The sequence below is a fragment of the Centroberyx gerrardi genome, chromosome 10 (genome assembly GCF_048128805.1).
Source record: "Centroberyx gerrardi isolate f3 chromosome 10, fCenGer3.hap1.cur.20231027, whole genome shotgun sequence".
Classification (NCBI taxonomy): domain Eukaryota; kingdom Metazoa; phylum Chordata; class Actinopteri; order Beryciformes; family Berycidae; genus Centroberyx; species Centroberyx gerrardi.
Genome location: NC_136006.1, coordinates 2,578,569 through 2,722,747, shown reverse-complemented (window position 1 = coordinate 2,722,747; position 144,179 = coordinate 2,578,569). Strand labels below are relative to the sequence as shown.

At 41.4% G+C, this 144,179-nt stretch overlaps 16 protein-coding genes and 1 pseudogene across 16 annotated transcripts; 13 read left to right on the top strand and 4 right to left on the bottom strand.

The window, feature by feature from the left end:
• The first annotated feature begins 519 nt into the window (after positions 1 to 519).
• LOC139908455 (olfactory receptor 6N1-like) lies at positions 520 to 1,467 on the top strand. The gene has a single exon (XM_071895154.2). The coding sequence runs from the start codon at positions 520 to 522 to the stop codon at positions 1,465 to 1,467; it is 948 nt and encodes a 315-aa protein (XP_071751255.1).
• A 10,864-nt stretch (positions 1,468 to 12,331) lies between these two features.
• Positions 12,332 to 13,267, top strand: LOC139912116 (olfactory receptor 10A7-like). Its single transcript, XM_071899818.2, has one exon. The coding sequence runs from the start codon at positions 12,332 to 12,334 to the stop codon at positions 13,265 to 13,267; it is 936 nt and encodes a 311-aa protein (XP_071755919.2).
• A 4,656-nt stretch (positions 13,268 to 17,923) lies between these two features.
• Positions 17,924 to 18,859, top strand: LOC139912115 (olfactory receptor 4B13-like). The gene has a single exon (XM_071899817.2). The coding sequence runs from the start codon at positions 17,924 to 17,926 to the stop codon at positions 18,857 to 18,859; it is 936 nt and encodes a 311-aa protein (XP_071755918.2).
• Positions 18,860 to 23,015: 4,156 nt separating this feature from the next.
• Positions 23,016 to 23,933, top strand: LOC139912114 (olfactory receptor 6E1-like). The gene has a single exon (XM_071899816.2). It carries the CDS (start codon positions 23,016 to 23,018, stop codon positions 23,931 to 23,933), a length of 918 nt encoding a protein of 305 aa, XP_071755917.2.
• A 3,827-nt stretch (positions 23,934 to 27,760) lies between these two features.
• On the top strand, positions 27,761 to 28,543 carry LOC144539891 (olfactory receptor 52J3-like; annotated as a pseudogene).
• A 17,035-nt stretch (positions 28,544 to 45,578) lies between these two features.
• Positions 45,579 to 46,514, top strand: LOC139921143 (olfactory receptor 10A6-like). Its single transcript, XM_071911307.2, has one exon. It carries the CDS (start codon positions 45,579 to 45,581, stop codon positions 46,512 to 46,514), a length of 936 nt encoding a protein of 311 aa, XP_071767408.2.
• Positions 46,515 to 65,070: 18,556 nt separating this feature from the next.
• Positions 65,071 to 66,006, top strand: LOC139931955 (olfactory receptor 5V1-like). The gene has a single exon (XM_071925602.2). The coding sequence runs from the start codon at positions 65,071 to 65,073 to the stop codon at positions 66,004 to 66,006; it is 936 nt and encodes a 311-aa protein (XP_071781703.2).
• Positions 66,007 to 72,682: 6,676 nt separating this feature from the next.
• On the bottom strand, positions 72,683 to 73,618 carry LOC144539889 (olfactory receptor 10A6-like). Its single transcript, XM_078286169.1, has one exon. The coding sequence runs from the start codon at positions 73,616 to 73,618 to the stop codon at positions 72,683 to 72,685; it is 936 nt and encodes a 311-aa protein (XP_078142295.1).
• Positions 73,619 to 83,516: 9,898 nt separating this feature from the next.
• Positions 83,517 to 84,452, top strand: LOC139913150 (olfactory receptor 5V1-like). Its single transcript, XM_078286168.1, has one exon. The coding sequence runs from the start codon at positions 83,517 to 83,519 to the stop codon at positions 84,450 to 84,452; it is 936 nt and encodes a 311-aa protein (XP_078142294.1).
• Positions 84,453 to 91,131: 6,679 nt separating this feature from the next.
• Positions 91,132 to 92,067, bottom strand: LOC144539888 (olfactory receptor 10A6-like). The gene has a single exon (XM_078286167.1). The coding sequence runs from the start codon at positions 92,065 to 92,067 to the stop codon at positions 91,132 to 91,134; it is 936 nt and encodes a 311-aa protein (XP_078142293.1).
• An 11,279-nt stretch (positions 92,068 to 103,346) lies between these two features.
• On the top strand, positions 103,347 to 106,364 carry LOC139931956 (olfactory receptor 1496-like). The gene is made up of 2 exons (XM_071925603.2): positions 103,347 to 104,260; positions 106,358 to 106,364. Exons 1-2 carry the CDS (start codon positions 103,347 to 103,349, stop codon positions 106,362 to 106,364), a joined length of 921 nt encoding a protein of 306 aa, XP_071781704.2.
• A 1,141-nt stretch (positions 106,365 to 107,505) lies between these two features.
• LOC139931967 (olfactory receptor 6B1-like) lies at positions 107,506 to 108,420 on the top strand. Its single transcript, XM_071925614.2, has one exon. It carries the CDS (start codon positions 107,506 to 107,508, stop codon positions 108,418 to 108,420), a length of 915 nt encoding a protein of 304 aa, XP_071781715.2.
• A 3,904-nt stretch (positions 108,421 to 112,324) lies between these two features.
• LOC139931957 (olfactory receptor 8U3-like) lies at positions 112,325 to 113,260 on the top strand. Its single transcript, XM_071925604.2, has one exon. It carries the CDS (start codon positions 112,325 to 112,327, stop codon positions 113,258 to 113,260), a length of 936 nt encoding a protein of 311 aa, XP_071781705.1.
• Positions 113,261 to 119,585: 6,325 nt separating this feature from the next.
• LOC139931970 (olfactory receptor 11A1-like) lies at positions 119,586 to 120,512 on the bottom strand. Its single transcript, XM_071925618.2, has one exon. The coding sequence runs from the start codon at positions 120,510 to 120,512 to the stop codon at positions 119,586 to 119,588; it is 927 nt and encodes a 308-aa protein (XP_071781719.1).
• A 1,864-nt stretch (positions 120,513 to 122,376) lies between these two features.
• LOC139931969 (olfactory receptor 11A1-like) lies at positions 122,377 to 124,809 on the bottom strand. The gene is made up of 3 exons (XM_078286166.1): positions 123,883 to 124,809; positions 122,684 to 122,718; positions 122,377 to 122,506 (listed from the first exon to the last, which is right to left on the bottom strand). The coding sequence occupies exons 1-3, from the start codon at positions 124,807 to 124,809 to the stop codon at positions 122,377 to 122,379; spliced, it is 1,092 nt and encodes a 363-aa protein (XP_078142292.1).
• Positions 124,810 to 136,408: 11,599 nt separating this feature from the next.
• On the top strand, positions 136,409 to 137,335 carry LOC139931958 (olfactory receptor 13C8-like). The gene has a single exon (XM_071925606.2). It carries the CDS (start codon positions 136,409 to 136,411, stop codon positions 137,333 to 137,335), a length of 927 nt encoding a protein of 308 aa, XP_071781707.2.
• Positions 137,336 to 141,127: 3,792 nt separating this feature from the next.
• Positions 141,128 to 142,054, top strand: LOC139931959 (olfactory receptor 6B1-like). The gene has a single exon (XM_071925607.2). The coding sequence runs from the start codon at positions 141,128 to 141,130 to the stop codon at positions 142,052 to 142,054; it is 927 nt and encodes a 308-aa protein (XP_071781708.2).
• The last annotated feature ends 2,125 nt before the right edge of the window (positions 142,055 to 144,179 follow it).

Genomic DNA, 144,179 nt, shown 5'->3' with positions numbered 1-144,179 from the left:
GGCTCCACACACACTTCCCCTGGCTTCCAACCTGTCATCAGTCAACTGCCTTTCCTCTAAAATCCAGACTAGGTTTCTGCATAGGTGCCCATCCAAAAGCAGCACTAAGGATGGTTACATCAGATCCTGTGTATTGATAAAAACACGTTGTGTCATAGAAAGTACAATGGCTGGAGCAAGTCAACATCAGCCTTAGTTGCTCTGAGGAATAACCTTTCGTCAAACCAATGCTTGCAGTAGAACTCTAGAGATCTAGTGAAATCTCATCATTGATTGGACATAAATTCCCAACTCAGTTTTGTACAACGCTAACGAGAGAATAAAGAGTTGGGCATATTCCTGGCCAACAATGAACTTTTTTTTGTTGTGTTGTTAGCATTACTGTCCTGTCTTCTAAATACTGTGTATCCTGTTTATACCGCTAATACATAGACGATTTAATAAAAAGGAAAAGAAAATGTGATCAACAACTTTACAGGTACACTTTTGACAATTTTGTTTTAGAGGGTTGGATGTACAATGAGTAATACATCCAAGATCGTTCTATTTTCTCTGTCTGGGCTCAGTGAGACAATGAACTACAGAGCCACTCTCTTCTCTCTCACTTTACTATGCTACTGTGTAATTTTGGTGGTAAATGTTTCTCTCGTTTTAACCATAATCTTGGATGAAAACCTCCATGAACCCATGTACATTTTTTTGTGTGGTCTGTGCATCAATGGACTTTATGGGACCGCAGGCTTCTATCCCAAATTCCTTTTTGATCTGCTGTCTCACGTTCATGTCATATCTTATGCTGGATGCCTTATGCAAGTCTTTGTTATATACTCCTCTGCCACAATGGACTTCTCTATTCTAGTTCTGATGTCCTACGACAGATATGTGGCTATATGCCGACCATTGGAGTATCACTCTGTTATGACTAAACAGAGGATTGCTATGTTAATTTGTTTGTCCTGGCTTATACCTCTGGGCTGTGAGGTTATGGTGATAGGTTTGACGTCCACGCTGGAATTATGTGGCTCCCACATAGAGAAACTCTACTGTGAGAACTGGTCAGTTGTTAAACTTGCCTGCAGTACAACAAGAGCAAACGATATTGTTGGATTGATTATTATTTGTTTCTTTTTGGGGCATGATATCTTTATTGTGTGTACATATGTGCAGCTGGTAAAATCATCTTTAAAATCTATAGAGGTCAGGAGGAAGTTTATGCAAACTTGTGTGCCACATTTACTGTGTTTGCTTAATGTCACAGCTGCTTTGCTTTTTGATGTTATGTATGTTAGGTATGGATCAAAATCTGTATCTCAGAGTCTAAAGAACTTCATGTCCATACAATTTCTCCTGATACCGCCTATTCTTAATCCTATTATTTATGGGCTTAAACTGAGTAAAATTCGCAACAGAATAAAAAATGTGTGTATGATGACAGGTCAAAGGTTTAAGTTGAGACTGAAGGCTTGAGTTTTCAGATCACCTTACTATCCATTATAAAACAGCAGAATGTAGAATTTAAATGCATGAAGCAAACAATATGTGACCACATTATTTAAGTGGCATGCCAGTCCCAAATCTGAAATGTTAGGGATGGAAGTTTTTCTCACTTTATTTCCATAAACTCTCCACTCTGTCTAAGATAAGCTCTCCAGGAGATTTAAAATGAATTACAAGTATATTGGGTCTTAACTCTACTCTACTAAAAAAAAAGCATTACCAAAGTACATTTTCAACTTCCCTCAAGGACCACCAGCATAACAAACGATTGCAGATTTATTCAGGAATGTTGTGAGGCCGAATTAGGCTGCACATAGGGCTCAACAACTATTATCATACCTTTATACATTCTTTATTTTCTATTGCCAACAGAGACTGTTTCTCATCCGCAGACTCTGATCTCTCAATGTCCAACCGCATCTCCCCCCTGCTACTATATCACAGCATCATTGAACCCATCCTGCTATACGGACTCATATGTTTCTTTTTCACTGGTCACCTCCGCCAGTAAAAACCTACTCCTCCAAAAAACCCATACAGTCACAAAAATAATAGACTCCAAACATACAAGACCTCCATAAAACTGCAGTCAAAAAAGGTCACCATCATCTTTTCTGACCCAAATTCTCTTTAACGTTTTAAAATTGCTGCCATCTGGTCACAGGTGCCGTGTCCCACTATGTAAACATACCAAGTGCAAAGAAAGTTTTGTCCTGTATGCCATCAACACCCTCAATAGCACCCTGGACTGATAACCCACTGGACTGTTTCTTCTTTTACAGTTTTGTGAAATGTCTTTTTATTATGTCTGCGTTCCCTCTGTCATGATGTGTTGGTCTGTGTCAAGTCATGTGTCTGAGTGATCATGGTCTTGTATGGTTGTATCTGTGTCTGATAGACTGTGTAAATGAATTTCCTCCTTGAAGACAAATAAATCTCTAATTTATAGTGGGGATGATATTTTACTTTTGTTCATACATACATGATATTTCACAATGTTTGAAAGCCAGACAACACAGATACCTGGTTTATTTGCATGTGTTTGAGACTTCCTGTCTTTGCACAATGCACCAGGTGCTTTGAGTATTATTACTATTATACTTCTTATTACCTCAGTCCATAAACTGCTCGTGCTTGATGTCGACTGAATCATCGTGCTGGGGAGTTCCCTGTAATGTTTACATATCAACTTGATTTAGTAAATAAGATATAGAAAAGCATTACAAACCTTACATAAAGTGTTTATTTATTTAATGAATACTGCAGAAATCTCTTGAAAATCCACTGCTTGCTAGATGTGTCATAGTTTAGATATGTGGAAATGAGGATATATGGAAAAAATTACATTAATTTACTTTAGTTTTACATTTTTAATGTTGGCAACATTCCAGCTGAACTCTGTCATACTAATTCATGAGATAATTGAAGTTAATTAATGAGATAATTGAGGTCAGAATGAGAGATGAGCATAACATTGAATTTTCCTAGAAAAAGATCCATCACACACAACACCTTTCTTAGCCAATATGCAAGTGGCAAAACTTAAAAAAAACAACAACAACAACAACAACCTCAATCCATATCTGTGAAAATGGCCCATTATGGTTGTGAAAACATATCTGGAATTTGCAGTACACTAGCAATAACTAGCCAGTCGTCTTGAGAATAAAAATGAAACACAACAGCTGAAGTACATTGGCTACAGGTGTTAACGACCTTCCACCCCCCAAGCTCCCATTTGTTTGGCTTGAAAGAGTAAATTATGGGCAGGAAGTAACAGCCTTTTTTTAAATTATTATTTTTTATTGTTATTATTGAGAAAAAATGTTCTTACAGTCATTAGAGTGGCCTTTTACTGTGACCAGCCCAAGGCACACCTGTGCAATAATCATGCTGTTTAATCAGCATCTTGATATGCCACACCTGTCAGGTGGATGGATTATCTTGGCAAAGGAGAAGTGCTCACTAACTAACTAATTAAAATTTGAGAGAAATAAGCCTTTTGTGTGCATAGAAAAAGTCTTAGATCTTTTATTTCAACTCATGAAAAATGGGAGCAAAAACAAAAGTGTTGCGTTTATATTTTTGTTCAGTATATTTGGTAATTAGACCGAGATGGACACTTACAATAAAACAACTTCTTATTCTTCACTCAATCTTTTTGTCATGTTCAGTTTAAAAAAGAGTAAAATTGGTGCATTTTGCAGTAACTAGCAATAACTAGCCAGTCATATTGAGAATAAAAATGAAACACCTTTATTAAATGTTTTTTAATGAGTGAAGAGAGACAGGAAGGGTCGGGAGAGAGAGGCAGTCCCGATTTTACTAAACAATATTAAATATGAAAATGTACAGTTCATTTGGTTTAAGTGTTGGTGTGGTTCCCTTTTTGGCAGTAAACAGAACATGGAAGATGTTCAAATAATGTCAAAAAGGCCAACATCACAAATCCACAATGCAAGTGTGTGGGGTCACATGGGAAGGTAAATGGGCCTTTCCAAAATGGCTTAGTGAACCTGTTGTTTTGTTTCTTTTACATCAAGTTAGTCAAAAGTTGATTATTCTCCTGGCAAGAGGCATCTTTGTTTTGGTTGGTGCCCAGGCTGCCCCTCCACAGTGGGGTAGTTTGTTTAATTGCTCTCTAGGGACGATGGAGATAATGACCTGTTGACCATGTATACCAATATCACTGCACATTCATGTAACCTCTTGAAAAATAATAGCTGGAGTTCCCCTCTGGGGTATTCATTACACAGGCATCACATCGAGAGGTGAAGCTTGTTGACAACTTTTGATGTCAGCAATCAGAGTAGTCATTATCAAACCAATCACAAGAACAAGATTGTTAGACTGTTTCTAATGATACCACATTTGGAATAGTTTAGCTTCTTCTATTTCTAATTTATTTTAAAGAGGTAGAAGGTAGATGTTTGGCAAAACTTCCCATGAGGCCACGGTACAGTGACCATTGGGTCATAATTAGCTGCACCAAGTCTGTAGCCAACCCTTCTTCCCTGAGGCCTGTGGTTCACTGCACACCAGGGAGGGAGGGAGGTCACATCAGGGACAGCCGGGGACTAATGACACTCATTAAATTAATCTTACATCACTTGTGGGCTTCTGTGTATGGCCTGTTGCTATTACAGTTGTTTAAATTAGTCTGAAGATAGGTAATTACATCACTTGTATTTCATACTTAGCGACTCTAAAGTCACTTAGTATGAAAGTGCCTTTCCATTTATCCCTCTGAGAGACACACACACTCACACACACACACACACACACACACACACAAACAAATCAAAACAATACCTTACATCACTTTTATGCACTGGGCCCTACTGTTAGCTGTGTTGCCGTAGTATTGCATAATGACCTCCTCTAAACCAGTGATTCTCAACCTTTTTTATATCAAGGACCCTAATTTAGTCCACATTAGAGCCACAGACCCCCATTTGATGAGATTCTGTCTCTTGAACCCAAATTTGAGAATATTTTTATTGTTAGATATGATTTTGTCCAGAACTCCATGACTCTCTGTATTGTAGGTAGAGAGATAACAGAGAAACTATGATCAAAATAATCATTCTTCTACATTCTCTCACTGTGTTAACTTCTTGTAAATAAATTAATACTGAAGTTTAACAATTCATCAATTTGCTGGGGACCCCCTGGAATCCCCTCAAGGACCCCTGGTGGTCCCCGGACCCCACATTGAGAACCACTACTCTAAACTTCCAGAGTTCACAAAATAAAGTTCAAATTCAAATAATTTATTTATCCCCTGGGGGGGCAATTTGAAGCAGAACAACAAAACACCACACATTCATCATATACTTTCAAAATAGAAATTAGATAAATGAGTGAAATTAATAAATACATAAAAAAAAGAAAAAAAAAAGACAGAATCTAATACTTCTTAAAACCAAGTTAATAAGTTGGAGGTAGAATCAGTTATTAAGCACAGGTGCATGTCTGTTGCATAAACAGGTCTAAGTACAGACTCAGGTGAGCAGCTCTTTAACATCAGGGAGCTGAATGAGGGAACCATTCCTTTTACATTTATTGTTTACCAGTCTAATTGCTTCAGGGATAAAACCTAATTTTCTCCTATTTGTCAATACTGAAGGCATCAATACAAACGATTTGTGTAAGACATGTAATGGATCATTAATAATAGCATATGCTTTCTTGAGGGTCTGTTTAGAGTTCAACTGTGCAAGGCTTCTCTATGTTTCACCAATCATTTTTGAGCTAATATTGACGACTTGTTGCAGTTGGTTCCTGTCTTTCTGACTGAGGGATGCAAACCAACAAATAGAAGAAAATGTTAAAATACTTTCAATAAATGATTTATAGTATGTTTTCAGTATTGTCCTATCAACTCCAAAAGAGTTAAGTTTGCGTAGACCATACAAACGTTGCTGGGCTTTTTTTATAATAACTTCTGTATTCTCATTAAATCTCAATCTATTATCAAACACAGTTCCCAAATATTTATAACTCTGGACAATTTCAGCATTTCCTCCATGAATAATTGTTGGTGAACTATTATTACTTTTTGGAGAAATGATAATTTCCTTTGTCTTTGACACGTTCAAAACCAGCAACGACTTATCACACCAATCTACAAGACAAGTCAAGACTGTCTTTGGGTTAAAGTCTCTGCTGACATGAGTTGCTAATACTAACAGATCTTATATCATTTCTATTTCACACATAGTAACATATTTTTCTTTCCACCTATCCTTCTGCAACCAAAGCCAAACATTAAAAGAAGACAAAGCAATGCCATTACGTACTAAGAAATAAAAGTATTTTATTGACACAATATTGATTTGAGGAGCTTAATGCAAAGTATGCACAGTGTAAAAAATACAAAGAAAGAAGCAAACAGTCTTTGTGTGCCCTCATTTAAAACTTCTGTATGAACCTTTTGATTAAAGTCTGTCTCAGCGTATCGTCGCCATCAAGTGGTTGGATTACAGCTATGACTAACACTGGATTGGCTACAGGCGTTAACAACCTTCAACCCCCCAAGCTCCTATTTGTTTGGCTTGAAAGAGTCAATTATGAGCAGGAAGTAACAGCCTTTTTTAAAATTTTTATTATTATTGAGAAAATGTATTCTTATAGTCCATTAACAATTCAAATCCAGACCTTTTTCATTCCAACAGTACAAGCAGTATACTGATGTACTATGGTAAGAACATTTTTATAACAGAAATATAGACAAACAACAAAGAAAGAAAAAAAGGGGACATTTACATGAATTTTAAAAGCTTTAAGATTCTAATAGATTTCACTACCAGTTCATTGATGTTAACTGTGATAAGGTTTCTAAAGACATTCTACGGTCTGTTTTACAGAACAATATACTGTATAAAGAGGCTTTTTTGGTCAATCTTCATTTTTTTAATGTACAGAATGTACATACAGAATACATTTTTTGAATATAGTATCTATCACTCTTACAGGGCTTCCACACCAGAAACGACAATGTGCGTGGTTTGGTAGAGCAGAAGCTAAAGCGCGTTACGTCACGAAGAAGCAAGTTGACCGAAAAAAGCAGGAAGTTTTCATTCATTCCTCTCCAAATTGTATTTGAGTAGAAAAAAGCCCTTGCCATTGTCCTGATTATTCAGCATATATATTATTATTAGGCTTGTTTTGAATCAGAATGTGGAATAAACAACACAATACAAATTTTCTAACCTGGTATCCCCATCCTTTCGGATATTTTCACATATTTTCTGCCATGCCTGTGACTTTTTCACTAAGTTCTGGTATGACTTTAATGTGGAGTTATATAAGTCCAGGTTCTCTGACACAGAATTATCTCCTCCATTCTTCTTTGTAGTCCAATGTGGCGCCTACAAAACTTCAGCCTCCTGTAAATGCCAGAATGCCATTGGACGCTCCTCGTAGAGGTCAGCGTATTTGGAGGTCAAAGTTCAATGAAGTTGAATAACAAGGTGGTTTGCGTTGCTTTTATTCGCACAGCTGTTTAGGAGAGCACAGCCGCGTCGCCCGGTCAGATGTAATTCTTCACCACATCTTTTTGTCATGTCCAGTTTAAAATCCAGCCAGAAGGAGGCAGTGTAAGGACAAGAGGAAAATCGGTGCTCCATGTCTTCTGGTGCTGAGTTACAGAATATGTATTTGTTACAAACATTTTGTATGTATTTACTAATATCAGAGTTTACAGGGTAAAATGTAAAATGTGAATACAATTAAAAATAAACTTTAACTTTGTTCAATATAATGTATTTGTAAGGTAATGTCATTTTTTTTTTTCCATTTTAAATTGTATGGCTTAATCCATTCAATTTTACATGAGGGAGTAGTTCCAACATTGAGGATGTCTCATATAAATCTACTGTTGAATCGTTTATCAATCGTTTATCGAGAGACTGTTCACCGAGAGCTCAGAGACATGATGAGAAATGTGATCTGAGTTGACAGTTGAAGCTCTAAGATCCCATTAAGGATTGCTCTGGTTACCTTCTTAAATTCCTTCTCATGTTAAAAGATATGAAAAAAGACATAAAGATATTACCCGTATATGTACATATGTGTATGGGTAAACTTGTATGCATGCATACATAAAAATAAAAAAAAAGTCAAATTCAAAGTCAAATTTACTTCATATCTCATTCTCGTGGTTTTGGATGTTATGCATTTACAGGGACAGTGGAAAAGACAGCCAACTTATAAGGTTTCGAATGGAAAATGACAGCCTGTTGACTAAAAAATAGAAATGCTGCCAAACAAGTATTTCCCCTAAAATGTTTTTGAAAATATAAACAAGTTTATTGTTGGGCCATGGTATCCCAGGCTCACTTAAAAGGGCTAGATACTTACACCAAAGACTAAAAAAGAAATATAGGGTGAATTATTTTGTCTCCTCGGTTGAAGATTAGTGTTATTGCTGCTGAGAGCTAACATACATCATTATCCACACTACGAACTGAGAAAGCCTCTTACGGGTTCAGGAACAGACCAGGGAGAAGAGACCCCCGGCACCTGGCCCTGCTAAGTCCCCCACCATTCTCCCTCCTTTAACCCCAGATAGTAACAGTCCTGCACCCTCATGCTCCACTGGTGCATTTGTTATTTATTCAAAGATCCAAATAACTTTATTTTTCCTTAAATGGGAACCTCTTGTGGAATTGAACAATGTCAAAACATAATACAAAACATTATTGCATTAGTAAGGTAGTTGATTAAACTGTTTACAGCTAGTCATGCTCCTGCGGCTGGTGCAGACAGAAAAGAAGCCATCCTGTCTCGGATGTGATTTCCAGGAGTTTCCTGTCCGCCTGGTGCATCATGGTGAGGAACCTGGAGATCTCCATCAGGGTTGATGTTGTCATCTAGCTCCATGACATCATTGTTCTTGAGGCACAAATTGTGTAAGAAGGCACAACAAGAAATGACATCTGGGGCAAAGGCTGGACTGACCTCCAGTCCCTTGAAGAGTGTGGCCCTCCATTGTGTTTTCATCATCCCAAAAGCATGTTCTACCACTGAACGAGCCCTTGAATGATGCCGATTGTAACTCTCCTGGACCTGTCCTCGTAGAGGGACCTTGTAGGGTGTGATCATGGTGATGGGTTTTTTCAGGCACGGATATCCACCATCTGCCAGAAGGAAAAAGCTGGATGGAGATACAGTGCCTGGCTGAAGATGGGGCTATTCCTCAAGACCATAGCGCCGTGTACAGACCCTGGATATCCCACAAACATGTCAAGGAATCTGTTTGCTGCATCAGATGGCTTGCATTTTAATGAAGGAAACAACTTGTCATTGTAGTTGGCATAATGCAGATTCCCTTGTGGTTTGATGCGAATGTGACATCCATCAAGTGCACCAGCTGCATTGCTGAAGGCTGGACTTTGTGCAAACTGGCAGAATCCTTGACTGATTTGTGCCAGTTCTTCCTGAGTTGGCAGTGAAATCATAGTGTTCAGCAGATCTCACCAGCTGCTCTGTGGATCACAGGGGGCACAGTGGACCTAGGAACCCACCACTGAGAGGCAAAGCCCATGTTCTAAGCTATAAAGAAAAATTAGGACTTCCAACTCCTGGCCCCGTCCATGGTCCCGGATTGTGAATCAGTCTCAGCAAAAGTGCCACAGACTGCCGGGTGAGACAAAAATATCTCCTCAAGCCTCTGTGTTATTGTAACACTGCTGGGTTCAACTGCATGTAGAGCATTCCACCTCCCTGGAAAAACACAGGAATTTCTATTTATTTATTACATTTCTATATATATATTTTCATAAGTATTGTGCTTGCTGTATTGATAATGTACATCATAGATGTGAATACAAATTATTGGGTAATGTGGAACAATGGCACTGTCAACAATGCCCACATAGTTATTACTGATCTGTCATTACTTCAATAATTTCAAGTAGCCTCATAGCAAAAACTTTGGATGATACCAGAAGTATGGAAATTCACATCTGTTGTGGTTATAGGGAGTGACATTAATTACCCTACGGCGGGTTGGGAGAGATTTGTCGAATGGTAACGATGCATGCTTATTATGGTTCGTGTGTAACTGACAGGACACAGCTGTCTTGTCACTGCTATCACATTTAACCTTATCTAACTGGCTGGCTATCCAACAATGATTGCAGTAGAGTAGTTACCTCTTGCTGATGCAGCAACACTGCGATACTTTGTAGATGCTTTCATCTTCTGCAAGCTGTTATCCTTGCCACTCGTAAAATTTGAACCATCAGAACAGCACACATTGGTTGCCATGGTGACAGCTGCTTCCTTCTTCCGTTAGAGTGGCAAGGTCATCCCACAGTTTGTCAATTTATTTATACACTCTCCCTTCATTGGATGTGCCTTCCACAGCTGCAAGTGTAACTTGATTTGGAGTAACACTTGGTGGTGAAGTGGTCGTGGATAGGGAGTGGTTTGGGAAAGGGCCTTAAGGCCAAACTTGGTGTTGTGGTCAGAGTCACAGCGGATTGTGTATTTTGTGGAGCTCATAGTATAGCGCCGTGGGAAGATGCAATAGATGAAGCTTATGAGAGAAAATGCCCAAGTATTCTGTTTTAGCTGCTGAGGTGGAGCAGTGAGGCCGGAAGGTGAGACTGTGCCCTTTGGAAGTAGGTTGCAGAGGATTTGTAGGCCGATCAACGTTAGCACTCCTTGGTGAATTAGGCACCCGTGGACAGAGCTTAAAGCAGGCAGTGAAGACTGTTAGAGGCGACCATGGGAGCTAGTGAGTGGTTGTAGACAGTAATGTGATTACTTTTTTCAGTAACGAGTAGTGTAAGGGATTACAATTTCAAATTCAGTAATTGCATTCCAGTTACTAACCCCAGTAATGCTCCGTTACTGCGTTACTTAAACCTGAACCCCCTTCAACCTTTTCTTTTCTCTCCTTTGACATTTTTTTTTTTTTACAAATCCCTGTTTGTTTTTTTCCTCATATGTATCTTAAGGACATGCGTGAGCCGGTTTACGTCGGCTACTAGCTAAAAAAGCGAAACAAAAGATGATAGGTGAGGGTGAGATGCAGACTTTCAGCAGCTGGAAGTTTTCCCATTACTTTGAATTTATCTCAGTTAAGGATGCAAAGAACATTATCGTCCTTTGTAAACTTTGTGTGGCAGCAAAATGCTTTCCACAGCGAAAAACACAACATCCAATTTATCAAAGCATCTGATACGCAACACAGCGAGGAGAAACTCGGGGAAAAACAACCCAACAAGGAGGTTCCACTGCCAACGACAAACACACTCCGACTAAACAACAGAAGCTGGATTTCAGAGCAGGAGGCTGGTGGACAAACAGCTACTCAGCAGAAAAAGAAGTGATGGATTATTTGAGGTCAGGAGGATCTGGGATTGAGACCCTCAACCAGTTCTCAAACATCAAAAACATTTACATGAAGTACAATACCCCGACCCCATCTAGCGCCTGTGGAGCGGCTGTTCAGTTTATATTATGTACATTACCTTTATCTTATTTTAGTGACTATTTATTCTATTACCTTGCTGTAGTCTACTTGAATCATATCATACTTGACATTTCCTTGACATTGTCCGCCAACTGCTGCTGTGGCACCTGAATTTCTCCAATCAATGCCCAATCTTAATTGGGGATTAATTCAATAAAGTGCTATTTTATCTCATCTTTATCTTCACCACATACACACAGTGGTCTGCAGCATGAATATCCCAGGTTGGAAATGAGTCCCACTCCCGCCGTGACCCTCAGACACCGTGGGAGCATAAAAGGCACAACCACTTTTGCGTGATGATACCTGTTTTGCATAAAAAAAAGTCAATTTAGTATTTCATATTTATGGATAGGGAATGAAATTGATCGTATATATTGTTATACATTATTAATAGCAAAACTAATCCTTGACCAGAAATCTTTACATACACTGTGGGAAAGAATTCTCCAGAGTGTAAATACTGTGGTGACATCTACAGGGTAAGACGAGGTAAAAGACTTTCAGGTCCTCAAATTAACCCACAGTTGTAGTCTGCCTGTCTATAGATCTTACCAACAGCATAATATAGATCTTCTCTGAGACGATTACTGACCTCCAGGTTGGTCAATATAATAGAACTAAATGGGACTAAGGCTAGAGAGATACCCTCACTTTTTCATATTTTCATGCTCAAAAATATCTTCAATTGCTTAACATTTTATCATTCAACTGCTTCAATTCTCCTTTACACAGTTATACAGTTGATTTCTCTAAACAAGGACAAAAGGTTGCATAACAGAAAGGATATAAATATTGAATTCTATATTTTTTTCCAAAGAATCTTGGATTTAATCTGTGGGTTGAATGGAAAACAGTACTCTTCCCTTTTACTTCAACCTCACCATTTTTGTGAACATAGAATACTACCGTTATCCAGCCTTTGTCTTTTGCCTCCTGTTGTATGGTATTATTGTCTCTGCTAATCTCATGAGTATACTGGTAATATCACAAGAGAGAACGCTACATGAGCCAATGTATATCTTCATTGCATGTTTGTCTGTCAACTCTCTGTATGGTTCTGCTGGCTTCTTCCCCAGATTCCTGATGGACCTTCTATCTGATACTCATTTGATCTCACGTCCAGCTTGTTTCACTCAGATCTATGTTATTTATACCTATGCATCCTATGAACTCACCATTCTGAGCATTATGGCATATGATAGATATATTGCTGTATGTCAGCCTTTACACTATCACAGCAAAATGAATTCTAAAACAGTCTCGAAGTTGGCAGCCTTTGCATGGATCTGTCCGGCCTTTTCTCTTGCAACATGCATTTATTTGTCCGTCAGACTTCCTTTATGTGGTAACAAGATACCAAAAGCGTTCTGTGCCAACTGGAATGTTGTAAAATTGTCATGTGTCACCACTGTTGTGAACAATATTGTTGGTATGTTAGTGACCATAACTACAGTTTTTCTGCCCTTTTGTTTTGTCTTGTACACTTATCTGAAAATTCTGCTTGTTTGTAGGAAAAGCTCATCTGAATTCAAGGGAAAAGTATTACAAAGCTGTCTACCACACATTGTTACATTTGTGATTTATTCCATTACAGCATTTTGCGATATTGCCCTTAGCCGTTATAACCTTGAAGAGCTAAATCCATTTGCTGCTGTAATTTTATCTCTGGAATTTGTAGTGATTCCTCCAGTTCTGAACCCTCTTGTGTATGGTCTGAAATTACCAGAAATTAGAAGACATATTTTCAGGATGTTATCATGGTCAAAAACAATCACTTAGAACATTACCACAGCCTACACTGATTTCATGACTATGCTTTAATGTGGACAAACAAACTATGGTCCACATAGCCCATCAATAATGTCTTAGTAAGGACAAGTATGTGGCATCTTACTCAACTTTCTCACAGTAGGAATAAAGGTGAACAGAGGTCAGATCTTGGCTGAAAAAATGATTATGATGTATGTGACAAATTCCCCGGCTGCACAAATAGTAAAACTGGAATGTTATGGCCATAGACTTACTGGCACAGTCTGTGTACCAACATTGCTTTTTTATGTTCAGAAATTTAGGAAACAATTATATGCATTGATCAATATATTATGCATTCAGTGTTTTCAATTAATGTTGTATTTGAATGGTCATTTTAATGTTATATGACATGTACTTGAATCAAATTTTTCAGTTTTCATAATTTTGTTTTCAAATATACAGTACTACGGCTCAGGATTAAAATAATGTTTTTCATGATGTTTTGCAAATAAATGTAATTTAGTTAAAAGGGTATTTAATTATCTAATCTAATCTAATTCAAATGAGGTAAATCTGCTGAGTGGAGGCTTTCCAGTTCAAATGTTACAGCAATTAGTCTAAAAGAGCCTTAAAAACTGACAATGCATCAAAGGGGTCCTATTTTTAGGAATTAAAGATTTCCTCTATTTATATACATACAAGAATATGTTTAAAGAGCAAATCAACACTAAATCACATAAGTCAGAAACCTGTTGTTGCACTGCTCTCTGGGTTGAACCTTTCAAGCGTGTTGCACATTTGTTAAAGATGCACTAAGCGATTTTCCGGTATTCTTATACTTCCAGCTGCTTGCAGCAAGCCCACACAGTTTCTCCAGGAACTGTTTTTCTAGTTTTAAATCTGAGATTTATAACACTGCTCAACACATGAGTGCAGTGCAAACCTTGTCATGTAAACCTTCTGTTTTAAGATACTTCATCCATTCAATCTCTTGTTTATTCAGGTTGAGGATAGACCCAGTGCAGCATCAGAGGAGGACAGGGTCAGGGAGAGCCAGGAGGATTCCAGCTAAACCTTGCATTACTTTAATCGCCCCAAGTCAGACAGTTTCAGCATTCAACACTTTATTTCTTACCACCCCCAGCATAAGTCCAAAAATCTGAGCTGCAGGGAGGCACAAATAGGAAATGACTGACATACTATGAAGAGAATCATTCATTGTATTGTTCAGTTTGTCTAGCATTTGCCAAGCCAACTGAAAGCAATTAATTAATAAATGGAATGCAGATTTGAAAGCATGTCCACCAAAGAGTAGAGGAGCATGAAAGCAGCAGCATGCATAGGAGCTGTGCTGAAGCATACTTTTTAAGGACATCTGAAGCAGATATAACCAGCTTGCTGCATGGTCCCTAGATTTTGGCCCACAGAGATCAAGTGTAAAAGAGACAGCAGGTGTTGGAACGTGTTGTTGATATACTGAAGGTGAATTTTGAAGCCAATAAGGGAGTGGCGGCAAGCAGCAATTCCGCTAACGTCTGCTAGATGCCATGCAAGTCAATGAGACCACAACCCAACTTCTCACTCAAAATATAAAGTCAATACATTTTTTCGACAAGAGGTTATGGTCTCAGTAGCTAATTTCACTTCTAATGTATCCATAAGGTGATTTTCAAAATAATTGTGTCAATAACGGGATGTAATGGTTATAAAACAGGGTTGTTTTCCTGGTGATTGACAGGTTGGCTGTCCAGTGATCGACAGGTTCGGCAATAGTAGGCGGTGCTGTGGCTCTGTGGACAACCCTCGGCTCCAAAAAATGTCAACATGGCGGCGATAGTAAACCCAATCTTTTGGCTTCAAAACGGCCCTTCAGAAACCTGTGGGTGACATCACACTCACTGCATCCATCTTTTTTTACAGTCTATGAGTGAAGGTCATGGCAAGAGAGGACTCAGCTACAGGGGGATGCGGTCAGAGGCAGCGCACACTTTGGAGAACAACATCATTGATTATGGCAACTTTTTAGAACTCATTATTCTTCGTGGGAAATATGTGTCTCTTAAGGAACATCTCACAGAGTACATAGAAAAAAGTAAGAAAATACACCGGTCACAGGCAGGGGCAGGGGCTCTCTTGTAACATTTTTATCCAACACAACCGTGAACACTGTTATTACTACAGTGCATCGGCTGATTCAGGAGACCATTGCAAAAGAAGTTGTGAAGTTGGGATGTTTTCTATTCAAATTGATACAACCCAGGACAGTACTTCCCAAGACCAGTGCCCTGCAATACTGAGATTTGTTACAGATACCATTCAGGGTTAGGGTTAGGGTTAGCATTCATGCTTATGGCCCCAGCATTATGTTGGGTAGCTGTCGCAGACCATCACTGAGTATTATAGTTTAACTCTATACCTACAGCTCCCATACACTCTAATATTGTTCTATCATTACTCACACAATGCGTTGTCTCTTTCAGGCTCCTGTAATCTCCTCTTCACCAAGCAAGACCTCTGTGATGTGTGCTGCATCTCTCAGGGAGTATTCTAGTTTTACTGTATAACTAGAGCTCCTACTCTAATATTGTCCTAGCCGGAACCCAAGCCAACCTAAGCCAGTAAGATGAAACTGAAACATGCAAATAATGTGGTTTAATGCATTACTTAGTATCAGGCAAATTCATTAAAGATCACATGCTTTTACTCAACATTGTATTGTTATGATTTCATATAACAAAATTGTATTTGCACTGGGTAGCTTTTTAGATTTTCCGCGACAGTGTGGTGGGTCAGTATGGCCAGGCCAGTTTTTAATCCCAGTTCGTCCCTGCATTGTTCCTCTTTAATTCTCTTGAATCTGAGGCTTGCTTATTAAATGGAGTCTCCTTACCAGGGCCTTGGCATGGGCTTTCCAAGGGAGGTTGAGCAGTGTGATTCCACGATAGTTGTAACACTCCCTCCGGTCCCCTTTTTTAAAGACCCCTGTTTCCCAATCCAAAGGCACTGTTTGCAAAATTCATGCGATATTTATTTATTTTATTTATTTAACCTTTATTTAACCAGGTAATATCTCATTGAGATTAAAAGGAAATCTCTTTTACAAGAGCGACCTGGCCAAGAGGGCAGCATTGAACAAAGTTACATAAAAGGATAGCAGTATAACAAGAACAACAGTTAACACTCACATACATATTCATTAAAACAGGTCAGGTACCCTACCTGACCTGGCAAAGACATTGGCCGATTGAGTTTTCCTCCAAGTCTTTTAAAATCAATTTGACTTAAGTTAATCTGACAGGCATTCCAAGAGAAGGGTGCAGAATATTTAAAAGCTTCTTTTCCCAACTCTGTTCAAACTCGGGGTACAGATATGTGCAGAAGATCATGTGAGTGTAGGTCATGAACACATCCGTTTCTAGATAAATATGTACATAAGTAGGAAGGGAGCAACCCAAGGAGTGATTTGTAAATAAAAGTCAACCAGTGGGTCTGCCTACGTACGTACAAAGAAGGCCATCCTGCTCTGGCATACAAAGTGCAATGGTGCGTAAGGAAATTGCAGCTATTGATGAATCTCAAGGCACTATGATAGACGGTGTCAAGCATCCTTAGACATTGTGCAGAAGCATTCATATAAAGTACATCACCATAATCTAGCATTGAAGAGACATGTCAACCCTGACACCCCAACAATATCCAGAGCCTTAAGCATTTCAGGACGGATCTCAGCACTGGTGCCATGTCACTGTAGAGATTTCTAAATACTTCACTGACCTCTGCCAATGAGTTTGGCTCAAAATGGACACTGTTCAAAACCTCTGCCATGGAAGTGGCTGCTAGGAGTTGTGGGAAAAGGAAGTTGATGCAACCCAAGAATCTACTGATAGACACCGGTGATAGGAGGGCTGTCAGGCATGGTTGGCACAGAGCAGAGAACTCCTGATTCAGCAGAGAGGTATCGGTAGGCCAAAAGGTCTGCAGCGAATGTTATTTCACAAGTGAAAGGGGGTATGACAGCTGGATGGAGAACGACTTTGAGCAGGGCTGCATCATTTATTAGGATGACATGTTGCCTTGTTGTAATGGCACAAACCATGTTCTGTGAAGGCTTCTGTGATTGCGAAATCCTGTGATTTGATATTTAGTAGTTCAGATTCATGGATAGGGAATCACAATGGTCCAACCTGTTAAATATTATTCATGGCAAAGCTAATCCTATATCAAAAATCATAAAATGCGTTGTGGGAAAAACTTTAAATTCTCCAGAGTGTGATGACTGTCATCACATCAAACAAGGTCAAACAAGATAAAAGTTGTTCAACTCCTCCCATGAACTCACAACTGTGCTCTGTCTGGCAAGCGATGTCTCGAAAACAGCAAAATGTAGACCTTCTCTGAGGCACCAGGTTAGTAAACTAAATCGGCCAAAGACTACAGATAATAGGCCCTCATATATTCATGCTCAAAAATATATTGCGTACATATTTCTACATTATTTCTAATTATTTTGGTTAAAAATTAATCAATTGTCTGCTTCAATTTTCCTCTATACAGCAATCACAACCACAGTCAAATCAGACCAGTGATTTCTCTAAACAATGACGAAAGGTTGCATCACAAGAAGGATATAAATATTGATTATTCTCTTTTCTCAAAGAATCTGTAGTTCAATCTTTGGGTTAAATGGAAAACGGTACTCTTCCCTTTTACTTCAACCTCACCATGCATGTGAATATAGGCTACTACCGCTACCCAGCCTTTGTGTTGTGCATCCTACTGTTTGCCATTATTGTCTCTGCTAATCTCATGATTATACTGGTAATATCACAAGAGAGAACGCTACATGAGCCAATGTATATCTTCATTGCATGTCTGTCTGTCAACTCTCTGTATGGTTCTGCTGGCTTCTTCCCCAGATTCCTGATGGACCTTCTATCTGATACTCATTTGATCTCACGTCCAGCTTGTTTCACTCAGATCTATGTTATTTATACCTATGCATCCTATGAAGTCACCATTCTGAGCATTATGGCATATGATAGATATGTTGCTGTATGTCAGCCTTTACACTATCACAGCAAGATGACCTCCAAAACAGTCTTGAAGTTGGCAGCCTTTGCATGGATCTGTCCGGCCTTTTCTATTGCAGTATGTCTTTATTTGACCATCAGGCTTCCCTTGTGTGGTAATAAGATTGTAAAAGTATACTGTGCCATCTGGAATATTGCAAAACTGTCATGCGTTAGCACTGCCATCAACAACATTGTTGGCTTGTTAGTAACCACAATCACAGCCTTTCTGCCCCTGGCTTATGTCTTGTATACTTACTTGCGAATTCTGCTTGTTTGTAGGAAAAGCTCATCAGAATTCAAGGCCAAAGTGTTCCAAACCTGTTTACCACACACTATTTCATTTGTTATTTATTCCATTACAGCATTTTGTGATATTGCCCTCAGTCGATTGAATGTTGAAAAGCTAAATCCATTTGCTGCTGTAATTGTATCACTGGAATTTGTAGTGATTCCTCCAATTCTGAACCCTCTTGTGTATGGCCTGAAGTTACCAGAAATTAGAAGACATATTTTCAGGATGTTATCATGGTCAAAAACAAAAACTTAGATTGATACCTCAGAAAATTACAAAAACCTGTACTAATCTCATAAATGTCATGATTTATGTGGAAAACAAATTACTGGACACAACTGGTCTACAGAACATCCATTCTGCTATGAGAATACAATTAAATATCTGGGCATCTTAATCAAATTTCTTAAAATAGTAGGAAAGTCTGATTGAGGCTCACTGAGGACGATCTTTGACTGGAAGTCTAAAACTCAAAATAGATCAGCACTTCACAAATTCCCATACACTTGGTGGTACTGTCTTTGCACTGAAGGTGGCAAAACTACTAACTCTGCTGAAGTAATTTAAGAAATGATTCATATCATACACAGTTTATCAGGTATTCAGTGTGATACACTCTATTTAAATGATCATTTTAATGTTGCATGACATTTACCTAGTGACTACAACTGTTCACTAATCTTGAAATAACAGAAAAATTAATGAAATTTTGAAGGCTGATACACTGATTTTAGATTAGAAGATGAAGAAGAAGAACATTTTATGACAATAGAATTTCTCCCCATTCCTCCAATTATGAACCTGGGGTAGCTAGACAACGCTCATTAACAGGACTGAGAGGAGAGCTCAAACTCTTATTTTTCTTTTTGTCTTTGTAATATATGTAATCACATCTTAATTCATATTGTTTTTATAAATATGTACAAGCCACATCACATGGATACAATCAATAATTAACATAATGCATTTGGTTAAAAGCCTCGCAGCTGCATTTTGTACCAACTGGAGTTGGGAGATGGCTTTCTTACTTAGCCCCGAGTAGAGAGAATTGCAGTAGTCTAACCATGGGGAAATAAAAATATGAATCACCTTTTCAAAGTCTTTAAAGGATAAAAAGGACCTGATTTTAACAATGTTCCTCAGCTGAAGAAAACATGTTTGGACGACCTTAGTTATTTGGCCATCAAAAGAGAGGTCAGAGTCAAACAATACTCCCAGATTACGGGCAGCAGGTTTAACATTGGAGGATAAGGTGCCAAGAGTGGACTGGAAAAAGGTGACCATGTTTGGGGGGCCAAATAAAAGGATCTCAGATTTTGATTCATTTAGCTGGAGAAAGTTCTGTGACATCCAGCACATAATGTCAGCAAGACAAGACATAACATGGGCCATGTTGCCTCCCTTGCCAGGTCTGAGTGGGACATATAGCTGAGTATAGTCAGCATAACAATGAAAGTCGATACCATGTTTACAAATAATGTACCCCAGGGGAAGCATGTACATAGAGAATAGTAAAGAACCCAAGATTGACCCCTGGGGAACACCGCAGAAAAGGGGGCCAATAGAGGAGGCTCCTCCAGTTCTGACCGAGAGACTTCTGTCACTGCGGTACGAGCGAAACCAATCAAGAGCTGAGCCCCTGATGCCAACCCATTTCTCTAAGCGTTTGATTAAAATACCGTGGTCAACCGTGTCAAAAGCAGCACTCAGATCAAGGAGGATTAAAATGGAACAACCACCAGAGTTAGAAGCCAGACGTTGATCATTTAAAACTTTGATAAGTGCTGTTTCGGTGCTGTGGTGTGCACAAAAGCCTGATTGGAATTTTTCAAAGATATTATTATTATTCAAAAAAGAAATTGTAAGGAAACAGTGTTTTCTAAAATTTTGGATAAAAACTGTATTTTAGAAATTGGTCTAAAATTGTTTAAAACAAGAGGATCTAGAGTGGGCTTTTTCAGGAGAGGTTGAACTAACACATGTTTGAGGGAGGGAGGAAACACGGCAGTAATTATAGAGCAGTTAACAATAGCTAAAATGCTTGGGCCAACTGTCTGGAACACCTTTTCAAGAATCTGGTAGGAATTATATCGAGGGGACAGGACCCAATCAAAGCTCTGAATAAAATCCCCCAAGTGTGCCAAATGTTACTCAAGTAAAAAAATGACTTGACCATGGTATGTTAGTGTTCAAATGTTTTTTATGCCTTAAGACAGTTTGTTACAGTTTGACAGTTTGTTGTCTTACATATAATGGAAAATGTTTCCGTTACTCTTTCAGGGTTAAATCACACAGTGGAACACAGAGTCACTCTCTTCTCTCTCACTTTACTGTGTTATTTAATAATTTGGATAGTAAATAATATTCTCATTCTAACCATCATTGTGGACCAAAGCCTTCATGAACCCATGTATATCTTCTTGTGCAATCTGTGTATCAATGGACTTTATGGGACAGCGGAAGAAAGGAAGAAAATAAAAACAGTTTGTGTTACTATTAATAATATACCATTTAAAACAATTTCTTTGGAATGAAAGAGAAACAGTCCATACAAAATAATTAGAATCATAAATAAAAAAGTCAATAAATAGAAGATTAGAGATAATTATTTAAACATTTAAACTTGACTTTGCCGACTTCACTCGGCCATTAATTTCTTGGGACCGACGCTAGCAGTCATGGTTAAGGAGCTGTCCTGTATCAGCAACAGGCTGACAGTAAAAGGGTGATTGTATATGCTAGCTGGCAGCTGAGAAATGCAGAGAGAAACAATAAGAATTAAGCAGCATGAAGCTTGAACTTCTGGCAGTGCAACACAGCAGCGGATGCATTCTCTAGGCAGCCTTTAGCAGGGGAGCTGGAAGCTGATAGGGAAGATGCAGAGTTTAATGACTGTGTTGCTATTTGTAATGTCATGTGTAAAGGAACAGTCCTTGAGCCTGAATTAGTCACAGCTGGACTCAAATGCTGCAAAGTTAACCATATTCATGCTCTGGAAGCTGGTGTGTGTTAGCACTCAAGGGGCTACTCCTACCTTGCCTGGTTTTTCCAACGATGAGTTGTGTACATTCCAGAGACAAGACCCATTAGTGTGCTATGGCCGTTTTGGGATCACAAGCGAAAGCCAAATAGCCAGGAAAGAAAGAGTCTACCTAGAGCTGTTAAGTCCTTGTTAAAGCAGTGGAACCATGTCAAAGAGAGAGATGGGTTATTGTGTTGGGTGGTTGATGATATACGTCATGGGGGGTGTTTTCAACTGCTCTTACTGACCTGCTTGAAGAATCAGGTTTTGTAGAGTGTGCATGACTCTATGGGACACCAAGGCATAGAGAGCAACTTACACTTACTTGAGGAGTGATGTTTCTGGGTAGGGATGTATGGGAATGCTGAAATGTGGGTCAAAAACTGTCAGCATTGTATCCTTTCTAAAAAGATCCCCCTTCCAGGTGTCCTTGTGGCTCAGTTAGCTAAAGCGCATACCACGCAACCGTGACATTCTGGGTTCGAATCCGGCCTGTGACCTCTGTTGCATGTTATCCTCTCCTCTCTCTCCTAACCTTTCCTGTCTATCTCTACTGTCAACTATCCAAAATGGCCCAAAAAATTATCTGTAAAACAGATTCACCCTCCAATGAGATCCTTTCTTGCATCCACACCTTTAGAGGTTGTAGCCATAGATTTCACTGTGCTTGAGCCTGCCACACATGGCAAGGACAGGTCCTTTTCCCACACGTTATCAGAAGGCCGACACTATTGCCGCCTGAATGCTATTGCCCTTCTTGGGCACTGAAACAAAGCAATGGAAGGTGTTGAGATTCACCTCTTGGCTCACTATGTAGCATGAACCTTTAGACGTTTCTGCTTTAGGGCGTAGAAACTTACAGAAAATACTTTGTTTGTGTAACTGGTAGCTTGTAGAGTTAGGATGGGTGGGTGGTGTTGGTAGACACACCTACACCCACGTGTTGACGCTTACTACAACATATTTCAAAATCAAAGCCATAAGCTTTTTAGATTGTTTATATGAAGTAACCTCCCATACACTGACATAGGGTAAAGTCAACCCAAGGGTTGACGGAAATGACGTCAACTTCAGCTCTCTCTTCAATGAACCAAAAAGCCAAACACTTACTGTCTGCGCTGTGATCTGGACAGGCTTTACTCATATCAGCTCACTGTTTGAATTGTTTGAATTCCCATCTGAACCAACTCATTGGTTGTTGCTGCCGTGAGAGGATATAAACAAATGGTAGAATGAAAACACACCATGAAAGGGATGGAGAGACACAGAACAGGATGTCCACTTCTTCTCCAGCAACTTGGTAGGTTAGGTCAAATGCAATTTTCTATCTATAGATGGTTGTTGTTGTGGAATTAGATTGACGACAAAGCAAACTGTAAAGTTTTCAATATGATGAATAATGTTTCAATTATAACTGTGTTTACTCTGTCAGGGTTAAATGGCACAGCGAACTACAGATTGATCCTCTTCTCTCTCACTTTATTATGTTACTGCGTGATTTGGCTGGTAAATGTGACTCTCATTGTGACTGTCATTGTGGATAAAAGCCTTCATGAGCCCATGTACATCTTCCTGTGTAATCTGTGCATCAATGGACTTTATGGGACTTCAGGATTTTACCCCAAATTCCTCATGGATCTACTGTCTCCTTCTCATGTCATCTCTTATGCTGGATGCCTGCTTCAGGGTTTTGTGATATACTTCTCAGCTTGTGGTGATTTCTCAATTTTAGCTCTGATGGCCTATGACAGATATGTGGCTATATGTCGACCTCTGGTTTACCACTCTGTTATGACTAAACAAAGAGTTGGTCTGTTAGTCTTTTTGACCTGGCTTTTACCCCTTTATTTGATGTTCATGAGCACAATAACAACATCGAGATCAAGGTTATGTGGCTCACACATACCAAAGATCTACTGTGCTAATTGGTTCATTGGTAAACTAGCTTGCTCTGCCTCCACAGCAATCAATATAATTCCATATTTTAGCATTAGTTTTTATTTCATCCATGCTGTTTTCGTTGTTTGGTCTTATGTGTATCTGATCAAAACATGCCAAACATCGAAAGAGAACAGGAGGAAGTTCATGCAAACATGCGTGCCACATTTATTTTCATTATTCAATGTTGTTGTTTCTTTGTTTTTTGATTTAATGTACATGCGATTTGGCACCAAAGAGTTATCACAAAGCGTCCAGAACTTCATGGCAATAGAATTTCTCCTCATTCCTCCAATTGTCGATCCCCTCATATATGGTTTCAAATTGACCAAAATTAGAAACAGAATTCTGGGTTTTCTATATAGTTAAAGTTGGGAAGTATCTAGACAACGCTCATGAGTTGACCTGTGAGGAGAGCTCCAACTCTCATTACGTTTTTAACACAATGAACATACTTTGTTGTTTGTATATGTACTTGATTTGTACATTGGTTGTGTTTATTTCAGCAGTTAGATGACACTCTTACCCAACGCAAACTAACAATACATGTAATCAGCAGAAACAGTTAACATTTTGCACATCACTATCATTACAACTAGTACAGTAAAAATGTTTAAGGAACAAGAGCACTCTGCTAAGAGCAAAGAAAACAATATAGGGGTAATATTTTGCAGCATAGATACAGTAGGCCTACATATTTACCTTGATCTGTCATTAATGTTTCCTCATATTGATGTCCATTTATGCAAGCACATCACATTACATTAGGCATAATTATTATATCCCCGATGTGGATTCACCCCACCCGCTGCCATGTCCGCCGCCGCCGTGTTGAACAGTTTATATAAGAATCTTAAATGAAACGAAATGTAGGAGAGCTGCCGCTGTTGGCGGGCGGACCACGGTTCGGCCACCTTGGCCATGGCGAACGTCAGCGGTTTGTGGTCCACAAAATGTCGAATGGCGAGGAAGAGGCCGAGGAGCTCCCGATCGAAGGTGCTGTACTTCCGTTCACTGGGGCGTAACTTGCGGCTGAAGAAAGCGAGCGGTTGCCAAGCACCGCCCACCCACTGCTCGCGCACCGCGCTGACGGTATAATCCGAAGCGTCCGTGGTGATGGCGATCGGGGCCGTGTGTGACGGGTGCGCCAGCATTGCGGCGTTAGCCAGAGCAGTCTTAGCGTCCGTAAATGCCTTGTCCCTCTCCGCGGACCAGTCCAACGTGTATTTGGGGGCCTTGCCTTTCAGAGCCTCGTACAGGGGTCGCATGAGTCGAGCAGCTTGGGGGATAAAGCGGTGGTAAAAGTTCACCATGCCGAGGAACTCCTGCAGGGACTTGATCGTGAGCGGGCGCGAGAAGTTCGTGATGGTGTCCACCTTCGACGGGAGGGGGACTGCCCCATCTTTGGTGATGCGGTGACCAAGGAAGTCGATGGTGGTCAGCCCGAACTGGCACTTGGCTGGGTTGACGATCAGCCCGTGCTGGCTGAGCTGCTCAAAGAGAGTCCGAAGGTGGGACAGGTGTTCCGCTTTGGAGGTGCTGGCGACGAGGATGTCGTCCAGATAGACGAAAAGGAAAGGCAGGTCCCGTAGCACCGAGTCCATGAGGCGCTGGAAGGTCTGTGCGGCGTTCTTAAGGCCGAACGGCATGCGCTGGAACTCGAACAGTCCAAATTGGGTGATCACCGCCGTTTTGGGGACGTCCAGCGGGTGGACGGGCACGTGGTGGTATCCACGAACGAGGTCCACTTTGGAAAATATGACTTTCCCCACCAGGTGGGCGGAAAAGTCCTCGATGTGCGGAACCGGGTAGCGGTCCGGCGTCGACACGTTGTTGAGACGGCGGTAATCGCCGCACGGGCGCCACCCGCCGTTGGGCTTTGGGGCAATGTGGAGGGGTGAAGCCCACGGGCTTATTTGTATAGCACTTATCTTAACAAAGTTAGTGTCACGGTTGTGACTTTCAGTCCCTGCTTCATTGTCTAGTTTTTGTATTTCTTTGTGTATTGTTTCCTTGTCTAGTTCTTTTAGTTCTACGTGTACCTGTCTGCCCCAGCTGTGTTTGATTTGTAATCACCTCCTCATGTGTATATTAGTCTTGTTCCCCAGTCAGTCTTTGTCGGTTCATTATTTTCTGTTACGTGTCTGTTAAGTGCTCCCGTCTCTGTTTACCTGTTGTTTCCTGCACCCGTTATATTAAACACCCAGTCTTGGGGTTTGATCACTACCTGCCTCGCTGTCCTGCATTTGGGTCCTCACCACACCTCACCGTGACAGTTAGTGCTTCACAAAGTACACACCAAAGGTTAAAACAGTAAAAGTTAAAAGAAAGTAAAACAATTTAAAACAAACAAAATATCATTACACAAGACAACAGCAAAACAACATGCAAAAATAATATAAAAATGTTGCAGGAAGTTACACACAGACCGGATCAAGCGAAAGGTAAAGAAAAACATTTGGCGACTTTTTCCATATTTGTATGGCGACTATTATTGTCTGATCTTATTACTGTGTGGGCTGAAGCGCTGGAGGTTTTGTATGTATTTTGAAAGCTTATCGTTAGCCAAGATAGGAAGGATCTGTGACGCCCTGAATCACCTTAGTACCAAATACCTTGGTACCAAATACCTTGCCATGTATTTGGTACCAAATTAAAGGGAAAGTTGTGTCTTTTTAAATGGAAAGGCTTCAAAGGCCTCCTGTACAAAGGCTGCTGCTGTTGCTGGTGCCGCTCCAGGGGTCAGATCCAGTATTGTGCAATGTCCCTGTTGTTCTGATATTCATTCCTTCAGTCCCTCTTGGAAGAGGGGCTTGCTGAATCAATGTTGATGAGCTATTTGGCTGCCATATCTGACTGTCATTATCACATTGATGGCCTGACAATTGGCTCACACCCTCTTGCCTGCCATTTCCTCAGAGGGGTGAGATGGCTTCGCCTACCACAGACTTGCATGCTCCCCTCTTGGGACTCAGAGCTTGTCCTGAATGCTCTTACTGAGCAACCATTCGAACCCCTGGCCAGTCTGACTCTGAAGCTCCTCACTTAAAAGTGCATTTTTGCTTGCATTCTCTATGCCCATGGAGATTCAGTGTGAGCCCAGGCCTTGTCCAGTGGATGCTCAATGCTATCGCCATAGCCCACAGCATTGCAGGTGTGCCCCCTCCAATCGGTGTGGTGGCTCATTCCACTAGTGGTGTGGCTACCTAATGGGTTTTATTTCTGGGTGCTTCACTGAATGAAATTTGTGCGGCAGCTGGCTGGGCTTCATCTCTGACGTTCACCAGGTTTTATTCTCTGAATGTGGCGACATTGTTGGTGGCCTTCTCTGACCTTAGGGCAGCAGAGTGCTCTTGAAATGTCCCCAGCATCTATGGTTTTGGGGTTCTTTTGCTGTAGGGTGTTATCATTTGGTGGTTGTGTTGTCCATTTTTCCATTAATGTTATGGGGACCATTATTTCTGTTACTCTCCCACATGTTTGCATGTGTTTTTTGTCTTCATATAATTTTGTGAAAATTAAGAGCCTTGTACTCCATTTCCAGAGTGTGGCTAATACAAACTAAAGGCTAATGTGTTTTGAACTGTAGTATGTACCTCATGTCCTTGTTTGCCCCACTACATCCTCCTCCTGACTTAATTTACTATACTACTGAACCATACAGTGGCATGTTCACTGAGATGAAATAGAAGGAATGGTAACCATGGTTCGATGGTCTCTCAGGGAATTCCATGACCTTCAGTCTGCAAAAGAGAATGTGCGCGGGCACGCAGCCATATTTATAGCTGGTGATGACACAAGCCCTTCCAGATTAATAATCAGATAGTTTGAATTCCCAATTGTTGTAGTATACATGTATATTAATAGATGGTGTGGAAGGAGAACACACTCTGTTAGGGATGGAGCTACAGAACAGAGCACAGGATACTCCTCTAACTCTGCAACCAATTATGTTGTGACACTGGGAAGCCTGGATATTTTAAGATTTGGTAACTTTCTAAGGATAAAGGTGAAATTACAGACCAAAGTTGTTTTCTTTCCTCATACGATGGATAATGAATCTATAATAAGAGTTTTTACTCCATCAGGGTTAAATGAGACGATGAATCACAGAATCACTCTCATCTCTCTCACTTTAGTGTGTTATTGTGTGATTTTGTTTGTGAATGTTTCACTCATCATGACCATCATCTTAGATGAAAACCTGCATGAGCCCATGTACATTCTATTGTGCAGTTTGTTGCATCAATGGGCTTTATGGGACGACAGGTTTCTATCCCAAATTCCTCTTGGATCTACTGTCTTCTTCTCATGTCATCTCATATACTGGATGCCTTTTTCAGGCTTTCGTAATGTACTCATTTGCTTGCATTGATCCTTCTATTCTTGCAGTTATGGCCTATGACAGATATCTGGCTATATGTCGACCACTGCAATACCACTCTGTCAGGACTAAAAAGAGGCTCTCTCACTTGATGTGTTTCTCCTGGCTTACACCTTTGTGCATTTTCTCCATCAATGTGCTGCTAACTTCTAGATTGAAGTTATGTAGCTCAAGAATTCAGAGACTCTTTTGTGTAAACTGGATGATTGTTAAACTTGCTTGCTCTGACACTAACACTATTTCAAACAGTGTATTTGCATATTTTACAATTGGCTTTTATGTGTCTCATGGCTTGTTCATAATTTGGTCTTATATGTATCTCATTAAAACGTGTGTATGATCCAAAGAGGACAGGGCGAAGTTTATGCAGACATGTATGCCACATTTAATCTCTTTAGTCACTTTTATTATTGCTATGGTTTTTGATTTGATGTACATGCGATTTGGCTCAAAAGATTTACCTCAAAGCCTTCAAAACTTCATTGCCATAGAATTTCTCCTTGTTCCTCCAGTTATGAATCCTCTAATATATGGATTTAAACTGACCAAAATTCGCAACAGAATTGTGGGTTTAGTCTATGTTAGTAGAAAATGACTTGTTTCATCAGTATGCTTCATCCATAGCACTGAGAACATAGCTTCAGCTCTTTAAAGTGATATGAGGATTTTTGTTCCAAAGTGAGATATCCATGAAATAAAGAAAATCTGCGTGCTCGACTCAAAACTTAAACTTCATCGGGTGCCGACTCAAAAACATAAACTATAGAAAAATGTCCGCATTCAAGTATGTAACGCTGAGGAAGGCCAAGGGCTGAAACAGCTACGTTGCTGTTGCTGCGGTGCAAATTAAAGACTGTCATAAATACATACTACATGAGTGTGGACATTTTTCTATAGTTTATAAAATGGGATCGGCTCTAATATTTATTTTTTTTAGTTTTATATGTGTCACATTACATTATATTTACATGTTCTGCGTTTGGCTGATCCTGTTATCCAGGGCGAGTGGTCATTTTACGAACAGGAAATATTTTAAAATTTATTTTTCATCATAAATGTCATTAGCCTAATAATAGAGACATGCAACACAGTGCTATGAACAAAGAAAAGGATAGAGGGGCAGACTTCTGCTACATGGATACCGTAGGTCTACATATTATTACTTGACTGTGTTTGTAAATTATGTTACTTTAGATTGTTATATTATAATACATTGTCCCTAGTTTTTCCACCCACCTGTCTCACATGTTTGTTGGTCTCACTGGATTTTGCATGTGTTGACACTTAACAACTTTTGTAGAAATTACAGCATCTTGTGACCATGTGAACTGGGCATTTGATAATACAAAAAACCTGAATAAAACAAAAAGAAAGAATACAATGTTATTTATTAAATATATGCCTATTTCTTGGATGAGATTGATGAGGATAGCAAAAGTTTATGCAGACATACAGTATGTGCCGCATTCAGTCTCTAAAGTCACTTCTCTTGTTGCTGTCCTTTTTGATTTATGGCAATAGACTATCTCCCTATTCTACTAAATCTGAAGCCCTTTGTACATGTGTTCAAATTCAAAACAGACTGTTGTTCTTCTTTTGTTCATGAAGAAAAAATGGGAAGTCACTAAGTTTTAACAACAGGTCTGAGGGGAGTAGTGGTGCAGTGTATCCTATGTTGGAAAAGAAATCCTTGTAAATGCTTGTTCAAATCTAAATGAGGGAACTTTAGCTTGTCATACATGTGACAGTACATATTATGTATATATATATATATATATATATATATATATATATATATATATATATATATATATATATATATATGTACAGTTATGACATTTCAGTAGAGCAGTACAGTGGCAAAATTTCTAATTTATATTTAGCCTAAGAATTTCCTACATCTGTGCTTCCCCCCGTGTACATGTGTGCCTGGTAACACTAACATCATTTTTAAGTCTATGTAGGCTTGCTGTAAGTGCGAGCATTTATTGTTCTGCGTTGGTGATTCTGGAACTCACTTTGACCTCATGTAAGTCCCTTGCTGCCTGACATCCCTGCAAGGGAGAAAGCAACCACAGATATCCACCTTAAACCCTTTACAGTCCTACTCTTAGTTAGGGCTGTGCAAAAAAATCCATACAGCTGAGTATTGCAATATTTTTTTCCATGATACTGTATCGATTTTCCGGCCCCTCGTATCGATACATTAAAAAAAATTATTCATGTTTTAAATGGATTTAAAATGTCCTTAAATTTCCCTCAAATCCCTTTGAATTAAATAGTTTTGACTCAATTTGTCCGCTGAGTTATCGATATAATGTGATGTACATATTAGACTACCCAGGTGGTACACAGCAAGTTGTATTTTCAGCTCTATTTTTACTCTATTCTCTAAGCTCTTATTTTTACTCTCTCGACTGACATCCAGCGTCAGTCGAGAGAGTTCATTCATATTTCTACTGTCAATTCCCTTTCATCGGGATGGTCGGCGATCATGCTGGGCTTCAAAAAAAGTCTTCAAACCAACACAGACAGAAAGCCTATGTGGGGAACTCATGGTCTTTGTCGCCATCTGCTGGCTGTATCGAAGTACTGACACCAATGAGTCCTATACTATTCCATTCGACTGACTGAGAGGTGTCACTACCCGATCTGAGACACTACCCGATCCAAGTCGCACATGCGCGCTGTCGCTGCCCGATCTAAGTCAACCGTAGATGTGAGTCGCGCATGCGCGAGCGTAAACGTTTTACGGCACGGACCCCCCTTTAAATTTCAGCCATTCGCTCTGTCACTACCACAGATTAATGTGTATCTTCAATTGGAAAGAGAAATGTAATCGTCTCGCACTTGAATAGCATTAAGGTTGATGCGGACTCACTAGCAAGCTATAGCTTTTATGTCGCCATGGCCATTTTATATTAATCGCTAATGTTACCGAGTTGGCTAGTTAACTGATGTAGCAAACAAACCCATCATGTTTCACATCACATCAGCCAAAGTGGTGATAAATATAATTCCATAAATGGATACTACTTTGTTTCCAATCATATATGTTCACCAAAGCTAGCTAGCTAGCTTACTTACTTACTTATCAAATGTACATCCTGATCTCGTAATTACAAGATATTTTCATTTGACTGAACTATTATTGACTGTCCCAAATGTAAATTTGATGTTTTGCCACGGTGTCAAAACATTATGTATTCGGGTATGAATCTTGAAAGTAAACGAGAAGTCGATCATATTTTGCAAGTCTGCAAAAGTCACTACGGCTGTGGTAAAATGTCGTAAAATGGCGCATGCACGACTCACATCTACGGTTGACTTAGATCGGGCAGCGACAGCACGCATGCGCGACTCAGATCGGGTAGCGACTCAGATCGGGTAGCGACTCAGATCGGGTAGGGACTCAGATCGGGTAGTGACAAGAGGAATCCAGGGATGTGTCACATGACCTGAAGGACCCAGCCATTGTCTATAAATATGGAGGGCACAGGACACACAAACTTGATCAATATTCATTGTGTTTATTACTATTTGCATGATTTTTGGGAGATTTCTGTTACTTGTAACATGGCTATATGGAAAAAATAGGATTTTGAAGTAACATTCCCAGTAAACAGTCAGAAAACACAAAAGGCACAGATGGACACTTTGGATACCCAAATGGCCAAAGCATAGAGACTGTCTGAGTATATCTTTATAAATTGTATCATAAATGTTGTACTTTATTGTATTTTCATCATATTTACAGTTACAGTTGTAGTCAAGGAGTAGGAGAACACATTCAGTTGCATCATTATCCATGGGATCTTGGTTATAATGGTGATATTGCTTTTGAAATTTAGATTATATACTAGGCAAGGATAAAAATCTTATTTTTTCCTTTATTGCATCTCCATTTACTCTGGAATGGTAATAGATATAGGTTTACTTACAATGGATTAGCTTCTTACCTATCAAAGGAGACCAGGACCATGCATCTAGGCCTTATGGTTTAGGAGCTATTCCTGATTAATTTTGGGTATGTCATTTTAGGCGTTTTTTCCAGAATTTTGTTAACATTAATTTTAACAAATGTCCTGTTGTTCCGTGTATGGATGTCAGAGTCGATACTACACTGACAAGGGACTCAAATTCTACAGAATTTCATCTGGATCACGACCTTTCCAGAGCAACCGGAGAAGACTATGGTTGCAAGCCATTAAATGCGCACGCGCACACACACACATACACACACACACACACACACACACACACACACACACACACACACCGAAAGAGAGAGCGAGACAGAGAAACAGACAGAATAAGAAGCAGAAGCAGAACAAACGCAACAAAAACAGCCAGTTCCATGCAGACGTGCACACATAGAAGGTAAGTAGGTGTAAGGTAAATAGGTCCACGTACCATGCCATGCACGTAGAGTTCCTCGGTAGAATGTAGTTATTTTGCTTGTGTATGATCACCCAAGCGTCATACATTGCGGTCTTGTGTCCTTGTCTTTGGCTGGGGAGAATGTATGACTTTGTATGACTCTCACGGTCATGATATTTGATGTTTTACACGACAGACAACATAGTTGTACGCATCTAGCGACTTGTATGCTCGCAACTCGTCTTTGGTGTATGCGCTGGGTGTCAACCAAGTAAGTGTATCTGGCCACTGTACAGGAGGCCATTTTGTCACATCTTCCACCCAGTCTGTTGTAGCGTAGGGATCTTGAAAGTTAAGTTGCCTTGCATAGTCGCTTAGCCTGCAGTCTGCCATTGTTTTGTTGCAAAACTGCGTGTGCAACTTCGCTATGTCATGATTGTATACAAATTTTGAAAGGGTCTATACCACAAAATTTTTTGGAAAAGTTGGTCATGGAGCAAGGAGGAATTGAATAACCTTTCATACTGATTGGCCAAATGGGGGCATAGCAGCGGGTGTCGATTCTCACAAAAAGGCATATAACTTCCAAATGGATTCACATAACACCATCAAACTTTGTGTGCCTATCAGCAGACATAAGAAAAGGCAAACCCTCCATTTTTTGCCCAATCAAACAACATGGGGGTACTAAAGAGCTCATTTGTTGTTTAGACATTACCACTCCGCCAATTTTTCCAAAACTTGGTTCAGTGGTAGGAAGGGTAATGGCCACTTTACAAATATAGTCCTAATTGGCCACATGGTGGTGCGTCAATTGACTAAAATGCTTAGAAGTGGCTAGAATGTCAATAGGGATATGTCATTTCATTTCATTTCATTTATTATACAGGAAAGATTTAAAAGTAACATTACAGGTGTTAAAGACATGTTACAGTTAGATTGGCCTGTAAAAATTGTTTTACAGCAGGTTCCTGTTCTGCAGCACATTCAAGACAAATCACATTACAAAATAAGAATTACATAAAGCACAAAGGGTAGAGACAAGAGTAGACATTAGACATGAGACACAGCGAGGGCATAGGATGGGGCTTAATTATGGGGTATGTATGTAAGTATGTGTGTATGTGTGTAAGTATGTATGTATATATGAATGTATGTGCGCGTGTGAATGTATGTGTGCGTGTATATATATGTATGTATTTAATGTGTATTGCAATGAAGCCAGTGGTTGCAGATCTGTCCTTCTGTCAGATGAAGTTTGTATGCATGTTTAAAATGAGAGATGGAGGTTATTGCTCTGATGTGGTGTAGGATTTCATTCCAGGTCTTAGTGTATGTATGGAAAAATGATCTTTGGCCGTAGCTGTTTTTGTAAGACGGTATAGGATTAAGTGCATGTGAGATTGATCTTGTGATGCGTTCCCGTCTTGTTATGGTGTGTCGTGGAAGTAGGGCAGTAAGTGTTGGAGGGGAGTGATTGTTTTGGATATAAAAATAGGTTTTAATAGCCAGATTGGTTGTGTAGTACTGGAAGGTGAGGGCGTTAGAATGTGAAAGTGCAGTGCAGTGGTGAGTCCAGGGAGGCAGGTTTCCATGTATCTTATAGGCTCTATTGTACAGTCTTGCTATGGGTTGAATGATTTCCTTTGTAGTGAGGAACCAGATTCGGAGACAGTAAGATATTGTTGAGAGAATGATTGCATGTAAGTATGTGTTTGAAACGGTGCGGGTGAGATATGGTCTGATACAGTTTTTGGTTGAGCTTCTTAGATAGGTTTTGAATGTGGACACGTTAAGTGTACGGCGTATAGGATACAGTTTGATTGTTTACACACACTAGGAAGATCATTTATGTATAAGAGAAAAAGTAAGGGACCCAGAATGCTGCCCTGTGGTACCCCCATATTACATGCTGTAGGGGGAGATGTTACTTGACCGACAGGGGAAGGTTATTATATTATATTATATTACAGCCTATTAAATTACATTTACATATTTCAAAAGATGGTGTCATCTTCATTGGTGTAGTTGGCTCGGCGCTCAAGGATTTTAATTTCTAAAGTAAGTTTGTGCTTTTTAAGCTCCACTTCCTCTTTTTCCACCTGCAACTTCTCTGTCTCCATCACCATTCTCAGTGTAACATTTTCCAAATCTCTAAAATGTATGAAAAGCATGAATGCCCAAAAATTACACTTTGTATTTGCACAGTATAAAGTAATTTAACCCCTGGAATGTATGTATTGTTCTTGTTTTTGTTTTTTTTCCCTTTAATTTGCTATTTCTTTTCTCTTTGTTTGGTTTTTGTTTTCTCTATTTCCTTTTGATTATTGTCTTTGACACATATGTACTGTACTCAGCTTAATCTGGTGATATAGAAAGAACTGTCATTGCCAATTTGTTGTATATTTGAAGACTCTAATAAAAAAAAAAAAGGCCTGGGTCTGTGTCACCATCGCTGTTCTTGGTGCTAAAGGTGGTCTAATAGGGAGGTCACCAAAGTCTGTAATGGATTAATGCATTAATTATCCTGACATAATCACATTATGATACATAACCCAGTAGGAAACTGAGTTCCGTAAATACGTTATTATTACTTCATTTTCTTTTACCAAAAGGAAAAGCTATTTATTTTCTTTTGTTAATATTTTATTTTATTAAAAGGTGAAGCAAGTAAACAATCTGCCACTCAGAAATGCCTTTTAAAAGGCATTTCTGAGTGCCAGATTCATTTTAGTCCCTTATTGGTTAGTAAAGGTCAATACTAATCCCTATTGGAGCGGGAACTCTAGATCCCGCCTCCTTCCCACAGGCTACAGGGGAATGCGCGAGAGAGAGCGAGAGAGGAGGATGCGACCGAAAGTAGTTGCGGGATAAAAACAAAGTTTATAAGCAGAATAATTGGATAGAGTGGTGAAACAGAGATTGGATCGAGAAAGACAAAGATAGTGACCAAGAACAGAGCAACCGAAACACTCCAGGGATTTCCTTTTTCTGTATATTTTCTTCAGTCTCGGTGAGTGCAAGTGGGAAGCTAGCCACTACAGTGTGTATTGGATAGCGAACACGTGGTGTAGCAAGGTGGCGCCATATTAGCTCTTTGCAATCCATTAGGCAGATGTTGTTTCCCACCGGTTTAAAGTGAATTATAGAGTACATGAATGTGACTGTTTTATTTGAAGAGAATTATGTGTGTATTGTTAAATTGAATGAAAATGGTAAATGTCATGATTTAAACAGAGTTACAGCTTGTTTTTGAGTTAACAGCATAAAAAATGCACTTTTCCTGATAGAGTAGTATTCACTTCTGTGCATTTAATGCAGTCACTTTATTTTGTAACCATTTAATTTATGCAGACTGTGAATGATGCAACCATGTTTTGGTTGTGCATCATGGTGTAATAGTTTCTGACCATCAAGGGCAGTTTATAGTACAGCGATTTATGATGGTCGCCACCGGCGATGATCATATTCTATCGTTGGTCGCAACGACATATTGTTTATACTTCCAGCGATGGGCGATCTGTCATCGTTGCGATGATCGTTGCGCCTATCGCAGAGACTTAAATTGGATTGAACTTTGACCCCATCGCTGGCTCAGTTGTCATGACAACATAATGCTATCACGTTCTTATCCAGCTATTTTATATAACGTTCTTATCCTAACAGCAATTTAACGGTAATTTCCTGAACTAAATAACAATGGAAGATCATACATTTGTCGAAAATTTTATAAACACAATCACGATGTTCCCGTGCCTTTACGCTACAGAGCGGGCAGATTATAAAGATGGCATTAAAAAGGCACATTCCTGGAAAGCAGTAGCGGAAAGTCTCAACACAGATGGTAAGTAACAGCTATTTAGCCTGGATAATCATAGATAGCTAATGTTAGCTAGCGTTGTTTGCAGACAGATTGAAACAGTTTTATTTGTAATGTTGTAATCAAGCATTACCTTGACTGGCTAGTAATAAGATAAGCTTCTCTGTCCAGTCCATGAGAAAATATCAGAACACATCCCCTCCTCAAATCATGTAAAATTGACAAGTGCAGAAAAAGGCCACTAGATGGCAGTCTGTGCACACAGCTACTCCTGTTCCTGTTTTGTCTCGGTAAAAGCCCAGAGACTAGACTAAAACATACACTGAGTAGACAATATATACTCTTTATCTAGACCTGAATAAAGAAAATACGTTTACTTGATTGAGACTTCTTATTTAAAAAGAAAGAGGGAAAAAGAAAATTGCAACACCTGTTACATTATAGCATGTTATAGTAGGTTATTTTGAAGACTGGTGGAAGTCGTATTTGCAAATTGTATTACTATGTTTCATTTAAGTAAAAACAGTGCAGAGGCGATTCAAGAGCCTTCGTGATGTCGATTCCAAGATCCTGAGGGACTCTATTCCTAAAAGTGGGTCAGCAGCACCACCAGCAAAAGTGAAGTGGCCATATTTTGACATCATGTCATTCCTGGCCCCATACACCAAAATTGGCAAGTGAGTATCTACTCATTTATTCCAGTGTTTCTTTTATTCAAATAAATCAGCATCTTCTTGTCCAAAGCATTTTGGGTATGCTCAGCGGCGTTACTTTTAGTTACTTTTGAAACTAACTATTACTTCGTTACTTGCCCTAAATAGTAACTATACACTGTAAAAAGTGGTTAGTTGTCTCAACTTGAAATAATGAGTGAACTAGTTGCCTGGATTTTTTTGAGTTTTAACCACTCTTTCGGTTTTGTGGTGTCAACATAAAGACAACAGTTGAGTCAACAAAAATAATTTGTCCCACTAACTAACAAGAAGTTTTCTTAACAAATATTTAGTTTTCCTAACAATAATGTCACGTTTTAACAACTAATATTTAGTTTTCTTAACTAATATCAAGTTTTCCTAACAATAATGTCAAGTTTTAACAACTAATATTACTTAGTATCTATGTTATTAGAACTTGAAATTTCAAGTTCTACTAGCTACATTTTATGTCCTCTTAACTACTACTGTCAAGTTATATCAACTAACACTGGTTTTCCCAACTGAATCTGTTAGTCATATCAACTAATAAATGGTAGTTACCTTAACTTAAACCATGGTGTGAATTAGTTGCATTGGCTTTTTTGAGTTACACCAACTTCTTTGTTTATTTTTGTCAAAATACATGTTAAATCATTAAAATTATGGCACAAATTATATTTGTCTTTCATAACACATTAGGCCTTTGTTATATGAAACATCTCTCAAAAACATGAGGCCCCCTAACAAATCAAGAGTTAAGAGAACTAAGCAATAATACAGTCAACTGAGCACAAATAAGTACAAAGGAGACAGTGATGCGTTTCTCAGTGATATACGTTTCTCCAAATCTAGTCTGTCCAACTCCATTGACAGTTAGGCTTATGACTTATTAAACTGAAATAAAGTAAATATGAATGACTGAGAGTGAATCAGAGTCTGTAAATGAGTTGAATATGACCTCAGTGCAGCACTGTAGCGCTCACTACAGCTACACAAAATACAGCGACATGAAGTGTGTTTCCAAAATTATTTAACATTTCAAAATAGGAACAACACTATTTTTCTACTGCAAGAGACTGTTGTGCCTGCTGCTCTCCTATATGTGCTGTCCATGTAGTTACTCGCACACACAAATATATGTGCCCGCACACACACACACAAACACTTGAAGAGTGGCTTACTGGAGCAACTTCTTTTTCAGTCCATGTATTTTGGCACTGCAAGCTTCAGTTCCTATGCCCATTAATACACGTTGAATCGTTTCAAATGTGTATTTCATTGCTTTTGGATAGTCTATGTTGAGCACGTGAAGCAAGGCCATCACTGTTGCAAGACCGTTCAGTATGTCGTGGAGATCCTCCAGAATGACAGCGACGTCCATGACTTCAGGTAAAAAGGCTGCTCCGACCTCTTCGGTGACCACAGCCATTCCAACGGTGACTCCTCTAGTGATGTCGCCCTCAGGACCTGTTGGCTAAGAGATTGAAATAGACTTTAAGCATGCAGTTTTCTGTATATATAACATTAGCCATTTAAAACTAAATATTTCCAACTAATGATCTGTAGTCATGTCAGTAAATGTTCACTACTGGTTGCACTAAAGAGTATATCTATAGTTTTGATGTGGATTTTACAGATAAGACAGTTGCACACGCATATAGACAGACACACGCACATACAGGGGTCGAACAAAATAACAAACAGCTTATGTTTTTTTTACGTTTGTTTTTTTAAGTGTCAAAAATATATAAAAATATGTAAATATGAAGGTCACCTAGCAACACCTGGCAATGCCCTAGCAAAACCCTCATACACCCTAGCAACAGTCTACTAACACCTTAGCAACCATCAAGCAACACCCTAGCAACCACCCCATACACTAGTGATGCACGAGTCAATCCGACAGGTTAAGGGCGACTGAAGAGGGTATTTGGATCGGGTCGGGCAGGTGAGGGTCCAATAGGCTACACACAACAGTGAGAAGGATTGTGTTATTTCAGTGCAGCCAATGGACTTAAGATTTTTTTTAAGTTACAGGCCAATGGTAGAATGGGCCCTAAGCATTAGAGGCTGCAAGGTTTCCATCAATTTCTTTTCCTAAGGAGTCAGTCATAATAAAACTGCTAGACTCAATAGTGATTCAAGTTATGATACAGGCAATTAAGAAAATACAGTAGGCTTATAAAAAGGTATTATTTCAGTCTCTAACAACCTTTTCAGGTTGTTGGTCTAGGAATAAGTTGGTCTTGTATTTTAGGTGAACGTCAATGCTTTGGTGTGCTGGAAATATTGACTTAATTCTAAAAAGGCAACACTGTTTCATACATAATTTTTCATATTTATTTCTGTAGAATTCTAAGAATTTATGCAACAGGACTTCTGGAAATCTTGTTTTGAGAGGTTTGATAAATTAAATAGCCAGTCTTTGGAAAAGTACCCGACTGCCTGGACCTTTTTTTTTTCTCCCCTCAGGTTGACAGATAGGGTACGGGTTGTTTTATGCGCATCAAAATGGGTTGGATGGGTTCGGATAGGATCTGGTGCTGGGTTGGGCGGTCGCAGGTCAGAAAAAAGCTGACGCGCGCATCACTACTGTACACTAAAGCTACGACCTTTACACTTTAATCCTTGGTAGATAAAATATGTATAGTAGTAGCACAATAGCTATCCTAGCTCATGCTTGCAGAAACAGTACCTCAAAGATCTTCCAGAAATCAGATGGGTCTTCTCTTCTTCAAGTAGTATGGTAATCCTTGGAGGGCCACTGCTCTCTTCCACTGGTTGGAGTCCTAATAATGACATTACATTTTTACTTCACATTACTAAAGGCATGATTTTGATACTCATTTCTTTTGTATTTCACTCTACTCTCTAAGTTGGATTTGAATAGTAGCCTATATAAATAGTGTTATTAATTATTAGAAGTATACAACATCAAATTTTGTTTGTTATTGTGGTACATAGATTGCTACATATAAAACAAGAAAAAAAATGCCGCATGAAAGGTTGAAACAGGAGGAAGAAATATAAGAGCTTTTGGAAGTATAAGATAGAATATGAAAAGTGCACCTGCGGCTGACCACAAGTAATCTTTGAAGCTGTGCCTAATATGAGATGCGTCTATACTGTCGGTATTTGAACCCAAGCGCTGGATGTCTTGAAGGCCTTGGCTTATATGTTCTTGTCTCCAACTTCCCTGGATCAAATTGCCCTGCTCATCTTCGTGGTCAATGAGTGTGGCTGGGCAGTATGCTCTCAGGTGGCCTGGGGCAGTGCTCTCTTCCTGCCGCAGGTAGTTGTGGAGGCAGACAGATGCTTTCACAATGTCAGTGGCACGTTCCACCTTGGCATGGATGGGCTTCCTGAAGACATGGAACCGTGTGGTTAAAATGCCAAAAGTGTTTTCAATTACCCGTCTGGCCCTTGACAACCTCATGTTGTAGACCCTCTCTGGCTCTGGTAGGGAGCCTGTGGTGCGCCCCGGGAAAGGCCTCATGAGTGTTGGTCGCAGTGGAAAGGCTTCATCAGCAACAAATACATGGGGTAGACGAGTTCCTGAGTTTGGTAGGTCTGTGAAGCCAGGAAGATTTAGCTGGCCATTCTCAAGTTTCTGGATCAAGGTTCTGAATTGATAAATACACCTCCGTCACTGTGCCTCCCAGGATTGCCAATGTCCACCATTTTGAATCTGTAATTTGCATCACATGCCGCCAAAAGTACAATGCTGTGTGTGCCTTTGTAATTGTAGAATTTCGAGCCAGCATTTCCTGGAGCTTGAATGACGCAGTGTTTTCCATCTATGGCTCCACAACAATTTGGAAACTGCCAAACCTGGTGGAACCCTGAGGCGATTCTTCTTTGTAGCAGCGGAAGGGGCAGTGGTGGTGGAAGTGCTGCTTCCTTGCTCTTGATCAGCAGCGGTGGCAGGTAATTCTCGAGGTGGCAGTGATGTGGTTTCTGCCAGGTTCACTGCTTCCTCTACAATGGACCTGATGGTGTCATCCTTGTTTTGAGAAAAGTTGCCCTTGAAACGGGGATCAATGAAGCAGGCGATGTCAATCACCCTCTTGGCTTTCTCAGAGGAGTAATGGTGTTGCAGCAGATCATCCCTCATTACCTTTTTCATTTGTTTTGTTAGGGCATCATCTTCCTCCTTCTCGTCCAGTAGGTCAGTGATGTGTTCCATAACAGGCTTCAAAGATGACAGCGTGGCCTTTGCTTCAGAACCCAGTAGATCTGTGAATTTTAGAGGCCCCAGAAGTTGGCAGACCATCTCTAAAGTGTGCACGTCACTGTGTTTTGGCATTAGATGCCATGAGCTTCTGTCTGCTGCGAGCACTGCACAACAAGCCTGCTGCTGTTCCAGAAATCTCTCAATCATTTTGAAAGTGGACCCCCACCTCGTCACTACGTCATGAATGAGTGATTTTTCAGGAATGTTCAGGATTCCCTGCTTCTTCAATTATCTCTTTTTTTTCCAGCTGCGAGAGAATCCCTGTACAAGGTGCCTGCATGCTCGTACAGCTGAGTCAACTCTTTGAATTTTGAGCACTTTGGCTATAGCTAGATTAAGGTTGAAGGGTAAGCCTTCAAAGGCTTTTTTTCATGTTGGTTGCATTGTCTGTTGTGATGCTAGACAAACTTTCCTTTTTGATGCTCCACTCCTGGAGCATGTTCTCAACGAATTCTGTGATGTTGTCAGCTGTGTGGTACAGTTTCGAGGCAGAAGGTTTCAGTTCCCAATCTGGAGAGAGGAAATGCACTGTGAAGCTGATGTATGGTTCTCCACTACCACCACTGTTGGTCCACAGATCAGTAGTTAAAGAAAACCACACCCCTTCTGCCACTTGTTTCTGCACATGAGCCCTGGCCTCTGTGTACATCTTCGGGATTGCATTCTTTGAAAAGAATTTTCTTGACGGCACTTTGTAAAGAGGCACTGCCATCCTCATCAGTTTCAGAAACCCAGGTTTCTCTACAGCTTGAAAGGGCATCATGTCTTTGGCAATGAAGTACGCCACAGCATTGTTTAGGTCTTTAGCATGTTTTGATGTGGGTGCATAGGCCATTTGTTTCTCAAACGTTCGCTGAATTGTGGGCTGAGTCGGCTGACCTGCAGGTTTTGAAGTGGATGCCCCTCTGCTGCTAGTGCTACTGCTACCCTAAAAAGAAGAAAAATAAAGACATGTTAATGTAACCTACATCTGTAATGACAGTTAACTGTTGCAAAAATGTGCTTTGGTAATATATAGTACTATTCTTACTGGATTAAACATAAATTTAAACAATTTATTTCATCTAATTAATTTTATGTAAAAACACAATAATAATAATAATAATATAATAATAATAATAATAATAAATAAATGCTTAACTTTTGTAAAATGGGGTGGACACATAATATTGATTGTTTCAATGTTGATGCGCACACATAAACACACACTCGCTCTCTCTCTCTCTCTCTCTCTCTCACTCACACACACACACACACACACTCGCGCTCTCGGCAGGTTCGAGGAGTCTTTCATGGTCATTATGTAGCTACATGTCTTTAGCGCAATACGTTTTGTTAAACGACCTGCTGGCTCTGTGGTAGCCTGGTAAGACCATCCTGATCACGTGACCTCACATTCTGTTTCACTCCACGGATCAGTCTGGACTTCTAGCCGCCCACATCGATTTCCTGAAATTACAATGTAACCGGGCCAATCAGGGACTGCGTCGTGGTTGATGACGTGCAATACAGGCCGCTGCTGGCAAAACAGTAATGGCGTCTCCCGAAGCAACAAGCGGTAACGTTAACGTTAGTAGAGTAAACACAGCCATAAGTGTAGTTATTGCAGAAATAGACTCAATAACAACAATTAAACAAGAACAAGAGTATGCACTAGCGGAGTTTCTCGGCGGAAAATACGTTTTCGCTGTTCTTCGACTGGATTTGAATTTGGATTTGCTGATTGGCTGAAGGAGTTTGTCTGTCAAGGCGAGTACTCCCGCCCACTGAACTCGATGTGGGCGGCTTGAAGTCCAGACTGATCCGTGGAGTGAAACAGAATGTGAGGTCACGTGATCAGGATGGTCTTACCAGGCTAGCTCTGTGGCATTTTGCTTTGAATTAATTCAGACAAAATTCAATGGTTTGCCCTGCGCAAGACGTTCGCTCAGTGAAGTAACATGAGGGGGAAAAAAAACTAGCTGATGTTAGCTAGCTAATTAGCCATGTTATCTGCCTCGATAGCTAGCCTAGAGTATTTATTTCACTAATATCAGCTAGCTAGCTAGGCACGGTAACTCCCTAGTCCCATGACCATGAAATACTCCTCGAACCTGCCGGTGGAAAATGGTTTCTGTCCGATGCGTTACCTTGAATTTGGCAAAGAGCGATGGGTGGTGCTCCCATAGATGTGCAATCATGTTGGATGTATTGCCTCCTCTGGCAGCCACTCTTCGCCAGCATGTTTTGCATGTTGGGTGACCTTCCTCCTCTAAGCCGTGGCCGTCTGTGTTTTTTGATAACCGAAATATTCCCATACAGCCGACTTAGTCTTTTTCGATGGGGGGAAAAGTTCGGGGGGTTCACCTCCTTCGGCCATTATAAGTTACACATGGGTTGTAAACACAGCTGACTGCTGAGTGCTGACTGCTTGGTACGCAACCGAGGGGAGGGGCATGTTCCTCTGCAGTCTGCACGCGACCTGGGGGATTCCCTGCACTTTCTCTCTTTGAGAATAGTCATTTCAACTTGGGGGGAAAAAAACAGCTCATACCGTCGGAACGGTATGACGGGAAATATTAGTGGTTTTGGAACTGTGACTTTTTCAAACCGCGGTATACCTTGAAAACGGAAACCGGTCCATGCCTAATTGTGATGAAGAGTGCAGCCTTAGACTGGAGAAAAAACAGGGGCCTCATTTATAAAACATGGCGTGCGCACAAAAACCAGCTTGAAAAGTGTTTACGGCACTCCACGCAGATTGTAGGATTCATAAAAACAAACTTGTCTTTGGAGACAGTAAAAAATAGCGACCTCGATGGCTTCGTGAAATATGTCAAAAATGCCTTTACACTCCGTTAATTTCTAGTCCTACTAAACATCAAATTAGAAAGCCCTCTAATAATAACGTACTGAGTCATAAAGACATCTGCAACTAAATAGTGTCTTTGTGGCTTTCGTTTGAAAGCCTATCTGGCTGTAGGCTCTTATGGTGTCAGTTAGTCTCAATTAAGTGCATTATAGTCTTTTAACAAAGCCCCAATTTGTCCCACATAATTGTGAAATATATTCAAGGTGTTAAGCAATTGGACTGGATGGCACAAGGTTCCAAAATAACGAGGCGTTATTGTTTCGTAGCGCACAAGGTGGGCGCATTGGAGACGCCGGTGCCGGGCGCACAGCCGTCCTCTTCAGCCTCCTCTTTAGCCTCCTCTTCACCACTGCTCCGGTCGCACCCACTGTCTGATATACTGAGTCAGAAAATAAAGTAAATACTTGGCACATCTGCAGCAGTCTCATCTTCCTCTGTCATGTCGGTGTCACCCTGTTTTTCTAACACAATGCCACTAAGTAGGGTGTCCCCCGTTGTCAAAGTGAGACGTCTGTCAAGAGGAGAGAGCTCTGGTGTCTCCTCGTCCCCGCTGGTGTCTCTGACAGTTTGTTATTTTTAGTTCCGTACATAGACCTAAATCATAAAGTTGCAAGTGCATTATTTTCAATAAAAAATATTTTCAGCAATTCATGTGACTAAATTAGTCACTGGATTAGCCTTATTCAAAACAACAATTTTAGAGAGCTTAGAATTGCAGACAACACTTGAAAAAACATAACACCAAAACCTAGATACCCCCATCACCTGTCTGAATTTAGATTCTGTCCCCTCACTTTAATCTAAAGTTAGGCACCAGTGATCAGGGGGCCCCAGGTTGTTGTTGACAACAGGCCTAATCCTTTAACCTGTTTGCTCTCCATTCACAAACTTCAAATTCTGTTGCAAACTTTAATTTTCTTTCATAGAATGCACATGTAGTCCTTTTTTAAAAATGTTTGACGAATTAGTTTTAGCAGTGTGAGATAGTCTGGCCAAGAATTGTCTGAATAAATTTGTTTTTTTCCTTTGATGACTATAATCCGGTGATAGATGGCGTCATCACCTTCTGCTTGTTGTGTGTGTTTACCTATGGACCACTATAAAAGTTCAGCAGCTGGTTCTGTCTGTCTCAGTACGGGTGGGGGGTGGGGGGGTTACAACAGTCTGGAGGCCTTACTCACTCTGCCATCTCTGAGATCTTTCTCATCACGTTTGGTAATTATCTTAGGAAAAGGGCATAATATGACTGATGTGTGTTAGCGCTGAAGGCTGGCTGTTTATTTTAATGATCTGATAATCTTATGACTGACAAGTACAAGACATCTCCAGCATGACTCTCAGTGATTAGATCCCACACATGGTTTTTATCTCTGTTACTTTCTTTAATTGTTGATGTTTTGTGTGAACTCTTAAGACACTTCCATATAGAATAACCACCATTTAAAAAATCTTGATTGATAGTAAAAGAGCAAAGGAAAGTACCAGTTATATTTCCTGTACAAAATGATCGATGGCAAAATAACCACTATGGTGGTTGATATGAATGAATCCCTCCCATGTTAGATTACATCTATTTTCTTGGTGCATTACTTTTCAAAAGTTGTAGTTGCAGGCTCAGTCTGCCTAAGCCTGTATGTTATTACTGCTGACATGGGAAACTCAACACAGATTGTGTCATTTGTGTTGGCTATGTATGGTAACATAGGAAACTTTAAGTACCTGTTTTTCACCCTGGCAATGCTATTATACACATTAGTAATTTTTGCCAACGTAGTTCTCATTGTCATTATATATGTGGACAGAAATCTGCATGAGCCCATGTATCTATTTCTCTGTAGTTTGTTTGCTAATGAAATACATGGTAGCACAACTTTGTTGCCCTGCTTAATGACACAATTATTGTCAGACACACATGAAATTTCTGTCTTTTTCTGTTTTATACAAATATTTTCTAGTCATGTATACATAGGTGTTGAATATGCAAATTTAACAAGCATGGCATATGACAGATATGTGTGTATCTGTAAGCCTTTACATTATAATGTGATCATAACCAAACGAAGAGTACAACAAACCATTGTAGCTATCTGGATACTTTGTTTTATGGAAGTTGGAGTTTTGTTGGCTTTCACTATTCGTTTAAAGCTTTGTGGAAATATTATCAACAACGTTGCGTGTGGGAACCATCTTGTAGTGAAACTTTCTTGTTCATTAGACACAATAGTGTCAGAGATTCATGATCTGCTTTTTGGTCTTTTTTTTGCTGTTGTTATCCCTACAAGTTTTATTTCATACACATATATAAAGATTCTGGCTGTATGTTTAAAATCTTCCAAAGAGACCAGACGGAAGGCTTTCAGTACCTGCACTCCACATCTTGTTTCTCTCATTAACTTTGCTTTTGGCTGTTTTTATGGGTTAATAACTCAGAGACATGGCACAATGTTTCTTCCATATCCACTGCGTGTTATGTCAACTATGTACCTCTTGATTTGTCAACCTCTTCTAAGTCCAATCATGTATGGTCTTAAACTGTCAAAAATTAGATATGCTTGCAAAAACTTTCTGACATCAAAGATGATGTAATTTTACATTGTGATGCAAATTCTTTGAAATCTTTAATAATCTGTAATAATATCTTGTCTGGACATGAATCTCCAGACAAGTTGTCCCCTAAAGAGACAGAAATAAGTGAAAACAAGTAATAAAACGAGAAATGCAATTACAAAATTAAAAAGAAAATGGAGGTACAAGTATAAGGAGAAATTCCCATAAAAGCCAGTCTTAAAAAGTGTGTTTTAGAAGATGAAACTGGGTTAGCTAGCCTAACTTGCCAGGCAGGACATTCCAACAGAACATCCTTAACAGAAGACGTTCATTCATGAGTGTCTAAATTTTATAATGCAATACTAAGATTGTTTTATAATATGACCCCTCTTCTTTGTGTTTGTGTGTGTGTAATATGACCTCTATTTTGTGTGTGTGTATGTATCTTTATGTGTATCAATGTGTCTGTACGAATGTATGTACTTATGTGTGTGTATATTTGTGTGTATGTATATACATATGTATATATATATATATATATATATTCTAGTATTTTTTTATGTGTATTATTTTTAGCCTGTGTCTCATAACTCTAAATGAGTGGTCCTCAACCTCTTTTTATTTGGGTACTGTGTTTGTTGCTCTGTTTGACCTGTACGTTGAGGAGTGACACATCAATAAAATTCTATCTATCTATTTATCTATCTTTCTTCCAAAGTCTAGGAGCTCTAATAGAGACACAGTCTAGTCTTGAGCCTAGACTGTGGAACAGACAAAAGGGCCTTGCTTGAGGATCGAAGGATGCGCTCTGGCTCAAAAGGAGTTAAAAGGTCAGCAATATAGCTAGGGGCTAGACCTTGCTGTGCTTTAAATGTAATCACTAAAATCTTAAAATCAATTGAATAATAATAGTTGATTACATTTATATAGCGATTTTGTAAGTACTCAAAGCGCGTCACATATTGGGGGGGGGGGGGATGACGAGTACCCACCTGGGCGAGCACCCACCTGGGCGATGCATGGCAGCCAGTTTGCACCAGAACGCTCACCACACATCAGCTATCTCAGTGGAGATTAGAGGAAAGAGCCAATTAGGTAACGAAGGATGATTAGGTGGCCGTGATGGAAGGAAGGCCTGTTTCGGGAATTTTGCCAGGGCACCGGGGTTACACCCCAACTCTTGCGATGAGTGCCGCTGGGATCTTTATTGACCACAGAGTCAGGACCTCGGTTTAACGTCTGATCCGAAGGACGGTGCTCACTCACAGGACAGAGTCCCTGTCTCTGCCCTGGGGCATTGGGGATATTATTCATGAGACCAGAGAGAAGAGCACCTCCTAATCCTCCAACACCACTTCCAGCACCAGGTGGTCTCCCAACCAAGGACTAACCACAGCCAGACCTGCTTAGCTTCCCAGACAAGCTAGCGATGTGATGCAGGAGCTATGGTGCTGGCTTGAAATCAAAGATAAGATTGGGGTAATATTGTCTCTAAGTTTGGTTCCAGTTAAAATCCTAGCTCCAGCATTTTGAACAAGCGTGAGAATGATTTTTGACTGAGGCAGGTATAGATAGAGTTACAGTAGTCTAGATTAAATGAAATAAAAGAATTGAATTACCTTCTCTCAATCAGAGATAAAAATGACTTGATTTTTGATATATTTCTCAGTTGAAGGAACAGGACTGCACGGCTCTCTTTACCTGCTCCTCAAAACTCAGGTCACTGTCAAAAATCACTCTTACGTTTCTGGCCACTGATTGCATATTAGATGAAGATGAAGTCACCTAGATCATGTAGAATAAGATTTCTAGAGTTGGGTCATCCGAGTAACGCCTGGGTTCCACCGGGGGCGGCTGCGTTGCATTCCGGCTGCGACGCGGTTGTTATTGCTAGGCTAGTGAACCCAAGTGCAGAACACAGATACAAGAGGCGGTAGGTAAAGTCAAAGATTATTTATTTTAGGGCTTGGAGCTGAGTCAAGCAGATCAAGGGCGGAGGCAAGCCAGGCAAAGGCTCGGAGCCAAGTCAGGCAGGTCAAGGGCGGAGGCAAGCCAGGCAAGGGCTCGGAGCCGAGTCAGGCAGGTCAAGGGCGGAGGCAAGCCAGGCAGAGCGGGCTCCAGATAGCGGGGAGAGGAGCCAAGACGATGAGGAAGTCTGACGAGGCGAGAGGACTGGAGACAGGCGCAGGAGTCAGGCTGGCAGGTGGAACTGCAGGGACACAGAGAGACGGGTAAGGCAAAGGACTGAAAATAGATAGCCAAATGCTATGACTAAATGGCTCAAGGCGTAGAAGGTGTAGGGGGTGACAGAGGGCTAGAGGAAACAGGTTTAATTTGGGACACGGAAGGTGGGGTGAATACGAAGGGAAGCAGGGAGTTTCAGACGAACAGCACAGGGATTGACGATTGACTCAATTTCAAAGGGACCAAAATAGCGAGGAGACAGTTTCTTAGACTCCACTTTAAGTGGGAGATCCTTAGAAAGGAGCCATACCTTTTGGCCGGGGTGCGGTGGTGGTTAGCCTGATTCTGGGGTCTGGTGGTAGCACGGAGCAGAGCAGTGCGGGCTCGCTTCCAAGTCCTGCGGCAACGGCGCATGTGGGCTTGGACAGACGGGACGGCTATTTCAGTCTCCTGTGCATGGAACAAGGGAGGCTGGTAACCGAGCGAGCAGAGGAAGGGAGACATACCAGAGGAAGCATTGACCAAGGTGTTATGTGCATATTCCACCCAGGGCAGTTGGGACCTCCAGGTGGACGGGTTGGCAGAGGTGATACAGCGGAGCGCAGCCTCCATCTCCTGATTGTCCCACTCCATTTGGCCATTGGTTTGGGGATGGTAACCAGCAGAGAGGCTGACAACGGCTCCCAAAGCAGTGCAAAACGCCTTCCAAACTTGTGATGTAAACTGAGGACCTTGGTAGGAAACAGTGTCCGAAGGGATGCCGTGCAGGTGGAAGACATGGTCCACTAGAAGGTCTGCTGTCTCTCTGGCAGAGGGAAGCTTGGACAGAGCAAGGAAATGAACAGCTTTGGAAAAAGATCTATGATGGTAAGTGTGACCGTTTTACCGTCAGACGGTGGGAGACCGGTGACGAAGTCTAAAGCTATATGGGACCAAGGACGACTGGGAACTGGCAGAGGGTGGAGAAGCCCGGAGCGGGGTTGCATGGACGACTTGTTCCGAGCGCACACAGAGCAGGCAGAGATCAAAGATCGGGTATCGGCAACCATGGTTGGCCACCAGAACCGTTGACGGAGGAAGACGAGCGTCCGGTGGATACCAGGATGGCAGGTGAGACGCGTAGAATGAGCCCATTGGAGAACCTGGGAGCGGACAGAGTCAGGGACAAACAGGCAATTAGGAGGACCATTACCCGGGTCTGGTTGTTGGTGCTGGGCCCGTTTCACCAGTGACTCAATCCTCCAGGTGATGGCGGCGATAATGCAGGTAGGAGGCAGGATAGGATCCGGATCAGAACCAGTCTCCTCCGCGGAGAACTGGCGTGACAGGGCGTCGGGCTTGATGTTCCGGGAACCTGGACGATAAGTCAAGGAGAAGTTGAATCTGCCAAAAAACAGCCCACCTTGCTTGCCGTGAATTAAGCCGCTTAGCTGACTGGATGTAGGTGAGGTTCTTATGGTCCGTTCACACGATGAAGGGTTGGTCTGCACCCTCCAACCAGTGTCGCCATTCCTCCAGGGCCAGCTTGACGGCCAGAAGCTCTCTGTTACCAACATTGTAGTTTCTCTCAGCAGGATTAAGTCTACAGGAGAAGGAAGCACAGGGATGAAGTTTGTCATCAACAGTGGAACGTTGAGAGAGGACAGCACCCACCCCAGTGTCAGAGGCATTCACCTCCACGATGAACTGCAGGGTCGGATCTGGCTGGACAAGGACTGGAGAGGAAACAAAATGGCGCTTGAGCTCTATGAAAGCAGTCTCAGTCTCAGGTGTCCACTGGAAGGGAGTTGAGGTGGAGGTCAGGGCCGTGAGCGGGGCAGCGATACGGCTGTAATTGCGGATGAACCTCCTGTTTCAGGTTGGAGGGTGCTGGCCACTCAGACATGGCAGTAACCTTGGCAGGATCCATCCTCCCCTGACCCTGAGCAATCACATATCCAAGAAAGGACACTGTGGGAACATGGAACACACACTTCTCTGCTTTGACAAACAACTTATTTTCAAGGAGACGTTGAAGTACCTGACGCACATGTTGCTCGTGCTCCGAGAGAGACTGGGAGAAAATCAAGATGTCCAGATAGACGAAGACAAACCGGTTAATCATGTCTCGGAGGACGTCGTTAACCAGAGCCTGAAACACAGCAGGAGCATTAGCTAAACCAAACGGCATTACCAGATACTCAAAGTGTCCCAGAGGTGTGTAGAAGCCAGTCTTCCACTCGTCGCCTTCACGGATGCGAACAAGGTGATATGCGTTGCGCAGGTCCAGTTTAGAGAATACCGTGGCTCCATGGAGAGGGTCAAAAACAGAGCTGATTAGGGGCAGACAAAGAAAAAACCAGCACCCACCGGAGAAGAGGAAGGTCGGATGATTCTTGCGGCCAGGGAGTCCCGTATGTACTTCTCCATCGCCTCACCATCGGGAGTGGTTGTAGAGCCAACTGCTGGGAAGCGGAGCACCGGGCAGGAGGTCGATGGCACAGTCATATGGGCGGTGTGGCGGCAGGGACAAGGCGTGATGTTTGCTTAAAACCGAGCCGAGCTCATGATAAACCTCCGGAACAGAGGAGAGGTCAGGGGGCTCCAGCAGTGGTGAAGGATCAGAGGTCGCAGGAGCTTGAGCTGAGTGCAGACAGTTGGCATGACAGAAAGAGCTCCAAGAGGTAATCTTCCCCGAGGTCCAGTCTACGTGTGGATTATGGAGTTTAAGCCAGGGAGAGCCGAGCATCAGCGGAGTGTGCGAACAGTCAATGATATGGAAACTTATCTCTTCCCGACGATTACCAGACAGCAATAGAGTAACAGGAACAGTCTTGTGATCTACCCGGGCAAGCAGCAAACCGTTAAGGGCTTTGGCCTGCGGCGTGCCCTCTCCTCTGGGGATAGACGGGCTTGACCCAGTTGCATGGGCTCAGGCTCGGGGCTGCTCTTGACAGACCGGAGGAGCTCGGAGACACTTGGAGATGAACGCTGACGAATTACCGACGGGAATGGGGAAGACTGCTGGGTCCGGAACGCTCTCTCGCTACGACGCTCGCGGAGACGGTTGTCCACCCGAATGGACAGAGATATGAGTTGGTCGAGGTCCGAGGAGTCATCACGGGAGGCCGAGTGCAGATACAAGAGGCGGTAGGTAAAGTCAAAGATTATTTATTTTAGGGCTTGGAGTCAAGCAGATCAAGGGCGGAGGCAAGCCAGGCAAAGGCTCAGAGCTGAGTCAGGCAGGTCAAGGGCGGAGGCAAGCCAGGCAAGGGCTCGGAGCCGAGTCAGGCAGGTCAAGGGCGGAGGCAAGCCAGGCAGAGCGGGCTCCAGATAGCGGCGAGAGGACTGGAGACAGGCGCAGGAGTCAGGCTGGCAGGTGGAACTGCAGGGACACAGAGAGACGGGTAAGGCAAAGGACTGAAAATAGATAGCCAAATGCTATGACTAAATGGCTCAAGGCGTAGAACACTGACTGGCAGCAGAGTTTACGAACTGGCGATGAGTGGATGGCAAACCAGGGAATATATACTGTGGCTGATGAGATGATGAGAAGCAGCTGGTAGCCTGACTCCCGCACACCTGTCTCGACTCCTGCAATAAAGCACACAGACAACAAGGGAAGGGGGAAGAGAGACTGCAGGCTAGGCGGAGTTAGAAGTGGAGGGCGTGACTTGATTTTTTGATTTTATTTGGATCTCTTTTAGCCTATTGGCTAATCTTCCAAGAGTCCACATTAAAAACATTTAAGCATACAATAATTCATATTATACAACACATAATTGTTGACACACACATATCATATACATACATGCATGACACATATAACCTACATACATTGACACTTATCCCGTATGGACCTACATATATACACATATTCATCTACATGTGTTCACTCTACAAACCTACTGACAGTGCAATACAATAGTGTGATGATAACTACATTTAAATCTTGAAATCTTGCAATCAACAATCCAACCGCCGTACTGTTCTTGAGTGAGTTATTGTAATGAATTCCATAATTTAACAGTTCTGAAAATAAAAGTCCGTCTTCCCATTTCAGTTTTTATTTTTGTTAGTACATAATGATTTTTATCTCTTATTCTTATGTTAACTTGATGTTTATCACGTACTAATAGCAGTTTGTCCTTAATACTAACTGGCTTTTTAAACTTTTGAATTTTTGAAATTAGTACTATAGAATGTTGTCTCACATGCTCTACTACTGTGGGCCATCCCGTTGTAATATGTAGTTCACTCACTCCTTTTTCAAACCCACACCTTAAGACCATTCTTGCTGCCTTGTTAAGTGTGATCTGCAGTCTCCTCATATCTCTCTGAGCTGCATTGCCCCACACTGCACAGCAATAATTAATGTGACTGTAGATTAGACTATGAGATATTACCTTTAGAATGTCTTTAGATAAAAACTTTGCAATTCGTCCAACCATTCCTGCCATTTTCATCACTCTTTTAGAAAGATCTGTAATATGAGCCGTCCATGAGAGGTTGTTTTGTATTTTAACTCCCAATAATTTGACTTCTGTAACCTCTTTAATTTGAACACTGCCATATGTTAAATACCATGGCTTCAATTTCTTCCTCTTTCTTGTAGTACATATAATCATATTTTTCGTTTTATTTACATTTAATGCCAATTGTTTTCCACCCATTTGATGACACATTTAAAATCATTTGATAAATATTCATGCAACTGAGTTTGTGAATCTGCCACTGCAGTGATGGTTGTATCATCCGCAAACATATGTGCATTTGAGTTGGCTAACACTAAGGGAAGATCATTTGTGTATATAATAAATAACAATGGTCCGAGGCAACTCCCTTGTGGGATGCCACAGGTAATCATACGTGGAGAAGAAAAGGAGCCATTAACTTAAATAGATTGCTTTCTACCGTTTAAATAAGATTTCATCCAATTAATAGCATTCTTACTGAAGCCATAATGAATTAATTTTTTAAGTAGAATTGTGTGATCTATCAAATCGAACGCTGCAGTGAAATCAAGAAGAAGTAGCGACACAAGTTTACCTTGATCCAGGGCACTTAGCCACTCATCCGTCATATGTAACAGAGCGATTTCAGTAGAATGATTTTTACGATATGCATGTTGAGTATGGGTTAGAAGGTTATTAGTTTCCATATATTTCCAAATGTGATCACTTACTACTCTTTCCAAAATTTTGCTTAAGGAGGAGAGTAAGCTAATTGGGCGACTGTTGGGTGCAGTAAAGGAATGGGGCAGATTTTTGCATGTTTCCATTCTGTGGGAAACTTTCCTTGTTGCAAAGAAAGATCAAATAGATACTTTACAGGTCTAGCAATATATGGGGCTGCAGATTTCAACAATTTGTTGTCAATAAGATCGTACCCTGGGGATTTATTATCAGGAAGTGAAATCAAGATTTTCTCAATGTCATCTAATGATATATCTGGTAATACAAAACTGCAATTTTTCCCCTTCATAATCTTTTTGTCTACTTCACCTACCAGTAATTCATTTGAGGCATTGTTATTCATATTGGACCTGAGATCATTTATCTTTGATTCAAAATAGTCAGCAAAGTAATTGGCAATGTCTACTGGTTTTGTTCTAATCTTTCCATCAACCTCCACACTAACAGGACTTGTACTATTTGACCTACCAAGCAAACCATTCACTGTATGCCATATCTGTTTTGAATTGTTTCTGCATCCCTCAAAAGCTGTTTTATAATATAGGGTCTTTTTCTGACGATTCAATTTTACAACAAAATTTCTGCATTTTCTATATAGCATAATATCTGAATCTAATCTTGACCTAGATGCTACAGTTTTTGCCTCATCCCTCTGAGATATTGCTTCTCTTAGTTGTTGGTCAATCCAGGGGGATGATTTGGCTTTAATTGTACTTTTCCTTATAGGAGCATGGTACTCAACAACATCAGTAAACAATTTCGTAAAACAATCAACAGCACAATCCAAATCATCCTCAAGATACACAAGGTCCCATGGAACAGCGGCCAAATCTGTCTGGTAGTCTTCTAAGTTAAAATTTTTAAAACTCCGTCTTATAGTCACTCTAGGAGGTCTTTTTGGCACTTTGGTGTATTTAGTAATGCACACAATATTATGATCTGTCCACGATAACAGGACAGATTTAACATTTGAGCATTTATTCGGAGCATTACAGAATATCAGATCAATAATACTTTCAGCTCTGTGCCCAAATTTGTTTCTTGAGGACCTTGTGATATCCTGTACCATTTGAAATAAATTACGACTCTCTATATATTGAGTAAACTTAGTCTTGTTCCCATCAGAGTGACTACTTTTCCAGTCAATATTATAGTCCCCAAGCATAAATAATTCCTTCCTTTCATCCAGAGCAAGATCAATACTTTCACATATTTTATCCAGGTATAATGTGTTTGATTTTGGGGGCCTATAAACACATCCAATTAACGTTGGTTGTTGGAAAGGGAGGTGAATTTGAATCCACAGGATCTCTAGTCCATTCACACATAGATCATCCCGCACTTTGAACAGCAGATGCTCTTGAATATATAGGGCAACACCTCCTCCTCTTCTGTTCCTGTCCTTCCTTATAATATTGTATCCTTTCAAATCAATTTGTCCATTTGTTATGGTTTGGTCAAGATGAGTCTCAGTAATAGTAAGCACATGCAGATTATTCTTCTGGACAACATTTAGTATCTCATCCACCTTATTTACCAAACTGTTCACATTCACATGAGCGATATGTAAACCTTTCTTTGACAAATGTAAATTAATAGAGTCAGTATGACTAGGTCGCGTTTTCATTCTAAAAGATAAAACAGACAGACAAGGCAGTCAAAACTTTAAAACAGCCACGGAGTGATCTCTGAATCTCTGTACAACTGCCCATCAATATATAATTTGTCCACAACTAAGGAAACTTTATGGTTTTTAATCCTATGTTCCCTAAAGATGGGAGTAAGTTTTCGCCGCCTCTCATTAATCTCCATTGGGAATTGATCATTCATCCAAAAGTTTGTACCCTTAAGGGCCTTGCCTCGGGTCTTCACTAGCTCCTTTTGTTTGAAATGCTCGAACCGAGCGATGATGGGGCGAGTTTTATTCCTCTCCTTCTTACCCAGCCTATGGACCCTCGAGAAGGAGATGTCTTGTACTGGAGGGCGTGACAGCGGTATTGTTCCGTCCTCCGCACGGTTTCATACCACACCGGGAGCGTTTCAGAAGCAGAGTGTTTTGTCTGGCCGATTTTTTTGACTTGCTGATTTGGTCATTTTTCCTTGATTTTTGTGCTTCTACCATGGGTAAATAGGCCACGTAGTTAAATGGTTTCTTTTTTTGTCTGTTGTAATTGTGTTAATTGTTGTTATTTCCTACTTTGTTGTGCTGTAGCCTACAGACAAAGCTAATACAGTTAAGTCCAGTTATGAACGACATGGATCAAAGATTTGTGGCTGTGTTTTAGTTGTTACAAATACATTCAACCTCATAATTATTTTGTATCTATATTTCACATACAGTGCCTGTTAGCAGGAGGAGAACACTTGCATTTCTTCTCCTACTTGAAAGAATACAGAAGGGAGGGTAGAAGGAGAAGGAGCCGGTATTGCCGGGATATACACCGTGTTTTTTTTCAACTTCCAAGATGAACCTCTCGTCGTCCATGCTGAAAATCCCCTGACCGGTTGACTTCTGGCCTGGTGCCACCGGTTATGACGTTGATGTAGTGATGTGATATACGATCGGGAGTCTGCACCTAGTTTAATACATCCATGGTCTGCAGAGAGTGTTTTATTTTGAAAATTGACCGGATGCTCTATGCCGTTCCTGTGTCTGACTCCCTGCCCAGCTCGATCTGCTCTGTGCAGCTTGACGCGACTCGACGCGGCTTCCGTCAAAAATAGACTAGGCGCGTATTTTTAGCGGAGCAGAGCGGAGAGCCGGTTCTGGGACGCTTCTGAAACGCGCTGCGGCACGTCTGGTGGAATCACAAACATTGTCAAGAGTGGCTGCGATCAGCTCCGGCGGCTGCGTCGCAGCCGGAACGCGACGCAGCCGCCCCCCGGTAGAATCCAGGCATAAGACCCGTGTTTTATCATTGATCCACGGAAAAGCATGTGGTTTTGACCTCTTTTTTTTGAGAGGAGCAACGGAGTAGAGTATGGCCAAACAGATTTGATTAAAATAAGTGACTAGCTCATCAGTGTGACTCTGGGATGTCATGAAAGATATATCACTGCGAGTCGCCAAGAAAGCCTCAGGAAATTTGTTTGCAGATTTTTTTTAAATCAACAGCTGAGCGGAGAGGAGGTAGAAGAAAGTAGCGGTGCATCAAATACATTTGCCTTGTGGTCAGACACATGCATATCCTTTATCTGAACATTACTTAAGGGCAGACCAAAGGAGAGTACAAGGTCAAGAGTATGGCCCTTTGCAAGAGTAGACTCACTTACAGATTGAACAAGGTTGAAAGACTGCATAAAATCAGTAACAAGTGCATATGATGGGCAACGCACATGGATGTTAAAATCACCAAGTATTAAAGAAGGTCAGACAATTCCTGGATGAAATCATAGTTCAGTTTGGGGGGTCTGTAGACTAAGACACATAGCAAGGGAGCCTTACCATTAACCAGGAAACTAAGTGATTCAAAGGTGGAAAAAATGCCATAAGAGATAGGGGAATATTTTATGTGATCTTTGTGAATAACAGCTACCCTGCTACGATGACCATATAGCCTGGGTTGATGGAAATGAGTGTTTAGTCCATTGTTCCTTAATGCAATAAGATGCAAAAGCGTCAGCAATAAAAGGATGTTGATTGTTTGTGAGTGAAGTCACCGCAGTCACAGCTTGCATCTGCTGAGCACTACTAGCTAAACAGAGGTGTCTGGAAGGCAGAGGGCCTTATTCCTTTTAAAAGCAGAAATAAAACAGTTTGTGTGCATTCAGTTGCAGTTTCCTTATAATATATAGCCCATATAAATGTGCCAATGGTTTTGGTAGATATTTATATGATTTCTGTCTGACTGACATCCTACATTACAACATTATTTTCTCATATTTATGAGAAAGATGATCTGAATACTCAAGCCATATGGGTTTTGATTAATTTAAGATAACCTGACTCTGACATAGTAGTCCTATCACTGGTCTAAATTAATGCACCATGTTGAGCCTTGCTTATGAACTGAATACTATTGTGTACAAGGGTACCAGTTAGGAAATGGGCATCACTTTCATGGCATCAACAACAGCTTTAGAAAACCAGGAATACACTCATTTTAGCTTTATTATTAACTTTCTTGACGATCTAATTACCTCAACTCTGCTGACTTGTCTCCTCTAATCTGAGACTGATCCTCCTGTCTTCATTTGGCTCTGTTAAATAGATCAGTGCATTTATTCAGACTAGTGCAGTGCCCGTTCAAAACGTGCCTGTCCGGAACGGGCCGATTGCTGCTTGCAGCTTTCTGGAGAACCGCTCGTGCCCGTAATGCAGCTTTCTCGAGAACCGCGTGTGCCCTTACCGCTTGAGCCCGTAGTGCAGCTTTCTCGAGAACCGCATGTTGCCCGTACCGCTTGAGCCCCGCTGCTGCACAGAGCACTGCATTGTTTATTCAAAGTTTAGTAATATTGAACGTGTCGCGTGTCCAAATTGCACCAAATCCGACACTGCACGTCCTTGGGTCCCCAGTCCCCAGACTTCACCAGTGAAACTAAACTGCGCTTGAACTGTAGAAGCAGTTTACGGCCTTCCATTGGTTGATTCTGCTGCCAGTCAAACGTGTCTGCGCTCCTATTTGCTAGTTTTACTGCCTCCGCCTCTGTTTTTTTCTCCTGTGTATGCTCGTTCTTCTCTCTCGGGCAGTTTAACTGAGGGGGGCGCGTGCCTTTGTCCCGCTCAGCCAGTCAGAGCCCTGAAGCCCCTGCTGTGATGTGACAGTGTTTATATCAAACAGCCCCCGCTGCACTCAGACACAGAGCTGAGCGGCTCGCTGTTTGCTTGTTTAGTCAAAGTTTATTAATATTGAACGTGTTGCGTGTCCAAATTGCACCAAATCCGACACTGCACATCCTTGGGTCCCCAGCAATACACCCGCCAAGTGTGAAGTAGATCGGAAGAACGGTTCTTGAGATATGCGAAGGACACACACACACACTCTCACACACACACACACACACACACACACACACACTCACTCACAGACAGAGATTCCTCGCTTTATAGTATGAAGTTGCAAGACTGATGAATGTCTTTTTAAATGACTATATTCAGAGTAACTCAAAAATTATGATACACCACTGCAACATACAGTATACAGCTAACATTACAGTCAATCAAACAACAGTAGATAGCTACATATCCCTTCACTCTGCAGTAGCAAACTTTACACTATAGTAATTTCAGTTACAAAGATGGCTGAAATGTGAATGAGATGAGCCATCATGTGAATCTCCATAGGGCCAATGGGGCTCTGGCCCACACACTTTTAATTCTGTGGGGGCAAGAATGTCTTTTTGACCCCTCATATTTTTGTCACTGACAACCACAATTTTTGACAACAATAACTAAGAATATAATTTTATAAATAACACAATTACTTAAAAATAAGCATAAAAAAATTGTTTGCACCCCGTGCCTTAATATATTAATAGTGTGACACGGGCCGTCAACGCCACCCACCCGCTTGAAGAGAGCCTGAGCCACCTAACCATTCCCGGCCTTTTTGAGCCACATTAACAGCAAATAGTCACAAAGTTATTGTGGGCAAACGCTAACGGTAGGAAGCTTATAGGCAACGTAAGACCTAGGCCCTGCATCTTTTGTATTTTGGATTCAGACAATTTTTAGGCTATATTTTCTGTGATGTGAAACAACTTACCTCGCTTGAGTGGCATATTGTGATGAAGAGTGCAGCCTTAGACTGGAGAAAAACAGGGGCCTCATTTATAAAACATGGCGTGCACACAAAACCGGCTTGAAAAGTGTTTACGGCACTCTTCACGCAGATTGTAGGATTCATAAAAACAAACTTGTCTTTGGAGACAGTAAAAAATAGCGACTTCGATGACTTCGTGAAATATGTCAAAAATGCTTTACACAGTTAATTTCTAGTCCTACTAAACATCAAATTAGAAAGCCCTCTAATAATAACGTACTGAGTCATAAAGACATCTGCAACTAAATAGTGTCTTTGTGGCTTTCGTTTGAAAGCCTATCTGGCTGTAGGCTCTTATGGTGTCAATTAGTCTCAATTAAGTGCATTATAGTCTTTTAACAAAGCCCCAATTTGTCCCACATAATTGTGCAATATATTCAAGGTGTTAAGCAATTGGACTGGATGGCACAAGGTTCCAAAATAACGGGGCGTTATTGTTTGGTGGCGTACAAGGTGGGCACATTGGAGACGCCGGTGCCGGGCGCACAGCCGTCCTCTTCAGCCTCCTCTTCACCACTGGTCCGGTCGCACCCACTGTCTGATATACTGAGTCAGAAAATAAAATAAATACTTGGGACATCTGCAGCAGTCTCATCTTCCTCTGTCATGTCGGTGTCACCCTGTTTTTCTAACACAATGCCACTAAGTAGGGTTTCCCCCGTTATCAAAGTGAGACGTCTGTCAAGAGGAGAGAGCTCTGGTGTCTCCTCGTCCCCGCTGGTGTCTCTGACAGTTGTTTGTAATTTTTAGTTCCGTACATAGACCTAAATCATAAAGTTGCAAGTGCATTATTTTCAATAAAAAATATTTTCAGCAATTCATGTGACTGTAGAAGTGGCAGGAAAATTGAGACAGACAACTTATCTCATTGACTACACCAACTCATGTGTCGTGTGTCATTTATTTTTTAACCACAGAGCAAGACAATTTTTATCGCGCTCAAAAACACAACCTACGTCGAGCTGACGTCAGACTCAATATAACTGCGTGTGTTAAACATACCCAAACCACAGATTATGGTGAATAATGTCTATAGAGTCCGCCACATACGTCCCCCCAGAATTCACCATAACAGAGAAAGTCAGCGTGGAGGGGGACGGATGACCCGGCCGCAACGACGCCGCAGAATGGGAGCGGGGGCCGGCCGGCCCGCAGGAGGAGCCTTGGGGAGCCTGCGGCGGCATGGGGGCAGGGTGGGGGGTGGAGGTAGGGCAGAGGGGCGCCCCCGCCGCGGGGGTAGTGCCAGGCCAACGGGTCATCCAAGTCCAGGTGAGCTGGTTTGAGGCAGTCCACAGAAACGTGCTCCGGCTTGCCGCCGACGTCCACCACGAAGTGCTTGTCCCCGGCCTCCAGGACGCAGAACGGGCCGTCGTATGGAGGTTGCAGGGGCCCACGGTGGACGTCGTGACGGATGAAAACGTACCCTGCCGACTGCAGACTTGCGGGGACGTGAGACCGTGGGAGGCCGTGATGCAAAGTGGGGACCGGTGCGAAAACACTGGCGTTGTCCTGGAGCGTGGCCCGTTGGCGGGCTGCAGACCAGGGAGCCGTGGTGTTAGGGATGAAATCCCCTGGGACCCGCAGCGGCCGGCCGTAAACCAGTTCGGCAGATGAGAACTGGAGGTCCTCTTTAGTGGCGGTCCTGAGGCCCAGCATGACCCACGGGAGCCTGTCGACCCAGCTGCTGTCCTTGAGGCTGGCCCGAAGAGCAGCCTTCATGGAGCGATGAAACCGCTCGCACAACCCGTTGGCCTGTGGGTGGTACGTGGTGGTGCCGTGGAGCTTCACCCCCAGGCCCTCTGCAACTGCGTTCCAGAGCTCGGACGTAAACTGTGGGCCTCGGTCAGAGGACAGGTCAGATGGGGTGCCGAACCGGGCGACCCAGGACCCAATGAACGCCCGGGCCACCTCGGTGGACATCGACGACGACAGCGGGACGGCTTCCGGCCATCGAGTGGTCCTGTCCACCATGGTGAGGAGGTAAGTGAAACCGTGGGAGGGGGGAAAGGGGCCCACCAGGTCCACATTGACGTGGTCGAACCTCTTTTCGGGCACCGGGAACTGCGCCAGGGGGGCTTTGGTGTGGCGGTGCACTCTAGAGCGCTGGCACTCCATGCAGGTGCCAGCCCAGTCTCTCATGTCTTTTTTGAGCCTGTGCCAGATGAACCTGGCTGCCACCAGCTTTATAGATGGCTTTTTGCACGGGTGGGAGAGGCCATGGACAGTGTTGAACACACGCCATCTCCAACCAGAGGGAATGACGGGCCGGGGCTGACCCAAGGAGACGTCACACAGGAGTGTGGCGCTGGCGTCGTTGAAAACCACGTCCTCCAGCTGCAGCCCTGTGACAGCCGTCCTGTAAGCCTGCATGTCCAGGTCGTCGGCGGTAGTCAAGTCCCAAGTGAACAGCCCCCACGATGGCCCGGGAGAGGCAGTTGGCGAGGTTGGCTTTGCCAGCAGCATGCCGTATGTCCGTGGTGAACTCCGAAATGTAGGAGAGCCGCCGCTGTTGGCGGGCGGACCTCGGTTCGGCCACCTTAGCCATGGCGAACGTCAGTGGTTTGTGGTCCACAAACGCCGGGAACTGGCGGCCCTCCAGCAGGAAAGGTGTTCCGCTTTGGAGGTGCTGGCGATGAGGATGTCGTCCAGATAGACAAAAAGGAAAGGCAGGTCCTGTAGCACCGAGTCCATGAGGCGCTGGAAGGTCTGTGCGGCGTTCTTAAGGCCGAATGGCATGCGCAGGAACTCGAACAGTCCGAATGGGCTTATCACCGCTGTTTTGGGGACGTCCAGCGGGTGGACGGGCACCTGGTGGAATCCATGAACGAGGTCCACTTTGGAAAATATGACTTTCCCTGCCAGGTGGGCGGAAAAGTTCTGGATGTGCGGAACCGGGTAGTGGTCCGGCGTCGACATGTTGAGATGGCGGTAATCGCCCCACGGGCGCCACCCGCCGTTGGGCTTCGGAGTGATGTGGAGGGGTGAAGCCCACGGGCTGTTGGAGCGGCGAATGATGCCGAGGCGCTCCATAGTCTCGAACTCCGTCCTGGCGATGGCGAGCTTGGCCGGGTCGAGGCGCCGGGCCTGGGCGTAGACCGGGGGGGCGGTGGTGGCGATGTGGTGTTCCACCCCGTGCTTGGCGGTGGATGATGAGAAGGTGGGCTGCGTGAGGTCCGGGAACTGGGCGAGATGACAGAGAAAGTTGTCCGCGGCGGAGAGCATGCTAGACAGTCTGATGGAGTCTGATGGAGTCTGCTCCGCTGAGTGTACACGCGTATGAACTGAAGGTGACAGTGTCGATCAAGCGGCGGTGTTTGACATCCACCAGCAGTCCATAGGCGCATAGGAAATCTGCGCCGAGGAGGGAGACGGACACTTTCGCCATGACAAAGTCCCAGCCAAACCGCTGTCCGCCGAAACACAGCGCCACGTACCTCGTACCATAGGTGCGGATGGGGCTGCCATTAGCAGCTTCCATGGGAGGGCCGTGTCCGCCGGCCAGGATGTCCACTACCGATGCAGGCAGGACACTCCTCTGTGCGCCCGTGTCGCACAGGAGACGCCGTCCGGAGATGGTGTCCTGGATGAACAGCAGCCTGCCTGCTCGGCCGACGCTCAGGGCCACTACTGAGCGCCGGCCCCGGCGCTCAGTAGTGCTGCTCAGTCGTGCAGTGTTGTTGACCAGCCAGGATAAATTTATCAGCCTCCTCGGCCAGAGCACGGCAGTCAGTGATGGCGGTGTTGGCCAGGGCAGCCCGTACCTGGGAAGGCAGCTGTCGCAGGAACAGGTGGACGAAGAGGAAATCGGGTTTGTGCCCACCCAGGAGGTCCAGCATCCTGTCCATGAGCTCAGACGGCTTGCTGTCGCCGAGGCCTTGCAGAGAGAAGAGCCGGCTAGCCCGCTCGGCGTCGGAAAGTTCAAAAGCTCTCAACAGGTGGGCTTTGAGTGTCTCATATTTATCCTGCTGCGGGGGAGTTTTGAGGAGGTTCACCACTCGGGATGCAGTTGAACTCCCGAGGGCCGACACCACGTAAAAGTATCTTGTGGCGTCCGTGGTGATCTCCCGAAGCGCGAACTGCGCTTCCATCTGGGCGAACCAGGCCGAGGCCGACGATTCCCAGAACTCCGGTAGTTTGAGGGAAACTGCGTTAGTCGCCATGTTCACGAAGAGCTGTCACTGGAAACGTCCAGCAGACAAACGCCGGGGTCACCAGTGTAGAAGTGGAAGGAAAATTGAGATGGACAACTTCTCTCAGTGACTACATCAACTCATGTGTCATTTATTTTTTAACCACAGAGCAAGACAGTTTTTATCAAAAACACAACCTAGGTCGAGCTGACGTCAGACTCAGAAAACCAGACTTTCCTAAAGGGGCCGTGTCTCCTTAACCCTGAGAAGCACACAATATAACTGCGTGTGTTAAACATACCCAAACCACAGATTATGATGAATAACGTCTATAGAGTCCGCCACATGACTAAATTAATCACTGGATTAGCCTTATTCAAAACAACAATTTTAGAGAGCTTAGAATTGCAGACAACACTTGAAAAAACATAACACCAAAACCTAGATACCCCCATCACCTGTCTGAATTTAGATTCTGTCCCCTCACTTTAATCTAAAGTTAGGCACCAGTGATCAGGGGGCCCCAGGTTGTTGTTGACAACAGGCCTAATCCTTTAACCTGTTTGCTCTCCATTCACAAACTTCAAAATCTGTTGCGAATTTTAATTTTCTTTCATAGAATGCACATGTAGTCCTTTTTTAAAAATGTTTGATGAATTAGTTTTAGCAGTGTGACATAGTCTGGCCAAGAATTGTCTGAATAAATTAGTTTTTTTCCTTTTGATAACTATAATCCGGTGATAGATGGCTTCATCACATTCTGCTTGTTGTGTGTGTTTACCTATGGACCACTATAAAAGTTCAGCAGCTGGTTCTGTCTGTCTCAGTACGGGTGGGGGGTGGGGGGGTTACAACAGTCTGGAGGCCTTACTCACTCTGCCATCTCTGAGATCTTTCTCATCACGTTTGGTAATTATCTTAGGGAAAGGGCATAATATGACTGATGTGTGTAAGTGCTGAAGGCTGGCTGTTTATTTAAATGATCTGATAATCTTATGACTGACAAGTACAAGACATCTCCAGCATGACTCTCAGTGATTAGATCCCACACATGGTTTTTATCTCTGTTACTTTCTTTAATTGTTGATGTTTTGTGTGAACTCTTAAGACACTTCCATATAGAATAACCACCATTTAAAAAATCTTGATTGATAGTAAAAGAGCAAAGGAAAGTACCAGTTATATTTCCTGTACAAAATGATCGATGGCAAAATAATCACTACTAAAATGATATGAATGAATTCCTCCCATGTTAGATTACATCTCTATTTTCTTGGTGCATTACTTTTCAAAAGTTGCAGTTGCAGGCTCAGTCTGCCTAAGCCTGTATGTTATTACTGCTGACATGGGAAACTCAACACAGATTGTGTCATTTGTGTTGGCTATGTATGGTAACATAGGAAACTTAAAGTACCTGTTTTTCACCCTGGCAATGCTATTATACACATTAGTAATTTTTGCCAACGTAGTTCTCATTGTCATTATATATGTGGACAGAAATCTGCATGAGCCCATGTATCTATTTCTCTGTAGTTTGTTTGCTAATGAAATACATGGTAGTACATCTTTGTTGCCCTGCTTAATGACACAATTATTGTCAGACACACATGAAATTTCTGTCTTTTACTGTTTTATACAAATATTTTCTATTCATGTATATATAGGTATTGAATATGCAAATTTAACAAGCATGGCATATGACAGATATGTGTGTATCTGTAAGCCTTTACATTACAATGTGATCATAACCAAACGAAGAGTACAACAAACCATTGTAGCTATCTGGATATTTTGTTTTACGGAAGTTGGAATTTTGATGGCTTTCACTGTTCGTTTAAAGCTTTGTGGAAATATTATCAACAACGTTGCTTGTGGGAACCATCTTGTAATGAAACTTTCTTGTTCATTAGACACAACAGTGTCAGAGATTCATGATCTGCTTTTTGGTCTTATTTTTGCCGTTGTTATCCCTACAAGTTTTATTTCATACACATATATAAAGATTCTGGCTGTATGTTTAAAATCTTCCAAAGAGACCAGACGGAAGGCTTTCAGTACCTGCACTCCACATCTTGTTTCTCTCATTAACTTTGCTTTTGGCTGTTTTTATGGGTTAATAACTCAGAGACATGGCACAATGTTTCTTCCATATCCACTGCGTGTTATGTCATCTATATACCTCTTGATTTGTCAACCTCTTCTAAGTCCAATCATGTATGGTCTTAAACTGTCAAAAATTAGACATGCTTGCAAAAACTTTCTGACATCAAAGATGATGTAATTTTACATTGTGATGCAAATTCTTTGAAATCTTTAATAATATCTTTAATAATCTTTAATAATATCTTGTCTGAACATGAATCTCCAGACAAGTTATCCTCTGAAGAGACAGTAATAAGTGAAAACAAGTAATAAAACGAGAAACACAATTACAAAATTAAAAAGAAAATGGAGGTACAAGTATAAGGAGAAATTCCCATAAAAGCCAGTCTTAAAAAGTGTGTTTTAGAAGATGAAACTGGGTTTGCTAGCCTAACTTGCCAGGCAGGACATTCCAACAGAGCATCCTTAACAGAAGACGTTTATTCATGAGTGTCTACATTTTATAATGCAAAACTAAGATTGTTTTATAATATGACCCCTCTTCTTTGTGCTTGTGTGTGTGTGTGTAATATGACCTCTATTTTTCGTGTGTGTGTATGTATATGTGTATCAATGTATCTGTACTAACGTATGTACTTATGTGTGTGTATATTTGTGTGTATATATGTATATACATATGTATATATATATATATATATATTCTAGTATTTTTTATGTGTATTAAATTAAACCATTTAATGAAAAGGTTAAAGACTGGCTGAAACAAAACCAAACCTGCGATCATTCATCATTGATCATGCACTTGTGCACGCACACATGCACATGGACATGTACACACAGATAGAGGAACAGACACACATAGACAAACAAATATATACTCATAAAGACCACGTGCATGCATGTACACGGACATACACGTCTACAAACATTATGCATATACACATACTGTATATTACCATGAATTAGGGAACATACACAAGTGCACACATACACTTACGCAACACATGTAAAATGATTGTAATGTGATGTAAATATTGTAATTTTTGTATGATCATGTCACATGTATGAGAATGTCACTACTTATTATGTGTTCAATTAACTAATGTACTTTTGGTAATGATGATATGTTATGACCATTTTTAAGTAGAAAAGCCTAACCAGGGACAGGGGTCGCAAATTAGCCTTGGCTAGAAATCCCATATGCAACACATCTGTATCATGTTATTGTAACCTGTTACAATGTTTGATTTGCATTGTCCCTGACAAATAAACTAATAAATAAATACATAAAAAATATTATTTTTAGCCTGTGTCTCATAACTCTAAATGAGTGGTCCTCAACCTCCTTTTTTATTGGGGTACTGTGTTTGTTGCTCTGTTTGACCTGTACGTTGAGGAGTGACACATAAATACAATTCTATCTATCTTTCTATCTATCTATCTATCTATCTTCCAAAGTCTAGGAGCTCTAATAGAGACACAGTCTAGTCTTGAGCCTAGACTGTGGAACAGACAAAAGGGCTTGAGGATCGAAGGATGTGCTCTGGCTCAAAAGGAGTTAAAAGGTCAGCAATATAGCTAGGGGCTAGACCTTGCCGTGCTTTAAATGTAATCACTAAAATCTTAAAATCAAACTGGTAACCAGTGCAAATGTGCTAAGATTGGGGTAATATTGTCTCTAAGTTTGGTTCCAGTTAAAATCCTAGCTCCAGCATTTTGAACAAGCGTGAGAATGATTTTTGACTGAGGCAGGTATAGATAGAGTTACAGTAGTCTAGATTAAATGAAATAAAAGAATTGAATTACCTTCTCTCAATCAGAGATAAAAATGACTTGATTTTTGATATATTTCTCAGTTGAAGGAACAGGACTGCACGGCTCTCTTTACCTGCTCCTCAAAACTCAGGTCACTGTCAAAAATCACTCTTACGTTTCTGGCCACTGATTGCATATTAGATGAAGATGAAGTCACCTAGATCATGTAGAATAAGATTTCTAGAGTTGGGTCATCCGAGTAAGATTATTTCAGTTTTGCGTTCATTTAACTGAAGAAGGTTTTGGAACATCCAGATCCAGCACTTAATGTCCTTGAGGCAGTTTCTGAGATCATTAATGCAATTGGGATCATTATGTCTTAGGGGTAGATATAACTGTGTGTTTTCAGCATAGCAGTGAAAGGAAACATTATGCTTACAAATTATATGACCAAGTGGAAGCATGTAGAGTGAGAGGATTGGGCCAAGAATTGAGCCCATAGACTGTAAAAAAAGATGGCGTAGTGAGTGTGACGTCACCCATAGGTTTCTGAAGGGCCGTTTTGAAGCCAAAAGTTGGGGTTCACGAGCGCCGCCATGTTGACATGTTTTGGAGCTGGAGCAGCCAGAGCGAAGCCGGGGGTTTCCCACAGCGCCGCAGCGCCACCTGCTATTGGTCCATGATCGACGACCTGCGCAATAACTGGACAGGCGACCTGTCAATCATTCGGAAAACTGCCCCGTTTATAACCGTTATATCCCATTAATGACGCAATTATTTTGAAAATGAAAATGTTGTAACGTTAGCTAGATAGCTAGAGACATCAGCATACTAGCGATTTTTTGTTATGCTTGTTATAAAGAAAAGGTCTATAATACATTGAAACGACATGAAACTAAGATAATACGATAGTTATCATAATTTTTAAATCTTTATTAACAAAGAAAATACATTTGTGGTTTTCTTTTTTGCTTGTGCAGCGTTAGCCACCATCTTGCCGATGATTCGCAAGGAATTCTGGGAGATTTCTCATAACACTCGCTTTTGAGTGTGCCTCTGAAAAACCTCTGTTTGGAGGGCCATATAGCCCTACTACTTTGCCCTACCCCTCTATCCCAACAAGAATCGGGACACCCTACCCCTACGTGTGAATGCGCAAAACGGAGGGGTAGGGCTAAGTGGTAGGGGCAAGGGGGTATTGGGATTGGGCCATTGTGTAAAAAGGCACAGGATGCAAAAACCTGAGGTGCAAATGTGGGTTTAACCTCCAAGGCTCTGAAAAGGGTAGACCTCCATCTGGTCTTCATCATTCCAAAAGCCCTTTCGATTATGCTGCGCCCTCTGGAATGATAATAATTGAAGCGCCCCTGTATGTGTCCATTAATGGGCTCCTTGTAAGGTGTGATTAGGCAGATTGGTGAGTCCAAACAGGGATAGCCACCATCACCCAGAAGGATGTAACCTGTGGGAGGGTACCGTCTTGCCCTGTAAAAGCTACTGTTCTTCATGATGCGTGTCATGAACCGACCCCAGGTAGCCAACAAAGATATCAAGGAATCTTCCATTAGAATCACAAATTGCCTGCATTTATTGAAAAGAACCCTTTGTAATTCAAATAGTCTATTCAGTGCTGTAGAGGGGGTTTGATCCTGATATGGCAACCATCTATTGCACCCACAACGTTGTTGAAGGCAGGGCTTCCTGATAACTGGACAAATCCTTGCCCAACTGCATGAAGCTCTCCTGCTTGTGGGAAACAGATGGCTCGCTTCAGGTTGATCCATATGTGTTGTGCAACTTTGTGGATGACGCGGTGGATTGTGGATTTTGGCACATTGAAGACACTGGATACAACCCGATAGGACAGTCCATGAGCCAGCCAGTAAACGTATATCAGGACTTCCAGCTGATTACCCCAGCCATGGTCCTGTTCCCTCTGTAGGAGCCTCTGCAGACCATGCATGGCTCTTCTGCTGAGGCGGAAGTCCTGCTTCAGCTCGGCCTCTACGTTAAACCGCAAACGCAGGATGGGCATGTTGTGATTCAGCTTGCAGTATGACGTAGGATGACCAGTCTGGAAAAGGAAATAAGTTCACATCATAGTCTGAATTGGAAGCACTTTTACTAGGTGAAACTGAGGGAAATGTGGCATTTCCCCATCCCCCAAACCAAACGCATATGCCACAAACACGTTAATAGCTACATACAATGCATGTGTACAGTATTCTATCCTATCAGACCTGCACACAGATCATCACACAACACATAAATCAATAAAGTAAACGGTCGTTTATTTGACATTACGTGTGTATCACAAACGGGTTGATCCAACATTAACGTTAGTTACCAAGTCACTATACTAGCTAGCTAGCATGTTGTGTAGCTAGGCTAACTACAACAAAACTTGTTTGCAGTCTATCCTACATACCTCAAACTGATCCACCAGCATTCCCAGGCGTTGAAGACGTCTTCTTTTTCTTACATTTCTCCGATTTGCTGTTGACAACCGCAAAAGGATGCCTATAGCCCACGCAAGAGAAATCACCACAGCTGAAGATGGCATTGTGAGATTCCGGCAACAAACTCGTCGCGTCTGTTTACGTAAACGCCATCGACAACTACTGATGACGTATCAGGGTGTTGAAGGGTTGTCCAATTTCACAGGGGAAGATTTCAACCACTACCCCTTGTAACTCTGTTCCGAGGGGCAAGTTGAAAAGCGAGGGGCACTCGAAAACGAGGGGTAGGGGTAAAAATAAGAAATGGGATTGGGCCTTTGACACTGTAGGTCCTAGCATTCTGTCCATTATCAACAGTTCTCTGGCCACAGAGAGTTTTAGTTTTAAGCACATAGTACTTCAGCTTCTTCTTAAAAAACCCAGCCTTGATCCATCTAATCTAAGTAGTTTTAGGCCCATCTCTAAACTTTATCAACCGTTTTAGAAAAAATAGTTTTTACCCAATTCATATCTTATTTGAACTGTAATAATATGTTTGAAAAAGGTTTTAGAGCATTACACAGCACAGAAACAGCTCTCGTCAAAGTAGCTAATGACCTCCTCCTCACAGCAGATGCAGGAGAATGTTCAGTCTTAATCCTTCTAGACCTGAGCGCAGCTTTTGACACCGTAGATCATATAATTTTAATTGAGCTCCTTGAACAGTGGATAGGCATCTCAGGCTTAGCACTGAGTTGGCCTAAATCCCACTTATCCAATAGGACCATCTCTGTCACAATAGGCAAGTCATCGTCAACCACAGCAGACAAACGGCTTCAAAACGGCCCTTCAGAAACCTATGGGTGACGTCACACTCACTATGTCCATCTTTTTTTACAGTCTGTGTGCTCAATTCTTGGCCCCATCCTCCTGAGTCCTGTTCCTTCAACTGAGAAATATATCAAAAATCAAGTCATTTTTATCTCTGATTGAGAGAAGGTAATTCAATTCTTTTATTTAATATAATCTAGACTACTGCAACTCTATCTATACCTGCCTCAGTCAAAAATCATTCTCGCATCTCCAGCTTGTTCAAAATGCTGCAGCTAGGATTTTAACTGGAACCAAATGTAGAGATAATATTACCCAAATCTTAGCACATCTGTACTGGTTACCAGTTTGATTTCAATTGATTTTAAGATTTTAGTGATTACATTTAAAGCACGGCAAGGTCTAGCCCCTAGCTATATTGCTGACCTTTTAACTCCTTTTGAGCCGGAGCGCATCCTTCGATCCTCAAGCAAGGCCCTTTTCTCTGTTCCACAGTCTAGGCTCAAGACTAGACTGTGTCTCTATTAGAGCTCCTAGACTTTGGAAGATAGGTAGGTAGGTAGGTAGGTATCTAGATAGATAGATAGATAGATAGATAGAATTGTATTTATGTGTCACTCCTCAACGTACAGGTCAAACAGAGCAACAAACACAGTACCCCAATAAAAAAGGAGGTTGAGGACCACTCATTTAGAGTTATGAGACACAGGCTAAAAATAATATTTTTTATGTATTTATTTATTAGTTTATTTGTCAGGGACAATGCAAATCAAACATTGTAACAGGTTACAATAACATGATACAGATGTGTTGCATATGGGATTTCTAGCCAAGGCTAATTTGCGACCCCTGTCCCTGGTTAGGCTTTTCTACTTAAAAATGGTCATAACATATCATCATTACCAAAAGTACATTAGTTAATTGAACACATAATAAGTAGTGACATTCTCATACATGTGACATGATCATACAAAAATTACAATATTTACATCACATTACAATCATTTTACATGTGTTGCGTAAGTGTATGTGTGCACTTGTGTATGTTCCCTAATTCATGGTAATATACAGTAAGTGTATATGCATAATGTTTGTAGACGTGTATGTCCGTGTACATGCATGCACGTGGTCTTTATGAGTATATATTTATGTTTGTCTATGTGTGTCTGTTCCTCTATCTGTGTGTACATGTCCATGTGTGCGTGCACAAGTGCATGATCAATGATCAATGATCGCAGGTTTGGTTTTGTTTCAGCCAGTCTTTAACCTTTTCATTAAACGGTTTAATTTAATACACATAAAAAATACTAGAATATATATATGTATATATATATACATATGTATATACATATATACACACAAATATACACACACATAAGTACATACATTCGTACAGATACATTGATACACATATACATACACACACGAAAAATAGAGGTCATATTACACACACACAAACACAAAGAAGAGGGGTCATATTATAAAACAATCTTAGTATTGCATTATAAAATGTAGACACTCATGAATAAACGTCTTCTGTTAAGGATGCTCTGTTGGAATGTCCTGCCTGGCAAGTTAGGCTAGCTAACCCAGTTTCATCTTCTAAAACACACTTTTTAAGACTGGCTTTTATGGGAATTTCTCCTTATACTTTTTACTCCATTTTCTTTTTAATTTTGTAATTGTGTTTCTCGTTTTATTACTTGTTTTCACTTATTACTGTCTCTTCAGGGGACAACTTGTCTGGAGATTCATGTCCAGACAAGATATTATTAAAGATTATTAAAGATATTATTAAAGATTTCAAAGAATTTGCATCACAATGTAAAATTACATCATCTTTGATGTCAGAAAGTTTTTGCAAGCATGTCTAATTTTTGACAGTTTAAGACCATACATGATTGGACTTAAAAGAGGTTGACAAATCAAGAGGTATATAGATGACATAACACGCAGTGGATATGGAAGAAACATTGTGCCATATCTCTGAGTTATTAACCCATAAAAACAGCCAAAAGCAAAGTTAATGAGAGAAACAAGATGTGGAGTGCAGGTACTGAAAGCCTTCCGTCTGGTCTCTTTGGAAGATTTTAAACATACAGCCAGAATCTTTATATATGTGTATGAAATAAAACTTGTAGGGATAACAACAGCAAAAATAAGACCAAAAAGCAGATCATGAATCTCTGACACTGTTGTGTCTAATGAACAAGAAAGTTTCACTACAAGATGGTTCCCACAAGCAACGTTGTTGATAATATTTCCACAAAGCTTTAAACGAACAGTGAAAGACAACAAAACTCCAACTTCCATAAAACAAAGTATCCAGATAGCTACAATGGTTTGTTGTACTCTTCGTTTGGTTATGATCACATTGTAATGTAAAGGCTTACAGATACACACATATCTGTCATATGCCATGCTTGTTAAATTTGCATATTCAACACCTACATATGCATGAATAGAAAATATTTGTATAAAACAGTAAAAGACAGAAATTTCATGTGTGTCTGACAATAATTGTGTCATTAAGCAGGGCAACAAAGTTGTGCTACCATGTATTTCATTAGCAAACAAACTACAGAGAAATAGATACATGGGCTCATGCAGATTTCTGTCCACATATATAATGACAATGAGAACTACGTTGGCAAAAATTACTAATGTGTATAATAGCATTGCCAGAGTGAAAAACAGGTACTTTAAGTTTCCTATGTTACCATACATAGCCAACACAAATGACACAATCTGTGTTGAGTTTCCCATGTCAGCAGTAATAACATACAGGCTTAGGCAGACTGAGCCTGCAACTACAACTTTTGAAAAGTAATGCACCAAGAAAATAGAGATGTAATCTAACATGGGAGGGATTCATTCATAGCATTTTAGTAGTGATTATTTTGCCATCGATCATTTTGTACAGGAAATATAACTGGTACTTTCCTTTGCTCTTTTACTATCAATCAAGATTTTTTAAATGGTGGTTATTCTATATGGAAGTGTCTTAAGAGTTCACACAAAACATCAACAATTAAAGAAAGTAACAGAGATAAAAACCATGTGTGGGATCTAATCACTGAGAGTCATGCTGGAGATGTCTTGTACTTGTCAGTCATAAGATTATCAGATAATTCAAATAAACAGCCAGCCTTCAGCACTTACACACATCAGTCATATTATGCCCTTTTCCTAAGATAATTACCAAACGTGATGAGAAAGATCTCAGAGATGGCAGAGTGAGTAAGGCCTCCAGACTGTTGTAACCCCCCCACCCCCCACCCGTACTGAGACAGACAGAACCAGCTGCTGAACTTTTATAGTGGTCCATAGGTAAACACACACAACAAGCAGAATGTGATGACGCCATCTATCACCGGATTATAGTTATCAAAGGAAAAAAACTAATTTATTCAGACAATTCTTGGCCAGACTATCTCACACTGCTAAAACTAATTCGTCAAACATTTTTAAAAAAGGACTACATGTGCATTCTATGAAAGAAAATTAAAGTTTGCAACAGAATTTGAAGTTTGTGAATGGAGAGCAAACAGGTTAAAGGATTAGGCCTGTTGTCAACAACAACCTGGGGCCCCCTGATCACTGGTGCCTAACTTTAGATTAAAGTGAGGGGACAGAATCTAAATTCAGACAGGTGATGGGGGTATCTAGGTTTTGGTGTTAGGGTTAGGGTTAGAAGTGTGAGGAATTTTTAGTTTGTTTTACTCAAAAGGTTGAAAATATAAGATGTCAGACTTCCCCTGCTGACAGGGACTTTTCTCTCATGTCAGATAACTCAACTGTTTTCAACCAATTTCTCCAATTTCCAGTGGAGCTGCTCAGTGGCCAGCAGATCAGACTGTGGTTGTACTGGTCAGCTTCCAGGTGTGAATGTGTGTGAATGTGATCAGGGCGTTCCTGAAAAAGAGAGCATTGCTCTCAGTGAAACTCCCCTGAATAAATAAAGGTGAAAAAAAAAAAAAAAAAAAGGATATTGTCTCTCAAATGAGGTCCTCTATTTGCTCTTATCAGAAGACATCTTATATTTTCAACCTTTTGAGTAAAACAAACTAAAAATTCCTCACACTTCTCTGGGGAGGCTTCAATGCTGTGGCTGGGGGAAGGGCTAATGACAGAATATATAGCTTTGAACAGAACCTTAGAGTTGTGACAATTTTTAGATATAAGGTCTGAGAAAAATGCAGCTCTTGCATCCTTAACCATTTTCTAATATGTGAGCATTAGATTTTTCAAAATATCGTGGAAGATCTGTAATTTGTTAGCCTTCCATTTACACTCAGGGTTGGTCCCGAGGTTTATCATTGATCCATGGAAAAGCTTGTGGTTTTGACCTCTTGTTTTTGAGAGGAGCAACGGAGTCGAGTATGGCCAAACAGATTTGATTAAAATGAGTGACTAGCTCATCAGTGTGACTCTGGGATGTCATGAAAGATATATCACTGTGAGTCGCCAAGAAAGCCTCAGGAAATTTGTTTGCAGATGTTTTAAAAATCAACAGCTGAGCGGAGAGGAGGTAGAAGAAAGTAGCGGTGCATCAAATACAATTGCCTTGTGGTCAGACACATGCATATCCTTTATCTGAACATTACTTAAGGGCAGACCAAAGGAGAGTACAAGGTCAAGAGTATGGCCCTTTGCAAGAGTAGACTCACTTACAGATTGAACAAGGTTGAAAGACTGCATAAAATCGGTAACAAGTGCATATGATGGGCAACGCACATGGATGTTAAAATCACCAAGTATTAAAAGTCTATCATATTTAGGCACGATGAGAGACAGAAGGTCAGAGAATTCCTGGATTAAATCATAGTTCAGTTTGGGGGGTCTGTAGACTAAGACACATAGCAAGGGAGCCTTACCATTAACCAGGAAACTAAGTGATTCAAAGGTGGAAAAAATGCCATAAGAGATAGGGGAATATTTTATGTGATCTTTGTGAATAACAGCTACCCTGCTACGATGACCAGATGGCCTGGGTTGATGGAAATGAGTGTTTAGTCCATTGTTCCTTAATGCAATAAGATGCAAAAGCGTCAGCAATAAAAGGATGTTGATTGTTTGTGAGTGAAGTCACCGCAGTCACAGCTTGCATCTGCTGAGCACTACTAGCTAAACAGAGGTGTCTGGAAGGCAGAGGGCCTTATTCCTTTTAAAAGCAGAAATAAAACAGTTTGTGTGCATTCAGTTGCAGTTTCCTTATAATATACAGCCCATATAAATGTGCCAATGGTTTTTGTTGATATTTATATGATTTCTGTCTGACATCCTACATTATAACATTATTTTCTCATATTTATGAGAAAGATGATCTGAATACTCAAGCCATATGGGTTTTGATTAATTTAAGATAACCTGACTCTGACATAGTAGTCCTATCACTGGTCTAAATTAATGCACCATGTTGAGCCTTGCTTATGAACTGAATACTATTGTGTACAAGGGTACCAGTTAGGAAATGGGCATCACTTTCATGGCATCAACAACAGCTTTAGAAAACCAGGAATACACTCATTTTAGCTTTATTATTAACTTTCTTGACGATCTAATTACCTCAACTCTGCTGACTTGTCTCCTCTAATCTGAGACTGATCCTCCTGTCTTCATTTGGCTCTGTTAAATAGATCAGTGCATTTATTCAGACTAGTGCAGTGCCCGTTCAAAACGTGCCTGTCCGGAACGGGCCGATTGCTGCTTGCAGCTTTCTGGAGAACCGCTCGTGCCCGTAATGCAGCTTTCTCGAGAACCGCGTGTGCCCTTACCGCTTGAGCCCGTAGTGCAGCTTTCTCGAGAACCGCATGTTGCCCGTACCGCTTGAGCCCCGCTGCTGCACAGAGCACTGCATTGTTTATTCAAAGTTTAGTAATATTGAACGTGTCGCGTGTCCAAATTGCACCAAATCCGACACTGCACGTCCTTGGGTCCCCAGTCCCCAGACTTCACCAGTGAAACTAAACTGCGCTTGAACTGTAGAAGCAGTTTACGGCCTTCCATTGGTTGATTCTGCTGCCAGTCAAACGTGTCTGCGCTCCTATTTGCTAGTTTTACTGGCTCCGCCTCTGTTTTTTTCTCCTGTGTATGCTCGTTCTTCTCTCTCGGGCAGTTTAACTGAGGGGGGCGCGTGCCTTTGTCCCGCTCAGCCAGTCAGAGCCCTGAAGCTCCTGCTGTGATGTGACAGTGTTTATATCAAACAGCCCCCGCTGCACTCAGACACAGAGCTGAGCGGCTCGCTGTTTGCTTGTTTAGTCAAAGTTTATTAATATTGAACGTGTTGCGTGTCCAAATTGCACCAAATCCGACACTGCACATCCTTGGGTCCCCAGCAATACACCCGCCAAGTGTGAAGTAGATCGGAAGAACGGTTCTTGAGATATGCGAAGGACACACACACACACTCTCACACACACACACACACACACACACACACACACTCACTCACAGACAGAGATTCCTCGCTTTATAGTATGAAGTTGCAAGACTGATGAATGTCTTTTTAAATGACTATATTCAGAGTAACTCAAAAATTATGATACACCACTGCAACATACAGTATACAGCTAACATTACAGTCAATCAAACAACAGTAGATAGCTACATATCCCTTCACTCTGCAGTAGCAAACTTTACACTATAGTAATTTCAGTTACAAAGATGGCTGAAATGTGAATGAGATGAGCCATCATGTGAATCTCCATAGGGCCAATGGGGCTCTGGCCCACACACTTTTAATTCTGTGGGGGCAAGAATGTCTTTTTGACCCCTCATATTTTTGTCACTGACAACCACAATTTTTGACAACAATAACTAAGAATATAATTTTATAAATAACACAATTACTTAAAAATAAGCATAAAAAAATTGTTTGCACCCCGTGCCTTAATATATTAATAGTGTGACACGGGCCGTCAACGCCACCCACCCGCTTGAAGAGAGCCTGAGCCACCTAACCATTCCCGGCCTTTTTGAGCCACATTAACAGCAAATAGTCACAAAGTTATTGTGGGCAAACGCTAACGGTAGGAAGCTTATAGGCAACGTAAGACCTAGGCCCTGCATCTTTTGTATTTTGGATTCAGACAATTTTTAGGCTATATTTTCTGTGATGTGAAACAACTTACCTCGCTTGAGTGGCATATTGTGATGAAGAGTGCAGCCTTAGACTGGAGAAAAACAGGGGCCTCATTTATAAAACATGGCGTGCACACAAAACCGGCTTGAAAAGTTTTACGGCACTCTTCACGCAGATTGTAGGATTCATAAAAACAAACTTGTCTTTGGAGACAGTAAAAAATAGCGACTTCGATGACTTCGTGAAATATGTCAAAAATGCTTTACACAGTTAATTTCTAGTCCTACTAAACATCAAATTAGAAAGCCCTCTAATAATAACGTACTGAGTCATAAAGACATCTGCAACTAAATAGTGTCTTTGTGGCTTTCGTTTGAAAGCCTATCTGGCTGTAGGCTCTTATGGTGTCAATTAGTCTCAATTAAGTGCATTATAGTCTTTTAACAAAGCCCCAATTTGTCCCACATAATTGTGCAATATATTCAAGGTGTTAAGCAATTGGACTGGATGGCACAAGGTTCCAAAATAACGGGGCGTTATTGTTTGGTGGCGTACAAGGTGGGCACATTGGAGACGCCGGTGCCGGGCGCACAGCCGTCCTCTTCAGCCTCCTCTTCACCACTGGTCCGGTCGCACCCACTGTCTGATATACTGAGTCAGAAAATAAAATAAATACTTGGGACATCTGCAGCAGTCTCATCTTCCTCTGTCATGTCGGTGTCACCCTGTTTTTCTAACACAATGCCACTAAGTAGGGTTTCCCCCGTTATCAAAGTGAGACGTCTGTCAAGAGGAGAGAGCTCTGGTGTCTCCTCGTCCCTGCTGGTGTCTCTGACAGTTGTTTGTAATTTTTAGTTCCGTACATAGACCTAAATCATAAAGTTGCAAGTGCATTATTTTCAATAAAAAATATTTTCAGCAATTCATGTGACTGTAGAAGTGGCAGGAAAATTGAGACAGACAACTTATCTCATTGACTACACCAACTCATGTGTCGTGTGTCATTTATTTTTTAACCACAGAGCAAGACAATTTTTATCGCGCTCAAAAACACAACCTACGTCGAGCTGACGTCAGACTCAATATAACTGCGTGTGTTAAACATACCCAAACCACAGATTATGGTGAATAATGTCTATAGAGTCCGCCACATACGTCCCCCCAGAATTCACCATAACAGAGAAAGTCAGCGTGGAGGGGGACGGATGACCCGGCCGCAACGACGCCGCAGAATGGGAGCGGGGGCCGGCCGGCCCGCAGGAGGAGCCTTGGGGAGCCTGCGGCGGCATGGGGGCAGGGTGGGGGGTGGAGGTAGGGCAGAGGGGCGCCCCCGCCGCGGGGGTAGTGCCAGGCCAACGGGTCATCCAAGTCCAGGTGAGCTGGTTTGAGGCAGTCCACAGAAACGTGCTCCGGCTTGCCGCCGACGTCCACCACGAAGTGCTTGTCCCCGGCCTCCAGGACGCAGAACGGGCCGTCGTATGGAGGTTGCAGGGGCCCACGGTGGACGTCGTGACGGATGAAAACGTACCCTGCCGACTGCAGACTTGCGGGGACGTGAGACCGTGGGAGGCCGTGATGCAAAGTGGGGACCGGTGCGAAAACACTGGCGTTGTCCTGGAGCGTGGCCCGTTGGCGGGCTGCAGACCAGGGAGCCGTGGTGTTAGGGATGAAATCCCCTGGGACCCGCAGCGGCCGGCCGTAAACCAGTTCGGCAGATGAGAACTGGAGGTCCTCTTTAGTGGCGGTCCTGAGGCCCAGCATGACCCACGGGAGCCTGTCGACCCAGCTGCTGTCCTTGAGGCTGGCCCGAAGAGCAGCCTTCATGGAGCGATGAAACCGCTCGCACAACCCGTTGGCCTGTGGGTGGTACGTGGTGGTGCCGTGGAGCTTCACCCCCAGGCCCTCTGCAACTGCGTTCCAGAGCTCGGACGTAAACTGTGGGCCTCGGTCAGAGGACAGGTCAGATGGGGTGCCGAACCGGGCGACCCAGGACCCAATGAACGCCCGGGCCACCTCGGTGGACATCGACGACGACAGCGGGACGGCTTCCGGCCATCGAGTGGTCCTGTCCACCATGGTGAGGAGGTAAGTGAAACCGTGGGAGGGGGGAAAGGGGCCCACCAGGTCCACATTGACGTGGTCGAACCTCTTTTCGGGCACCGGGAACTGCGCCAGGGGGGCTTTGGTGTGGCGGTGCACTCTAGAGCGCTGGCACTCCATGCAGGTGCCAGCCCAGTCTCTCATGTCTTTTTTGAGCCTGTGCCAGATGAACCTGGCTGCCACCAGCTTTATAGATGGCTTTTTGCACGGGTGGGAGAGGCCATGGACAGTGTTGAACACACGCCATCTCCAACCAGAGGGAATGACGGGCCGGGGCTGACCCAAGGAGACGTCACACAGGAGTGTGGCGCTGGCGTCGTTGAAAACCACGTCCTCCAGCTGCAGCCCTGTGACAGCCGTCCTGTAAGCCTGCATGTCCAGGTCGTCGGCGGTAGTCAAGTCCCAAGTGAACAGCCCCCACGATGGCCCGGGAGAGGCAGTTGGCGAGGTTGGCTTTGCCAGCAGCATGCCGTATGTCCGTGGTGAACTCCGAAATGTAGGAGAGCCGCCGCTGTTGGCGGGCGGACCTCGGTTCGGCCACCTTAGCCATGGCGAACGTCAGTGGTTTGTGGTCCACAAACGCCGGGAACTGGCGGCCCTCCAGCAGGAAAGGTGTTCCGCTTTGGAGGTGCTGGCGATGAGGATGTCGTCCAGATAGACAAAAAGGAAAGGCAGGTCCTGTAGCACCGAGTCCATGAGGCGCTGGAAGGTCTGTGCGGCGTTCTTAAGGCCGAATGGCATGCGCAGGAACTCGAACAGTCCGAATGGGCTTATCACCGCTGTTTTGGGGACGTCCAGCGGGTGGACGGGCACCTGGTGGAATCCATGAACGAGGTCCACTTTGGAAAATATGACTTTCCCTGCCAGGTGGGCGGAAAAGTTCTGGATGTGCGGAACCGGGTAGTGGTCCGGCGTCGACATGTTGAGATGGCGGTAATCGCCCCACGGGCGCCACCCGCCGTTGGGCTTCGGAGTGATGTGGAGGGGTGAAGCCCACGGGCTGTTGGAGCGGCGAATGATGCCGAGGCGCTCCATAGTCTCAAACTCCGTCCTGGCGATGGCGAGCTTGGCCGGGTCGAGGCGCCGGGCCTGGGCGTAGACCGGGGGGGCGGTGGTGGCGATGTGGTGTTCCACCCCGTGCTTGGCGGTGGATGATGAGAAGGTGGTCTGCGTGAGGTCCGGGAACTGGGCGAGATGACAGAGAAAGTTGTCCGCGGCGGAGAGCATGCTAGACAGTCTGATGGAGTCTGATGGAGTCTGCTCCGCTGAGTGTACACGCGTATGAACTGAAGGTGACAGTGTCGATCAAGCGGCGGTGTTTGACATCCACCAGCAGTCCATAGGCGCATAGGAAATCTGCGCCGAGGAGGGAGACGGACACTTTCGCCATGACAAAGTCCCAGCCAAACCGCTGTCCGCCGAAACACAGCGCCACGTACCTCGTACCATAGGTGCGGATGGGGCTGCCATTAGCAGCTTCCATGGGAGGGCCGTGTCCGCCGGCCAGGATGTCCACTACCGATGCAGGCAGGACACTCCTCTGTGCGCCCGTGTCGCACAGGAGACGCCGTCCGGAGATGGTGTCCTGGATGAACAGCAGCCTGCCTGCTCGGCCGACGCTCAGGGCCACTACTGAGCGCCGGCCCCGGCGCTCAGTAGTGCTGCTCAGTCGTGCAGTGTTGTTGACCAGCCAGGATAAATTTATCAGCCTCCTCGGCCAGAGCACGGCAGTCAGTGATGGCGGTGTTGGCCAGGGCAGCCCGTACCTGGGAAGGCAGCTGTCGCAGGAACAGGTGGACGAAGAGGAAATCGGGTTTGTGCCCACCCAGGAGGTCCAGCATCCTGTCCATGAGCTCAGACGGCTTGCTGTCGCCGAGGCCTTGCAGAGAGAAGAGCCGGCTAGCCCGCTCGGCGTCGGAAAGTTCAAAAGCTCTCAACAGGTGGGCTTTGAGTGTCTCATATTTATCCTGCTGCGGGGGAGTTTTGAGGAGGTTCACCACTCGGGATGCAGTTGAACTCCCGAGGGCCGACACCACGTAAAAGTATCTTGTGGCGTCCGTGGTGATCTCCCGAAGCGCGAACTGCGCTTCCATCTGGGCGAACCAGGCCGAGGCCGACGATTCCCAGAACTCCGGTAGTTTGAGGGAAACTGCGTTAGTCGCCATGTTCACGAAGAGCTGTCACTGGAAACGTCCAGCAGACAAACGCCGGGGTCACCAGTGTAGAAGTGGAAGGAAAATTGAGATGGACAACTTCTCTCAGTGACTACATCAACTCATGTGTCATTTATTTTTTAACCACAGAGCAAGACAGTTTTTATCAAAAACACAACCTAGGTCGAGCTGACGTCAGACTCAGAAAACCAGACTTTCCTAAAGGGGCCGTGTCTCCTTAACCCTGAGAAGCACACAATATAACTGCGTGTGTTAAACATACCCAAACCACAGATTATGATGAATAACGTCTATAGAGTCCGCCACATGACTAAATTAATCACTGGATTAGCCTTATTCAAAACAACAATTTTAGAGAGCTTAGAATTGCAGACAACACTTGAAAAAACATAACACCAAAACCTAGATACCCCCATCACCTGTCTGAATTTAGATTCTGTCCCCTCACTTTAATCTAAAGTTAGGCACCAGTGATCAGGGGGCCCCAGGTTGTTGTTGACAACAGGCCTAATCCTTTAACCTGTTTGCTCTCCATTCACAAACTTCAAAATCTGTTGCGAACTTTAATTTTCTTTCATAGAATGCACATGTAGTCCTTTTTTAAAAATGTTTGATGAATTAGTTTTAGCAGTGTGACATAGTCTGGCCAAGAATTGTCTGAATAAATTAGTTTTTTTCCTTTTGATAACTATAATCCGGTGATAGATGGCTTCATCACATTCTGCTTGTTGTGTGTGTTTACCTATGGACCACTATAAAAGTTCAGCAGCTGGTTCTGTCTGTCTCAGTACGGGTGGGGGGTGGGGGGGTTACAACAGTCTGGAGGCCTTACTCACTCTGCCATCTCTGAGATCTTTCTCATCACATTTGGTAATTATCTTAGGGAAAGGGCATAATATGACTGATGTGTGTTAGCGCTGAAGGCTGGCTGTTTATTTAAATGATCTGATAATCTTATGACTGACAAGTACAAGACATCTCCAGCATGACTCTCAGTGATTAGATCCCACACATGGTTTTTATCTCTGTTACTTTCTTTAATTGTTGATGTTTTGTGTGAACTCTTAAGACACTTCCATATAGAATAACCACCATTTAAAAAATCTTGATTGATAGTAAAAGAGCAAAGGAAAGTACCAGTTATATTTCCTGTACAAAATGATCGATGGCAAAATAATCACTACTAAAATGATATGAATGAATTCCTCCCATGTTAGATTACATCTCTATTTTCTTGGTGCATTACTTTTCAAAAGTTGCAGTTGCAGGCTCAGTCTGCCTAAGCCTGTATGTTATTACTGCTGACATGGGAAACTCAACACAGATTGTGTCATTTGTGTTGGCTATGTATGGTAACATAGGAAACTTAAAGTACCTGTTTTTCACCCTGGCAATGCTATTATACACATTAGTAATTTTTGCCAACGTAGTTCTCATTGTCATTATATATGTGGACAGAAATCTGCATGAGCCCATGTATCTATTTCTCTGTAGTTTGTTTGCTAATGAAATACATGGTAGTACATCTTTGTTGCCCTGCTTAATGACACAATTATTGTCAGACACACATGAAATTTCTGTCTTTTACTGTTTTATACAAATATTTTCTATTCATGTATATATAGGTATTGAATATGCAAATTTAACAAGCATGGCATATGACAGATATGTGTGTATCTGTAAGCCTTTACATTACAATGTGATCATAACCAAACGAAGAGTACAACAAACCATTGTAGCTATCTGGATATTTTGTTTTACGGAAGTTGGAATTTTGATGGCTTTCACTGTTCGTTTAAAGCTTTGTGGAAATATTATCAACAACGTTGCTTGTGGGAACCATCTTGTAATGAAACTTTCTTGTTCATTAGACACAACAGTGTCAGAGATTCATGATCTGCTTTTTGGTCTTATTTTTGCCGTTGTTATCCCTACAAGTTTTATTTCATACACATATATAAAGATTCTGGCTGTATGTTTAAAATCTTCCAAAGAGACCAGACGGAAGGCTTTCAGTACCTGCACTCCACATCTTGTTTCTCTCATTAACTTTGCTTTTGGCTGTTTTTATGGGTTAATAACTCAGAGACATGGCACAATGTTTCTTCCATATCCACTGCGTGTTATGTCATCTATATACCTCTTGATTTGTCAACCTCTTCTAAGTCCAATCATGTATGGTCTTAAACTGTCAAAAATTAGACATGCTTGCAAAAACTTTCTGACATCAAAGATGATGTAATTTTACATTGTGATGCAAATTCTTTGAAATCTTTAATAATATCTTTAATAATCTTTAATAATATCTTGTCTGAACATGAATCTCCAGACAAGTTATCCTCTGAAGAGACAGTAATAAGTGAAAACAAGTAATAAAACGAGAAACACAATTACAAAATTAAAAAGAAAATGGAGGTACAAGTATAAGGAGAAATTCCCATAAAAGCCAGTCTTAAAAAGTGTGTTTTAGAAGATGAAACTGGGTTTGCTAGCCTAACTTGCCAGGCAGGACATTCCAACAGAGCATCCTTAACAGAAGACGTTTATTCATGAGTGTCTACATTTTATAATGCAAAACTAAGATTGTTTTATAATATGACCCCTCTTCTTTGTGCTTGTGTGTGTGTGTGTAATATGACCTCTATTTTTCGTGTGTGTGTATGTATATGTGTATCAATGTATCTGTACTAACGTATGTACTTATGTGTGTGTATATTTGTGTGTATATATGTATATACATATGTATATATATATATATATATATATTCTAGTATTTTTTATGTGTATTAAATTAAACCATTTAATGAAAAGGTTAAAGACTGGCTGAAACAAAACCAAACCTGCGATCATTCATCATTGATCATGCACTTGTGCACGCACACATGCACATGGACATGTACACACAGATAGAGGAACAGACACACATAGACAAACAAATATATACTCATAAAGACCACGTGCATGCATGTACACGGACATACACGTCTACAAACATTATGCATATACACATACTGTATATTACCATGAATTAGGGAACATACACAAGTGCACACATACACTTACGCAACACATGTAAAATGATTGTAATGTGATGTAAATATTGTAATTTTTGTATGATCATGTCACATGTATGAGAATGTCACTACTTATTATGTGTTCAATTAACTAATGTACTTTTGGTAATGATGATATGTTATGACCATTTGTAAGTAGAAAAGCCTAACCAGGGACAGGGGTCGCAAATTAGCCTTGGCTAGAAATCCCATATGCAACACATCTGTATCATGTTATTGTAACCTGTTACAATGTTTGATTTGCATTGTCCCTGACAAATAAACTAATAAATAAATATATAAAAAATATTATTTTTAGCCTGTGTCTCATAACTCTAAATGAGTGGTCCTCAACCTCCTTTTTTATTGGGGTACTGTGTTTGTTGCTCTGTTTGACCTGTACGTTGAGGAGTGACACATAAATACAATTCTATCTATCTTTCTATCTATCTATCTATCTATCTTCCAAAGTCTAGGAGCTCTAATAGAGACACAGTCTAGTCTTGAGCCTAGACTGTGGAACAGACAAAAGGGCTTGAGGATCGAAGGATGTGCTCTGGCTCAAAAGGAGTTAAAAGGTCAGCAATATAGCTAGGGGCTAGACCTTGCCGTGCTTTAAATGTAATCACTAAAATCTTAAAATCAAACTGGTAACCAGTGCAAATGTGCTAAGATTGGGGTAATATTGTCTCTAAGTTTGGTTCCAGTTAAAATCCTAGCTCCAGCATTTTGAACAAGCGTGAGAATGATTTTTGACTGAGGCAGGTATAGATAGAGTTACAGTAGTCTAGATTAAATGAAATAAAAGAATTGAATTACCTTCTCTCAATCAGAGATAAAAATGACTTGATTTTTGATATATTTCTCAGTTGAAGGAACAGGACTGCACGGCTCTCTTTACCTGCTCCTCAAAACTCAGGTCACTGTCAAAAATCACTCTTACGTTTCTGGCCACTGATTGCATATTAGATGAAGATGAAGTCACCTAGATCATGTAGAATAAGATTTCTAGAGTTGGGTCATCCGAGTAAGATTATTTCAGTTTTGCGTTCATTTAACTGAAGAAGGTTTTGGAACATCCAGATCCAGCACTTAATGTCCTTGAGGCAGTTTCTGAGATCATTAATGCAATTGGGATCATTATGTCTTAGGGGTAGATATAACTGTGTGTTTTCAGCATAGCAGTGAAAGGAAACATTATGCTTACAAATTATATGACCAAGTGGAAGCATGTAGAGTGAGAGGATTGGGCCAAGAATTGAGCCCATAGACTGTAAAAAAAGATGGCGTAGTGAGTGTGACGTCACCCATAGGTTTCTGAAGGGCCGTTTTGAAGCCAAAAGTTGGGGTTCACGAGCGCCGCCATGTTGACATGTTTTGGAGCTGGAGCAGCCAGAGCGAAGCCGGGGGTTTCCCACAGCGCCGCAGCGCCACCTGCTATTGGTCCATGATCGACGACCTGCGCAATAACTGGACAGGCGACCTGTCAATCATTCGGAAAACTGCCCCGTTTATAACCGTTATATCCCATTAATGACGCAATTATTTTGAAAATGAAAATGTTGTAACGTTAGCTAGATAGCTAGAGACATCAGCATACTAGCGATTTTTTGTTATGCTTGTTATAAAGAAAAGGTCTATAATACATTGAAACGACATGAAACTAAGATAATACGATAGTTATCATAATTTTTAAATCTTTATTAACAAAGAAAATACATTTGTGGTTTTCTTTTTTGCTTGTGCAGCGTTAGCCACCATCTTGCCGATGATTCGCAAGGAATTCTGGGAGATTTCTCATAACACTCGCTTTTGAGTGTGCCTCTGAAAAACCTCTGTTTGGAGGGCCATATAGCCCTACTACTTTGCCCTACCCCTCTATCCCAACAAGAATCGGGACACCCTACCCCTACGTGTGAATGCGCAAAACGGAGGGGTAGGGCTAAGTGGTAGGGGCAAGGGGGTATTGGGATTGGGCCATTGTGTAAAAAGGCACAGGATGCAAAAACCTGAGGTGCAAATGTGGGTTTAACCTCCAAGGCTCTGAAAAGGGTAGACCTCCATCTGGTCTTCATCATTCCAAAAGCCCTTTCGATTATGCTGCGCCCTCTGGAATGATAATAATTGAAGCGCCCCTGTATGTGTCCATTAATGGGCTCCTTGTAAGGTGTGATTAGGCAGATTGGTGAGTCCAAACAGGGATAGCCACCATCACCCAGAAGGATGTAACCTGTGGGAGGGTACCGTCTTGCCCTGTAAAAGCTACTGTTCTTCATGATGCGTGTCATGAACCGACCCCAGGTAGCCAACAAAGATATCAAGGAATCTTCCATTAGAATCACAAATTGCCTGCATTTATTGAAAAGAACCCTTTGTAATTCAAATAGTCTATTCAGTGCTGTAGAGGGGGTTTGATCCTGATATGGCAACCATCTATTGCACCCACAACGTTGTTGAAGGCAGGGCTTCCTGATAACTGGACAAATCCTTGCCCAACTGCATGAAGCTCTCCTGCTTGTGGGAAACAGATGGCTCGCTTCAGGTTGATCCATATGTGTTGTGCAACTTTGTGGATGACGCGGTGGATTGTGGATTTTGGCACATTGAAGACACTGGATACAACCCGATAGGACAGTCCATGAGCCAGCCAGTAAACGTATATCAGGACTTCCAGCTGATTACCCCAGCCATGGTCCTGTTCCCTCTGTAGGAGCCTCTGCAGACCATGCATGGCTCTTCTGCTGAGGCGGAAGTCCTGCTTCAGCTCGGCCTCTACGTTAAACCGCAAACGCAGGATGGGCATGTTGTGATTCAGCTTGCAGTATGACGTAGGATGACCAGTCTGGAAAAGGAAATAAGTTCACATCATAGTCTGAATTGGAAGCACTTTTACTAGGTGAAACTGAGGGAACCAAACGCATATGCCACAAACACGTTAATAGCTACATACAATGCATGTGTACAGTATTCTATCCTATCAGACCTGCACACAGATCATCACACAACACATAAATCAATAAAGTAAACGGTCGTTTATTTGACATTACGTGTGTATCACAAACAGGTTGATCCAACATTAACGTTAGTTACCAAGTCACTATACTAGCTAGCTAGCATGTTGTGTAGCTAGGCTAACTACAACAAAACTTGTTTGCAGTCTATCCTACATACCTCAAACTGATCCACCAGCATTCCCAGGCGTTGAAGACGTCTTCTTTTTCTTACATTTCTCCGATTTGCTGTTGACAACCGCAAAAGGATGCCTATAGCCCACGCAAGAGAAATCACCACAGCTGAAGATGGCATTGTGAGATTCCGGCAACAAACTCGTCGCGTCTGTTTACGTAAACGCCATCGACAACTACTGATGACGTATCAGGGTGTTGAAGGGTTGTCCAATTTCACAGGGGAAGATTTCAACCACTACCCCTTGTAACTCTGTTCCGAGGGGCAAGTTGAAAAGCGAGGGGCACTCGAAAACGAGGGGTAGGGGTAAAAATAAGAAATGGGATTGGGCCTTTGACACTGTAGGTCCTAGCATTCTGTCCATTATCAACAGTTCTCTGGCCACAGAGAGTTTTAGTTTTAAGCACATAGTACTTCAGCTTCTTCTTAAAAAACCCAGCCTTGATCCATCTAATCTAAGTAGTTTTAGGCCCATCTCTACACTTTATCAACCGTTTTAGAAAAAAATAGTTTTTACCCAATTCATATCTTATTTGAACCGTAATAATATGTTTGAAAAAGGTTTTAGAGCATTACACAGCACAGAAACAGCTCTCGTCAAAGTAGCTAATGACCTCCTCCTCACAGCAGATGCAGGAGAATGTTCAGTCTTAATCCTTCTAGACCTGAGCGCAGCTTTTGACACCGTAGATCATATAATTTTAATTGAGCTCCTTGAACAGTGGATAGGCATCTCAGGCTTAGCACTGAGTTGGCCTAAATCCCACTTATCCAATAGGACCATCTCTGTCACAATAGGCAAGTCATCGTCAACCACAGCAGACAAACGGCTTCAAAACGGCCCTTCAGAAACCTATGGGTGACGTCACACTCACTATGTCCATCTTTTTTTACAGTCTATGTGCTCAATTCTTGGCTCCATCCTCCTGAGTCCTGTTCCTTCAACTGAGAAATATATCAAAAATCAAGTCATTTTTATCTCTGATTGAGAGAAGGTAATTCAATTCTTTTATTTAATATAATCTAGACTACTGCAACTCTATCTATACCTGCCTCAGTCAAAAATCATTCTCGCATCTCCAGCTTGTTCAAAATGCTGCAGCTAGGATTTTAACTGGAACCAAATGTAGAGATAATATTACCCAAATCTTAGCACATCTGTACTGGTTACCAGTTTGATTTCAATTGATTTTAAGATTTTAGTGATTACATTTAAAGCACGGCAAGGTCTAGCCCCTAGCTATATTGCTGACCTTTTAACTCCTTTTGAGCCGGAGCGCATCCTTCGATCCTCAAGCAAGGCCCTTTTCTCTGTTCCACAGTCTAGGCTCAAGACTAGACTGTGTCTCTATTAGAGCTCCTAGACTTTGGAAGATAGGTAGGTAGGTAGGTAGGTATCTAGATAGATAGATAGATAGATAGATAGATAGAATTGTATTTATGTGTCACTCCTCAACGTACAGGTCAAACAGAGCAACAAACACAGTACCCCAATAAAAAAGGAGGTTGAGGACCACTCATTTAGAGTTATGAGACACAGGCTAAAAATAATATTTTTTATGTATTTATTTATTAGTTTATTTGTCAGGGACAATGCAAATCAAACATTGTAACAGGTTACAATAACATGATACAGATGTGTTGCATATGGGATTTCTAGCCAAGGCTAATTTGCGACCCCTGTCCCTGGTTAGGCTTTTCTACTTAAAAATGGTCATAACATATCATCATTACCAAAAGTACATTAGTTAATTGAACACATAATAAGTAGTGACATTCTCATACATGTGACATGATCATACAAAAATTACAATATTTACATCACATTACAATCATTTTACATGTGTTGCGTAAGTGTATGTGTGCACTTGTGTATGTTCCCTAATTCATGGTAATATACAGTAAGTGTATATGCATAATGTTTGTAGACGTGTATGTCCGTGTACATGCATGCACGTGGTCTTTATGAGTATATATTTATGTTTGTCCATGTGTGTCTGTTCCTCTATCTGTGTGTACATGTCCATGTGCATGTGTGCGTGCACAAGTGCATGATCAATGATCAATAATCGCAGGTTTGGTTTTGTTTCAGCCAGTCTTTCACCTTTTCATTAAACGGTTTAATTTAATACACATAAAAAATACTAGAATATATATATATATATATATACATATGTATATACATTTATACACACAAATATACACACACATAAGTACATACATTCGTACAGATACATTGATACACATATACATACACACACACGAAAAATAGAGGTCATATTACACACACACAAACACAAAGAAGAGGGGTCATATTATAAAACAATCTTAGTTTTGCATTATAAAATTTAGACACTCATGAATGAACGTCTTCTGTTAAGGATGCTCTGTTGGAATGTCCTGCCTGGCAAGTTAGGCTAGCTAATCCAGTTTCATCTTCTAAAACACACTTTTTAAGACTGGCTTTTATGGGAATTTCTCCTTATACTTTTTACTCCATTTCACTTTACTCCATTTTCTTTTTAATTTTGTAATTGTGTTTCTCGTTTTATTACTTGTTTTCACTTATTTCTGTCTCTTCATGGGACAACTTGTCTGGAGATTCATGTCCAGACAAGATATTATTAAAGATTATTAAAGATATTATTAAAGATTTCAAAGAATTTGCATCACAATGTAAAATTACATCATCTTTGATGTCAGAAAGTTTTTGCAAGCATGTCTAATTTTTGACAGTTTAAGACCATACATGATTGGACTTAGAAGAGGTTGACAAATCAAGAGGTATGTAGATGACATAACACGCAGTGGATATGGAAGAAACATTGTGCCATGTCTCTGAGTTATTAACCCATAAAAACAGCCAAAAGCAAAGTTAATGAGAGAAACAAGATGTGGAGTGCAGGTACTGAAAGCCTTCCGTCTGGTCTCTTTGGAAGATTTTAAACATACAGCCAGAATCTTTATATATGTGTATGAAATAAAACTTGTAGGGATAACAACGGCAAAAATAAGACCAAAAAGCAGATCATGAATCTCTGACACTGTTGTGTCTAATGAACAAGAAAGTTTCACTACAAGATGGTTCCCACAAGCAACGTTGTTGATAATATTTCCACAAAGCTTTAAACGAATAGTGAAAGCCAACAAAACTCCAACTTCCGTAAAACAAAGTATCCAGATAGCTACAATGGTTTGTTGTACTCTTCGTTTGGTTATGATCACATTGTAATGTAAAGGCTTACAGATACACACATATCTGTCATATGCCATGCTTGTTAAATTTGCATATTCAACACCTACATATGCATGAATAGAAAATATTTGTATAAAACAGTAAAAGACAGAAATTTCATGTGTGTCTGACAATAATTGTGTCATTAAGCAGGGCAACAAAGTTGTGCTACCAGATATTTCATTAGCAAACAAACTACAGAGAAATAGATACATGGGCTCATGCAGATTTCTGTCCACATATATAATGACAATGAGAACTATGTTGGCAAAAATTACTAATGTGTATAATAGCATTGCCAGGGTGAAAAACAGGTACTTTAAGTTTCCTATGTTACCATACATAGCCAACACAAATGACACAATCTGTGTTGAGTTTCCCATGTCAGCAGTAATAACATACAGGCTTAGGCAGACTGAGCCTGCAACTGCAACTTTTGAAAAGTAATGCACCAAGAAAATAGAGATGTAATCTAACATGGGAGGAATTCATTCATATCATTTTAGTAGTGGCTATTTTGCCATCGATCATTTTGTACAGGAAATATAACTGGTACTTTCCTTTGCTCTTTTACTATCAATCAAGATTTTTTAAATGGTGGTTATTCTATATGGAAGTGTCTTAAGAGTTCACACAAAACATCAACAATTAAAGAAAGTAACAGAGATAAAAACCATGTGTGGGATCTAATCACTGAGAGTCATGCTGGAGATGTCTTGTACTTGTCAGTCATAAGATTATCAGATCATTAAAATAAACAGCCAGCCTTCAGCGCTAACACACATCAGTCATATTATGCCCTTTTCCTAAGATAATTACCAAACGTGATGAGAAAGATCTCAGAGATGGCAGAGTGAGTAAGGCCTCCAGGCTGTTGTAACTCCCCCACCCCCCACCCATACTGAGACAGACAGAACCAGCTGCTGAACTTTTATAGTGGTCCATAGGTAAACACACACAACAAGCAGAAGGTGATGACGCCATCTATCACCGGATTATAGTTATCAAAGGAAAAAAACTAATTTATTCAGACAATTCTTGGCCAGACTATCTCACACTGCTAAAACTAATTCGTCAAACATTTTTAAAAAAGGACTACATGTGCATTCTATGAAAGAAAATTAAAGTTTGCAACAGAATTTGAAGTTTGTGAATGGAGAGCAAACAGGTTAAAGGATTAGGCCTGTTGTCAACAACAACCTGGGGCCCCCTGATCACTGGTGCCTAACTTTAGATTAAAGTGAGGGGACAGAATCTAAATTCAGACAGGTGATGGGGGTATCTAGGTTTTGGTGTTAGGGTTAGGGTTAGAAGTGTGAGGAATTTTTAGTTTGTTTTACTCAAAAGGTTGAAAATATAAGATGTCAGACTTCCCCTGCTGACAGGGACTTTTCTCTTGTCTTTCTCATGTCAGATAACTCAGCTGTTTTCAACCAATTTCTCCAATTTCCAGTGGAGCTGCTCAGTGGCCAGCAGATCAGACTGTGGTTGTACTGGTCAGCTTCCAGGTGTGAATGTGTGTGAATGTGATCAGGGCGTTCCTGAAAAAGAGAGCATTGCTCTCAGTGAAACTCCCCTGAATAAATAAAGGTGAAAAAAAAAAAAAAAAAAAAAGGATATTGTCTCTCAAATGAGGTCCTCTATTTGCTCTTATCAGAAGACATCTTATATTTTCAACCTTTTGAGTAAAACAAACTAAAAATTCCTCACACTTCTCTGGGGAGGCTTCAATGCTGTGGCTGGGGGAAGGGCTAATGACAGAATATATAGCTTTGAACAGAACCTTAGAGTTGTGACAATTTTTAGATATAAGGTCTGAGAAAAATGCAGCTCTTGCATCCTTAACCATTTTCTAATATGTGAGCATTAGATTTTTCAAAATATCGTGGAAGATCTGTAATTTGGTAGCCTTCCATTTACACTCAGGGTTGGTCCCGAGGTTTATCATTGATCCACGGAAAAGCTTGTGGTTTTGACCTCTTGTTTTTGAGAGGAGCAACGGAGTCGAGTATGGCCAAACAGATTTGATTAAAATGAGTGACTAGCTCATCAGTGTGACTCTGGGATGTCATGAAAGATATATCACTGCGAGTCGCCAAGAAAGCCTCAGGAAATTTGTTTGCAGATGTTTTAAAAATCAACAGCTGAGCGGAGAGGAGGTAGAAGGAAGTAGCGGTGCATCAAATACAATTGCCTTGTGGTCAGACACATGCATATCCTTTATCTGAACATTATTTAAGGGCAGACCAAAGGAGAGTACAAGGTCAAGAGTATGGCCCTTTGCAAGAGTAGACTCACTTACAGATTGAACAAGGTTGAAAGACTGCATAAAATCAGTAATAAGTGCATATAATGGGCAACGCACATGGATGTTAAAATCACCAAGTATTAAAATTCTATCGTATTTAGGCACGATGAGAGACAGAAGGTCAGAGAATTCCTGGATTAAATCATAGTTCAGTTTGGGGGGTCTGTAGACTAAGACACATAGCAAGGGAGCCTTACCATTAACCAGGAAACTAAGTGATTCAAAGGTGGAAAAAATGCCATAAGAGATAGGGGAATATTTTATGTGATCTTTGTGAATAACAGCTACCCTGCTACGATGACCAGATGGCCTGGGTTGATGGAAATGAGTGTTTAGTCCATTGTTCCTTAATGCAATAAGATGCAAAAGTGTCAGCAATAAAAGGATGTTGATTGTTTGTGAGTGAAGTCACCGCAGTCACAGCTTGCATCTGCTGAGCACTACTAGCTAAACAGAGGTGTCTGGAAGGCAGAGGGCCTTATTCCTTTTAAAAGCAGAAATAAAAGTTTGTGTGCATTCAGTTGCAGTTTCCTTATAATATATAGCCCATATAAATGTGCCAATGGTTTTTGTTGATATTTATATGATTTCTGTCTGATTGACATCCTTCAATTCCTTCATGAATTTACACATTTGACAACAAACAAACTTTAAACACAACCCATTGATTTTTGTGTTCTTTCCTCCTTTAGCTGGGATACATACTTTTAAATTTACAAAGTTTTAGAAGATGAAGTTAACATTCTATGTTATAGAATCTTCCAGTATCATCACTTTTTATAAATTTGCCAAATGCTTCCTGCTAAGATAATACTGCTTACTGTGCACACAGATCTGTGGCTTTCTGACAGCTGTGTTATCTTAGCATGAATACACAGTCTACTTTCAATCTTAAATTGCTTTTGAAAACTTGATTGTCTGGTCTTGATATTTATGAAATTGTGTACTACTTTTTTGCCTCTCCATAAGCAGAAACTACATGTAGACCCTTGGGGATCTTTAAAGCTTCGCTAGGCAACTTTGCACAGTGGCGGCTCAAAATGGCATTGAGAGGTAACTGTTAAAAATCTGAACCTTAATGCCCAGAAATCATGCAACATGACATCAGTAATATAAAAGACGAGAGAGGCAAAAGATGTACCATTGATTAGTTCAGCTTTCTCTGGATGGAGTGATTGCTTGTTGGTGTTTAGGAGACAGCTTTTTTTTCACTCTTAAGTAGGGATGCACCGATACCATTTTTTGAGAACCGATCCGAGTACCGAGTACTTGATCAAGTGGATCGGCCGTTCCGAGTACCGATCCGAGTACTTTTCAATTAATAGTCATTTATGCCATCTAGTAGGCTATTGGCCTCTAATAATAATTACAGGAACAAGTGAGCCAATTATTTTTTATTAATTTGACCATATTATACAGGCTATTGTATTTCATTAAGTAAAAAATAACAATGAAAAAAAATAAATAAATAGCACAGCATATGGTAGGCTCGAGGATAGTCTTTGTTAGAGCTACTGCTGCTGCCTCTGATGACCGCTCTCTGCATTTGGGTCCACTCAGTTTCCCTTGTTTCAGCCTTTCATTAAGGACTAAACAGAGAAGGAAACAATAACGCTGATATGCCTAATAAAACAGCCTACAGCCAAGACATCTTCTAAAAAAGGTAGGCTACTACTATTAATATTGTAGGCTAATAAAACAAGTTATGGGATGTGACCTACTTGAATGTGAGGAAACGGTTCTTTGCGAACAGCAGCATTTCACATTTCACACAGTTTGGCTGCGCCCCTTTCGTAAATAATAATGATGAGCGAAAAAATAATAGCCAGAATAACATAGGATAGAGGTTATAGTGTCTCTCTCTTTACAGCACATACAAACAGGCTGAATAATGCGGTAGCCTACGCCTCCAAGTGTCTGAGAAGCCGGCTCGTCAGTCGGCTTCTCCTCTCCGCTATGCGTGAGGCTGCAGTGAATATTCTCTCTCCTACAACTTCGAATTGGCTCATATAAAGACTTTAGTTTCTAAAGTGGCTTATTTAATAAATTGTATTTCCTTATGCAAGAGACTGATCATTAAATATGAAATTCTGTATAGGCAACAGCTGTGGGCAGTTTGTGTCATGAAAAGACGGACCTGCTGCTCCTGTCAAAAAAACAAAACAAAAACATGCCCCGGTGATACAAATGTTTACCGTTATAGGCTAATAAAACAAACAGCCCATAGATGACATACTAGCAGATAATATAGGCATCTACACACACCTTGGATCTAAGATTGTGGTGACACAATACAGCGGCTCTATCTCCACCGTAGCAAATCGCTGTTCCACCGTGTCTAGCAAGGTAGATTTCATTGTTTTCCTGCCGCTGTCAGTGGCGTTTTCGCGGCGTGCTGTGTTGCTTGGCTGGTGCTTAAAGCTGCACTAAGCGTTTTTTCCTGACCACTAGAGGGCGACAGAAACCGCAACTCATTTTGTAAACACACCTCAAAGCTACTGGGCGACGGAAGCCCTTAAGGACAAACCGTGCATAAAGGCTAATGGCTAAAATAAACGTAGCTACGGAGAAATATCGCCGGAAACCAGTCTCGCTTTGACCGATTTTTCTCCCGCTGAAGGTCACATGACCCACAATGACAAGTGAAGAGGCAGGTAGCAAGTTTACTAGTTGAAAACGTTTGCTCGCTCGCTTTATTGATTCGCCTTTTCGCGGGCCGACTTTGACAACACACTTCAGGAAAGAGGTGAAAACAACAACACAGCTGCTGCTGTGTGGCTGTTTGTTTACATTATCACGTCTCATGGAAATCTCCACGTAGCACACGTTAGCTTCAGGATTGGTTACAGGGTCTGAAATCACTTATTGCAGGTTTAAGTTAAGTCTCACTAGCTTGTTGTTTAGCTGTGGTGAACTCTTTGTGCTCCTTATGGTGACGTGCCTTCAGATGTTTTATGAGGTTTGTTGATTTTTCTATCCCGCCGACATATAAGCCTATTGTTCATTACGAATGTCATTAAGTTATCGGTATCGGAACAACTTCATCTTCCGTTCCGAGTATGAGTACTTTGGGGCTGATACTACAGATAGTATCGGTGCACCTCTACTCTTAAGTTTTGATTCCTTCCTTACCTCTTGTGGGTAGCGAAGACTTCCCACCAGTGCACATACCCAACACCACAATTGCATTTGGGCAAATAGGACAAATCTATGGTGTATCATTTAGAGGAGATCAGACGCTCTTCTCTGTTGGAGCCCCAATTTGTGATTTAGGCTAATAAGATGGGTGTATATAAAAAATCATGCCTAGTATTAGCCTGATATTCAGACTGAATGGCCATTTCATTACCACTCCATTATTCAGCCATTGCCTCCTTGTTAGCCATTTTCTGTGTAGAGTCTGGTGTTGCTCTAGTCAATGGCGATTTCTAGCTCTAGAAATGATCAAGCCAATCAGCGCCTTTGTGGGCGGGACTAATGTCTGAACCGTTCGTGCAGCGTTTTTTCATTGGCGTTTCGGCAGAATAATATTTGTTGAAATCACCCCCTTAACCAACATATTGTCTTTGCAAAGACGACCAACATTCTTGGTGAAGTTGGTAAATACGTCAGTGAGACTGAAAATAATGTCAGAGCGGCCGGATACGTCAGTCATTAGTGATTGGTTAGGGGAAAATCAAGCTTTAAGTTGAATTCATGTTTCTGGTGATATTGAAATCCCTGTCGCCATGTTTTCTGTGCGTAATGATGCGTATTGACAGTTTTATTTTAAGACAATCATTCACTCAATAAACACGTGCAGATACAACTAACTCTAGTACAATAAAATGTGTTTCAACTACCTGTAGTTTGTTTTACTTAGGTGATTAAAAAGGCTGCATTCAGTTTGTCATTGGCTAGGTTTACATGCGCACAATAATGCGACTATTGCCAGTACGGCAATAGAATAGAACAAACACTGGAAATGTCCACTGAACTTGCAATACCAGTTAAAGGTCATATGCTGAGATGGCCTGGTAGTCAGTTATATGTCAAAATACTAAGCCTGTGTGCATCTGTGTGTGTGTGTGTGTGTGTGTGTGTGTGCACCCATGCAGGCGCCCATGTGTGAAGTAAACCCCACCTGGGTTTACTTTAGTGAAACTTAACTTTATGTCAACTTTGGCTAAATGACAGCGGCCTTAGAAGTTGTGGACATCATGTGTCCAAAACATTTTCCTTTGAAACATCTTAATACACATGAGATTAACATGTTGTTGTCTCATAAGATAATTAATGACTGGCTGATGTAACCGCCATCCGTTCTGCCACAAACACACTCTCTCACTATCTCTCACACACACACACACAGATATACACGAAGTAAACATGCTGATTAAGCCTCTAGGTCATTAGTCCATCATATCTCTTCATCCCCAGGACATCAATTTAGTGCTAGTACCACGCTCAGGGACCCAGCAGCCTGAGTGGATACACTGACTGAGAGGAGCCCAGGAGTGGTAGATACATGACAAAGGTCTTATCAAAAGGCCCAGAAAATATGTACAGTAACATTATATCACTTTTAGGAAAGTGAAGTTGAAGTGTAGTTGAAGTGGAAAAAGTTAAGACAGTGTTTGGGCACGATTCTCTGCTTATATTAGTTGCTAAATGATGATCTCATTTTAACCCACCACAAAAGGTTGTGCAAACTAGAGAGCCCTGTTTTTTTATTTTTATTTTAGTTGTATTTAGAAAATGAATCACTATATGAAAACGGTGGTCATGGCTTTAACAGAAAATAATTTGTCCTACACCTAAACAGGAAGTAGTATAGAAAACCACACGCAGGAGGAATAAGAAAGTATCGTTCAAACTTGGAGTTACTATTTGCTGTTATCACTGTTTCCTGAATTAGTTAAAATCATAGAAATCAGTGGCACACCGGTCTCACAGAAAGGCCAAAACCAGGATCACTTTAACACTTTTGTACTCCATCGCTTACTGTTATTTGCCACTGATCTGTCATTAATAATTACGTATTACTGTTTCTGATATTTCTATAGTTTCAAATGTCTATTCTCAACAAGAAATGATGAAATCTGATCTAATGTAGTCATCATTTACATTGAGAAAATATTAGGTCAGGCTCCCCAAGGCCTGAGGTTCACCATAGTAGCCGTGGGCGTCAGGGCAGAGGGACTAATGACATGACCTGTGGGCTTCTGTGTACGGCCTGTTGGTATGAAAGTTGTTTAAATTAGTCTGGCAAAGGATTACGTCAGTTTTGAGACACACACACACACACACACAAATCCGTACAGTGCCATTACATCATTTTTAGGATGTACTGGGTCCCACTGTTTTCCTTGCATGATGATCTCTTATAAACTGGAAAAGTTCATGTAATTAAACAGTTAAGACAGTGTTTGGCCACAATTCTCTGCTGACATTAGTTGCTAATATTGACTGATGATGATCTTATTTTAACCCCACTTGACCTTTAGGCCTATACAGCCACCACAAAAGGTTGTGTAATCAGTTTCATGCAGGAGCTGTGGAGTTTTGCCGATCGAGGCGGCACGAAATTTGATCACGGTGGCCTCGTAATTTTCTATGCAGGAAAAACCCTGTACTCATGATGCCACGTACATTGGATCATCCTGTTCTGTTTGACCAGTTTGTCAGTATAGGTAAATAGGTGAATTATCATTACTCATCATTTTGGCAGCATTCCAAAATGATCCGAGTCCAGGTATGTTTGTTGGCCACGAATTGGCCACAAAGACTATGGATGGTGGGGATCGAGGAGCTGCTGGAGGGCAGCCCATGGCCCCCTCGCTGGTGCAGTGCAAAATATGGCACCCTAAGCCCCAGGCTCTGGGCCTTCATGTGTGGCCCTTGAACAGCAGCGTTTGCAGGGGCTCAGCTTAGGCAGGGATGTGATACACACTCTGCAAGCCTCTTGGGCTCCCTCCACCAGGCTGCAGTACAGCAGCAAGTGGAAGGTGTTGATTGGTGTGTTTCTAAAGGGGAAGACCCCTCGACTTGTCTCATTTCTGTGATTCTGTCTTTCATTCAGCACCTCTTCGCCATAGGGCAGGCAGAGTTAACTATTAGTGGCTACCTGGCAGCTATTTCTGTAGGTCATGACAAGTGTGACACGGTGTCCCCTGGGGCTCACCCCTTGGCATCGCCGTTTTTGAAGGAGGTGAGGAGAAGCCGACCATCTTGGCAGTGTCTTCTCCCCACCTGGGACCTTCAAGTGGTGCTCAGTGGTGTCTGCCTCCTTTTGAGTCTTTGTTGGGCCTTGGTCTGTGGCTTTTCTCTTTAAAAACAGCCTTCCTCCTGGCTATTGTTTCGGCCAAGCGGGTGAATGAGCAGAGTGTCTGTGGATGGGGCTTTTCTCAGGTTTGGAGAAGGAGATAGGTTGGTCCCCAGTGCCATAAGTTACCCAGTGAGGGCTCTTAGGTGCTATGTGGACCACACTACATCACATTGGACCTCAGATATGCTTTTTGTCTCTTACGTGGGAAACACACTCTGCCGTGCTGTATCAAAGCACTGGCCCACTGGATAGTGGACCTGATCTCCTTGGCGTATAGGCTGTCAGGATTGGGTCCGCCATTGGGACTGGTGGCCCCGGTTAGGGGCCATAATAGCAATAGCAAATAATTACGCAAAGATAATTTCTTATAATGTTTAACTACAGGAACAAAGTAAAGATGAATATGGTTTAAAACTTTCCTATAGAAATTCATATATAATTAGGGCTGCCCAGTTAATTATTATACAAATTATTGAAATCGCAATATTGATCCATGTTTTACTTCGGGACAAATATGTTTCAGACTTCTTCCTAAACAAGGTATTAAATGACTGAAGGCCTTAGGCTTGGAACATTGCATTGCATTAGATAAAGTATTTAGAAAGGAGCTCTAATCCAGTGTGCAGATAATCCATTTTGAACCACTTTCCATAGCACAAAATGACCATAATATATCCGCGGGGGTTGATAGGGTTATTGATCAATACCAATGACTCAACGATTAGGCTACTTGGTCAGGCGCTGAGATTTCTTGCTTTCAAAACCCACTTTTCAGCCTGTACACTGTTTCCCTACTTGTATGTTTCAAATGGGCTTTTACACCATCTCTTGTCTTATTCCTCCAACCCAGAGGCAACACAAGTCTCACACAAGTTGATTGTATTTCACAATGGTATCAATCACATTATTTCTTGTACATCTAGCCTGACACGTCTTCTTCCCTGGAGTGATGGGTGTGCTGTGCAGCGTGTGTCAACATGTCCAAGTCACTTGAATAAAGTCACATTTACCAGATGAGTCGGGCTTGCTGTATCTGTGAGAATATTATATGAAGGCCATCCTCTGCTCATGATTAATCTGTCTTGTTAGTCCAAATGGTGCTTTCCTGCTGCTTCTATTCTCTGTATCTATTTTCTGTTGGTAAAATTATTACACTTGTCTATCATTTTGTCTATCAAGTTAAATTTTTGTGAATGCTACAGCATTTAAAGCCCAAGTACTGTATTTCAGAAAAGTTGTGGAATGAATACATTACATTTACAGTGTTGAAGTGTTTAATTTTTAAATCTCAACATCCAGCGGTATAGACATTTGGCCTTTCTATTGTTAAAGTACAGACTGTAAGCATTAATGTGAGTATTTCCAGGCATATTGGATGCACAGTTAAAGAACTACCCGTGGCCTTTTACCCAGAGTCCAAAAATAAGCATAAGCACTCCAGCATAGTTTTCTGTTTTAGCTAATTCTCCAGAGGGCCTTTAGCTTTCATCCTTATCCAAATCAGAGGTCGAGTGAGTGACTCCATTCTCCCATGATATCTGATGTCAGAAGAGGACAGGTCACCCACACTCTTTATGTGATGTGTTTGATTAGCCACCACAGCAGGGTAGGAATTTCACGGCGGCCACGACAGCCATGGCCGTCGTTGCCCCTCGCTCTGGCCGTGATCCCCTGTTACTGTCAGAGTCAGAGGAATAGAATGGTATAAGGCTCATTGGTGTCAGTACTTCGATACAGATGGCGACGAAGAGCCAGAGCTCCCACCATAGAGCTCCAGTCTGTCTGGAGTGAAATGGCTGGTGAAAATCCACGGAAGATTGCTATGAGTCAGACACAACTCACGGTAGAACTTACGGTAGAAACGTGAGTAACTAAACTCTGCCGTTTTTGGCGAAAATAACATAAGCCTTGGTGAAATATTTTGGCAAGAACATAGATTTTTGTCAGTGTGACTTAAAATGTGAAGTTTGACTGCTACGTTTCCCCGGAAATGGTGGACGTTGTATCGTTCCAATCGTGGTGCGTTTAGGGTCATTGGAAAGCTCGGAATTTCTAGTTTCCATCGATACCAAGCAAGCATGTTATTGTAGACTGACGAGAAAATTATCCCGGATCTTTTGATCACAACTTGCTCTTATATTTACGAAGTTTATATTTGTACGACTTTATTGTTAAAATACTTCGTAATAAGACATAGTTTGGACAACATACAACATACAATACGGATTCTGAAAGCTGAAGACCCCATGTTTTCAAAACAGTATAGCATTCATATCTTCTATAAATAGACCATCTTCCATCGAGATTTTTCATAACTACACCATGGGGGTGGACCCGGTAATGTTACCGGGTCCGTCGGGCTTAACAGGATATTTGTAGGCTCTAAATCCTCTTATTTCACTCAATGGCCTTTGTGCCCTGGCATGTGGCCTTTGTGCCCTAAAAAATGTGTGACACCGAAGGCCAAATGGCCTTGCCCCTAAAATGACGAAATTCCAAGCCTGCACCACAGTATAAAAGTTCAACAACTGCCTCAGTGTAGCTTAGTAGAAGGGGGAGGTAGCAGTATACCATTTCATCTTGTATTGCTGTATCACTGCTCACTTGGGCCTTTTTGAGGCTTTGTGAACTGATCAGTTACTTCTAGAACTAAAATTCATTTTTAAACAATGAGGACCTGATTTTCATGATAGGTGACTGATGTTGAGTTGGACCCCAGGTTGGCCTAACTGACAAAGGCAGCCCACTCCTACTGCTTATGTAATGTATGCATGCATATTAAATTTGTTATACACTTAATAGTGAATAGCATGTGAGCATTATAGGGAGAAAAGGCCTATTCCTAAATCGTCAGGTCAGATGGGTCATTACAGAAACACTGATTGTTAAATGTGCTGTGACAGACTTATGAAGATAGAACTCAGGCTGAGTGACGTTCTGGGTGAACGGCAGCTGATCTTTTCTCTAATACCAATGTAGAAATCAGTTGTACTGGACTACGTAACTTCAGTTGAAAATAACTCTGAAGATCTATTACATATGCAACAATGGAGAACACAACACAGATTGTACTAGTTGTGCTGGCTGCTTATGGTAATATTGATCAATTAAGGCATCTGTATTTTTCCATAGTAGTCATCTTTTACATCGCAATAGTTGTGGCCAACTCAGTTCTCATTTTGGTCATCTGTGTAGAGAAACCACTGCATGAGCCCATGTACCTTTTCCTGTGTAGTTTATTTGCTAATGAATTATATGGCAGTACTGCTATGTTACCCTTTATAATGACACAAATGCTTTCAGATAAACATGATGTGCCAGCCAGCCATTGCTTCCTGCAAATATTTACTCTCTACACATATGCCTCTGTTGAATACTGCAATTTAGCAGCCATGGCTTATGACAGATATGTTTCTATATGTTATCCTTTACACTACAGTGTCATTATGACCACAAGAAGAGTGAATATGATCATTCTGCTCGTGTGGACATATTCATTTATTAAGTTTACAATAACCGTGCCTGTCACTGTCAGTTTGAAATTTTGTGAGAATATTATTGACAAGGTGTATTGTGACATCTGGCTGTTAAATAAACTAGCCTGTTCTGTGTCGACATTTAACAGCATATCTATTTATGTTGTTGGTTTTTTGACTGTTGGTGTTCCTTTAATCCCCATTTCGTTCTCTTACATCAAGATTTTGTCAGTTTGTTTAAAAACCTCCAAAGAAACCAAACAAAAAGCCATCAGCACCTGCACTCCACACATTGCTTCTCTTGTAAACTTTACATTTGCCTGTTTCTTTGACATTCTCCAAAGTAGATTTGACATAACATGGATACCAGCAGCACTTCGTATCATTTTATCTATGTATCTTATGATTTGCCAACCACTTTTAAGTCCAATTATGTATGGTCTTCATATCTCAAAAATAAGAAATGTGTGCCATAAGTTTTTAGTGTATATAATGTCTCAATTTAATTTCCAAACAACTAGAACCTGCAATGTTTGTTTGTTTTTTTGTTTCATTAAGATAATCTTTTCTGTTTGATATTAGGAGTGATTTGATTTTCTTATTGGGCACAGACCTTTTTTAATAAATTGTTGAATAAATTAGCTGATTTTACAAAGAGCAATACATTGCTTGAACTTCTTGTTTATCTGAAAACAAACAAAAATAAAAAATAAAAGTAATGACCAAAGCAGGATATTTTTTTCATTTGAGAACAGTATTAGTATAACTTTGTGCCGGGCTGGAGTCAAGAATTGGGAATGGAGTCAAAAATTTCACTGAATTTTGTTAAGATCCTTCATTAAAGACACAATGTATTTTATTAGATACAGTGTAGAACTTATTTTACATGGTTCAGTTCTTGGCCATGTCTACATATGGGTTGTATTCTGTTGGGCAGTTTGATTCAATATTTGTAAATGAACAAATTTTATACCAAAGCCAGAGTCCAGAGAAACAAAACTCTAATATGTCATGTTATCAAGAGAGGACTGACTGTGTGCAAGGCTCTACAGAGAAAGCACTTTGCTTAGATATGCTTGTGATTTGAGGGACAAAAAAGCCAGGAGCACAAGGGTAAGTGAAAGATAATATACCCAATATAAACAAGTCCAGTCAGATAAACAATCTAGTCAAAATTGATACACAGTCTATGTCAAAAGTGGCCATAACTTAATAACGGTTTGTCCAATCATCACGAAACCTAGAAATGTTGAATACAAGTTTAATCTGGGCGCCCTCCCCCAGAAGAATGTAGTCTGTTTAAAGCCAATTGTCTGCATTTTTACAATGGATTTCCATGATTTATGCCCAACTGAACTATAGAATAATTCATACTGGCTAACTAGAATAGCACTAAGAGACATGCTACACCCGCACTGCTTACATGTAATGTAATTTAAGGGCCATGAATGAAGGTCATGTTTTACAAAGTGGAAAAAGGATGATTAAGTCTGACCTGTAAATTGTGATTATAGTGCAAGTCTGTGAAAGGTTTTGTAGTGTAAGTCTGTTGGTCATAACCTATCCTGCTATCCTGCTAAGTGCGTTGCAGTGGAAATCGACCTCAGCCCAAAAATGACCTTTAATTCAGCAGATTAGTAAAAAGCCACAACGGTTATTAATGTTATCCAAAAGCTCATGCAATAGCTTATATATAAACCTTCAAAATGAATATGTTTTTCCCATGATGCAGCCGAGGGCATCATGAGCCAAATTCAGGTCAGTCAGTGAGTCAGTCAGTCAGTGAGTCAGTCAGTCAGTGAGTCAGTCAGTCAGTCAGTCAGTCAGTCAGTCAGTCAATGAGTCAGTCAGTCAGTCAGTCAGTCAGTCAGTGAGTCAGTCAGTCAGGCAGGCAGGCAATGCTTATGGTATGTTTCCACAGGATCCGTCATTTCCACGCTTCCCATTCATTTTCTATGTAAGCAGCCCTGCAATGCATTCTGGTAGCGCCGTGGTGCGTTTCGAGAGACGGGGTGTCACGTTGGCCACTCCACATTTGCATAAAGTTGAGGTCTAGGCTACTTTATGCAAATCAGGGGCGTCCAGCTGCCTCTGGAAACTCCCAAAACTCGCGTACAAACTTTTAAACTAACCGTTGTCGATCTAAAATGAAGACATATTCAGCAACTGCATGGCTTATTTCTCGCCTCAAATGTTTTCAGAAACACGTTTCGGTGAACTATTTTCGTAATATAAGAGAAAGTTTGCAAATGAGCCGCCATGTTTTTCCAGTTTGAAATCCAGGGGCAGACGGCCCAGCGAGTGAAAGCAATCAGGTGCAGCAAGGAACCAATATCGAAGCACGCCTATCAAGCATCCAATACTGGGAAGCAGCGCGACCCCTTGTGTGAAATGATGCCCCTGTGAAAACGTACCATTAGTGAGATGATGCGCTTGCATTAATAAAACAGTTCCTTAGAGATCAAAATGTTTGTAACTTTGTATATACTGTAGGTTCCTAGGAACCTATATAGATTTTGGTTCCTAGATTTTGGTGAAACTTTCAGTGCCCTTTGTATGTGCACTCCCATGCTTTCCATCAGCCTGTGATATGATCTCCTATGCACAGTGGGTTCTTCCAATTCCACCTAATTGTTTTAATTTTGCCTGCTCTTACTAAGGGGAGATTTGAATGCAATTAATGTCCGGGGTGTATTAGATGCTTGGGTTCTAATCTTGCTACATGGGTTATTTCATGTCTCCCTGCAGCTTGGATATGGCTAGGTTATTTTGCACCGTGAGCCCCTGCTTTCAATATACTATCTGCCTTCATAAGCAGATCTCTTTTATAAGTTAGATTTGCATAGCGTTTGAGTTGGTATAACGAGGCAAGAATATTAAGGACCTTTTGATTATAACTTAGATTTTGGTTAAACCTTATGTTTCCATCAGTATATGAAAGGGATTTGGTCTGTTTCATGCATCTGTTTTAGGCTGTGGAAAACCTACTCCATTCCAGTCGACTTACTAGCGGAAGCCGTGAACGACAATACAAGAAGAAAAATGTGCTGCTAATTTAAGCTAAGTTTATCTTGTCCAAATGACTTAATTACTCACCCAAACAACTTAGTAACTCATCCAAACAAATTGGCCACAAACATTTCTTTTCACCTTTTCGTATAAGCTGTAACACCACAAAGTGTGGAAATAGTCAAGAGGGTTGAATGCTCCCTGAAGGCTCTGTTAATGTAAATCAAACTTTCAAGATCAAGCATCCTCTACTTGCCATGTGTTTGTTTACCGTCAGACCAGTATAAAAGTTCAGCAGCTGCTTCAGTCCGGCTCAGTGGGGGGGGGGATACGTCTGGTCGAAGGACTTCTTGACTCTCAACTCTCAAATAGGCTAAGGTCAAGTTTATACTAATACTAATCACGCAATAGAAAATAGAATTTTACAACAGTGCCTTTGCTTTTTTTAATTCCTATCCACAATACTCATGGGTATTTGTACACTGTATAGTATGTGTAGAATTGGGTGAGAGCAGGCTAAATCCAATAAGACAGGAAATTCCTATTCTATGTCACTTTGAATTTGTATGTCTTACGAACCAGCATGCTCTGATTTTAGTAAGATTGGTGAAAATGCTATTATATCAATCAGGCTATATTTATATTAACTTGCTTTGAATGTTGAAATCTAGTAGCTGCCATTTTTGTAAAGAGTAATGCTCATAGTTTTATGTAGAAAAAAATGGAGAACTCCACACAGATTGTGTCATTTGTGCTCACTGCCTATGGTAACATTGGACACATGAGGTACCTGTTTTTCACCATATTAATCTCATCATACTTGTCAATTATTTGTGCCAACATCTTGCTTATTGGGGTCATTTGTGGTGAGAGAACTCTGCATGAACCCATGTATCTGTTTCTCTGTGGTTTGTTTGTTAATGAATTATATGGCAGCACAGTTATTTTTCCTTGCCTTATAACACATATGTTTTCAGAGACTCATGAGGTGTCTTTCATCTTTTGTTTACTTCAGTTATTTTGTCTATATATGTATGGATCTGTTGAATACTGTAGTTTAGCAGCCATGGCATATGACAGATATGTCTCTATCTGCTATCCGCTACACTACAGTATCATTATGACCACAGGAAAAGTGTATGCAATACTTCTACTAGTGTGGGTATATTCTTTCATGAAATCTACTGTTACTATGTTTATTGTTGTTCATTTTAAATTTTGTGGGAACCTAATTGACAAAGTCTTTTGTGATCCTAACAAAATGGCCTGTTCAATTTCAGCAGTTAACAGTACATTCACTCTAGTTGGTGGCTTTGTGACTTTTACCGTCCCTTTGATCCCCATTTTATTCTCTTACATCAAGATATTAGCTGTTTGTTTAAGAACCTCCAAAGAGTCCAGACAGAAAGCCCTCAGGACTTGTACTCCACACATTGTTTGTCTGACAAACTTTGTCATTGCCTGTTTCTTTGAGGTACTCCAAACTAAGTTTGAGATGACTCAGGTTCCAAGTCCAGTGCGTGTTATTTTGTCAGTGTATCTTTTAATCTGTCAGCCCTTTTTAAGTCCAATTATATATGGACTCAAAATAACAAAAATTAAAAATGTATGCAAAAAGTTGTGCTTCAAAAAGTGAAAGAGGGGCAAACTTTTCCAAACAGAGTGTCCAAAATATTAGGGCCACCTTATTAATATTGAGTTGCACCACCTTTTCTCATAATCCATGTCTCACTTGCCGCAAGATTTCTTTAATCTTTCTCCTCCCCTAAATTTGCATTTATTTTTCATGACTGAAGTGGATTTAACACATGAAATCTCCATAAAAAAGAGGGGTGATCATAATATTTTGTTCAGTTATTTTTCATTGTTTGCTGGTTGCTTATGGTAACAGGACAAATGAGATACCTGTGTTTAACAATAATAAAATCATAGTACTTAAACAACTGGTTTGGTTTGTTTTTTCACTAAAGATTTCTGACTGGGTGGTGTTTGGACCTTCGAGCCAATCACAGTGCTTAAAAATGGAAAACTCCACCCGACTGGCAAGCTGGGCGACATTACACAATCGCACAATCAAGTGCAGACAAGAAGAAACTAGACAGTCTGTGAGTGATAAAACAATGGACCTCATGCAAAAAGAATTTGTATTCTTATCTTAAATTTCTCTTACTTTTTTTGTGAGGTGGACTCGTACGAGTGTGCCACGTCAGATTCACCAAACGCTTGTATCTTCAGAATGACCTGCGTAAACATGATGAATGGCACCTGTTCTAAAAGAACGCGCGTTCACGAGAATTGTGAATTAGCATAATTGACGGCCCAATAACCTATATAAGGTTATTTATCGGGAAGCTTCATTCATAAAAATTATATGGAAGACTAAGAAGAATTCTACCAGCCCTGAGATTGAAGTCCTGCTATCAGAAATAAGTCAACGAAAGCATATCATATTTAATAGCGTCAATAGTGGAATCAAAGGCCCTGCTAAAGACAAGGAATGGGAAAAATTACTTGTCTGTTGTGTGTTCCCTTACAAAAAAAACAACTAGTATTCCTATAGCCTACATTTTAGACAAATACTAAATAAATATCACAACAATAATTCCCTATAGGAATATTATAGTGATACTAAGATAAGATAAGATAGCACTTTATTAATCCCCTTGGAGAAATTCAGGAAGAAGACAAAAATACCATAAGGTCACTATAAACTCACTATTGAGTACCACAGACACTATAAGTCCGTATCGGAGTATTATAGGAATATTATATTACTATTACTATTAATTATATTACAGTGATTTTTCGTTAGGACAAAATGGCTTGACATGAAATTAGATACAAAAAGCAAGGCGATCCATGACCGCAACAGGAGGGGGCCAAGAAGAAGTCTCCGTTACACAGACCGATGAAAGAATAGGCCTATACCTGCCATAATTGGCGATATGGCTGTCAGGTGTTCAGTGGAGGATGTCGCCCTGGACAGCGACTTGCATGAAGTACCTCAACCTGCTGCAGCATGTGATGATAATAGGCCTGTGCATAGATGCAAGACCAAAAACCATTTCTCTTTTTAAAATTTAGATTCACTTACACTTAACCACATAAAGTAAAATAGACATATAGCCTAGAAATCCGATTCATCTCCCTCTATAATGTATTTTCCCCAATACAATCAAAACTTGCCTTTTTGCCTGAGTGTCAAATGACCTGGTAATTATTAGTGTTTTTTGTTTTCTCTTTGTACTGAGCACATTTATACTAACCCGCAGGGATATTTTTGAGTTTTATGCAGCTCTGGTAAAATAAATTACACACTACCTTCTTTTGAAAAAGCCAACAGTGCTCCCTTGCTATTTTTTCCTGTGACTATAACCAGGATAATCTCAACATGATTATACATTATGAAGTGTAATTTATATATAGAAAGTAATGAAAGAGATACAATCCATTAGTGAACTACAAAGTTTTTTTGGCTTTTTTTACATTGGAGAACGGCAGGTTAATTGTACATGACTCATGCGACAGGGCTGGACCACTCGTAAATGTTGTTTGTTCCTAAGAGAAAATTCTAAATACGAAAAAATGTATTAAATCGGTCGTACGAGTGACTTAAGAACGAATCTGTTTATACGAGTGGTTCTTGCATGAGGCCCAATGTGTTCAAGTGAATTTAACTTTTAGACAGACATGTTATTGTCATTTTCACATGATACATCTTTGTAACTGAAATGACTAACATTAGGGATGGGACGATATATCGTAGTACGATAATTTGCTATGTAAAAACATCACAATGTCCTTCTCCTTCTCCACCCATTACAGTTTGAACAGCAAACACTTTGCAATGCAAAACCGCGAGGCCATGTGGCAGACATGGCGGACAAACAAGGATATTTTAATTGAGGATGCTCCATCTGCGTTTAAGTCAACAGTATGGCAATACTTTGGGTGAGACGAGTGGCAGCGTTCTTTCACAGGAGGTCTACAGCGACCGCTGTGTTGGCTTCTAAATAGACCCTGCTACAGTTGCCAGAGCACAAACTCATTATGGACGTTCCAACCAGGTGGAACAGTGTATTTTCCGTCTTTAATGCAAAATAAACTATCCGATGTTGCACTGCAGGGCGCTAGAACATTAACATTATCTCACTACTCACGCAGCAGGAGGACCCTTACGTTAAATATTTTTATGTAAATGTTACAATGCTAATGCATGAGAGTTTCAGTTAAATACACACAGACACACACACACGCACAGGCACGCACACACGTTTCAGTTCAATAAAGCAATATTTTTCTTCAAAGCAAAATACTTGTTTGTTTTTTTGATGGGCCATAGTACGTTTAATTAAAAGGGGGAAAAAAAAGAATACCGTGAAATACCGTATACCGTGGTATTTTAGTAGATACCGTACCGTACTGTGAAATTTCATACCGTTACATCCGCGGACGGCTGGAGGTTAAGGGGCTTGGGCCTGAAGAGATGGGTTTTCAGCCTGTGACAGAAAATGGGGAGTACAGTTTTGACAGAGGTGGGAAGATCATTCCACCACTGGGGGGGCCAAGAGGGAGAAGAGTGGGGACCGGGCAGAGAGATGGCCAGGTTGTTGCAGAGAAGGGAGGGACAGTCGACCAGTAGTGGCAAAGCCCAAAGCCCCCGTGGGCCGGAGTGGAGGGTTGAATCATGGTCTGGAGGAATGGGGGTGCTTGGTCACCTTGTAGGCTAACACCTATTGAACAGTGAACCCAGTGCAGTGTGGATAGGAGGGAGGTTACATGGGAGTTTTAGGGAGGTTGAAGACAAGCACATGGACAACCAGAGAATCTCAGTGATTTCAGGGAATTTCATTATCCTGCGCAAATGTATTTAAAAATAGGGCTATAGCCACACACACACACACACACACACACACTCTCTCTCTCTCTCTCTCTCTCTCTCTCACACATACAAATACACATACACAATGGAGAATGTGATGTTCTCCCTTGATCTGATCCCAAGCCTTGTGTTACAAGACGTCATCCTGATTCTCAGGATGTTGTTTGATTACCAACAGACTAGCATAAATGTTGGCTCAGTGCAGGGGGGGGGGGGGGGGGGGGGTGCAGCAATGGTTCTCCTTTAGGCTGATGCGCATGGTCAAGTTTGACACAAGACTTGCACATATAGTCCAGTTTAATTGTAAAGGACTCAAATAGAAGTTTGTTGAGTATACAGCATGTGAGAATGGAAGTTAGGCTTGTATAAATTCCAAATACTGGGGCTTTAATGAGCTTTACACAAGCATTCTGGTTGTGACATTTCCTATGCTACTGTCGTAGCAAAGAACAGCAGCACATTTCCGATTTAAACAGATTGATCTGGATGACCTATTGGAATCATTCTAGATTGGGTGCGGGCACGGATTGAAAATAACTGCTTGTTTTTCAGCAATACCAATGTCAAGGCCTGTCTCTGTTTGCTGAGATAGCTTCCCTCCTTACTAGCTGTGTAATTAATTTGTCAAAATAGCACTGTGTATTTCTTTGCAGGAAGAATGGATAACTCAACTAACTCAACACAGATTGTTTCATTTATTCTTGCTGCTTATGGTAATCTCGGACACCTAAAATACTTGTATTTCACCATCATATTTTTGTCATACATCACAATAGTTGTGGCAAACACAGGCCTTATTGTGGTGATATATGTAGAGAGAACTCTGCATGAACCGATGTACGTGTTTCTCTGTAGTTTGTTTGTTAATGAATTATACGGCAGCACAGCTATATTTACTTGCCTATTGTCACAAATGTTGTCAGATACTCATGAAGTGCCATTTATTTACTGCTTCCTGCAATTATTTTGTCTTTATACTTATGTTATAGCTGAATACTCTAATTTAGCAGTCATGGCATACGACAGATATGTCTCTATCTGTTATCCTCTACAGTACCATGTTATAATGACTTCAGGAAGAGTATGTGTTTTGCTTCTGCTAGTGTGGGTGTACTCAGTTCTTCTTTTTACAGTCCCGTACTCCTTAACTGTCCGCTTACGATTTTGTAGGAATTTGATTAACAAAGTGTATTGCGACATCCATGTGATACATACCCTATCCTGTTCAGTTTCAACAGCTAATAATGTTTATATTTTAGTTGTTGCTGTGGCGAGTGTCATTGTCCCATTGATTCCCCTTTCATTCTCTTACATCAAGGTTGTCACTGTTTGTTTAAAAACCTCCAAAGAGACCAAGCAGAAAGCTGTCAGCACCTGCATGCCACACATTGTTGCAGTGACAAACTTTGCCATGGGCTGTTTCTTTGAGATGTGTCAGAGTGTATTTGACATAAATCATCTGTCAGGTACTGTGCGTGTGATCTTATCAGCGTATCTTGTGGTTTGTCAGCCTCTTTTAAGCCCCATTGTGTATGGCCTGAATTTATCAAAAATTAGAGATGTGGGCAAAGGTTTTCTGCAGAATAAAAAATAAGAAAAATAATGCCATCTGTGTGAAAATGAAATGGACAGATTATTGATAATAACTATGCTATCTTCTTTTATATCTATATTCTTAGATACTGTAAGAAATCACGTTGATCTTAAGTCTTCTCATTCAAAACTCTACACTTATTTTCATTATTATTATTATTTACAGGGATTACTGTTGCCCCTTCAGATTTATGGTTTCTTTAAATTCTCAAATTCCCAGTGTTTTTGATAGAGGGGCTGACATTAGTCAAGGTTACAACTGGGCCTAAACATGAGTGTCAATGTGTATCATTCATCAAGTTGTCAGTCATCTGCATGCATGTGGTGTGATTCTACTGGGATGTAGTTTACCATCTAGTAAGACTGCAAATGCATCTCAGGAACTCCAACTCCTTTCTAAAAACCTGACCAATGTATGATTCCAGTCATATTTTTTACCACTTTTTATTTGCTGCTTGTTACATGTTTACTGTTTCACTTGCTGTAGTAACAATGTCAGTATGTCACTATGAATAAATGTATTTTGGATAGCTTCTCTCAACTTTTCTATTGTCTCTGTAGTGAAGTTGTTCCCCTTGTTGACATGCAGTTCTAAAATGGCAGAACGACAATCTTGATTGGTCAGCCATCACAGTTGTCAAAATGTGCAAATAATCCACACACACTTGAGCCCTAGCCTCTGCTAGGGTTGTACAATAGCTAGAGACAAGTCAGCTCCATTTGCCAAAATAATCAGTTGTTTTTTGGCTTTGTTTCCTAGCCAACTAGCCAGCAAGCTAATTTAGCAAAGCAACCGATGTCAATGTTAACATGCGAATACTAGCCACTAGGGGTGTGCCATATCGTATCGTTCACGATAATACCGGTATAATTTTTAATATGATAAAAAAAATTCATATCGTGATAATGGCAATATTCTGACTTGTTGACGTAGTGATGTCACACCGTTACGCTGCGTAATGGTATGACGTACGTTACGTGCGTAATTTACAGGACAGGAATTATACCGTGGATGCCCCGGAGTGTGGCCGTAATGCCCCTTCTACAAGTAACTATCCACACGGCCAGTTTGGCATGCCCTGTTTTGAACTGGCCGTTGTTGTTGTGCCCTTAAAAGAAAGTTGCTGATTTCCTCATTTAAAACTACATGCGACGCAGCAAATAAACAAACTCACGTTTCCCAGTGTCTCCGTCATCACGCTGGACATCAACAGTAGCGCGAGATTTCTCCCACTCCCGCAAATATGTTAAACGTTAACGTAAACATTAACAGCTAATTATAAATTAAACTGAGAGGGAGAGAGAAGCCATCGCTAACTGCTAAGCTATCGCTAACTGCTAAGCTATCGCTAACTGCTAAGCTAAGTAACTAGCAGATCTGAAAAGCGTGTAAACAACTGTGGGATTAGTGAGAAAGTCGCTAAAAGAAGGAGAGAGCTATGAGTGCTTGAGCAGAACTAGTGTAAGTTTAAATGTACAGCGGGTAATTAGCCGCTGTAATGAAGAATATAGCAAAACTAACCGGGTTGAGAGCAGCAAAAACGCTATCAGTAGCAGTAGCCTGCATATGAGGCGTTTAGGGAACATTGGTAAATTGTAGCGTCTACCGATAGTCTGCATGTGAGGCGTTTAGGGGACATCTGTAATTTGTAGCTACAGAAAATAACCTGGGTTACACTTACGTTATCGTGTGTTACTGGACATGTAACTAACTTTGCAGTCTGAGCCATCTTACATATGTGCTGTATCACACTGCAGCACTTAATTTTTCTATTAGGATATTTATTTTGTTGAGGAAAAAGGACTGAAAAAAGGATTTTAATAACCATTGGTTTTGGCCTTGGTGCCCTACATTTTGGCCGTGATGCCCCAATAAATTTGTATTTATCAAAGGCCAAAGTGGCCTTGCCCTAAAAATGACTTAATTCCAGGCCTGAACTTACGCACAGCAACAACAAGCATGGCTGAAAGCGGCTCCACGGTGGAGGAGTTAATTCCAAAAAAGGGAGCGACTTCAGTAGTGCAGAAGTGGTTTGGTTACAAAAGAGCAGATGTACAACAAACCACGGTAATATGTAAGCAGTGCAAGAAGACTGTAACAACAAAAGGGGGCAATACATCAAACTTATTTCACCACCTCAAGCAGAAGCACCCGGTTCAGTACGAGGAAAGCCAAAAATCCCACGAGGAGAGCTCAACAGCTACTGTGAGTTCAAAACCAAGCAGACAAAATAACTGAGAGCATTTTTGTTTAGTTTTTACTGAATATTTGAAGGCAAACTGTTACGTTTATGCTGACATATAAAACTATAACACTTATTTTGTTGCAATTGTATGTTCTTGAAATTAATAATAAAATATTTTTCAGTATTTTGTCATATCGTCAAGAATATCGTTATCGCAGAAATAACCTGAAATATCGTGATATTACTTTAGGGCCATATCGCCCACCCCTACTAGCCACTACTAATGCAAGCTTCTACTGGATATATTAGCTGGTGTAAAAATCAGATATGTTAACAAGGCAGTTATGGTTAGCTGACCAGATACTGTGATTTGCTAGCTATCCGATGCAGGCTATCGCCGGCAGTCACAGCAACAGATAGCTGCAATCTGACTGCAGACATGACAGGAAGGAGGCCCAGCTTCACAGTAGAAATAAATAATTATAATTACAGTGTGTGAAGTGAGAGCGAAGAAGTGTTTTTTTACATCTATGTCATGTTGAATTTTCATTTGTGAATGCAGTTCATTTGTTTTGTATAGTTAGCATGTGATTCCTTGAAAAAACAAGTATTGAAAATTAATTTTGTCCTTGTTTTATACTTTAAACTTTTCTCTGACGGTCCTCTCTTTTCCTATTACAGGTCTGAGAATGTAAGAGATTTTCTTGTGCGTGCAGACACCTTCATCCCCTCTACATGTACCCAGAGACGTTTGGTTTCTTCCCATGCCGCAAATGTACGGCATGTGAGAAAGAAAACAAATACTTTCACCAGCCATACTACTTCTAAAACATATAGCATAAAACAATGTGTTACGTGTACGTCTGCTGGTGTCATTTACCTTATCTCATGCCCATGTGGGCTACAATAGGTAAGACTATTCGACCTGTGAAAACGCGAATTACAGAAACACAAAAGTGCCATAGGCAGGAATGATGTCAAATCTCCTATAGCCAAACATTTTCATGATGGCGGTCATTCTGTCTCAAACCTCTCCTTCTGTGTCATACAGCAGATAAGTAAGACACGCAGGGGTGGTAATATAGAACAGAGGTTACTTAGGTCAGAATGCAAATGGATTTTCTACATGAAAACTTTACATCCGGATGGTCTTAATGAAGAATTATCTCTTGCCTGTTTTTTGTAAAATAATTTTTCAGTAACCTTTTTGTGACTTTCATGTCCCCTCTTGCAGGGCTCTGTCTGGGTATGCTGCAATGTGTTTCTGGAATCTCATGTCAAATTATACCTATATTCATGCGATTGTATAGATTTCCTATGGCCTCAGCTGCCTTGGTGATGGACTGATTGCTGGCACTCCTTGTTTGCCACTGACTTCTCTGATTGGCTCACACTGATTCTGGAGAGGAGTCTATAAATAGGTCATGGTATAGTGAGTCTTTGTATGGTGCTGAGGATGGTCTGATGACCGAAACGTTCACCTTTTGTTTGTTCACTGCAGTTTTGCCACTTTTTTGTTGGGCACTATGTAAATAAATATTTTCCCTTTTTTTGAATGTAAGGAGCCTCTTCTGTATTTTTTGTCAGTGTGCGGGTTACTTCCTTCAACCCACTGATTATTTCCTTATCCTACGCACCTGACTTACATTTTTGGTAAGCCTTTTTGTCAAGAGCGCAAACATTCCTACTTCACTTGTGTTCTTGTTTTATACAAATTAATTATGTACGTATATGTCCTTAAAGCTTGTTTGCCTAAGGGGCTGTTTTCTGCTTCAGAATATCCTGCCAAACAACTGCTGACTTCCCAAATATATAACAGTGGTTGTCATACACTTCTGAATGGGTCAGGGTGATAGAATAAAAAAGTAAAAAAGTACTTTTGATTTGCCTCAAACTCAGTTACCAAAAGTTCAGTTTCTGCATCAGAAATTTTATTCTTTCACATCTCTTTGCCTGAGCCATGTTAAGTGTGAAGGAGACATCAGTGATGTTTTCCCCAGTATTTAAAGTTAAGTTGTTACCAGATTTGGTTAATTAGGGGTTTATCTTTGTTGAGTGGCTGTGCACAAGCATGATGGTGGTTTAGGAGATGTGGTATTTATCAAGGGAGATTACTTACAGCAATGTTTATGCACATTTGACGAATATCAATTTCCATACAAACATTCAAAATTCAAAAAAGACAATTTAAAACATTTTCTATGCAACATTGATAAATGAAGGCCCAGATTATTTTTTGCCATACACACTTTTCCTCTTTTGTACATCCATAACCTTTTAGTGTGGAATCTATGCAGTTTTATAAATGAGGCCCCAGATGATTGTCATTGGACATTTGTCTAGATGTGGGGGCATCTTTGCAGTTGTCACTGTATTTGCATTTTGGTAGCTGGAGGTGGTTATTGCAGCTAAACAAATGTAAAGGAAATATTGGATCTGTTTTTCTTTTTCACAGCTCTGGTGCCCTCAAATACATCTCTTCAACTATTGTAAATGGTGGCAACATCCGCCAGTGCTGTGGCGCATACCTTTAGGGCCCGCCCAGGTATGTTGTCCGGTCCTGCAGCCTTGCGTGGGTTAATCCTCTGCAGGGTTTTGCACACGTCAGCATAGGACACTGACAGTGGTGGTTCTTGTGTGCTGGGGGTGGTAGTGAACCTCCTGGGTGGCTCACTGTTGAGGGCCTCAAAGCGAGCATAGAAGGTGTTAAGCTTAACATTAGGTAATGTTATTTCCTGTGGTATTTAAGTGACGTTAGTGGAATTATTTAACCGATAACTGTGTCGTAATGCTTCAGTGCATTGAATTGAATTGAACACATGCACCGTGGGTCTGTACAGGATCTGTGCATGTTGAATTTATTTTTTTCATATGACACAGTGAAGGCACGTCATAATGTGAGCAAACATTAACAGTGCAAACAACGCAATATCACGTATACCACTGTAACTGTGTAGGTCTTGACGCCACTTCTCGCACAACTTTCAACAGTCAGTCAGTCAGTTAGCTACTTTCACACTTCTAGGCCGGTTCCATGGGCCCAGCAAAAATTGTTACCCGCGGAAACTAAAACTTGATCAACTAAAAAAACCAAGAAAAAACATACCTTGCCATACCTTAGAATACCACACGTTCTTATGTGTGGTAACCTATATTCTCTCACCAGCTCTCTGCCAGTGCTGGGAGGCTCGCATGTCAAACACATCGGAGCATAGCATAGAATTGGAAAACATGGGGAAAAAGGCAGCCCTGACAGTGCTCAGGATGGTTTTCTGGGAATTAATAATCCCTGAACGGAAAAACCCCTTTTCATGCCCACCTCCACAGTGGGGTCAGAGGTCAGGGTCAGCTACAGAACAGCCCCACTGAAGCTGGTAGGGATTCAGTGTCTTGCTAAAGGTCACTTCAACAGGGTGTATGCTTGCTGCCACAGGGGATTGAACCTGGGCCTTCCACTTGCCACCCAGCTGCCCCTTTTCTGTTATATTCTTCCACTGGGAACACGTAATACCTGCAGCAAAATTTAACCCACCCACGACTCACGAGTATGCTTGTACTTTATTTTTGTTTTTTTATGTGGTCATTTGAGCAGCCCAGCATGTTGCTCCCTTTGTGTTTACCTTGGTACATAGGCTACATATTGCATCACTGTGATCAGCCGACATCAGAGTGTCACAGTGTTGCATTAAAAAATATTTTGAGCCTAACTACCTGCTATTGCTATTCAGGAAAATTCCAGTTTTGGGGTACTTGTACTCACCATTTACATGTAATTGAAAATGTGCCTGCACTTGATGCATAAAAGCAATCCACTTCCTATCTTTGTATTCCTGTAAATATTTTAAGCTACCATTTGTCTTATGAGCCCAATGCTGTTACAGTCTGTCCCATGAAGGTTGCTGTTGGCTGTTTTAAAAAAGGCCATCAGAGCAGGCAAAATCTAAACTGGCAATGAAGCTAAAAATACTTCCAGTGAGCTCCCCTGGGTGTCTGCCAAATTTCATACTTTTATCAAGTTGACAGTTATGTTCCTCATCCTCCTTAGTACAGGTGCATTTATTTCTGTCTCGGCATACTTTTATGTATCTGCTTGAACAACAACCAATAAAATCAATGTACAAAACATAAACATGAAAATATTTATTTTTTATAAAACAGAAATCTTTTACATGCATCTCTAATTTTGGATAGATTCAGACCATACATTACAGGAGAGAAAATCGGCTGACAAATAAGAAGATACACAGATAAGAGAATGCGTATTTTATCCGGTATATGAGTCACATCAAATCTACTTTGGGCAATATCAAATAAACAGCCGATGGCAAAGTTTACTAGAGCGGCAATCTGAGGTGTACAGGTGCTGATGGCTTTCTGCTTGGTCTCTTTGGAGGTTTTAAGACAAATAATCAAAATTTTCATGTAGGAGAAGGAAATGAATAAGAATGGTACAAAAACAGTAACAGTAGCGCACACTAATCCATAAATGCTCCTAGCTGCTGAGATTGAACAGGCAAGTTTCTCTAGAGAGTGAATGTCACAATAAATTTTGTCAATAACATTCCCACAAAATCTCCAGTGGACCATTAAATACACTGTTAACGTAAAATTAACAATTGAATAAATCCACACTAATAGAATGATTGCACAGACTCTCCCAGTGTTCATTATGACATTGTAGTGTAACGGGTAACATATAGAAACATATCTGTCATAAGCCATGGCTGCGAAATTACAGTATTCAACTGACACAGAAGTGTAGAAAAAGACTATCTGTGTAAAACAGTTTTCAAAACTCACTTCATGGGTATCTGAAAACATCTGTGACATTAGAAGAGGATACACTGTTGTGCTGCCATATATTTCATTAACCAACAAACTACAGAGGAATATATACATGGGCTCATGCAACCTCCTGTTCATGCATATAACCACAATAAGAGCTGAGTTGATAAAAATGATTGAGAAATACCATAATATAATTATCATGAAATACAGGTATCTCAATTGTCCAATGTTCCCATATGCAGCCAGCACAAATGAAACGATCTCTGTTGAGTTCTCCATTATCCAACATTAGATATAGGTGCCAAACTGTGAAATGCTGTTGTGAAATCTGTTATGGTGAGCAGTTGAATAGGATTGTAATCTCGTTACGTGTGAGAATGCCCGAGCCAGATATTCCAGCCCTGTTAATCCCATCAAACGCGATAATCCACACATTAACCCTAACTTCCATTATAGCAAAACGACCATACATTTTTTGCCTAATTTTGACTACAGTAGTAAAAGTATTGATTACAACACACTTTCAGTGATAGAGATGAAAGAATTTGAACAGTGCAGAAGCGCAGAATTTCGACTATCCTCAACATCATATCTCCACATTGCTGAATATAAAACTGACCCGCCTGCTATGCCACCATAACATATTATGTGATCAATGTCCCACCATACACTTGACCACTGTATTGAGAACCTAACCTCTGAGGCCTTCACTGGAATTCTTATACCCTCTATGAGAGCTGAGAGTTCCTCTATGCTGCTGCAGTCTCCCCCGCCTTCTGAGCAACTTTGAAGTCATTGCTCAGCTTTTATTCTGATGCTGAGCTAAACTGACCTAACTCCTGTAACCCCAGATATCATGGGACAATGGCAATCACTCTCTTTACCTTGGACATGGGTGGGGTGAAGGGATGACAGGCTGGTTGTCAAGCCCTTCACATAATACTGAATGTAATGATCTGTGACATTTTCTTTTCAATAAATGTTCATTCTTCTACTCTCTGTCACCAATTGATATAACACAGTAGTGATTCAACGGATACCCAGTTCATGACAGCCTTTACATTTGCTGTTCTAAACACCTGGTAGCAGGCAGATCTTACCTGGGGTAAAAAATTATCTGGTGCACAGGAAGTGATGCATTTTGCTTTTCCGGGTTGTTTGGAAAAAATAGAAGAAGAACTGGGTAGTTCGCATGAGCACCAATAGCGACCAGGGCCAACAGCCAAAGAAAAATGTGTTACCTTTAGAAACTGAGTGGAAGAGAAAATTAAAAAAAAAACAAACATAGAAACTAACACTTCAATTCTATGCAATGCATTAAGCATTGCGAAATGGTTATTGGTTAAACTACCTAATTCCACTAACATTACTTAAATATCACAAGATAATAACGTTTACCAACTCAGAGTTTGCAGGGCAGCAGTAGTCGAGTTATCAAGTTACTGTTTACAAATCCTGTTACTAACACATCTTTTCTTTGGAGCAATTGTGGAATTTTAAATTTCACTTTCGTTTTCACAATGGGAGACTGTCGGATCGAGTACAATTAGGTCCCTACGAAATCGTTTTACTTTTTTCCCAAATTCCATTTTTTACATTTTATTTTATGGGGATTCAGATTTTATGTATTTTTACCCATTTTTAATGTGTGTATCAACTACAATAATAAAATCAATAGCAAAAAGGCATTTTCAGTTCACTTTATTCAAAGTGCTTCGAACATTACAAGTAAAGTGCATGAAGTAAAGTTCAGGGCCTGGACTCGGATATAATTATGACAGGAACTTGATGACAGGAAGAGTTTACAAAGTGCTTTGACCGTCAAAATAAAAGCAGAATACTCAAAATGAATTTAAAAAGCAATGGAACAATAATAAACAGATAGGAGGATATTCAGATAGGAGGACAGAGGTGGAAAAGAGCAACATTCAAGTAAATAGTAGGATAACCGTAAGCAAAATAAAGAGTAAGGATAAAATAAAAGTAAGATACAATTAGGATAACAATTTTGATAAAAAGATAAAAGACAATAAAAAGATGATAAAAAGACAATAAAAAGACGACATAACATAAAAGCAAGTCTGTAAAAATGGGTTTTAAAAGTGATTTAAAAGAAGTCACTGATTCTGCTAGCCTTATCTCCTCAGGCAGGTCGTTCCAAAGCCGAGGGGTCTTTAGTCATAAGCCTAGACTTGGGAATGGCCATAAGGGCCCAGCCCGAAGATCTAAGGCTGCACACTGGCTCATATGGGGTCAGCATGTCTGTTATATAGCTTGGAGTCAGACACAAACATGCTTTAACAGTGATCAGTAAAATCTTAAAATCAATTCTAAACTGGACAGGGAGCCAGTGGAGAGAATCCAGGATTGGGGTATGGTGATGTTGTCTGTTAAAACTAGTAAGAAGCCTAGCTGCTGCATTCTGAACTAGTTGGAGGCGAGAGAGTGACTTTTGGTTTATGCCAGAAAGGAGGGAGTTACAGTAGTCTCGTCGTGAGAAGATTACTTTCTCCAGATCGCTGTGTGAAAGCATTGGCTTAATTCTGGAAATGGTTCTCAGTTGTAGGAAGCAGGACTGGACTACTTTTTTTTCAAAGCTCAGGTTGGAGTCACTCTCAATAGAAGAAATAGAAATAGCAGGACCGAACAATATGATGTCGGATTTTGAACTGTTGAGCTGAAGAAAATTCTGTGCCATCCAACAGTTGATATCATTGAGGCAATCTATTACAGCAGCTAGGCTGTTTGGGTCATCAGGTCTCAGGGTAAGGTATATGTGTGTCATCCACATAGCAATCAAAAGAGACATTGTGTCTATGGATAATTTGGCCAAGTGGCAGCATGTAAATTGAAAATAAAATTGGACCTAAAATAGAACCTTGTGGTACACCACAGGTCATGTGAGTTGAAGGCTAAAAAGGGAACGTGGGAAGTCAGAAAGTAACGGGAGTAGAGCAAACGCATTGTTGATTTTGTTATTTTCATAGGATTTGTTGACGGTAACAAATGCATTAAAAAACACCAGCCTTATCCTTTAAGCACTGGATGTCTCATAACTTTTTGCATCTAAATGAGAGCAAGCCTGAGGTTATAGCCTATTGTTTGGTCCCCCAGACACGATGAGTCTGCTTCAGAAGGGCCTGGCTGATCTATCACATATAAAACTTTATGCTGGAAGCCTTGGCATTATTTTTCACTTATCTATATTATTGACTTATTTGTATTATTTCTTCACTTTATGGCTTATGTCATGTTTTTTCCAATTGTGAAATACCTCCAAAGTTAAATATGTTTTTATCAACTAAGGATCTAGAAATAGTAATTCATGCTTTTATTTGCTTGGTATTGCTTGCTATGCTTTTATTACTAAGGTATCAACCATAAAGCGCTCTCACATTTGCAGTCCTTTACCCTGGTGTGACTTTCTTTCTGCCAGACTACATTATAGAATATTTCCACAGCAGAACATTTTTTATGAGTTGTTCATGCACACTTTTCTCATTGTAAAACATAATCAATTGTCCTTCCTAGCTTGTGTAGTACATAGTGTGTGTGTATGTGTTGTCATTTTAAGTTCTAGTCCAGTTACAAAACAACAATAGCAGCCAAAAATGGAGGTTCTGTGCAAAGTTTATTTTCGATAAAACATAAGTCTTTTACAAGCGTTTCTAATTTTTGACAGATTAAACCCATACATGAGAGGACTTAGAAGCGGCTGACAAATTAGAAGGTACACTGACAAGAGAATGCGCACTTTATCTGGCACATGAGTTACAGACATATCCAATCTAGTATCACCAAAGTGAAAAATACAGCCAAAAAACAGGTTTACCAGTGAGACAATCTGAGGAGTGCAGGTGCTGATAGCTTTCTGCTTGGTCTCTTTGGAGGTTTTCAAACAAACAGTCAAAATCTTGACGTAAGAGAAAAAAATGAGGATCAGTGGACCAATAATAGCCACAAAGGCAAAAAATAGGTCAGAGATATTGTTAAGTGTTGTCAGTGAACATGCAAGTTTGGTCAACAAATAGTGGTCACAGAACACTTTGTCAATATATTTCCCACAAAATTTCAAATTAATTGTGAAAGAAAATGAGATCGTAAAATTGATAAATGAACATACCCATATGAGCACAATGATGTTACACACTCTTCTAGTGTTCAGAATGGCATGGTAGTGTAAAGGATAACAGATAGAGACATATCTATCATATGCCATGGCAGCTAAACTGCAAAACTCAACAGAAGCAGAAGAATAAAGAATAAATATCTGTAGGAAACAGTATGTAAGAGTCACTTCATGTGTATCTGAAAGCATCTGTGACAGTAGACACGGATACACAGTTGTGCTGCCAATCATTTCATTAACAAACAAACTACAGAGGAATAAGTACATGGGTTCATGAAGTTTTTTGTCCATACATATGACCACAACAAGAAATGTGTTAGCCACAATTATTGAAGTGTACCAAAGAATTGTAATGGTGAAATACAGATATCTCAGCAGTCCAATGTTACTATAAGGAATTAGAATAAATGACACCACATATGTTGAATTTTCCCTAGTTGTAGCCATTGATACTACAAACTTTTACAAGATGAAGATAGCACATATAAGATCTCAAAGTCAGTATTCAAGACAAAAACTTGACTTCCAAAACTTTAATTGCCAAACTAGTTTTCACTCAAAGAATATTTATGCAAAGCAAGGCAAAAATCAATTATGACACTTATGGATTCATGTTAAATCCACTTGAGAACAAATAATATGTACATGGTGTAGTTAGAATGGAATAGTTTTAATATAGGTTGTTTTAACTATACGTTCGGGAAACCAGCCTCGTTGAATTGTTAACTTTTATTGTGTAGAATCAGAGTAGGGGTTTCTGGCACAACTTCACCTACTTCCAAGGTGCATGGAGAAGGGAAAAAGGTCTAAAAAGGTAAAAACTCCAGCAACACTTGTAGTATATAGAACAACTTTTTTTGTGTACCAGTTTCTTACCAGGCAATATTATCTTAGTGACCATTATCTTAGTGACCATTCAATCACTGATGAACCTGTGCTGATTTCAGTGGCATACAGTAACTCTCCTACTGTTTCTGACTGTTTCTGATCATGAACATAACATATCACCGACCCTCCTTACATATAGCATTTACAGACGTACAGATTTATACCACTTCTACATCATTTACATTATTTCCAGATATGGTTTCCGTTACCATTGCTGGAAAAAAAAACAACTCATCAAACATAATCAACATCCAGCTGCTACAACAGAAACAGTATTTAGATGTGTGCTGTTCCAGTTAGCCCCAACAATTGTGATAGATATTTTTTTTAAAAACATTCTACAGGAAAAATGAAACCAAAGCATTGTAAATATCAGGTAAAATAAGAAACTTAAAAGCAACATAAAGAAGTAACAGCAGGAGTAAAAACAATTGACAAAATGTATGAATACAAGGACATAAAATCATAACTTAAAGCTTGGCTTGCACAAGTGTGGTTTAAAATGCTATTTTAAAAAAATATATTGATTTTGCTTAAGGTCATAAGAAACTGAAGTATCTGCACAGGAAAAGGTGAAACACGTTAAATGTACAGCCACATAAAACTGAGCCAATGCACATGAGCCATCAAAAAGTGTTATTTATGTATTGTTATTTCATCAGCTCAGATGAGCCATTCGAGATGTTAATGTTGTTGTAATTGAAAATAAAATATAATAAATATTTATTTTTATAAATTTATATTTTTTTTATAATAAATAAAAGTTAGAGCAATACAATAATAATAGTTTGAAAATATACATGCTTCTATTCATTGATTATTTACCCTCCTCCAGATGAGAGCTGATGGTCCAGCCTCCCCCCTCTACTGGACCAGAATAAAACAGATGAAGAGCTTTTATAGCATTCTGGTGGTTGAACAATCATAACAAGCAGTGGCACAGCCCCACCTGTTGTCACCAGAAAGAACTGTGCAAACAAATGATGTTATTATTAATTCTCAAAGATTATTATCTGCTATAATTTATTATCTATGAATATAGCATCTTCCAAAATTGCATATCATTTGTGTTAGGATTTTGAACTAAAATCGGGAGAACGCAGTCTGAAGCTGCTTCAGACTGCGTTCTCCCGATTCGTGTCCGCAGTACTGTGGCGTGAATGTGGGGCTAGCCCCTGTCTCACAATGCAATGTGTATTGTACGTGGGAAAATATGAATACGCATGCTCAGAGTGTTGGTGTATTCAATGTAGATCACGCGAATTTGATGACAAGTGGGGCTGACAGCCCGTAGCCCCACTACAGCGTCATTTCATATTTCAGAGTTGATTGGCTATCTGTCTGTCTGGCGCCAACATTAGTCGGCAAGAAGAGGGGAGACTTTCTTAGTTTAGCTAACGCCAGCTAACTTGAGAAAATGAACGAAGTGGATTTCATACTCAAGCACAGGTTTGAAACCCTTAATTTGGAGGAGAAATTGGAATTAAAGCGCCTTGGTGCCCACCAGCCACGGGATATTGTCATCACTCAAACTGCTGGTAAAAGTAACCGCGGGTTTAACGTGGAGTGGTTTTCAAAGAAAAAGTGGCTAACGGTTAGCATACAAAAGAAGGCACTCTTCTGTTTTCCATGTCTGCTATTTGGTGGAGATGGTACTTGGTCGAGGACGGGTTACAAAGATTTTAAACATCTTTCTGAGAGGATTGCAAAACATGAGAGCAGCGGGAGTCATCTGGACAATGCTGTGAAGTTGGGCTTACTTGGAAGGGTAAACGTCGCTGCCCAAATTGACAGTGCATACAGGCGCTCCATTGAGCAGCATAACAAACAGGTGGAGGAAAACAGGTACGTGCTCAGTCGGATCATAACGTGTATTAAACTGTGTGGAAAATGTGAAACAGCACTGCGGGGCCACGACGAGTCGGCGGACTCTCTGAATCCGGGAATATTCAGATGCATTTTCGAGACCATGTGTGAGGGCGATTCGAGGCTTCAGAGGCACTATGACGCTCAGCCCATCTTCAAGGGGACATCCAGCACTGTACAAAACGAGCTGTTAGACTGTATGTATGAAGTGTACAGGGAAGAGATAGCCAAGCAAGTGGACGAGACATCATTTGTCGCCATACAGGCAGACAAGACAACCGATGTCTCTTGTAAATCACAAATGGTGGTTGTGCTGCGATACATGTTGCCTGACAATACAGTGACAGAGAGGTTTTTGGAGTTTGTTGAAGTCAAAGATAAAACTGGACTCGGCCTCTCTAATATCATCAAGGGTGGGCTGGAACCACTGAAGCTGGGAGACAAGCTGATCGCTCAGACTTATGATGGTGCGGCTGTAATGAGCGGGAACGTCCGTGGGGTACAGACGCTAATGAAAGAGACATACCCACATGCCCAGTTTGTTCACTGCTACGCCCACCAGCTGAACCTGACCTTGCAGCAACTTTGTTCAGCAAGGATGAGCGTCCTGAAGGTGTTTTTTGCAGATTTAACTGCTTTTGCCACCTTTTTCTCTGGCGCTCCAAAACGTGTTGCGGCTCTTGCAGAGGCAACACAGAGACGCATTCCAAGGCCACCCACTGTGCGATGGAACTTTAAAAGTAGAACTGTCAGTGCAGTTTGGGAGAACCGCGTTGCGCTGCTCCAGTGTATGGAGGACATACGCACACAACCAGGATGGGATGAGTCCACCATAAGTGAGGCATACGGCCTGTCAAAGAAACTCCGGGACAGAGCCTTTCTGCAGCTGCTGGAATTCTTTTCCTTGCTTATGCCAGAAGTGGATGTTTTATACAACACTCTGCAAAAACGGAGCATCGATGCACCTGGGATTAGCAGTGCGCTCACCCGTTTCAAGGAGAATGTCCAGAATATGCGGCAGCAAACTGATGAATTGGCCGCCAACGCTCATGATGGAGCAGACGAGCCAGGCCGACGAGTAACCAACACAGCGCCGGTGATGAAGGAGGCATGCGACACAGTCATCTCTCAGGTGGAACAGAGGTTTTCACAGAGTGACCACCTGATCGCTGCAAAGCTGGTTGACAGCTCGCTCTTCCCACAATTTGTCCTGTCATTCCCTACATCTGAGCTTGACTGTGCTGTGAAACTATGGCCTGTAGGAAACAAGGAAAAGTTGAAGTCTGAGCTGACCACTCTGTACCGCCACACTGAGCTTCATACGTAAGACGGCCCTGTCTCTGTTAACATCCATCCACGAGAACAACTTAGAGGAGGCTTTTGCTGAGACCGTCACTCTGCTGAAAATTATCGTAACAACTCCTATGACGACATCTGAGTCAGAGAGGAACTTTTCCACCTTGAAGAGGATAAAAACTTTCACTCGCAATACCATGGGACAGCTGCGACTCAACGCATTGGCCATGCTGTCCATCGAAAGCCAGCTGATTCAGCAGCTACATGACTTCATCCCCAAAGTCATCGAGAAGTTTGCCCAGAGGAAGAACCGCCGTGCCGCCTTTCTCTTCAAGTGAGCCCTCAGCTTTGGTGAGTGAAAGCATATTTTATCATCCTGCGTTTGTGGTGCTGCTCCGTGCATTGGCCATATTGTTGTGCTGGATCGATTGATATAGATGGTGACGAGTGTCAGTGTGTCCATGCTTATCTATTAAGGTTGTTGTCATAATGTTGTTGTCATAGAATGGATCTGTATCCCTAAAATGTTGTCTGTGCGCTTTGTGGTGGCCTTCAGTGGTGTTGAGCTCTTTGCTGTTCGCTTATGGCCCTGTAGGCTCATTTGTTCTGAGCTTGGTTGTGTCGGCTTAAATATTCCATCCTTAATTTAGGCTTGTGACAGTGGTAATGTAACTTGTGTAATTGCTCTCCTTCTCTCTCTCTCTCTCTCTCTCTCTCTCTCTCTCTCTCTCTCTCTCTCTCTCACACACACACACACACACACTCTCTCTCTCTCTCTCTCTCTTCCTCTGTGTATGTGTACAACACCTGCTAGAAGCAAGCCACTCTGTCATTAAAAGTGTTTTGTGGAGCCATGCACGGACCCATGACTTAAGGGGGCTTAGCCCCCTCAGTTGTATTTTTTGCCCCCTCTGTTTAAGCTGTATGTATCTATAGAAAAATAGCAAAAATACATGTGACTTAGCTGTTGTTTCAGAACAATGGACAGCGCTGTTTGTTGACGTGTTAAAAAAACACATCAGTAGCAAGAGAGAGTACTGTAGTTTTCCTGGTATGTAGCCTATCTATTGAAGTGGTTGGTGCCCCACCAATTTTTTACATATAAAAACGCCACTGATAACAAGTATAGGTGGGGGGAGCTGAAACACAAAACACACACATACTAAGAGCCAGTGGCATGAATGCAATCATTCATATCAATTCCATTAGAAAATATAGCCGCAAGCAGCGATTGCGGGGTCCAAGCACAATTTGATTGCTGGAGTTGTTCACAACGGCCAAACTTTCTGTTATTTGTTCTTGATGACTAATGACTTTGGAAAAGACAAGCCTGGATTTGAACCCACAACCTCCCACATGAAAGGCTGATGCTTTGTCTACTGAGCCAAGGAAGTCACCCGTTTGTTGAGCTATCGTTGCTATAAATAGTAACGGGCTACCAAAATATGCTTTGGCAGTCATCGCTTCGAATCCCGTGTGACCCAAAACTTGTTCAATTAAAATTTTGCAAACTACATATGAATAGATGGTTCTACTCTACAATAACGTATAGTTTATAAAAGACAAATGAATGTAATTCAGATAAGACATTAAAATTGTCTTAAGTAATCCGTTATATTCAAATGCTCTAATCGAACATTATTGTTCCTGTCTTTGACAGGTTAAGCCGAAGGTGGCATTCCTTCATCCATGCCGAGATATCGGCGAGCCGATATCCGTGCCGAGACTGTGGGGTCATCTGGCGGGAACGATAGGAGGAGCTGGGTATCGTCAGCATATGAATGGTATGAGAAGCCATGTGAGCGGATGACTGCACCAAGTGAGGTGGTGTATATTGAAAAGAGAAGGGGTCCAAGGACTGACCCTTGAGGTACCCCTGTGGACAAGCAGACACTTCCCCTCTCCAAGACACTCTAAAGGATCTCCCTGAGAGGTAGGACTCAAACCAGCGGAGAGCAGATCCTGAGAAGCCAAGCTCAGCGAGTGTGGAGAGGAGGATTTGGTGGTTAACCGTGTCAAAGGCAGCCGATAGGTCGAGCAACAGTAGAACAGAGGACTGACCGGCAGCTCTAGCTGATCGCAGAGTTTCTACTACAGACAAGAGCGCAGTCTCGGTAGAGTGTCTGCGTTTGAAGCCAGACTGGTTAGGATCATACAGGTTGTTCTCAGAAAGGAATTGAGAGACTTGATTAAAGACTGTACGCTCAAGTGTCTTGTAAAGGAAGGTCAGGAGTGAAACCGGCCTGTAATTTTCAACCTGAGATGGGTTGAGTGTAGGTTTCTTTAGCAGCGGGGTAACCCGGGCTTGCTTAAAAGCAGTGGGGAACACACCCGTTGTAAGTGAGGAGTTGATGATGTGCGTGACTGCAGGGAAAAGTGTGGGCGAAATGGCCTGCAGGAGGTTGGAGGGTATGGGGTCCAATGGACAGGTAGTGGGACGAGAGTCAAGCAGAAGTTTGGAGACTTGCTCCTCGGTGAGATGGGAAAATGAGAGGAGTGAGGCCCTGTTAGCTGGTGGCTACTGAGTTGGTCAGGCTCAGAGAACGGATTACTGATGGTAGAAACCTTATCAGTGAAGAAGGATGCGAAGAAGTCAGCATGAGCAAAGTTGAGGGTGGAGGTGGTGGAGGGTTGAGGAGTGAGTTAAAAGCTGAAAATAATTTCTGAACTTTGGCGCTGCTGATTTTCTCCTGATAATAAGTGGTCTTGGCACTTTTTAGATGGGAGGAGAATGCAGATAGGAGAGTCTGATAGTCACTGAGGTCACCGGGATCTCTGGATTTGCGCCATTTTCTCTCAGCTGCTCTGAGCCCTGCTCGTTGCTCTCTGATGACACCGGTGAGCCATGGACTAGTGGGGGTTTTATGAGCAGGTTTGGATGAGTGGGCAGAGATTGTTTAGAGAGGCGGCTAGCGAGGAGCAGAGTGTGTCTGTAGCCTCATTGACATGGAGTGAGGAGAACTCATTATGAGGGGGCATGGTAGCCGAGACCTCATTGGAGAGCTGAGCCGGTGTGAGGAACCAGAGGTTTCGTCTGAAGGAGACCATTTGCGGCGGAATGTGAGGATGTTCCGGTAAGGAAACCGTTAATTGAATAAAGAAGTGGTCTGACAGATGTAAGGGGGTGACAGTCAGATTTGCCGTGGAGCAGTTTCGAGTCATAATCAGATTGAGTGTATTGCCCGCTTTGTGTGTGGGAGCGGTGGAGACCTGTTTGAGGTCAAATGAGGACAGAAGTGAAAGGAAGTCAGTCGCTTGGGCTTTGTCAAGATGGATATTCATGTCCCCCATGACAATCAGTGGGGTGCCATCTTCAGGAATGGCTGAGAGTAGCATGTCCAGTTCAACTACAAAGTGCCCCAGTAGCCCTGGTGGGCGATATATGACAACCACAAATAGTTTGACAGGAGCGGTAACCATGATTGCATGGTATTCAAATGATGAGTTATTGCTTAGAGGAGACAGCTTAGTGAATTTCCAGTCTTTGGAAATGAGGGCACCCGTGCCACCTCCACGCCCAACGGAACGAGGTGTGTGGGAGAAAGTCAGCTGAAAGTGCAGCTGGTGTGGCTGTGTTTTCTGGACGGATCCAGGTTTCGGTCAGGGCTAGTACCTGAATGTCAGATAGGTTTGCAAGTGCTTGGATAAATTCTGTTTTATTTACAGCAGACTGACAATTCCATAAGCCAAAGGAAAAAGCGGAGGAAGTAGCTGTGGCTTTTCTGAGAGAGTAGTGGTTCTCAGGAATGCGCTGTCTTTTATGACTGATGCGTTTTTTCGGTTGCCCTGGATGACAGGGCTATATTGGTAGCACATGGTGAGTGAGAAGGCAGGCCAAGAGAGTAAATAAGAGTAGCTTATCTGTGTCCTTGCTCAGTGTACTCGCACAGGTAGACTCGAAGGTCTTTACCCAATTAGGTCTTCTCGCACAGGTAGACTCGAAGGTCTTTACCCAATTATGTCTTCTCGCACAGGTAGACTCGAAGGTCTTTACCCAATTAGGTCTTCTCGCACAGGTAGACTCGAAGGTCTTTACCCAATTAGATCTTCTCGCACAGGTAGACTCGAAGGTCTTTACCCAATTAGGTCTTCTCGCACAGGTAGACTCGAAGGTCTTTACCCAATTACGTCTTGTCGCACAGGTAGACTCGAAGGTCTTTACCCAATTAGGTCTTCTCGCACAGGTAGACTCGAAGGTCTTTACCCAATTAGGTCTTCTCGCACAGGTAGACTCGAAGGTCTTTACCCAATTAGGTCTTCACACAAGAAGGACTGACATACAAGGGCTGACGCTACAGCGCAGCTCATGTGTTTAAATATCAGGAAATGCCACAGCTGTGCCCAGTCACAGCTCGTTACCAGGGCTGAACCCGCCCCTTTCAGATTTCCACAACAAAGCAACAGATAGAGGGCGTGACCCGCGTCGGCTGACCCACCTATCGAAACTCAGAGAGTGAAACCAGGAAGTGCTCAGCCACAACAAAGCCTGACAACAGCCTAAGTCCAAATCTAACCCAGAAACAAAGATTCTAAACACTTACTGACCGACTGCTATCTCCTATGTCCTAGATCCAAGCTTGTTCAGCACCCTTGCACCCTGAGTTTCCCTTTAAATGTCCTCTTAAGTAGCTCCAAAGTTAGAACGTTTTTTCCATATTGTACGGCAATATCACATAGATAGTCTGTATCTGCTCATTCCAATGCTTCATTGAAGCTTTTCCACGCTTGTACTGAGTGTATTCAAAATATTCAAATCCAAGGCGCCATTTTTTATGACTGCACCATTATATCAAATGGAAAAAATCTAGATGTTTGTACACCATTTTATACACATTTGCCTGTAATTCAGCCTGACATATTTGGTATCTTTGGAAACCTTGGGTTCTTGACTAGAATTTTAAATAAAGTTCTGTGAGTTTTAAATGCCTTTGTAATGATGATGTAGGGTAGAAGTGTTAACAAAAGTGGTCCTCTGAAGAGACTACCCACCCAGTTACATATTCCATACTCCATATGTAACTGGTGATGTGGATAATTTCTTTAAGGCAAACGACCTGTGAGGTGGCTGCGCACAGTATAGGGGCACCTGTGCACCTGCCAAGGTGATGTGGATAATTTATTTAAGACAAACCACCTGTGAGGTAGCTGGGCACAGTATAAGATCACCTGTGCGCCACCCTATCATTGGTTATAATTTTGATAGAACAGATCCCCAAGCGTCCTCAAGCTGGAGAGATAGTCTCTTCATTTTTACATACGTAACCTTCCGCAGAATACTGCCGCCAGCCCAGGCGCCAGAAGCTACCAAGGGCTTGCCAGCCTCGCAAGACACTAAGGCTCAACCGGAGGGGTAGAGACGCCACTCAAACCAGCCTGCACCAGGCTGACTGACAGGGTAAGGATAAAGACTGCTACCACTGGGCTACGCCAAGCACCCGTTCACATTAATATGGTAGAACCGGGCTGCACAGATCTCACTAAGAGAGGCACCACACCACAATGCTCATGATGCAGCCATGCCCCAGGTAGAGTGTGCCCTGACACTCGATGGGAATGGTGCCCCCATGCCCACATATGCCTGCTGGATAGTATCCACAATCCAGTGGGATTGACCAAGGAGGTCTGGCTTAAAACAGACAAATAACTGGTATCCTATGGGCCAGTGTCCAACACATATACATCTTTAGCGCCCTAACCGGTCATACCAACGAGTGAACAGGGCCCTTTCCAGGGCTCGTAGGACTAGCTCCAAATTCCAGGGTGGGAGAGATGGCCTACACCGACTGCCCATGCATCTTCTAGCACCCTTGAGGAATTGGGACAACTGGCATCTCCATACTCAAGCTGCCTTAATCGTAGCCACCATTCCTCTGAGGGTGGAGGGTGACTTCCCTGAATCCAAGAGCACCACATCACAAAGGCCCTCCATCTGTGCATGTAGATAGCCCTTGTTGATGGTGCCCAAGCTCCCTGCAGTGTCTGGACCACTGACTGTGACAGTCCAATGGCTAACAGCTCGGTCCTCTTAGGGGCCTGGCCCAGAGCCTGAGTCCCCAGGGAAAAGGATGGAGCAGAGTACCCTGCACCTGCGATAGCAAGTCCCGTCACGCAGGGAGCTCTGATGGGATTCTGTCTAACATTGGCGAGATGTTGGAGAACTATGTCATGTGAGGCCAGTACGGAGGCCACCAGGATAAACCTCACTTCCTGCCTGTTGATATAAGCTGTTGCAACCACACTGTCCGTCGTTACCAGCAAGTGTTGGTAAGGAGCCACCTCTGATGCCATGCCCCCTGAGCACGGACCCCCAACCTGTCAAGGAAGCATCTGTTGCCACCAGCTGGCGATGTGTCATTGGGCAGAGTACACTCCCTCTGCCAATATAACTCCTGCTCTCCCACCAGCGGAGTGCTAACCATAACCGTCTGGTGACAAGCACAGTGGCCTGCAGGGGACTCTTTGGGCTCAATTCTAGACCCAGGAGACACCTTTGCACTGGGCGCATATGCAAGAGGGCCAATAGAACAGCCTGGACTAATGATGCCATGAGCCCAAGGAGGCGGCGACATGTAACAGCTGCCTCTCTTGCATCAATGTCAATAGCGCAGTTTGGGAATCCACTACTAGGCCCAGGTACTGCATCCTCTGTGAAGGCTTCAGCCTGCTCTTGTCCCAATTGAGGTGCAGTCCTAGGCACTGTAAGTGCTCCATGAGTAGGGACAAATGAGCCTGACATTGGTCCTGACCGTGCACAGGATCATGTCAAACAATTCATACAGGAGGAAGGGTTCTCCCTAGCTAAAGAGGTGTGGTTCTCTCCTAAACACAGCGCACATCTATCGTGCCCATCCTACACGGGCATCTGTACGGCACAACCAACACATGGCCTCGCCAATTCCCATGAGAGCACAAAAGGAGAAGCACAAGCAGGTGAGAATGAGCAGTAAGGCAGCTACACAGCTACCTGCCCTCCCCCCCCTTCTCTCTTGATATCTGAAACCTGATGTTAGAGGAGCTCAGCCCAGCCCACCTCTTTGTGTTGTGTATTCACCACCAGACCAGTATAAAGTTCAGCAGCTGCTTCTGTCTGGTTCAGTAGGGGTGTGGAGGCTACAGCAGTCTGGAGGCCTTCATTGTGCTAAACACATGATCTGCGGATTTCATTAATGTCTATGCATGGTTAATGTTGGCTTTTAATTTTAATTGCTTGCTATCTACAGTGATGTTATCTGGGCTCTTCTGTACAGCAAACTTCAGGGAAATCCTCCACTTAAAGCAGTATGGAGGAAGGGCCTCTCGCAAACATGTACACAGTCAGACTTGCAGATCATGAGGGATGCTTGGTGGGCTAGATGCTAGAGAACTCTGAAAGAATTTTGACTGATCATATTGACATTGACTGACACAGATCTTAACATATTTCACAACATGCAGATTAATGCATGCAGTCGTGAAGGATTGTATCGAATCATTAAGAAAAATAAATTACTGCATCATAAATGCACATGTGAACTGGTATATTATGCTTTAACATTTAAACATTTAACTTTGTTATTATGATAGAAAAGCAATCAGTGTGTCGTTGTCATTGCTTTTACTATTGTAGCTGATACTCTGTAAACATGGCTCTTGTGTTTCTGGGAATTTGAGAGCAGCATATAGCTCTAACACTGTGGCTCTGAACCAGTGTGGCGAGATGCACTCATTGTGCTATGGAGAGAAATATAGCCGTCTTGTATGATCATTCAGGAATTTTGCAGCTTTTTCAAGCAGTTATTTTAGTCTGCCTGGGAACTTTGTCGTTTGACCAAAGAGTACCTTGGCACCAATAGGTCTGGAAACCTGTCTACTTGTGACAGAGGGAGAAAATGAAATGTTGGAAAATTGGGCTCTGGCACTCTCACTCAAAGATATCATAGATAGCAATCGTATTGAGCTAGGCTTTCTGCTAGCCTCATTGTTTCACAGTGTGACACCCATACCTCATGCAGGAGCAATGGAGAACTCAACTGAGATTGTGTCATTTGTGCTGGCTGCTTACGGTAAAATTGGACAGTTAAAGTACCTGTATTTCAGTATAATGATCTTATGGTACCTCTCAATATTTGTGGCCAACACAGTTCTTATTGTAGTTATATATGTGGACAGAAGGTTGCATGAGCCCATGTATATATTCCTCTGTAATCTGTTTGCTAATGAAATATATGGCAGCACATCACTGTATCCTCTTCTACTGTCACAGATGTTTTCAGATACCCATGAAGTGAGTCTTACATACTGTTTTCTGCAGATATTTTGTATCTACACATCTACGTCTGTTGAGTTTTGTAGTTTAGCAGCCATGGCATATGACAGATATATCTGTATCTGTTATCCTTTACACTACCATGTTATTATGAACACAGGAAGAGTGTGCATGATCATTCTGCTTATATGGGTGTATTCATTTGTTAATATTGTGTTCTCATTTACACTCATCATCCATTTGAAATTTTGTGGGAATATTATTGACAAAGTGTTTTGTGACCACCATTTAGTGAGTAACCTTGCATGTTCAGTTTCAATACTTAACAATATATCTGACCTATTTTTTGCCTTTGTGGCAATTATTGTCCCATGTAGTCTCATTTCCTTCTCTTACATCAAGATTTTGGCTGTTTGTCTGAAAACCTCTAAAGAGACCAAGCAGAAGGCTGTCAGCACCTGCACGCCTCAGATTGTCTCTGTGTCAAACTTGTTCATTGGTTGCACTTTTCACTTTGTTGATTCTAGATTTGATGCAGCCCATGTGCCAGATAAAGTGCGCATTCTTTTATCCGTGTATCTCCTCATTTGCCAACCAATTGTCACTCCTTGTATGTATGGGCTTAATCTACCAAAGATCAGAGAAGCATGTAAAAGATTTCTGTTATATAAGAAATAAACATTTTGTTTGCAAGAATCTGTTTCAAATTCAAGTTTGTCATTCTGCCATATATGCAACACATACAGCAGAACAAAATGTCATTCTTCTCGGGACCAAAGTGCAAAAACAATGTAACACAACATAGAATACGAGACATAACAAAAACAAACGGCAAAAGTCCCTGAGTGCAGTTAAAAAAGAAAGTGTAAAAAACAGAATAAAAATACCTTAAATAAAAGCAAAGTGCTGTGTAATGTTGTAAAGTGACCTGTGCACGGTGTGTGTGTATGTGTGTGTCTGTGTGTCTGTTTGTGTGCATTATGGGGGGTAGAAAGGGTCACGGAGGACAAGACGCACGTACATACGCTCGTGTTATTATTTACTAAAAGTGCCACATGTGTGTATGTGCGTCTGTGTGTGATTAGTACAACTCAGCCATGCATACGCATGTGTGACTCCTAACACACAGGCGTGCGTGTGTACGTACGTATGTGTGCGCATCCTGCAACTGCATGTGCACACGCACGTGCATGCGCACATGTGACTCTTAACCCAGGCAGTAGAAAATCAGCTGTTTATCTAAATGTGGACCACATTAATAGCCTAGTATGATTCATTATTGTTGTTTTATCTGTTTTCGTCATTTATGTAGCTTTATTTTAATTTTTAACATCTTTTTTCTTTTTTATTGCTTCAGGTGCTTCTGTTTTTTTATAGGACAGAAATTTTGCTTGGCATTAGCACTTGGCGATAGTAGCATATCGATAATGTGTAGGTCGACAAAACATAACGTCGGCGGTTCAAACCCAGCCTTAAGCATATTTTCTTCAGCTTCAGAATCACCATTGTCTGGTTATATTTTTCCATCATGCTGCATAAGGACATAATTCCTTCAAAGTAAGTCGGCTAACTTGTTTTTTTTTTAAATTTTAGTCAGGTTCTTTGTTTTAGGAAAGTTGAGATAAAGTTTTAGATAAACTAAAACTTCTCAGCATTTCAGCATGCTTTTATCTGAAGAGTGTGCTATCGGCGTTTTAGAGCTCGTAACAACTAAGCTTTCTTTTTCCTCAGAAACTAATGTGTTTTTCTGGTCTAAAGACTGATTTTCCACTGTGCTATGGAGAAAAGGACCCTGATAAACGGCATGGCATTGAAAGTTCAGCCAAAACCAGCATAGGGTTCACAGGCAGTGGCGGACTCAGGCTGTTTGAAGGGCAGGGGCGAAAAAATAAAAAGGGCACCTACTGCACGACATGGGGCCCCACCAGCGCAAAAAGGTATGATGCATCATGTATGATGAAATAGTCTTCATCCTTGATTAAGATTAACATTATGTTATTAGGCGATCCAGATTAAAAGTATAACCACACCTCTATGATAAAAACACACAGGGAACTATAAACCTCCAAAGTAAAACACAGTAACTATATCTTAGAAGGTTACTTTACAACTTGAATATAGTCTATTATCGTGCAAAAAAATATCATGCCACAGAAAAGCATTAAGTAATAGCCCACCGTAAGAGATTATAGGCTATGCCACAAGGTCACTATAAACTCACCGCTGAGTAGGCTATCACAAACACACTGTAAGTGCCAAAAAGAATATAGTGATTTTTCGTTAGGGATGCAAAATGAAATGGTGAATAAAAAGAATATATGAAAATTGCACTCACATAGGCAATAGTCTATCACCACTAACCATTATCACCTTCAAAATAACAAAAAAGCTATCAACTCCATAATCCCAAAATGTAAACACACTTATAGGCCTACTGTAGTTTAGGGGCTTTGTTTGCTTTGTTTGTAACAGGTTAGGGAAGGATTTTTACACTTGTGCTTGATTTCCAAATTGAGTCCACATGTTAGCATAGAATCAGCTAAGCAAGGTACCTGTTTAGTTAGCTAGCTCCTTAGCCATCTAGGTAGGCATCACAAAGTGCAAATAGATTGAAACTATGTTCGTTAATAAGATCATTAATTAAAAGAGCTTTAGAGTTGAGAGATCTAATATTGATAAAACCAAACTTGAGGAATTTAGGGCTACAGGGATTCAGGTTGGAGACAGAGGCTTGAGAGAGGACAGGCATGTGTGTAAGACTAGATAAATTGCGTGTGCGAGCAGTGGGGGGGCACCAGCACCTATCACTAATGTAGGTTGGGATATGAAGAGACAGTGAGGTCGTAGCAGGAAAGCAGGAAGTAGAATGGGAATAGCTATTAGAGCTGAGTCAGTCTGGCTTTAAACAGGTTAAAGGTGAGATAAAATTAGCAGCAAGGACCATTATTCCTTTTTTGTTGGGATGGAGATTATCTCTTTTGTAAAGGCCTCTCCGAGTCCAAAAAGAGTCAAAGTGGCTGATATACTCAGAGCCACATGCAGAACAATAGTTCAATAACCATTGGTCAAAACTAAGAAGACGACTAAACATTTCAGAGCTTCATCTAAGAGATGGAATTGGACCGGCGAAAATGCACGCCTTTCCCAGACTTTCAATTGTCACTGCTAGGAGCTCATTAGGGGGCGATCACACCAAGAAGCGTCACTACCAAAACCATTGTTTTCCTATGGTACGGCACGCCTGGCGCGCTCTTCTCTTGCGACGTGCGTTGCGTTTTTCTGGCGGTTTTTAGGCGCACATAAAAGTTAAAATATTCTCAACTTTTCAGCGCAAGGTGCGGAGTCGCACCGCTCGTCACTGTCAACAGATTGAGACACAGAGCGGGACTTCCACGCAAGGGCTCCACAACGGGAGCCCACAGCGGTGTATGCTGGGGCGTAATTTCCACTGGGGACGGGGGGGACATGTCCCCCCCTCTTTTCAAAATCCTGTTTGTGTCCCTCCCACTTTTTCAACCGCAAAAATCGTGCTTAATACGCTACTGTTTGGCCAGCCGTCAGATTCTGGCTGAGAATGTGAATTGAGCTGCTGATTGTAAGGCCCTGATATACTCCAAAAAATTGTCACGGACGAGTAGCGGACACGGACAGCCTGCCTACACGGTTCTATAGTACATTTTGGCGTCTGTGTTACCAACTTGGCGACTTTGTCGCTAGGTTTAGCGACTTTACAGACCCCCCTGGCGACTTTATTTCTCAAAAGCGACTAGCAACAAATCTGGTGACTTTTTCTGACCATGGGAAGCAATGTTAAAGTGTTGAAGCCCAAAGCATTTGGCAATAAATTGGTATGGGTGATGCTGGTTTGCTCTACTTGCTTGTCTAATCCAGAGAGGTCTGATGATCACAGCGTAGCTTCCTCCCTCCGCTGAGAGCAGGGACTGTAGGATAGGGTCCACTTGTAATTGCTACCGGCGTACGCCGTAACTGGCCCGGGTGGGCGGAGTCAGCACTTTGAAGTTTGATTAATTGACTGTCTGTCTTTCATCTTAAAAGGTAAACGTTAAGTATGGATACATGAAGGTAAGAAGTTCTTGAAGGATCATAAAAAAGGGATACAAAAGGCATGTATTTTGAGTGACACTGTGAAAAGGTAGAACCAAAGCCTATCTAATCTCAGGTATAACCAATACTCATAATAAAGATAACTACACACTAGATTTACGTAAAAAAAACTATTTTAGTCTTTCTTCAAATTTTGTTTGGCCAAAGTGTGCTTTGGCACCAAAACGGTTAGAAACAAAAAACTAACTTTGTCTACTAGTGACAGAGGGAGAAATTGAAATGTGGTTGGTATATTGGGCTCTGGCACTCTCACACATAGAGATCATAGATACAATTTATATTGATCTAATTTTTCTGCTAGCCTCATTGTTTCACAGTGTGACACCCATACCTCATGCAGGAGCAATGGAGAACTCAACTGAGATTGTGTCATTTGTGCTGGCTGCTTATGGTAAAATTGGACAGTTAAAGTACCTGTATTTCAGTATAATGGTCTTATGGTACCTCTCAATATTTGTGGCCAACATAGTTCTTATTGTAGTTATATATGTGGACAGAAGGTTGCATGAGCCCATGTATATATTCCTCTGTAATTTGTTTATTAATGAAATATATGGCAGCACATCACTGTATCCTCTTCTACTGTCACAAATGTTTTCAGATACCCATGAAGTGCGTCTTACATACTGTTTTCTGCAGATATTTTGTATCTACACATCTGCTTGTGTTGAGTTTTGCAGTTTAGCAGCCATGGCATATGACAGATATATCTCGGTCTGTTATCCTTTACACTACAATCTTATTATGAACACAGGAAGAGTGAGCACAATCATTCTGCTCATATGGGTGTATTCATTTGTTAATATTGTATTCTCATTTTCGCTCATCATTCATTTAAAATTTTGTGGGAATATTATTGACAAAGTGTTTTGTGACCACCATTTAGTGAGTAACCTTGCGTGTTCAGTTTCAATACTTAACAATATATCTGACCTACTTTATGCCTTTGTAGGTATTGTTGTCCCATGTAGTCTCATTTCCTTCTCTTATATCAAGATTTTGGCTGTTTGTCTGAAAACCTCTAAAGAGACCAAGCAGAAGGCTGTCAGCACCTGCACGCCTCAGATTGTCTCTGTGTCAAACTTGATTGTTGGTTGCATTTTTCACCTGGTTGATTCTAGATTTGATGCAGCCCATACACCCGATAAAGTGCGCATTCTTTTATCTGTGTATCTCCTCATTTGCCAACCAATTGTCACTCCTTGTATGTATGGACTTAATCTACCAAAGATCAGAGAAGCATGTAAAAGATTTCTGTTATATAGAAAATAAATATTTTGTTTCATGTTGTAAGACAAGTCATATGTTGTAAGGACAAGTCATATGAAGTAAAGTTTGTTTTAGGTGGGTTCAAAAATCAGAAATCAGAGAAGCGGAAACAAGCTAGAGCAAGAACTTGCACACTGATAAAAAGGAAGAAATTCAAAAGAGCCCAGTAGATGCAAAAAACAAGTGACATTTATTTGCATAATGTGCAAAAATTACAAAATGTGCAAAAACTCTTTTTTTTTTAATCAGCTGGCCGCTTTTGGATTTCTTCCCTATTTATCATTGTGTGAGTTCTTTCTGGATTATTTTTGTTGAAGAGCCAGTTTTGTTCATTCAGAGCAGAGACATATCATTACATAATAAACAGAAATAAACACACCTGTTTTAGAACGATAAGTAATTTTAACTAAGGCACATAATTGCACACCATGATCACATTTACCTGCACAATTTAGAACAATGGTGGTGGAGGTATTTTTAGCTGTGGGACTTACTGATAATAAAGATCTCAGTGTGCCTCCATCCCTTATTTCAGGGAAATAGGGATCTATAACCCTGTCACTCTCTTCAGGACAGAGTCGGCCCGTAGCCCGAAGTATTCCATGCCATAATTAAAGGCCACAACCGCTAAGAAGGGCCGCATAATGGAATACCATTATTGTTAATGGTAGGAGTAATTTGGTGGTTATGTTTGGAGTGTTTTGGAGCCACAAACACTATCTTGTTTAGGGCCACCACAAGCTGGAGCTGGCCCTAGCAGCTCTGCTTCAAGAGGTACAACATATGCAACTGTGCAGCATACTGTGTAGTGACACACCAGAGAGGGCAGCAGAGGAAACTCTTCCCACCTTTGTAACCCCACAGATAGATTTGGACAGATTTGTTACAGAGCACACCTGCTTCACCGTTATCACCTCCGCCAAGGAGGTTATGTTTTCAGTGCCGTTTGTCTGTTTGTTTCTCTGTTAGCAGGATTACGGAAAAACTACTGGCCCGATTTTCATGAAACCTCGTGGAAGGGTGTAGCATGGGCCAAGGAAGAACCCATTAAATTTTGGAGCGGATCCGGATCCGACTCACGAACAAGCAATAATAGCACGAACCTTGGCGGAGGTCTGTGCTCTCCGAGTGCCCTTCTAGTTACTTTATTACTTTAAGCAAGTGCACCAGCACTTTTTAGGTGCTTGGGGGTTGGCATTGTTGGAGTGGCATAGAGCAACAGTAAATATACAAATGCAATGCTCGCATGTCCAAACTCACTGCCAGCTAACCGTTCATTGGGCTTAATCCTGTGTGTACATCCTGAAAGACACAGACCAGCCCACATACTCCACCAGCACTGACAAACACTCTGAGTCCAGCTCTTATTGAGGTGCTCCGTCCTGAGCACCAAATAATGAACAAGAAGTGGCCCTATGTCCTGTAGAATGGGTACAGATATTACCGGGCAGCACAATCCCCATTGCAGAGTACATTAAACACTACATTAAAAGCAATTGCTTAATGAGATGGTTCACTAGTATAATAATAATAATAGTTAATGGCTAGTGGTTAGTGAGGTCATCCATCAACCAGATGGGCTGTGGTTCAATCCCCTGCACCAGCCAACAGGTCCTTGAGCAAGATACTGAACCTCTGAACCTTTACCAGCTGTAGGGGTGCCACACTAGCTGGCTGACCCTGTGCCACAGCAGAGGGAGGAAAGAGAAAGAGAATTCCACTCAAAGTGTATTAAAATCAAAAGAAGTGTGCGTGCATTATCTATGAATAAAGAGATTGCACAGGAGGGTGACGAAGGGGATGACAACAATATTCAGGCGGGGATGGGAGGCCTACATTTGGAAGGGGTAGTTCAGAATTTTTTCTCATAATCTTATTGATTTTGAAATTTAAAAAATATTTTCAGTAGTGAATATTGAACAAAATAAACAAAATGATTTCAAGTGATCATGGGATCGTAGTGGATAAGTGGATAAATTTGCCTCCATCTCTGGTGACCCAGATTCATCTCCAACTAGAAAATGTGATCGGTAGAGCACAGACCTCCAACAGATCTGACAACCACCTTTTGGTGATTTGCCACGCCCCCTTTTGGCCAATCGACATGAAAAGTTAATAATTTCTGACT

Bases quoted from the DNA above. Each gene is read 5' to 3' on its own strand.
- LOC139912114 (XM_071899816.2), top strand. From the start codon at position 23,016: ATGATGAATAATGTTTCAATTATAACTGTGTTTACTCTGTCAGGGTTA.
- LOC139931955 (XM_071925602.2), top strand. From the start codon at position 65,071: ATGGGAAACTCAACACAGATTGTGTCATTTGTGTTGGCTATGTATGGT.
- LOC139931958 (XM_071925606.2), top strand. From the start codon at position 136,409: ATGGAGAACTCAACTGAGATTGTGTCATTTGTGCTGGCTGCTTACGGT.
- LOC139931957 (XM_071925604.2), top strand. From the start codon at position 112,325: ATGGATAACTCAACTAACTCAACACAGATTGTTTCATTTATTCTTGCT.
- LOC139931967 (XM_071925614.2), top strand. From the start codon at position 107,506: ATGGAGAACTCCACACAGATTGTGTCATTTGTGCTCACTGCCTATGGT.
- LOC139931959 (XM_071925607.2), top strand. From the start codon at position 141,128: ATGGAGAACTCAACTGAGATTGTGTCATTTGTGCTGGCTGCTTATGGT.
- LOC139931969 (XM_078286166.1), bottom strand. From the start codon at position 124,809: ATGGCTACAACTAGGGAAAATTCAACATATGTGGTGTCATTTATTCTA. The intron at 122,719-123,882 runs ATGTTTTATCGA...TCACGACGAGAC, and splicing joins GAAACGCTTGTAAAAGACTT to TACTGTAACTCCCTCCTTTC. The intron at 122,507-122,683 runs GTCACTCTCTCG...TCTGACTCCAAG, and splicing joins CTTTCTGGCATAAACCAAAA to CTATATAACAGACATGCTGA.
- LOC139921143 (XM_071911307.2), top strand. From the start codon at position 45,579: ATGGGAAACTCAACACAGATTGTGTCATTTGTGTTGGCTATGTATGGT.
- LOC139931956 (XM_071925603.2), top strand. From the start codon at position 103,347: ATGGAGAACACAACACAGATTGTACTAGTTGTGCTGGCTGCTTATGGT.
- LOC144539889 (XM_078286169.1), bottom strand. From the start codon at position 73,618: ATGGGAAACTCAACACAGATTGTGTCATTTGTGTTGGCTATGTATGGT.
- LOC139913150 (XM_078286168.1), top strand. From the start codon at position 83,517: ATGGGAAACTCAACACAGATTGTGTCATTTGTGTTGGCTATGTATGGT.
- LOC139931970 (XM_071925618.2), bottom strand. From the start codon at position 120,512: ATGGAGAACTCAACAGAGATCGTTTCATTTGTGCTGGCTGCATATGGG.
- LOC144539888 (XM_078286167.1), bottom strand. From the start codon at position 92,067: ATGGGAAACTCAACACAGATTGTGTCATTTGTGTTGGCTATGTATGGT.
- LOC139912116 (XM_071899818.2), top strand. From the start codon at position 12,332: ATGGAAAACAGTACTCTTCCCTTTTACTTCAACCTCACCATTTTTGTG.
- LOC139908455 (XM_071895154.2), top strand. From the start codon at position 520: ATGAGTAATACATCCAAGATCGTTCTATTTTCTCTGTCTGGGCTCAGT.
- LOC139912115 (XM_071899817.2), top strand. From the start codon at position 17,924: ATGGAAAACGGTACTCTTCCCTTTTACTTCAACCTCACCATGCATGTG.